Consider the following 122,275-nt stretch of genomic DNA (forward strand, 5'->3'; position numbering starts at 1 on the left):
CTGTGTGCTTGTACAATGATGAGCCCCATGCTGCTCTGGTAAATTACTCCTTGTACTCCAGCTGATTAAGTGAAAGCAGCAACAATAGAACAGCATTGACCAGTTCAGTGCTTCCAGCTTCATTGTCCCTTCTATTAGTGAGGTGGCCCGTTGACATATTAGTCTCATGTATTAATAAGCCCATTTACCTTTAATGTGCTTAGAGTGTCAAATAATTCATGAATAGCTCCATCCCCAGTGCAGCAGGGACAGGATAATTGGAGGCAGTAACTTATTTAGCTGTCATAAGCCACGCTGCATTCAGCTCTGGGGTGTCCAACATAAAAAAGACGTGGACCTGCTGGAGCAAGTCCAGAGGAGGCCACAAAGATGATGAGAGGACTGGAGCACCTCTCCTATGAATAAGGATGAGAGAGTTAGGGCTGTTCAGCTGGGAGAAGAGAAGGCTCCAGGGAGACATTCTAGGAGCCTTCCAGTACCGAAAGGGTCCTACAAGGAGGGAGAGGAACATTTTACAGCAGAATGTGGTGACTGGAAAAGAGATAATGGCTTTAATCTGAGAGAGAGTATTAGGAAGAAATTCTTTACTATGAGGGGGGTGAGGCACTGGCACAGCTTGCCCAGAGAAGCTGTGGACTCCCCATCCCTGGAAATGTTCAAGGCCAGGTTGGACGGGGCTTTGAGCAACCTGATCTGGTGAAAGGTATCCCTGCCCATGGTAAGGGTGTTGGAACAAGATGATCCTTGAGTTTCCTTCCAGCCCAAACTATTCTATGATACTCCTTCCCTTCCTTTAGGACCTTTCAGTAGGTGCAAGGACAGTCAAGAGAACACACATAGAAAAATGTTTCAGACACCTGAATCTCATTAATATGTTTGCTGCACATAAAACAATTCACAGGATTGCAGATCTAAATGTATTTAGCTCACAAATGGTTTTATACAAAATGTGGGAAGCTTTACAATGTTATAGATTGTGACTCTGACTGTGACTGTGACTGTGACTATCAAAGGTGACTGTGACGTCATGAGTGCCATCAGAAGGGTTTCTTCCTTTATAAACAGGCACATTTTGAAAAAGAAATGGTTAACATTCATTTTTTCATAGTATCAAAAACCATGACCCATAATGACTCATATTGACAAGTAGTTATGTTGTTCTCTAGAGCACTGATTTTTATGCAGCTTTGAAAGCTGTCATAATTTGCAAATTTTGCACTAATGTGAAATAAAGTAACCAAATCACTCCTAACTACAGACACTAATACTAAGCTGAGTTAATGCAATTAACCTTACAATAGTAATTTTTTTGGATTCACAGTATGATGAAGCATAGGTCAGGGATTTACGGCCTTTGCCCAACCAGAACAGGTCAAGATTTTATTTAAAAAAACTATTAATAATTAATATTAATGTACTGGGCATTAATTTGTTGTATTAAACTTCAAAATCAGTGTAAATTTAGCAGACGCTCTCACAAACATCTGTAGGTCTTGTTAAAATAATAAAACAAAATTGGTTTTCTTGGAAGGTCAGCCTAAATGTCACCTTCTGTCTGCCTTATCCTTAAGGACAGAATTTATTTAGAGAAACAATTCATATGAAACTGTTTAGTGTCATAAATTCCCAGTCCCAAAGCTACCAAGAGTGTCTCCTGGCTGAATATTTTACCTGGCTCTCTTACAGCTTTTCTGGTTTGTCTTATTCTTTAGAAGGAGCTCAGCAATTGTTACCTTCAATGTCTAAAAAAACCCCATTAATACTTCTTTTTTTAAAAAAGTGAAGGGTGTGCTACTTTGAAAAAGAAGCACTTATATTGTGCTCTGTTTAAATGTATTGTGTCTAATGAAAAAACACAATGTGCAAAAAGAACAGCTTGGCTAAGGCTATATATACAAAAGTGATTTTCTTGTGGCAGCATAACAGTTTATTGCCTGTTAGTCATAAAACTAAAGCAATTTACTTCTCAGCTGAAGACATCTAGCACTGGTTATCACCACCCTTCAGCAGGCAGGTAGAAACAATAACAACCAATAATTTTTAACCGTACAACCAGACTTTCAAGAATCTTGGCACAAATTCTGAGACAAGGATTTCTGTAATCTCAGTATCACACCTGCATTGTTCTTCTCCACTGAGTGTAGAGAAAACAAGTCATCTTGCCTGCAAGAAGTAGTCTTGTCACAGTAAATCAGAGCTTGACACAAGGGTTATTCTTCCTGCGGAGAATCCGAATATAACCTTAGAAACAAAAGAAGCAGTGTAAGTTCAGATCTCTTGTCTAAATAACATTGGATGTTTTGAGGATCCAGACACACAGGGTAGGTCTAGAAAAGTGAATCTGTACAAAGGATAGTCACAACCCTTTGGATGCCAGCAAGTACTTTTTTACTTTCATTCTTTATTTCATTGTTTTAATTCTCCCAGTCCAACTATGATGTTAGTTTCTGTTTGATTTATAGGGTTTTTAAAATGTCTTTTCATATAAAGTATTTTAAAATACTTCAGATTATGCCAATGGGACAGCACAAGAGGGAAAAAAAATTCTATTTTCATTCTTACCTATGTTGTCAGCTTAACAGGGAAGAAGGAAGCATAGTACCAAGCCCATAGGGATCCTGAGCTAATCAGAGGTTAGTAAGCATTATTGATGTACAAATAATGTCTGAATGTCTTTGGAATTTTGTAATTGCTATTAGTTATTTTGTATAATAAAAGTCTTAAAAGACCAAATTGACCAAACTGACCAAATTCACTTATTTTAGTGTCATTGGTAAATTAAAGAATGCAACCATGGATCCATTACCATTCCTGTTGTAGTTCACTGCTGCAGCGTTCCTACTGAAGTTCACAACTGTTCAAAGACCTCAAATATATATTCCATTTCTGTCATAGTTTATAAATCAAAATATTTCTAGCACTTTCATGTAACCTTTTGAAGGGAGCTTGCAAAAAGGAAATGCAGTTCCTAAAACATCTTTTGTCCCCAGTACAGAGCACATGCTTGGGAAACACCTTCAGAATTCACTTTGAGCAGTCTTTTTAAATACATAGCTCCCAGTTAATACCATGATGGAAGCAAAACTGTCAGTGTGATGCATTCTGAGATAATGACTTAATTAAATACATCAGTTTCAACACAAAAAAGGACTTTAATAACTATTCATATCAAATAGTGATGCATAAATCAGGACATATAGGACAAGAGTCTTATAAGCATTAGAAATACACAAATAAAACACCATATCTGTTTCTCAGTTGGTATAACATACAATGAAATGCACAGAGAAAACAGAAATAAGGATATTTACTAATATAAAGTAAGTGAGCCAAACAACAGTTCTTTATCAACTTCATTATTTATTTCATTGCAACCTACTAATACTCATCTCAAGTGCTATATATCTAGAACACAAGTTAAAGTCTAGATTTGGAGTAAGAATGAGAGCTGTATTTTAAGGCTTGATAGTGGTATGATCCCTTGTTTTGGGCCCTCTGTGTTTAAGGGGTAGTATTTTCTTTGGCTACAACATCAAATAACCAAAAATTAGTCCTTGGGCTTGGAATACAAGCATCAGCATCTGTGCTAGCATTTACTTTGCAAAAAAAGGAATAGAGGTAAAAGTGATAAGAAGTACAAATCTGACTTTAGGGTGATGTGGCACATTTACTTCGTGCCCTTCACAATCCTCACTATGGAGAAGAGCCAACACAAAGCATTCTCAGAGTATAATTCAGCAGAGGTTTTTATACAGTTGCTTATTTCTGGCATGGTAGGTTGAGTAGTATGTCAAACTAGCTAGCTGCAATTCACTTCTATGGACTCTAGGTGATAAATTATCATCCACTGGTATTATTCCAACTCAGTGTGAACAACTTTGCCCAGAACTTCTTCTCCCCTCTGCCCACAAATGCATCCTAAATCATCATGAGATTATCTATCCTTAATGGGCAATCTGTTGACCTAAGCAAGCAGCATGCAATTCGTCTGCATAATATTCTTAGCCCATCTGTGTGACTAATAACATGAGCTCTTCAGATTTTTCCAGTCTTTTCTTGAACTGTTTCATTAAAAAGATTCAATGATTACAAAGAAGTAGAGTTTAAGACACATAGACTACCTTGCTGCCTTTGTTAGGTGAGGAAAATTTAAAGTTTAGAAGGTTTATCTGTTGAGTATATAAATGACATTTTACTTGGCATATAAAATATAATGCAAGTTTGTAAACGGACTAAAAATATTTGTAATTATATTAACAGGGGTGATGATATTCAGTGTCCAGGCAGTTGCTTACCCTTTTAAAGTTCTTATTCTGAAGGCAGCTTTAAATGGACAGCTTCCTAAGCATATTAGAAAGAATAAATCCAACATAAATCCTATAGGTAATTTGTGCTTCCTTGGCGATGTGAGATTGGCACTGAACCTTGAATTCATGAAAAAGACCATATAAACCCAATAATGATTAATGGTCTATTTGTCTTTTCTTTTTATTTTTTTCCTCATTGATCAAAGTCTGTCCTTTTTGCAACTCAGAACAGCATGGATTTTGACAGGTTCACAACAGAAAGTTTGATCTGTGAGGTTTTCATAAACTCTGCTCGACACGACTAAGTGAAACAATCCTTTTCAACTGTGGTACCACTAGTCTAATGTGCAAATAAAAAGATAGCTGTGGATACAGTTCCAGTTTAAATAAGACTGAACCAAACCAAATATCTGAGCTCTAAAATCAAATAGGAGCTAAGCAGTACAGCTTAATTCATGGAATATTTAGCCTGCAAAGATCCATGATCTCCCTCAAATCTTGAGAGAATTCTGATTTCACCTCTTGAGCATACTGCAGATGAGTCCTTCTGGGGCCAGAATCACCAAACACAGATATTATTTCTAGCAGAAACTTGGAAACGCTGGTTCCTTAGTTCTGTGTAATTATTTAATGTTTTTGCATAAGATGTTTTTGGTTCAGTCTCTGAGATGTCAGTGTATATCATGGTAGTCATGCATTCAGTGTAATGGAAAATGAAGTTAGGGCCAAATAGAATACCTCTGTAATACCTGTTTGATTAATTCAGAGAGGACAAGTGAAAAAAGGGCCTGAGTATTAAGTAGCTAACTGCCCAAAACACGTCAACTAATCCATTTTTGTTTTGAGGGTGATTTATGGCTGTGATTCTTGCATACCGAGTAAGAGCAATACTGCCCTTACTTGTTATGAGATATAAAGAAAAGAAGCCTATCCAATAGTTGTATTCCACTATGTTGCGCCACAGATGTGAATTCTATAGCAAGATAAAATACATATTAAGACATACAGACTTAGCTACCTCATCTCCCCTCCTCCTTTTGACCTGCTACTCTTGTTTCTACTCTAACACTGTTTTTTCTACATTAAAATATGGAAGATGCTCAGTATCCAGAATAGACAAGGATCAAACCCAGCATAAGTGGCGTCTCTTTCATCCTTGATGCCTTTTCCCCAAAAAACAATTCCTTGTGCAATTGCAAATGAGAAACTATCTAACCATACCATGGTAAAAATGGTGATGTCCAGCTTGCATCAAACACAGGAAGTGAGTCCCTCAGTCTAGAAGGTCCTGGAGGGGACTTGAGAATTTAAGTGGGTTGTGGAGGTGTTAAGAGCCCTCAAACAGATCAGGCTTCCCATTGTGGTAGGTGCCACCTGCATGGCAAGCATATATCTCTGCTGGAAAGAGTCTACAGTATTAAAGCAATATGTGGCAGACATCCTGTTCACATCTGCTTTCCCTCCTCTGTAACCCCAAGAGGGCAGAGTGGGGAAAGAGCAGGGATTTTCAAGGCAACCATAAGCATTTCGGACAGCAGTTGTAAATCTTTATCTTTTATGTGCTTTAAATGGATGGAGTTTAAGTTGACTACTGTGTGGGATGTGCAGAGTGAATCCCTCTTCACAGAGTACAAATGCAGATTCCAAACAAACATACTTAAAATTATGCATTATAAAACTCAGTAGGAGTGTGTTTGATTGACCTCATACAGCCCTTTTCCTAATATGGGACATGGAGCCTTAGCTCAGCAATTACAGTGTGGAGGCGTAAGTGATACAGGAAATATTTATAAGGTTTATGAAGTGACATTTACTTCTGTTGCATCTCTGCTGTGGATGAGATTGCGGTTAACTTATTCGATTTTCTTGGTTAGTTAAGCTGCCAAGAAAAAACAGTAACATCAAAGTCCTTCAGCACCTTGTTTAAAGATGGCTTAATGACTCAGGAAAGATACCAAACTGTTCAGCAGACTAATGGCAACAGAGGGTATGTTCCTATTTAAATGAATTTCTATTGCACTATCTAAGTTTTCTTGAGAGCCTTATTCTGCTCTTCCTATATACAAATACATTTATACAGACAGATAATTTCTACAATATTTGTCCACACACAGCCAGGTTAGAAATCACTAGAATTACTGGGAGACTTGCTTTCTTACTCTATGCATATGGTACAAAAATTATAATCAACATCGGATGTGTTAGGCATCTTCAAAGGGCTCCATAAGCTCTTTTCATAAAACCACTAACATTCTTTCTAAAATGATAAAATTAAGAAAACTGTCACTGCCTGCTATGGATCAAGAAGTCACCTGATGACACGAGACACAGTACCTGAAAAGATACCATCAGTGTGCAATACTTGTACTGAATGTGCAAAAAACCTATATATACATTTACCTATAAATAATATGACTTCTCAATTTCACTTTCTTACAACATTCTCTAGTTATGATATATAATAATGACTGGAATATTAGATGCTTCCCTGGCCTTTGCAGAAGGATCACTGGGTTACACTGCTATAAATCAAGGGCACAGCTGAAGTGGTAAGTGGGAGGAAAACACAGCAGGTGCAGAAGACAGCAGAGCAAGAGGTCTAGGACTAAAGAAAGCTGTCCTTGTCCAGAGAAAGGAAGCAATTATTTTCAGCACTCAGCAGACAGACAAAGCACTGTTACAGTGTTGGTAAGGCTCGTTTCCAGTTCCCTAGAGATAAAGATTCATTGCTCAGTAGAGACAAGGCTATTGAAACTGGTTTATTTGTAAAAGTAACACTTTTAAACTGGAAACAGTAGAAAAGCTAGGTAGCTAAAATACACTCAACATAATAGAAAACAGATGTTTCCTATTACAAGACCCAGCTGTGAGATCAGAGGACATCACCTACACTCAGCACTGCCAAGTTCATGTAGTTTCATGTATTATCTTTAAATTGAATAGTCAACCAGCTGTCTCTATTGTGCTTAGATTTCTAAAAATTATAATTTGGTAGATAATATTAATTCTTAAAATAATAATTCAAGCTGGAACTACTTGTGTGTCCATAACACGAAGCTGAAATAACAACAATAAAGGCAAACACCAAGAGATGCTGTTCTGTCTTTTATTCTTATTGCTGGTCTCTCTCGCTGCAAGGGAGATTCAGTGAATGCCTTCCAGGTGTCCAAGCTCCACAGTCTCAGCTACTTTCAGTACATAGTTGTTAGTTGGTTCTTCCTTGAGTCTGTTACCCTAAAACATGATTCTGTATGCACTATAAAGAGAAGTTACCTCCCTTTTTTTTTAGTTAAATGCTGTGCAAAGGCTTCATTATTTCTTTCATCTGAGAAATAGATTTCTAAACATATCAGTCTAAACCATGACTCAGAGATTTACTTCCATTTAATTGTTCTAAAGAAACAAAAATAATGCAGCAGATCCACAGATCACCTTTGTACTTCACGGGTTTCAGAAAGCTAGTAATGATCCCAGCTCTGTGAATCCATGAACACAGGATTATATTAGTTCAAGCAGTAGCTTTCTTCTCTTAAACTGATGGGAGTAACCCATCAGTTACAAGATACATCAGTTATATGAAAATAAGTTCTGTCATCAAAGGAAAAGACTTTCAGCTTTGGAAAGTGAGAACAACACACAGCTGGAGACAAACCCAGATTCCCTTAGCAGAAATTTAAAAAATAATTTCCCAGACAACCTTTTTCCAGTAACCAAGTATGACTTGGAAAGTGGGCAGTTCTTCTGGTAAAGAGCCCCTTCATCTCATCTCATCTCATCTCATCTCATCTCATCTCATCTCATCTCATCTCATCTCATCTCATCTCATCTCATCTCATCTCATCTCATCTCATCTCATCTCATCTCATCTCATCTCATCTCATCTCATCTCATCTCATCTCATCTCATCTCATCTCATCTCATCTCACTATTTTGAACCATCACCTCCCTCATTGTTCTGGGGTTGGGAGGTATCCTTTGGAGTGATATGCCGTGCTCAGCCAAGGGTATTTTTTTGTCCCAAGCACACGAGCCAAGTGGTGAATTGCATTTAACAGATTCCAGCCCTTTGCCATTTCATTTGAAAACACATGGGAGTTAAGAATGCAAGTCCAGATTTTTCTGAATTGCTTTGGACTACAGCAACACTAGGGAGCTGCAACTTGGAATCATATTCTGTTTGTGTACTTGTACAAAAGTATCATCGCTCACATTCAAGTATTTTATGAGGTGTGTAATCCATAGGTGTCTTCACAAACCAGAAAGTTGGAGGAAAACTATAGGCTCCATTTCTTTTAATTAGCATTCATTGCAAATCAGTAATCCTTCAGAGACTCCAGTCTAGCTGTCTTAGAGCAAAAAGAAAGTTCACCGTTCCCTTTAGTTCCCCTTTATACTAACTTTACTTTCACTTAAGTTCTGTCCTAAGCACAGTCACCCCTGGGATCTGATACTCCTCTGGAGAAAGGTCACAGCTCTGAAAGTCATGAGGTACTTCATACAAAACCTCAACATCAGAAGAACATCTAGCACCTGGAAGTGTGGCTGCTAGAGAAGGAATCTGGGAACTCTGCCATGTCTTGTCTATTTTCACATCCAGGTAGTTTCATAGAACCCCAGAATATTCTGAGTTGGAATGGACCCACAGGGATCATTGAGTCCAACCCTTAACTCTGCACAGGATCATTCCTAAGAGTCACATCATGCACCTGAGAGGTTTAATGCTGTGACCACTTCCCTGGGGAGCCTGTTCCAGTGCCCAGCCACCCTCTGGAGGAAGAACCTTTTTCTAAAACTCCCCTGACACAACTTCAGGCCATTTCCTTGGGTCCTGTCACTGGTGACCAGAGAGAAGAGATCAGTGCCTGCCCTTCCCTTTCCCATGCATCATTTCTCCAAGATTATCACCCAGTCAAAGAGAAGAAGAGTTTATATATCCTAAATACTAAAATAAACCCCCACAAGAGGAACTCTGACCTTCAGGAAGATATGTTATAACCTGAACTTCAGAGCTAAAACTAGCATCCAGAAATTCAGTAGTTATTCAGTTTTTCTTGTTAAGCTAAACATATTAATAAGTAAATATTTAAATCAAAAAACCATCCTCAGAATATGTTTCAGACCAGGGAACTGCTGAGATAAATGAAGTAAAGAAAACTGATTCTCACTCTTTTACCACATCTTGAAATAGTCTAGGTTTGCACCAGAGACTAATTCCACAGTAGTTAACTTATGACCATGGCAAAAAGCGGTTTCAAACTCTGCCAAGAAATTTCAGAAATTACTGACATCCAACTCTTTCTATCCTATTTAGTAAGAAACCAGTTTTAACCTTGTTTTGTTGTATAAAATGTTCTTTTCCTAGTTTAAGGGTTATAATAATATTTTTATTTTACCTTTGGACGACAATTCAGCTAGTAGGCGATTGCCAAACTCAAACATTAAAAATACTTCTATAAGTCAGCTCCAAAGAATGTAATGGGAGAAAAAAGTAATTAAAAAAGGAATATTTTTATATTGAAACATCTAAGTTATTTTGAACACACTTTTGAGATTTAATCTAGAAACATGGAGTACAGTCATTTTTTTTCTTTTTAAGGGAAAGCTACATTAGAATTGGGAATTTTACACTGAGCAAAATTATATTTGTTTAATAAAATTCAACAGCTGACAAATGGTTAGTATCAAATTCCATGTAGACTTTCCATGGCCAACCATTTCTACCATCACAGGTCATTTAAGTCTTAATATATTTATCCTCTCAGTTACCCCTTTGAGGCAGGGCAGTGATTACATCTGAGTTTCCCAATGTCTCACAACAAGTCTAGGAACAGAAATCTGGCACTGTTTGCTCTGTCGTAGTAATTTCTTTGCGAGAACAGTTTTTCACATTATACAGTTATTTTGTTTTCAGTCCCAAAGCACTGATAGAGCCAGACCTTGTTTACAGTTTATTCATCAGAACTGTTGAAACCAAGACACAGGAATAACCATTCAGACAAAACAGTCAGAACTAGATCCCAAGGACCTTGCCTTCCATACGTGCATTTTATCTTCAAATCTAGCATCCTTCTTGCCATAAGAGGTAATAGAAATCTCCCAAAGCAAGATATGCCTTACTAAAATACCTGTTTGTAAATAATATCACTAAATAAATGGGGTGATTTCCAGTTGAAGAGCCTGTTGATATTACTGTCTATAGAAATAACTGAGAAAATGGAAGGTATTTAGGGAGATGAGCAGATATCTAAGAGACATTGGCTGTAGTCCTATGTCCTGTACTAGTGTAGCAAAGCATGCTGACTTCTTGGTGTTTCAATTGTCTCTCCCAAAACAACAGGAATTGCAAAAGTTGTCTGGCATTATGAAGTTCTTTGGAAGCTGAAATTAAAAAGTGTCATACAAAGAAGACCAGTGTTTTCAATTAGGAAGCACTTCCAAGAAAGAAATGTACTGAATTTGGAGATGGGAAATACATATTTTAAATCAGTCAGTGCACTTGTATTGTCCTGAATTTCCCCACATCTCAGGCAACTTTTCTAATCTCCAGATGAACAACTTTATCCATAGCATTATTATTTAAATTGAATTCTGGAAATGAGAAAAGACAGTTTTATTGAAGCTAGTATTTCAGAAAAGTACTGGTTTCAGACAATAAATATTTCTGGCTCTTTCTCTTTTTACTCTTTTATTACCTTTACTGTCAAAAAGAGCAAAGAGATGCCAACAAACCTTACCCCATTGTATAGCAACAGCAAGTGACTAATTTCTAATGATGACAAGGGGAAATACCTCTTTTCAGAAGGCCACTTGGGCAGACACCAAAGTTTAAGTTAGTAATACTAACAATAACACTAACTTCACTCTCGGACACCTGGAAGGGTTTGATTCCATCCTCATGCAGTTTCTTAACAACTAGTTTTCTGACAATGTTTGAGGATGAAACTTTAGAGATGTACTTCAAAAGCAAAAGTCAAAAAAAAAAAAGTTTCACTGTAAGCAGCTGCTTTCAAGAGCAAGGTATCAAATTTATCAGTAAGAGAACTTCCAAATCACAGCTACAGACCTTGAAAGTCTTTCACTTCTACTTCAGTAACTCAAACATACACAGGAACCAAAGCAGAGATAGCCCCAAACTGCTGCCTGAATTTCAAAGCATACATGTGTCCAGAACAGACATGCAGGGAATGCATCCTCAACTTCTGATGAACAACAGTATTCCATGATTGTCTGTGTGCTTTCCCCTTGGAAGCATCTACACAATGCAGAAAGTTAAGGAACTATTGATTCACATCAGCCCCTGCTGTTACACAATCTAGTTCATGACTGCACTATTAACATATGTTTGCTTCAGCTCAGAGAGACCGTAGCATCTCAAATCAGCTCTTAGCATTGTTCCCTGAAGAAGAGAGTTAAGGCAGAAGAAACAATGTGCTAAAAACAGCATTAAGATTTTTAGGTTTGTGCACTGATTTTTTTTCAACCTCGAGTGTCCATTATCTTACTCTAAATCACCAAGCACATCACCAAATCAAGAAGAAAAGCAAAGTAAAAATGAACTAATGACTGCAGCAATATTTTATGCAGAAGAAATCCAAATCTCATCAGAACATCAGAGAACTATAAAGTATTGTTTTCTGTTCTGCAACTTTCCTTGCCACTGAAATAACAAACCTATATAGGAAAAATATTTTAGGACAATACAGGAGATTTGGTTGTCCTGAAGAAATACAAGGAAATTATGAATAACTAGTTAGGAACAAGGATTAATTAGAATAAATCCCTTGCTTTATAAAACAGATAGACCAAAAATGAGGAAATGTATCTAGACTATTCTTCACTGTGGAGACAATAAAGAAATTAAAGAAGAACACAACAGCTGAGTTTTTAAAGAGAAAGAAATATAGCACCTGGTCAGAAGAGCCAGTGAGTAAGTATGCGTTCTTAGAATCATTAAAACCTCTGGAAAACAAAGAAGAAAAGTCAATAATAGTAATCTAATCCAATGAAAAGTAAAGTCTAATATTAGAAAAAAGTAGGGCAATGTTATAAGAAAATTGAAAAAAAAAAATCTAGTTACAGTCACTAGCAGTTTCTTGGGGATAAATACTATCTCGTTGGAATACAAAAAAATTAGAAGGAATGCTATCATGCGAATGACAGATGAGTGGCCTATCCTTATCAAAGAACACGATAATATCAAAAGAAAAGATAAGACAGAAATCAAGCACAAATTGAACAAATGCACTCTTGGGAATGAACTAAGAACATAAAAGTGAACCTAGAGGAAAAGGATCAAAACAATCTCATGATGGATGCCTTTAGATATGCACATCCATTTCTCTCAGCAAAATTCTCAGGACAACTCTCCTCCTAATATTCCATTGTGACCAGATAAACACGAGTATCCCAACTCAGTAGAGTAACTTTCTTCAAGACAATTGAAGTACACAGGAACCAGTGCTAAAACCAGCTTCAAAACAAAGGAATGTTTATCCACAGCTGATCTCACTCGAGACAGAAAAAGCATTACCTTCAGCATTGCAATTCACCTGTTCCAAAGATCAATAGTGTTCATATTCATATTCCCACATATAAGCTGCCCAGCCCCTCTCTGCTACAAAGTGAAGTGCATAGGGTAGAATGCAGAAAAAAGGAAACACTGTCAAATTTCTCCCAAGGTCCATCTCTATGTGAGGATTTAACAGTACTCAACACTAACACATCTTTATGCTTCCTGTGAAGCTGCTTTCTGGGGAGAACAGGATATAATATAGATTTTCTACATAACATCTAGCTTAAGAACTTGGCAGCTTATCTGGAATAAATGTCATCTCTGGTCCTGTCTGAGGGACAGTCTGATCGACAGACTACTTTATCACAGAATGTAAAACTCAGCCTGGAAACAGAGTGCAGGACTCAGTCACGCTGCCACTGACAGAGAACATCCCATCTATTACCCTAACCACACCAAGACAACTCGAGATGTTAGAAAAAGTGAGGACACATATTTTATTCATTGGAGAACATTGTTGCAGAGTGGGTCTCAACTTAAACCAAGTTCTTTGTCTAAAAACTACCAAGCAACAGCTCAGAAATTTTTTCTATCACATTGTTTCAGTGTGCCATTTGTCTATTTTTTTTAAGAATTAAAGCCTGCTCTTTTGTTCAGGTCAATGCTGGCAAATAAGACATGTGTCTAGACACCTCAGCTCTTTCTAACACTATTAACAACAGGCATTCAACACTGTAGACATCTAAAATTCCTCTCTCATCCTGTGAAAAGAGCTTGTGATCTAATTGATACCAATTCTAGGAAGCAGAGAAGAAAAGCATATGTTTTTGTTGTGTTGTTTGTGAATTCATTTGCAGTAAGTGCATCAAGTTACTGTGCAGATGTCTGTAAGAGCTTTGACAGCAAAAAGCCTGTAATATTGCCCTGAGAGTACCTTAAATGAGGCAAAACTGACACATCTCATATAAGGTTCTGTATATGAACCATCAATGTCAAGTACTGCTCTACAGTCAATATTCACTGCAGAGCTGAAAGGCTTAATTACGTAGAAGTATTTTGTGTTTGAACTGAAGAACAACAACCATCGATCAGAGTTGTTTTAACCACACCATTACAGACTGGGCTAATAGAAGGACAGTATCAACACAAAGTTCTTAAACAGATGCACAATGAGGAACAGGAATGGGCTGAGGATCTCTTTTACTGTTAACCGTGATGACCAACAAGGAGAAGTTTGTGTCAACAGTGACCAGCTTGCTGGCCAAGTGAAGCTTATATTTACATCAGATTTTTGCCAGCAAAAGAGGATAATATGGCTCATATTGCCAAGCAATAGTCACAGCCCCCAAGCTGGAACTGTTTCAGATCCACTCTCATGGATCCAACTCTCAGTGCACTTAATGGAAACTTTATCTCTGTAAATGTACCAGTGTAACCAGTTACAGAATTTGACTTCCAGCCCACGGTTCCAGTGGATTATTTTGGCTGTGCTTAGTTGACAGACTATGGTACCCCTAGTAGTTCTGTGTATTTGAACAGACTTATTAAAAGAAATAAAAGGATATCACAGTAAGGTAATATTAGACTACTAAAATGCTATTTCAGTAGCAAGAAGCTACTGAAGTACTTTGTGTTATATTAATCTAGAATATTAGTGGGCAAATCAAATTAAACCAGAGTCAGTCCTCAGATGAATGAGTAAGAATTGAATTTCATTTGTTCCCATCAAATCCCTGGGTCTGTATCTCTGGATCTCCGGATAAACCCTTTACATCATGGTAAACAAAAGAGAAGGCATGAAAGAGAAAAAAATTGGTTCTGGATAAGCCACATATATTTAATTAAAAAATCAATCTGGTCCCTTGTATGCAGAAGTAGAATTAATTTTAGATTTTTTTTCAGATGTCATCAAAGAAAGGACAATGTAGGGTTGTATGGGTTTGTTTGTTTTGTTTTTTGTTTTGGATTGCCTGCAATAGAGATGTTTTAGTTGTGGTCATTCTCAGTAGAAATAGCTTATTGTTGAGGCCATAATGTCTTATATGAGACCTCACAGCAGCTTTTTTTCTCACACCTGTAGGAATGCACATTCCATTAGGACCCAGACAGCTCCACAGTAACAATTCTACAGCCCTGAAGCTCCCTCTGCTCTCCCCACTGATGTGCAGACCAAGAAGACATTGCACTGCCTGGATCTCATGCACCAGCCACACCAGTGATAGCAAGATAGCTCCTTTCTTTAATGGTACAAGAGAGAACATCAGCTATGGGATCTAGGGAGCTACGAAGAAATTACCTGCTTAACAAAGTTCATATTTGAGTAAACACCATGCTGAGGACTGATCTGGGGATCTTCATCCTCCATTCTGCATCATTGTTTGGAATTCTGAGGTGTCTCAGATTGCCAGCAATCAAAATCACCTGTGCATATTCCAGTCAAGCATGGATTTAACAGCAATGTTGTTTTGCCTTTCATAATATTGTGTAGGACAAGCCAGTATCATATCACTCTATCAAAATACTGCACTGCAGATAAATTTTGTCCTAGTTTGTCATTCGGCTATCTGATCTTCCAAAAACACAACTTTCTCAATTCCTGTACTATGAAATTTCACAATCAAGAGATTAACAACTTTGACTGTATTTCCAGAAGTAATAAAATTAAAGAAAGCAAATTCATGTGTCTCATTTCTGTTTTTTTGGTTTGGTTTGGTTTGGTTTGGTGTTTTTTGGTTTTTTGGGTTTTTTTTTTTGTTTTGGTTTGGTTTTTTTTGTTTTTTTGGTTGTTTTTTTTTTGTTTAGTTTTTTTTTTGTTTGTTTGTGAGGAATGGGGTTTGGGGGTTTTTTTTGTTTGTTTGGGTTGGGGTTACACAGAGGAAATACTGTGGTTAGACAGAAAACAGCCATTGAAATTCCTGGATTATCTGAAAGTTGGGAATTTAACAAGCAGAAAAACAATTCATTTATTTCTAGTCATTTTCTTTCAACAGCTAGTAGTAGACTGATTTACTGACAAAAGCAGCTATTTTTCACAACAGCCTGATACAAAATAAATAAAGCTCCTTTACAATGCAATGCATAGAATTGAATGTAATGCTACTGAGACAGAGGGCACCAGATGTTGTTAGATCATGAAGATGACTGAGCAATATATGTTAGCACAGTTCTCATTTAACTGTTAGCAGTCGGACAGGACATCTGGTTCTGGGAATTCATCAGCTATTCTTCATCAATATGCTTTCTAACAGACTGGTTTAGGGGTGACTGTGAATGCTGATCAGTTTTCCCTGGATTCCAGGGATATCACAAGATGTAAGCAGAATATAAAGAAGGAGGATAAATAAGGCAGGGATGTGAGCAACATAAAAAGAACATAAACAAACAGGTGAACAGAAAAAAAGTTGTTGAAGGCAGGTAAGAGGCAGGTAAAAACATAAATAAATGTATTTTAAGGTTAGAAACCCTAAACTGTTATGAAAAAATGCAAAAATCGTTATATAAGCTTTTTTGGCAAATAAAGTTCCACAAACAGTGGCATAGAAGCAACTACATTATAACAGACTTGGGATATGCATGTATTTTTACCTGTGCAAAACTTTTATTACTGCAGTCTATTCTGGAAGCCTTGCAATCAGTGTCTTAGCAAAAAGTCCAGCACTGTCTCCACCTTGACAAAGTATGGATAAAAAACAAGAGACAAATCTCATACTGAGTATGCTCATGTGCTGGAGCAATGAATTCCTTTCTTTTCTACTTAAGCTTTAAAGAAGGCATGAGAATTACCACATTTGTGCCTACACTTGCTTTTCACTGTAAGAGGAGCATTATAGTTTCTTCATTTGGCAAATCACCCTGCAAAATTCTAAGGCTTTGCTACAGGACCTCACTCGCAAGGCTGTTCCCACACAATTGGTGACTGAAGAGTTTATTTCTAATTGTTAGTCCTCTCTAGGAGTTCATCAGTCTGGTTCAATTATCCCTCTCACAGGAATTTAGACTTTCAGTGTTGGAAGTAGTTTGTTTAATAACTTATATTCCTGCATTAAGACTTACCTCCCAGATTAATAGCACTTGCACCACCTACCATGAAAATGTTTTAAAACACAGATAGACTAGAATAAAAACAGTGGGCACAGACCCCAAATCTGAAAATGCTATGTAGCATCATGTCCACTGCTGCAGTGATTTGCCTAGTCCATGCACCAGTGTAGGTATAACAACAAAACTACCAGAAAGAAAAAAAGCCTGCAAACGTCTAAACTTCCTTTTGATGAGAGAACTGTGAAATTCTGATACTGTAATCTTATGGAAAGCTGTGCATCATGCAGCCTTAAATCTCTTTGTTAGTAAAAGTATTTTTCTTCTTCCTACTGACTCATAGAAGAGATACTTCAGTCCCTTCATAATTTTCATAGCCTTTTACTGGACTCTATCCAGTCTGTCTGTGTCTCTCTTGCACTGAGGAGTCCAGCACTGAACATAGTACTCCAGGTGCAGCCTCACTAGTGTTGTGAATAAAGGGGAAGAATCACCTACCCCAGACTGCTGGCAATACTTCATCTAATACCATTAGTGTTCTTTGCCACAAGGGCACATCCACATCGCTGGCTCACATTCTTGGCATTCTTTAGATTTCAAGTCCACCTGAACATTCATAAATTCTTTCATTGTCAGTTTAGCTTTACAGTCCTTGGTATACTTGTGGCACAGATCTCAACAGGTCCTCCATCAGCTCAGAGACAGCTGATTCTTTCCTCAATATTTATGCTTTGGCACGTTTTAGTTACTTGACTTCCTACTGCATGGCCAGGACCTGCATCATTTCTAGACCATTTCTAGACCAATCTGAGAGTAATTTCTTCAACTTTATTAGCCTCAGGTGACTTAGTTTGTCCATTTAGATATGCCTTCAGACCTTGTCATTTACTTGTGCTACAATGCTGAACTAAGAAAATAATCTGTCTTTAGGTATTTTTATGTAAACTGGGACATTCTGACCTCTGGCCAAATGACCATCTCTAAGATTTCATACCATTACAGAAAAGAATATTGAAACAGTGCATTTCAACCTACCCAGCCATTTTGCATTTTGCCTGTCAGCCTTATCTGGAGCACCACTTTTTGATGAAGTTCAGTGACAGTTGGTTTGACTGAGTAAGAACAGCTTCACCTATGCCTGCATTTCAGTTTTTCTTATACATGAATCTGGGAACATTCCATTCTTGAAGTAAAGACTATCATCTATCACCTGTATCTCTTCCAGGACACTTCTTTACATGCCTGGTATGCAAAGTCACTGAATTTTCCACATGGCAATCTAGAAAGGATGTGGATAGCTGGAAAAGGTTCAGAGAAAAGGGCTAGTAAAAGACTAGCTAGTAAAAAACTAACATTTACTAGAAGAAAGAAAAAAATAGATTTTTTTTTTAAGAGAAGGAGGACTATTGAGACGTATTATCTTTGCAAATATTTAAGAGGTAGACACTGAATGATAAAGGGATAAACACCTCTCTGTGCCTACCATAAGACCAATATTAGTGTTTATAGAAGTAGAGCTATTGTTAGCTCTACTAACAACACTGACCAGCATTGGAAAATAAAAACTTTCTCATAATAGGGACCACAAAGAACAGGAAAAAGCTGTCAATCAAAGTTGGTGGAACCCCAACTGTATAAGATTTCAGGAATTTATTAGATAGGCACCTTTCAGAAATAAAATCAATTCCATGTACACCTACTTTATTATCTCATGTACATCTGATTCATGTATACTGTCCTTTATCTGTGCTTCTTTCCACTCTGTTTTCTATGATCAAGTCCTCCCTTTAAGTCAGGTTCAGAGAGCTTTTTCTGGCAGCCCAGTCCACTTCAGAAGGCACTTAGATGTCTCTCTATGACTTTTGATGTACTTCCAACTTTAAAATTTTCAGATAACGCAAAGAAGTATTTCAGTTGAAGATTCATTGTTTGATGTTTAAGTCATGGATTTTTCTATGGCTCTGAAATGCAATTGCAACCTCTTCAATATATGTCATTTATTCTTTCCAGACATTTCCATTGACTGGACAGAAGATAGCTATAGAGTTGCAGCTAATGACTCTATTCTGCTACACAGATAAAAAGTCTAGGAGGGATTGTGTGATAAGTGGATTTTAGCACTCTGTTAGTGCCAGGACACAGAATTTTGATTATGCCTGTTTTATTTCTTATCTTGCTTGCCAGATTTTTTGCTGCACGAGATTCAAATATATCTCTACTGAAAGTCTTAAGAGAGAGAATACTGATAGAAAACTAAATAACTGTTTATGGACTATTCTGATATGGAAATCTCAAGCTGCCAAGATTCATCAGAATCAGTTCTGGGAAAAGAGCAAGGCTGCAATAATATTATATTTTTCTAGTTCACTTGGTGATTTATTTCATTAACATGACAATTCGCTCTACCTTGAATTATGACTGTAAAGTACAATCAACCACTGTTGTGGTTAAACCCCAACCAGAAACTCAGCCCCACACAGCTGCTCACTCACTTGCCTTCAGTGACATGGAGGAGAAAATGAGTCAAAGTGAGAAAACTCGTGGGTTCAGATAAAGACAGCTGTCACGTGAAAAGGGGGAGATTTCCTAGACCCTCAGTGATTTATTTGTCTGTCAGTGCCCTGGGAAATCTGAAACCCTTGTGTCCGACCAGTCTTTCAGCATCCCATTATGGAGACCCTTCACCAAACAGTCCCACTGGATCAGGGAGTGATTTGACTGCCCTTTTTGGGGGAGGGGGAAGCCAACAGCATAAGAGAGACCCGTCAGTGGGTCTTCTCACTTTATTTGAATGTGCTATCCTCTGCTGGCAGCTGCTAGTATCAGTAAAGGACTCACTCTAACAGTTTATGGAATAACACTCTTTATTAATACAAATTGTGACAGGTTAATGAGGTTGAAGAGTTGCTGGTGATTGTATCTGACTGTAAAACCTTATTCAAAGCAACCAGCAAGCTCTAATCCTAATAGCAAAATTTAGTGTATGTAGAGTATGGTTCTTACTCAGTAGGTGTCCCTATAGGGTGAGAAGACAGGTTCAGCCCATTTGACTGATCCCAGTAGTTTTGATGGAGACTTCCCAGATTTTCCTCCTATTCTCAACTTACTTTGATACTGTTTCTTGATGTTTAGGTGGAGCTTGAGTGAGCTTTTTCAGTCAGCCTGGATGCTTTGGATTATAAGAGTTAGGAGTTTGTCAGTGCTGTTTTCAGTTGCAGATCGTGTCTGTCTTAGACCCGTCATATGAAAGGGATCCAGTGCAAAATAGCCCTAAGAGCAGCTATGAAAGATCTAAGGGGACAGTGAATGTGCAGCAAGTCTGGTGACTTTCTGTGGATGCAAGATTTCTGCATGAGGCTCCTAAAGCCCCATAATCCTCTCTGACAGTGTTGGCCCCACCACCAGTTTGTCGTTGCAGCAACAGATTCACCTGGATATATATGCATTAAGTATATGAACCCTGCTTTTTTTGCCATGTTGAGAGGAAGGAAAGGGTTGTGTCGATGATGAATTATCTTTCCCACAAGCAGACAGACCGAGATAGCATCCTTGGCATTCTGGAAACAGAAAGAGCACACAGCGTATCACACTCTGACACTCAAGTCCAATAAGCGTCTTTGTCCTGGGTTTATTGAAGTTCATCATCAGTTCTGCTCTCTGCACTTCTATAAGCTTATTGCTTCATACTGGTACTGTTTTTGTATCCACTCTGCCTGATGCCATCCATCAAATGTGCAACAGAGACTCTTCTTATTTTGAAGTCTTTCCCTTACGATCATTTTAAGCTCAAGAAGAGATGGCCAGGCCTCAGGATTCCTGCTTCAAATTAAGCAGTTTACTTCAAATAAGCTGGCAGTAAAGTTCTGGACATGCCCTTCAGCGACAGACATTGCTGCAGAAAGGACTGCACCCATTTCAAACTGTGAGTGAAAACAGATTTCAGATGCTTGGTCTCTCATTAACAAAATCATCATCATTTATTGTCTCTTGGCACTGTTGAGTCAATGTGCATAGCTGAACCCTCGAGATGCATTAGGACAGATGATGGTAGTTGATTAAGGTCACAGAAATGTAACCCAACCATCTGATACCAAGGCAGGCTTTAAAAAGTTGCAAACAAAAAATAATACATTTAATTAGACCACTCAAAGTGAAAAGCTACAGAATGAAGATGCTGGTTGAAACAGCCTAAGATTCAAGCACTGAGTCAACCCTTCATTTCTATTTAATTTTTAAGGAAATTGGGCAGAATAGTGAAGAGAAATTACTTTGAGAGAGGCATAAAAAGGCAGCTGCTTAGTGTGTAACCCAAAACAAAAGAAAAAAGGAAAATAACAGAAGAAAGCAGAAATATAAACAACAGGTAAATCCAGAGGCTAGCCCTCTTAGAGAAGCTCATGGGTGTTTTTCACCCCTCTTTTGGCAAGAAAACGGGTTTTTCATTATGTAGGGCAACATTGGCACTTTACTGTCCCTAATTTCTTACCAGTCAGTGTGCCTGACTGCCCAGAGAGGAAAAAATGTCAATTAAAAAACTAACTCAGTCCAATAATAATTTCTTTCCACTTCTGCTACCCTCTCTAAAGAGAGGGATATACCACATCTTTTCAAAGTTCACAAGGGACTGATATTGCTACTGCTATTCATTTCAGACAGCTACTGTAATGACAAGTATAAATGTCCTGAGAGTAAAGGCTGTTGGCAGCATGAAATATTATATTTGAAAATCTTTTTCAGACTGACCTGGCTTTCAGTTAGTGGCAGCTTTAATCATAATGGAGGCTTTGTGACAGAGTCTTCAAATTTAAACTACTCATGAGGCACACACATTAATCTTGGAGAATAAAGGCCATTAGTCCTGCTTTTCAAAAAGGCTTTCAAATCTGACCAAACTTTTATCTAACTTGAAAAAAAAATCCTAGTGAACCTTAATAATGGGAAGGATAACCCAGACCATGATTTACAGGAAAACATGAATTTCCTAATATAGAACTCTAATCCCACAAAAAAAAATCTAGTTTCTCTGTTGAGAGCAGTGATTTCACTCATATTATGCATTTCTACATTTGAAGCAGTACTGCTGTTACAAATGAATTGCTCATTTGTTCTTTAGTAGTTTCACTTTTTGGCTCTCATCCTAACACAGAACTGCAATTTGCAGGGTACAAGAACTGTTCAGGAAGTTGCATTCTAAATGAAACAAACAGCTTCACCATTATTATTTAGAAATCATCCAGGAAAACATATGCATGTGATGTATATTACCAAATTTAAAACTTGAATTAATACTGTGACATGAAACCACACCATCTTAAGATTTCTTCATATTTTCTGAGGGTTTTTGCGGCTACCTTAAAATAAGTGCTAAACAAAGAGGTGTAGCTTTATTTTCAACACAGTTGGAGATTTGTCACTGACTTTAATAAAAGCAGGACTCAAGTCTGTAAACATTATTTAAACAAAATGAAACAAGAACCATGCAACTAACTCATCTCAAATAAATGGTATATGATTTTGAAAGTAATCATCATCTGTCTTCACATCATTTCTTGAAAATATTTCAATTCAAAAGGGTTTTGTCCAAATATCACTACTCTGGAAATAATCACAAAAGGTCTTCTGAAAGCATGACATCAGAATATACGTCCAAAGATCAGCAGAAATTTTCTATGGAAGATATACTGAGCAGCAGTTTTGAGGAGAGGCTTATCATTTAATAGTTTTCTATTAAACATAAAGGACCAGATACAGACTAGAATGGAAGAAAAAAAAAAAAGAAAAATGTTTTAATGAAACAATACTACATTACTGCTAGACATTGTGTGAACAAAGATTACATTCAGGAGTAGTATTGCTGCCCTAATGGTCCAGTGAATAGGATACAGAATTGAAAATTCCTCTAAGGAGAAAAAGCAAAGAGTCTCATGGTTTTAGTCTTATTTTTAACTAAAAAGAGGCCACACTATGAGGACAAGGAAAGCACATGAATATATAGAGAATTAAAAGTCAAATACTGCTGTTTTTTTCCCTGAATAATTTGAAAAATGAGTAAGACTATTAAAAGTTTATAAATATTATGGCACAAATTTTTGGCTAGAAAGGGATTGATTTCTCATCCTCCTGATATAAAGTTTTATGATAGTGATGTTTACAGGATCACAGAGCAATGGAAAACAATTGCAACAACCTAAGTAGATTTGCTGACCTAAAAGAGAATGGGACCTCATTTATAAAATAAATGTCAACAACCTGCAGAGACAAGTCATATTGATGAATATTGCTGAATGATGGGTAGAAAGTGAGTAAATACGATGCAGCTAGGGAAAGTTTTTTTGTCTGAGTGAGGTAGTGATGGAGATGGGATAGAGTGGCCTGTGTAGTAGAAGGAAAAGATGAAACATCACAGCATAGTGGGTTATATTCTTGTTTGAGACTCCTTCGCCTTTTGTTTAATTGTCTTTTATTTCATATACAGAGGAGTCTATGGGTTACAGTACTCTGCGGTATGTTAGAAAGCAAGCACATGCATTAGTTAGAAAACAGATGCTCACAACAGCCCAGCATTCCTTGATTTAATGTCATGACAGTGCTGATCTCTTACCTTCATAGCACCATTCACATCCTCCAGACCTTTGGTCTGTTTAGGGTTTCAGAGCATCATGAGTTAGATCTATGTCAGGTACTCAACAGGGACATACAGAATAGGGCACAGACTATTGGTCACGAACATTTCAGTGCTTTCTTTGAGATATTACATGAAGAAAATGCTACAGTCCTTTAACAAAACTACCCTTCAAATTGTTTTGGGGTGAAATTTAAGACAGTGGAATAGCCAATCTCCTGTTGATCTAGTCTGTTCAAAAGCTTTCAACCCTTTCAGCTATGTCCATCTCATTTTCTGCATCCTCCCTTTATTCCAAGCAGACTTTCTTTTCTAGCTTGATCACTTTTTCTCTTTGTTCTACTGTCTTCTACATAGTAGTAAGAGTACAAATGAGGGAGAAAACAAGACCTGTTTCATTATAATATTTTTTATTTGAAGACTGTTTTATATGTTTATGTGAATGAAAATGAAACATGAATAAAATTGAGTGTGTTTTATTTTAAAGAAGAATGAGTCCTGAAAATAACAGTCCTGAAAATAACTATTTTTCAGTCGACATAACAAGTCAGAACCACAGATCTCATGTTTTCAGATGCAAACCTTCACACATCTCAGAGAGAATGATTTTCCAAAAGCAGATTTAAATGCCTGTCTGCAAAATCAAAGGAACAACAGCAAGATAAGGTCTTTTGCTTTCCCTCAAGTTGAAATACTGCAGTAACTGGATTTTTTCAAAGTCTTAACACTGGTTTCTATTGCAGTTTTTAGATAACACTCTCCTCCAACATGCGTTCCAATGTGGCATATGAGAAGCAGGCAAAGACATAACATCTATATTGTAAAGATACAGTTGACGGGACTGTAAAGGCAGAGGTATTTTCATGTGATCTCAGGAGCAGTACCAGCATTGCTCACTGGAATATAAGCAGATAACTTCTGTAATAATAACAAAAGTTCAAGATGTTTCTATTCTAAAAAAAACCCAAATATGCAAGATGGAATTTCCTCATGTATGACATCTGGTAAAAATAACAACCAAACTCTTTTGTTGCCATGCAGCATGAACATGTCAAAAAGGTCCAAGAGTAGAGTCTCTTGCACAATCAGTTCCTGAAACTGTAGGATCAACACAAGAACTAATAGTCACATTGAGCTTCAAAAACATTTTTCCTGTTTAAAGCGACTGGTTGGTGAAGCACCATAACATCATCCTTACTGATGACTCAATTCACAAAATGATGAAGCATCCCAACAGCCCAGTACAATACCAGATAAAGAAGTTTGCAAGGGCACTTTGTCTAACAGAAAAAAAATATCTCCCCCCCCAACCCAGCCAAAGCACTTGGAAATTTCAAGGATCCTTCATAATGCAAATATTCCATAGACAGCACAATTTCAAATGCATTTTTAAAAAATAATACAACTCTGAATTTTTAGCAAAGAGGACTCTGGCAAGTAATTTACAGTTCCTGCACTGTCCTGTAGTCTGTGTTGTTCTTAAGTAATAGCAATATAATATGTTTGTTTTTTCCTGTGTATCTGTGTACTGAAAGTGAAGAAGTCTATAATATAGCAGCTATTAGAGATCTATATATTATATAAGTTATATTCTAGGAGGGTAGATTTTATCGCTATTGTAGTGCAATACTAAGTTGAATAAAACCAATTTTTTTATTATGAATCATGATATTGTTTCACAGCAGCAAGGATCAGTTTTATACTTTCAGCTGTGTGAAATTGCCTTTTTGTTTGTTGGTTTGCTGGGGTTTTTTGTTTGGTTGTTTGATTAAGACATTGGGAAGTCTCCAAAGCTCTAACAGAAATGAACAGAAGCTTACCTATTCAAGACCCATCACCTGATCTTCAAGACTGGAAACAGAAAAGCACCAACAGTTTGGGGTATCCATGTTAGACACAAAACATCCTGAAGATATAAGGTTGCAGCACTTTTCGTTTTAGTGAACAACTGGCAGTTAATAGTCAAAACAAAAGCTCTAACAGACATGTTCTTTCACATTACCTAAACTGAAGACAAATTATGACATTGACTTAGGACATGAGTAAGATTCTTTTTCTCCTAAAATGAAAATAAAAATAGTATTGCCAGCTTTACTTTCCAGAAGAGAATGAACAGTAACTGCTGAAATCCTTCCAAGTCTACACATGTGAAAGTAGGTCAGGAAGCAGTCAATGGTAAAGCCTTTCAGAAAAGGTACCAGTAAATGATATATGTGGGAAGTAAAGAAGTGGGCCTGTGATTTCTCATCTGTTCAGCCTTCCAAATATGTAGGATACTGTTTAAGATAGAACTGAGACAAACAGCTACTTGGAAATCGACTTCATAGCCATCTTCCTTTTGAAGACTAGTCCTGAGATCAAAACCAAGGATAAGAAAACTGGAATAGCTGCTCACAGAACCAAGAGTGTAACCTGCTTCAGCCTCTTGCCTCCTCCTTCAACCAGTGTGAAAGAGAGAGGGCATAAGCACAAGGGACCCACAGAAGTGACTATCACTTTGTGCTCCTTCCTAGGTACATCGAAGTGCATCAATTTAGATCATCATAGCTTCCTTCCTGCTAACTGATTTAATATGTTGGTTGCAACTAGCTGACTTGAATTGCATCCCACCACCATGCTACAACTTTCTTTCAGGTCAATAGAGCAAGAAAAGAGCCTGTAGCACTGCACTTCAGCTACAGATTTACAATCCAACAGGATCCTGTTAAACAGCACACTGTCCTGCTATGAAACATTTTGATCTCAGTACTCTGATAAAATTTTCCATTTGAGCTTGTGCATGCCTTGATTTCCATCAGCCTGGAGTAACCTCAGAGTTGTACTAGAGCCTGCTGAACCAGGAGCTTGCTGGTGACCAGGATGTCATGCTGGAGAGTGATTAGGTTTATCTATAGAAAAATAGTTCCGCAGCAGGGAGGAAACCCTCCCTTTGTTCATTCACATCACGTGGTGACTGAAGAAAGGAAAATTATGTTACTTGGCTTCTTACTTTCGCAGCCTACACAAGTGCAAGATTTCCCAGTCATTATCACATCCCAACCATGCAAAGAGTTTCATTTTTTATTTTCTACAGATGAAAAACACACATCTCCTACCCTGCACCATTCTAGACTAAAAAACAGTTTGGGGAAAGTTCTAGCATAATTTCTTGTCATCCACTCAGCCATGCAACACTTTCTTTTGGATTTAACTATCATTTGAGACCTGGCCTCTTCTTTTGTTTTTAAGGAAAAAAGGTGTTCAAAAAAACAAATAAAAATCCCAGAATCCTTTTAGATCGATATCGTTAAGGTTGGTCAAAGTATAATTAGGTAGAGAGAGCCATTTGCTGCCCTTCCTTGCATCCAGGAAATCCAGAGAAACTACACTAATACAACAAGATTTTCTCTGAAAATAAGCAAATGTCATTTTTTTACTGGGCCTCATTTTGTGTAGTGCTCATCTCTGTTACGCATGGTCCCTCCCAGGCCGCCCACTCCAGTTATCAGCAAGAGTAGTAAAATGCTTGGGTTTTCTATGTTCCCCAAACCTTACCAGCTCAGAAAAACTCTCACCACATAGGCAAATAAAAGCCAAATACAAAGAACACATCTATCAGCTCACAGGAAAAATCAGTTTCCTCTGTTGCTATTCTTTTGTCCTCTTTGGGTGGTAATTTCTAAATTAAGTAGCCACTACACCAAAATTGAAAGTAGTTCTAAGAGATCAGGAAAAAAATAGGCTTAAGTGATATTGCTTGTACAGTGAATGCTATGGTGCTAGTAACCCAGAATACCTAGGATCTCTCTTGCTTCTGTCTTCATAAACTCTGTGATCTTGGTCATTTCCCTGCACATTGTGGTGATAACTCTCCCACGCTATTTAGACTGTAAAACTTCTAACAAGGTCCCATCTCACGACAAATTTGCACATGGTCCAGTCTAGCAGAACTCCATCTCTGCAACATGCTGACAATCATCTCTGACTGAAAAATTTAAGCATCTGTTTTCAAAGTACCTAAGTCAGACTTCAACTTCCACGTTACTGGTGATGTCAGAGTGGAAGAACTAAGATATTCCTTAGTACTGGTATACAGGAGTGTAAGACTGTGCTGAAAGAAGGAAATGGCATCATAGCAGGTTCCTCACAGGAGGAATACTCCAAGTAAGCTACAGTACTTCCATGTCTCCAGCACAGTAGGCATGACAGGGCATGAAAGAAGGCATAAGAAGGAAGGAAAGAATGAATGGGGGTGAAAAAAGTTGAACAGTCTCTCACTGAATGTATGAGATTCATCAACTGTCAGTGCAGTCAGTAGGCTGCATGACACCAGATGCTGTCAAACCAGGGCTATTATTTTCACTAACTTAGGCTAGTATAACTTGATTGAATGTGTATCATTGTCCCTTTCCACAAGTTGAGGACCTTACCATACCTAATCAGATCAGAAAAAGAGCTGTGAGGATAATGTAACCCTCAAAGAATGAATTTACTCTGAGAACTTAAGTGCGTTACATAGGCACATCTATGCACACATGAACTCAGTAGACCAGATTCCTCACTTTCCCAAATTGTAAATGCTGTGGTTGCACTTATACAAATCAATTATAAGTGGAAACCAGAAGAACCAACCCTGCGATGTTCAATTTACAGTTACATTTCTTTTTGCTGATTTCCTTGAAAGCAAAGCAGTTCTGTCAGACTATGGTCTCGGGTCATAGAAGTTATATAAATAGGAGGCGAGCATGCTCCAATCAGTGGGCAGTCTGGGGTTGCCATCTGGTGGGTAAATGTAAAAAGTACAGGAAATTAAAGGAATATTTCCATCTCTCCATCCTGCTTTTTTAACAGCATTTTAAAAGAATGTGCATGTATTATCACAGTTTTTTTTATTTCAGAGTTGATAACACGTAGAAGATATTCCAAGATTCATTACTTATATGTGTAAATTCTCAGAAATTTGATTCCTCTCTTTTACCTTTTACTTCCAGAAGTCATCAATTATTGTGTTTTCTCTCACTCTCCCTCAATTTATGCCCTGCAGACTTGCTCTAAAAAGCTCTGAAAAGCAGTTTCATGTAGAAGAGCAAGAGATTCCCATGTGGTCCTTATAATTTGTATAGCAGAACACCAACCCTTCAGGCATTGCTTCCCCCACCACCCCTCTACCAGCACATCACCAGATCCTAAGGAATCTAGACAATATTGTCAGCAAATAACAGATGGTGTTGATTGCTTATGTCCAGGAGCCTGATACTGAGAAGGTCAAGAGCACCAGAAGAGGGACTGATGGTATGCACATTGTGAGGAAGGCTAATGACTGAGGTTTGATGCTAGTCGGTATGCAATTCTACAAAGTTTATGTAGGATAGATTGTTCACTTTTATTTTCCCATCAAAACCCTTGCAATTTAAGGTTGTTCCCTTCACTTTTTCAAAATACCATTTATTCTCTCCAACTTCCCTATTTCCGTGCTGTCTTTTCAAATTACTTTGGGTTGCTCCAAAAGGAGAACAAGTTGCTATTGGCAATATTTCATTTTTAACCCCTCCTTCTATAGGACTGTCTAAACAATTCACCCTGGTGTTCAGAATGTAGAACACAATTTCTCCAAGGACTCAATGAAATACTATATTAAGTCAGACTGCCTTTATTTAAACTCTTCAGGTGAGGGAGAAATGATTACACATTTTGGTAAAATACTCATGTAAAACCTTCAGTCAAACATGCATGGTTGAAGTGCTGTATTTCACAGGCATCCCTACATATGTGGAGCAACAGTCCCATCTGAGTCTGTAGGTGCCCCTCTAACACAAATTAATAATATAGCACATGAAATCTCACATATGTTCTACAGAAAACTAATGTAATTTTATTCAGACGATCACATTTATAGATCTGGATGCTCAATGCACCCAACCTTAGCAGTATCTTCAGAGCATCCAAGAGAGATCTAGTAAGTTCTTATCAGCTTGTGCGTTTTAGTATTCTTTTAGCAAAAAAACTCTAAAGTCTGCATCAAGTTCACTGACCATCAGCAGTTGCTGAAGGGCAAGAAGGTATATGTTTAATTCTGTAACACTAAAAACTTTGACAGTTATCCTATGTCACCAGTATGCTTCAAACAGGACATACTGAACTGATTCCCCCACGTACCTACTGCCATGTATCCTTTCAGTCTTCCACTATGGAGTTGCAGGGAATGTGCTTGGTTTGTACTTTTCACATGCATGAAGAAATCTTTCTTCATGATAATGATATTCAGCAATGAAAATGGATCAAGACATGAATGGGACCTGCCCTCTTGAGTCTGTCATTCACACACAAAGAAACGAAAAGGTAGACACGGCAGGTCTCCTCAGAGTCACTATTTTCATTTACCTCATACTTGAAGATTGAGAGGTAGATGTAGTTTTAGCTGAACCACCAAAACATTGGAATTATTAAGTTATCTCCTAACAAGAGAAGAAGAAAAGGCATTTATAGCTGAAGTAAGTAATCTTGTAGTAACTGAGGGAAGAAGTATACCTCACAGAACCAATTTCCTTCATCCTACAAGCTGCCAGACTCTCGTTTCAGTCAATTTAATTTAGTGTTTGCTTCAAGCTCCACTAGAATGATGCATTTTCAACATAAAAAGGCTCAGTGGAAGAAGAGTTTCCTTACATTGCTGTATAGGACAACCAACGTGACTGAATTCTTGAAGTGAATTTCTTTCTTCAAACAATATCAAATTCACTGACTGAACATGGAAAAACAGATGTTAGCACTTCCTTTTCACACAGAGTTTCGGAGAACTGATGATTTCTCTTCAGAGGTCAGGGCAATAGAAAGCATTTTTCCCCTTACACTGCAGGAGTTTCACAAGAGTTATTTTAAAGAGTTGTTTATTTCTTGTCTCGCCTTTCTTCAGCTTCTGTCTTTAATCTGAACTCTGTCCTTTGCTCACAATTTTTTACTACAGCTGTATATCCTTTTATTGCTCTTCCAATTGCTTTTTTTATCAGGAGGTTGAGTGCACTTCAATTTGTCCTCTGCATGGTGCTCACACAAAGTTCAGGAGTCTGATTTATTGGTGTATCATTCCGATTTCACGCCAGTGCGGTCTCTTTTTAAAGAGACTAGAGAGTAAGACTGTTGTGCTTCAGGCCAACACTAATGATTTGTATGCAGTACTGAAAATCAGCTAAGTATTTAGGTGTCTGTTTGGGGGACAGTTCCCAGGCCACTGGAATATTCTTCAAGGAAAGAAAATGCTTGAAATGTACAGAGGGGGGCGGGGAAATCCTCCTCAATTTTTACTGACAGTGGAAATTATGGTACAGTAAGTGGAACTTTCCCTGGCAGTCTTTAATTTTTCTACCTGCACACAGTGTGTAACTATCTTTGTCAAAACAACTTGCCTTTGCAGTAGCAGCAGTTGTAAATACTAAGAACTAGTTAACTCATCATCTGAAACATGAGTGTAGACTTAAGGAATACTACAGGCTGCCTCTGGAATACTGTCGTCCTGTGGCCAGGACATAGGGCTGAGAAGTCAGAGAACTTCCTGTCTACTAGAATGACCTCAGATAAGTCAGAAAGACTCTGCACTTCAGACTCTCTGAGGATTAAAAGAAGTACCATGCATAAAGTGTTTCAAACTATCCAGGAGAAATGCAGCTGTCCAAGGCCAAATTTTCCAAATTCTCTGTATAGTAAAAGAAATAAAAAGAAATAAAAGAACATGAAATCTTCAACCACAGAATTATCCTGAATAGGACAAAAATTGAAATAGACATTGTAAATTTCTTGAGCAAATACTTATATCTTATGTCTGACCACAAAAATCCCACTGGGAACTATTAGCCTCTCATTTCTGAGAAAATGAAATTCACAACAGGAAACTATTAAAAAAATAAGCTTCATATTTTACATTACCACGCAATCATACAACAAACACAAATGTCCATTACAGTGGTGCCTATTTTTAACTTGTTTGTACAAGTTAAATCCACTATGTTCACCAACAGAATTGAAATGGTTCCCTGCTTCTGACTACATATACTAAATCTCTTCCAGCTGCAACAGAAGATCTTAAAGAATAAGCAACTAGGAGCAGACAAATTGCCAAAACTCATACAACAGTGATAATTACAGCAATACCACTATTCTATAAAATTCCAAGAATATTTATTGGCTAACTGTGATTCACTGTAAATAAAGAGGGGTATTTAACAGCCAACACAATTTAAGTCTGCGCAAGTAAGCACAAAAAAAAACCTCTTATCCTTTGCTTCTCTAACATGCAACAGCTAAAATATTAGTAGCCTTCAGAGCACTCCAATGCAGGTTTGAGGAAAGCAAAAATGGTCAGGATGTTCATCTTAAGGTAGCTGCAACATGGCTAAACTGCAGTTTATTGCTTACTCAGGGAGGCACATATTTTGATATCAATTATGCTCTAACATTTGAGGTAATTTCCATATGTACTTCAGTACTTAAAGGAGCCTTATAGGAAAGATAAGGACAGACTTTTTAGTAGGGTCTATTCTGATAGGACAAGAGGTAAGGATTTGAAACTAGAGTTGATTCAGACTAGACATCAGGAAGAATTTTTTTACAATGAGGGCGGTAAATACAGGCACAGGTTACCCAGAGATGTTGTGGATGCCCCATCCCTGGAAACATTCGAGGCCAGGTTGGATAGGGCTCTGAGCAACCTGATCTAGTTGAAGATGTCCCTGCCCATGGCAGGGGGATAGGACTAACTGGCCTTTAAAGATCCCTTCCCACCCAAAATATTCTATAATGTGAGGGCAAATAAAAACAGTTTTTTTCAAATACATTAATGGCAATAGGCAGTATAGAAATGTCATTGGATGATGGTGGTCACCTCACAAACAGGGACAGAGACAAGGCAGAGGTGTTTAACACTGTCTTTGCCTCTGTCTTCAACACAGATGACTGGAGGACAATAACTGCAAGAATTATGAACTCCCAGTTAACCCTGAAATTGTGCAGGATCTGCTGCTCCAACTGGATCCCTGCAAGTCTATGGGACCTGATGGGATTCATCCTAGAATCCTCAAGAAGCTGGCTGATGTCATCGCACAATCTCTTTCAATGATTTTTGAGCAGTCTTGGGAATCTGGAGAGGCCGCAGTTGACTGGAGCTGGTGAACGTTGTCCCAGTTTTCAGGAAGAGCAAGAAGGAGAACCCCAGAAACTAGAGGCCTGTCAGTCTCACTTCAGTGCCTGGTAAAATTATGGAGATTATTCTGGGAAGTATGGAAAAACACCTGAAAGACAATGCAGTCATCAGTCACAGCCAGCACAGTTTCATGAGAGGAAAATCCTGCTTATCAAACCTGGTTTCCTTTTATGACAGAGTAACCTAACTAGTTAAGCAAGGGAAGCCAGCTGATGTAATATTTTTGGATTTCAGTAAAGCTTTCGATACTGTCTCTCACAGGATCCTCCTGGACAAAATGTCCAGCACACAGCTGGATAAACACATTGTGTGGGGGGTGAGCAGTTGGCTCACAGGTTAAGCACAGAGAGTGATAGTGAATGGTGTGATATCAGACTGGTTACCTGTCACTAGTGGGGTTCCACAGGGCTCCATCTTAGGCTCTGTGCTCTTCAACAGCTTCATAAGTGACTTGGACACAGGACTGGAAGGGATACTAAGCAAGTTTGCAGACAACACAAAACTGGACCTGTTGACTCCTTCAAAGGCAGGGAGGCCCTAAAGAGAGACTTTGACAAATTAGAGGACTGGGAAATCACCAACCATATAAAATTCAACAAGGCAAAGTGCAGGATTCTGCACCTGGGATGAGGCAACCCTGGATGTACATACAAACTGGGGAATGAGGTGCTGGAAAGCAGTGCCACAGAAAGGAACTTGGGGGTCCTGCTCGATGGCAAGTTGAATATGAGTCAACGGTGCCCTGGCAGCCAGGAGGGCCAACCATGTCCTGGGGGGCATCAGGCATAGCACTGCCAACTGGTTAAGGGAAGTGATTGTCCCACTCTGCTCTGCACTGGTGCAGCATCACCTTGAATATTGTGTGCAGTTTTGGTACACAAACATATGCAGTACCATAATGTAAGAAAGATATCAAGCTATTGAAGAGTGTCCAAAGAAGGGCAACAAAGATGGTGAAGGACCTTGAGGGGAAGCCATATGAAGAGTGGCTGAGGTCACTTGGTCTGTTCAGCCTGGGGGAGACTGAAGGGAGACCTCATTGCAGTCTACAATGTCTTCATGAGGGGAAGAGGCACTGATCTCTTCTCTGTGGTGAACAGTGACAGAATCTGAAGAAATGGGCTGAAGTTGTGTTAGGAGAGGTTTCGGTTGGATATTAGAAAGAGGTTTCTCACCCAGAGAGTGGTTGGGCACTGGAACAGGCTTCCCAGGGAAGTGGTCACAGCACCAAGCCTGCCAGAGTTCAAGAGGCATTTGGATGATACTCTCAGGCATATGGTGGGACTCTTGGGGATGGTCCTGTGCAGTGCCAGGAGCTGGACTCAATGATTCTTCTGCGCCCCTTTCAACTCAGAATATTCTGTGATTCTATGAACCCATGATTCTATTGTTGGTTAGTGCTTCAAGTAGGCACAGCGACAGCATTCTGACTTCTTCATACAGACATTTATGATGAGAAAAATATTAAGAAAACTCACGTTTTGTTTCTGGTACATAGCCCTATGTGGCACCTTGCAGAATAGGATGTTTCAGAAGCACTGTAGTGACTTGTGGAAATCAAAAGCATCATGGTTTCTAGGCACTGTAAAAGTTTTATCTATTTAATTTTTAATGCAGATACAATGTAAAGGGGAGAGGAAGACATGAGTTATAAACCTAGTTGTTATTTGCATGCCTTATATGAATAAAAACTGTGAAGTTGGTATTTTGAATTGTTTGAAAATATGAAGCTAGAGTAAAGTGTATGAAAAGTTTTCTAGGTGAAAAGTCTACTAGGTTTCATTTCATGCTCTTCTATTGACATTTTTCAACAATATACCTGATTTAATTTGCTCATGAAGTATATAAAAATAACTTCTATCCAAAACACCTAGAAATTCATTAGCGAGCATTTCTATAGCATAATAGATACTTGGCACTCATTAATTTCTTTACTTTTTTTAATAAATTATTTAATCCTACAGAAGAACACTTGGGAGCTAGGCAAGTCTTTTTATTTTACTATCTGTATCTCAAATTTTTAACAGAGAACCACAGACTTTAACATTTACAAAGCAGAGTACATACTAATCCACAAGCAGCTCTCTATTAAAATCACAAGATCATAGGAAAACATTGGAATGGACCCTGAGGTCAATTCAGACCAAATCCTGCTCCCAACAGATCTAACACCCAAGTTAGATTAGATTGCAGATGGCTTCGTTCGGGTGTTTGGAGAATTTTTATGCCACATCTTTCAGCAGCCTGTTCTAGCACTCCCATGCTGAAGGACCTGTAATTATGAAACAACTTCCAGTGGTTCAAAGAAGGTTTGATCCATTTTCTTATCTTGATGAAGCAGTCAGTAGCAGATGACCTCCATGCTGTCCCCTTGCCTACCTCCCCTTGAACACTGACACATAATTCCACAGCAGAACTCCACACATTTCTGCATCTCCCTTTCATCCACTCTCTCACAGTTAGAACCGTAACAAAGATTGGCAGCTGTATGAAAACACACCTTTATTTTACACATGATAAAATCTATCCTCAGACACTACAGTAGAGTTATCTCCATGCTAAATTGGCTGTTCCTCCAGTAGGTTTTAAGTGACATAACCAGTTCCACCTTCTTCACTTTATGCCCTAAACAAAAGAATCTGGGAGCTTCTGTCCCAATTATCTGTCAAACTAGCTTTGTGACTCAGGGGAATGAAAGGTTACTGCAAAAACCGTCACTGAGACAATTTTGCCTCATCTTTTTCCAAGTCCCAAACCTAAGTAAACTCACAGCATGCATTTAGTAGTTATAACAAGAAGCTTCCCCACAAATATTTTCAAGTCTTATTTTCAGTAAATTAATGTGACAATATTTTGACATGCTGAAGGGTTAGCAAAGAATAAAACAGTTATCCTGCAGGTATATAGAAAGAAAGTAGCAGAAAAGTTGAACTTATTGTATCTGTGTTTGAACAGTACCTTAATATACAAATAGGTTCCTCAACACTTTGCAAACACAGATCCTACCACTGATTGCAGTTGGACCAAAGGAAAACAGTGTAATGATAAATGATATATATACATGATAATTTTAACCAAAACATTTCCTAGAATTTGCATCACAAAACCCAGTAAGTTTGTTTCTTCAGGTGAATTAATTGAATTCTTTATCATACATTTCTTGCATCTCAGAGATAAGAAAAAATAATTTTTAGTACTTTGATTAGTAGAAGATTTTTCACTGAGACACAGAAACAGGAGAAGTATTAATTTTTTCTACTTTTGGTTTAGTGAAACAGTTTTACTTGCAAAGTTATTTACATGATTCTGTACAGGAACAAGCATAATATTTTATGCATTTATCATAACTGCAATTTGTTCTTATCTTTTCTATGCCCTTTGGCTGCTGCTATTGTACACTTAAGGTTCATAATGTGCTGCCCAAGCTGCAGGCACACTAGAAGATGTAAAAGCAGTAACTCAGAGCTTCTAAGTGGTGTGGGCAGGTCAATTAGTTTTAAAGTACTAAACAGCACCAAACTTTTGACGATATTCCCACCTCAATTTACTCACTGCTCCCTTCTTCTTCTACTTGAGTAACTGTGGTCACAAACCACTGGGATCTATTAAATCCCTCTGGAATATTATTTGAGGGATATATTTTTGCTCAGTGCCTAGTCCCATGGTGCTTCATTAACCTAATTTCCAAGTGCACCAAACAGAAATTAACTATTCCACAAGCTCTTCCAAGTTCCTCATGCCCAAAGGTGCCCTGGCCATATTAATCTTTTTAAGAATACCAGAAGACATGTCCATTCTTCATCCTACTTAACACTACCTTGTTTTCAGCATCCATCAGTGAGTAGTGGAGGAGAAGCAAACACAGGCACATTATGCACCTTTAGGTATGGGATAGGAAAGGAAAGCAGATGGTGGGGTAAGGATCATTATAAGCAGGGCTGTTGCACAATAAAACCAGACTGTGTAGAATAGTATAAAGTAGGAGACAGGACTAATAACACAAACACAGGCTTTTTTTCTTTACTTTCTCTTTGGTCATTTTTTTTCTCATAAATTTTCAAAGCACACTACTACTGTGTCATTAGTGTATTGCTCTTGGAAACCAACACTTCTTCTATCCACAGGGTCTATCTAGTGCTCTTGTACCAAGATTTCCTAGTGTAATAGGCTCTGCAAATGAGGCCAGATAAAGTTCAAGGTCTGTAATCCATTCTAGATTCAGTTTTTATCTGCGTCAGCACATAGTGTGGCTCAATAGGAGCAGTCCTATAGAGTGCACAATCCCTGCATCAGCTGTTGAGAACAGGTTGCCTGTACTATAAGCGGACATGAGCACAATATAACTACAGTTGGCACCTGAGCAAAGGTTCTGAGGATGAAAATTCATGCAGAACCTGTGAGGTCACCTCTGCCAGCAAAGTTCCTCTTTGTTCATGGCCCTAAAGGTACAGTCTTATCCCAAATGCGATAACTGAATTGAATGGGGATTTTTTCCAAAATCATACAGAAGAGATTTTAAGAGGTGGAAAAACAGTCAAGTATGTACAAAGTTTCAGGCTTGTCCTCAAACTGGCAACTGAGTGCACACACTCTCCTTGGGGCTGTGTTTCCATAAAATGGAAGGAAACACAGAGCATGAAGATGCACAATAATCAACCTATCTCCACAGGGGCACACATCTCTCTGAAGAGTCTTTATAGCCTGAAAGTGTGTTGAGTACTGGAGTAAAATATTTCTTAAAATATATCTGTTAAAATAATGGTTTTTACTTTTTTGCCCTCAGGTTTGCCCTGTTGGTGTTGCCTGGTGTGTTGTCCAGTGTGTGGCCTGTGGAGGATGGCATGGTACAGCACAGTGAGAAATCCATGGCAAACCAGGTGTGGAAGTCATCGCTCTATGTCCTTGCTGCACTTTGTAGCAAGTCAAAAGAACTGTGTGCCCAGGTGGCCAAGAAGGCCAATGGCATCCTGGCCTGTGTCAGAAACAGGGCCGCCAGCAGGACTAGGGAAATGATTCTTCCCTTGTACTCGGCACTGGTGAGGTCACGTCTCAAGTCCTGTGTCCAGTTCTGGGCCCCTCAACTCAGGAAGGACATTGAGGTGCTGGAGTGGGTCCAGAGAAGGACAACAAAACTGGTGAAGGGTCTGGAACGCAAGTACCATTAAAAGCAGCTGAAGGAGCTGGGGGTGTTTTGCCTGGAGAAGAGAAGACTCATGAGTGACTTTTATCACTCTAAAACTACCTGAAGGGAGGTTGTACCCAGGTGAGGGCTGGCCTCTTCTCCCAGGGAACTAGCGACAGGACAAGAGGACAGGGGAGATTCAGGTGGACATTAAGAAAAACGTCTTTCACGAAAACGGTGACTAGATATTGGAATGGGCTGCCCAGGTAGGAGGAGAAGTTTAAGGAAAGACTGGACTGGACATGGCACTTAGTGCCATGGTCTAGTTGGCAAGGTGGTGTTCGGTCATAGGTTGGACTTGATGATCTCAGAGGTCTTTTCCAACCTAACGGATTCTGTGAAATACGGGGTGGCAGGATATGTGAGGAGACTGGCAGAGATGGGCACGCCTGGACCGACCGGCAGACCTCAGCAAGCGCGCAGCCCAGCGCCCGATCCGCAACTCCGGCCGCCGGAGCCCGGGCAGGATGGCGGGAGGACCTTGTCCCCGGGCGGGGCGGGGAGAGTGGAGCCCTCCGGGGGTGTGTGCGGGGGCCGGGCGGAGGCGGGAGCGCGGAGGGCACTGCGGGCGGCGGCGGAGGCGCTGCAGAGTGGCGTGGACGGGCCGGGCCGGCAGCGATGGGGACATCGCTCGGCGCCGTCTCGGAGCCGGCCGGCCCCAGGGCAGCCAGCGGCCGCTTCTGGGTTGCCATCCTGGGCAGGCAGCGGGGCTCTTCTCCTCGGGTTCCTCATCGGTACAGTGCAGACTAACCCTCCCTAGCGTTGAGGGCTCTTCGGCGGCCGGCCCGTCCAGCCGGGGGAGGTGACTCGGAGGCGGGCCGAGGAAGGGCCGGGGGCGGGGAGGAGCGGGCGGGTTGCCAGGCCCGGGAATTTGTGCCAAGGGTGCCCGAGGTGAGTCCGTGCTCAGCCGGCCGACACCATCCGCCCTCTCTTCCTACTTCCCTGCCTCTCTCCGATCCTCTGGGAGACTGGCCAGGTGCAGTCACCGAACCCCTCTGGGATTTCCAGCTCTGCCCCAGGAGGGTCTTTGTCTCTTTCACTTTGGTTTTCTATTTACTTTTTATTAAAGTAGTCGTGCTGTGGCAAGAGAGGAGGCGCTGGGTTTGTGAGGAGAGCACAAAAGACAGACCCCTCGACCCCGCTGCCCTGAAACCGCAGCAGCCCCAGCTAGAACGGCAGGAAGATAAACACGGGGCTGGAGGTGCGCTGGCAGGAGGGGAGAAAGAGTCTTTAATTTGATGTCCCACCTCCTCCTCGTCCTAAACAGGCATGCCTGTGGGTTACTGCCGCAAGAGATTTCCCCTCCCTACCTTCCTTTTAGTTTCACAGATGAATCAGGATCAGCTTGAGGGAGGAAGGAAAACAAAAGAGCCACTTGTATTTTGCACTGCCATTTGGTATGTACTTGGGGTTGGTGCCTTTGGGAAGCTTGAATTGACTGAATTGCTCTTTCACGTAGAAAGAACCTTTCACTGTGCCAGTGACCAGTGCCTCACTGGTACCAGCTTGTTACCTGCTTGAACACATCAGCTCTCTCATTCACACTACCCATATAGCTGCTGCTGCATTTACACTGAACATGTCCAGTCTGACTTAAAAACAGATGTCAGAAACACTTATCTTCCTAGCCAGGTGTTCTTCTCATCACTTACTCTGCTAATGCCTGCACAGTAAGGGAAAGATTCCAAAATAAGAGCCAGACAGACCAGAGAGTGAGAAAGGAGTTACGAGACATCTGTTCCTTACAAAGAGTGTCTGTGCTTCTATGCATTTTTGTAAAGCTGCTGCCTTATTACTGGGGTAACTGGTATGACTGACAGCATGATGTTCTGGTACTCAAGGAAGATAGGTAAGTGTCCTTAGCACCTACAGGAAAATAGGTGTGATGAGTAAATATAGTATAGTATTTTATATCTCTCAATATCTACCCATGGAAATAAGTTCTCTTACCATTTGTGGGACTGACACGGCCATCACTGTGCAGCCTGCATTAGGTTGTGGCTGCTTGTATGTGCTGAAGTAAAAACAGTTGGAAAATGCACAGTAAAAAGCTTATGGGGAGACCAAAGAGAAATGGTGTGTGTCATGGGAATATTGCTCTCATGTTTTTACTCTTGTATTTTGCTGTGTTGTACAGGCTGGTTTGCAAAACCTATAGAAAAGAAGACATCTCTGAGTACTCATGAGGACATGAAGACAGCATTTATGGCTGAAATGAAAGCTGAAAACATCAAGCAATTTCTTCAGTAAGCAGTTTTAGACTAGTCAGTTCAGACAAGGAAAAAAATTCAAGCTGGAAACAGCCCAAGGGTCATAGAATCACAGATTGGGTTGTGCTGGAAGGGACCTTAAAGACCACCTAGTTCCAACCTCCCTACCATAGGCAGGGACACCTCCCACTAGAGCAGATTGCTCAAAGCCCCATCCAACCTGGCCTTGAACACTTCCAAGGATTGAGTCCACAATTTCTCTGGACAACCTCTGCCAGTGCCTCACCCCCTTCACAGTAGTGAATTTCTTCCTAACATCTAATCTAAATCTCCTCTCTTTCAGTCTAAAGCCATTCTCCCTTGTCTTATCACTGCATGCCCTTTTAAAATATCCCTCTCCAGCCTTCCTGTAAGCCCCCTTTAGGTACTGGAAGGTGCTTTAAGGTCTTCCCAGAGCCTCCTCTTCTCCAGGCTGAACAACCCTAAGTCTTTAAGCCCGTCTCCTTACGAGAGGTGCTACACCCCTCTGATCATCTTTGTGGCCTCCTCTGGACTTGCTCCAACAGATCCATGTCCTTATGTTGGGACCTCAGAGCTGAGCACAACACTTCAGGTGGGGGGTCTCGTGAGAGCGGAATGGAGGGACAGAATCTCCTCTCTCGACCTACTGGTCATGCTTCAAACAATTCAAAACAATGGAACATGACAATTTAGATACTTTAAAATCTATTAAAATTTAGTTACTGTAATTAATTTCTCAATTTCAGTGACTTGGAAGCTTTAACTGCAAGTAAGCTGATGTACTTTTAGAAATCTTGTAAATGGGTTATTTTTCTCTTAGGAGAGTGTAGTATTTGTTAAAAGCTTGTATTTATTCCAGTCAGTAATAGATCAGAAGTCATAGTTTCTTGATAGAAATTTACTTTCTGTGTAAAGAAAAAGCATCAATTATTGTATGAGTAATCAATACATTTGGATTTGCCTCAAATTCCCATCCTGATTACATAGCTTAAAGTTGTACAAAACTAAATTAATAAAATCCCATTTTTGATTGGTACGATTGTGGCAATCCCACTGATTTAATTTGAAGTGCATTTGTCATGAACTATTGCAAATAAATTAGCTGTAAAGTATGTTCTCTTTACTACATAACAGTCATGCCATGACTATAACATAAACATTTAAAATTGAAGACTTAGTAGTTTTAAGAGTCTTAATCTGTGTTTTGGCTCCTGCAAAATAGGTGTTGTTAAACAGTTCTGTGAAAGGACCTTTTTCTCCCCTCTAAACTCCCTGCCTCTATGCAAACAGAAAACATTGTGCCTCATTTACTGTCATGTGGCCAGTTCTGCAGTAATATATGGCAGATGTTTAGTCACTGCTCAGAACTACCAGTACAGGCATTTAACAACTTAGAAGAGGAAATGAAGGAAAACACAATATTCAGTTAAATGGGAGTGTAATACAGGAGGATATTTTCAAATTTTCATGAAAATGTGAGACTTAAGCATTTGTAACTCTTACAGAAAACCGCCATTGGCACTAAAAATAACACTTAACCATGCTCTTGGTTCAGTATGTCATCCAGAAAATGGTGCTGTCACTCTAACAGTAACTTTTAGGACAGTGTTAGTACTAGATGTTGACATTATCAGACGAACATGGTTTTATCTAGCAGCGTTTGGCTGCTGAGGACTTTGGGTTTGTCTAGTTTGGGGAAAAACAGGCTGAGTGGCAACCTCATTGCTCCTTACAGCTTCCTGAGGAGGGCAAGTGGAGAAAGAGGCACTGGTCTCTTTTCCCTGGTATCCAGTGATAGGACATAAAGGAATCATTCAAAACTGCACGAGAGGAGGTTGAGACTTGACATGAGGAAGATTTCTTTACTGAGAGGGTGGTCAAACCTTGAAAGAAGCTTCCTAGAGATGCTCCAAGCCTGTTGGACCTTGACACATGCATTAACTTGATCAACTCTGAATTGATCAGGCAATTGGACTTAAATAATTGTTGTAGATTCCTTACGACCAAACCTATTCTATTCTATTCTATTCTATGCTATGCTATGCTATGATATGCTATGCTATGCTATGCTATTCTATTGCTCTGTGTATTGTTCTTTCAAAGTGCTTTCTTTGATGGCTTTGTTCTCAGTGGAACTCAAGAATTTAAGGTTTTCCTAATCTCATACCCCAGCACCAGCTGGTGCCACACAAGCATCTATGGCGTGTTAATGGCATGATCATATGACAGAAGGAGGAAATCATGATGTCAGCCTCATTCAGCTGATGGTTTTTTCAGCTCACTTCACCACTGGGCTTTCTCAGTGGTCTGAACAATTTTTTTTTTTTCAGACAATGGGCTGTTCACTATTTATGTCTCTTTCACTGTTTGTTATTCATGCTGCCTGACTTTTAAGTCACAAACTGTTGAGTTTTTCTGTTCCTTGTTTATAGTTGTTTACAGTAATCAGAAGTCAGTCTCTCTTACTTGCCAACATGGCAAACTCAGAGTGAACTTTCAGACAAATCAGTATTTGTGCCAAAATTAATTAAAATAGTGGTATCCAAGGAGAATATCTAGTTAATTGCAGGTAAGGATCAGAGTAATTATGCACATTTCTAGGTTGAATACACAAAGATAATTATACTTATTTCTTTTATCACTTCACGATGAAAGTCTCAGTGTGTATAGGAGTGCACAGGCCTAATGTTACTCAGAAGACACGGAGTAAAGAAAGGACAAGACCCTGTATCTGGTGCCATCACACCATTCTTGCTAAACCATGCTGCAAGGAAGATACAAATACCTGTGCTAGCTTTGGACAACCTGAAACCCTTTACCTCAATTTATGTATTATAAAGGCAAAAGTGTAGATACAGAGAAGCCTTGGTCCTTATTTAGCCTGGGTATATCTGATCATATCTAGAGGGTTTATTTCCAGCTAGGCTAAGAGGAGTTCTGATTATAAGCTGCAATGCCTGACCTGATTGTTTCTTTCTTTTTCTCTAGCAATTTTACACAGCTTCCTCACCTAGCAGGAACAAAGGAGAATATGCATCTGGCACAGCAAGTCCAAGCTGAGTGGAAGACGTTTGGTTTGGATTCTGTTCAGTTAGTTCATTATGATGTCTTACTCTCTTACCCTGATGACACTAAGCCCAACTACATCTCAATAATTGATGAGCATGGAAATGAGGTACAGAAAACACCAGTTTTTCCAACCAGGGAACAAAATCACCGTCATACACCTGGGAAGACTGTGAGGGAAAGCTGTCCTCTGTTCAGTTAATATTGGGCCTGATACAAAGCACACAGAAACTGGGGGTTCCAGTTTGCTTTTATAGTTAACATCTTTGTTTCATAATGTATGTGCTAGGAATACTAATATTTACTCTTATTCATATAGCATACTGACATATATTGATTAAACGTGAATTATGAAAGAGAATTACTTCATGTGAGTCAATTGTTTTAAAATTTCTCTGTTATTTAGGAAAGAGGAGAGAAACCATGGTCAGCACCGTTCTTTGCGTTGATTCATTATACAGTATTGATGATTGTGCTAAATTCAGTTTCTGGAAGATTAGCATTTAGGCCTCAAAATGTACTATCACAAGAGACATGAGTTCATTACGGAATAGCTCTAGTGCATGTAGAAGCTCCAGGGATGAGCAGAATGCAAGCATTTTTACCACTATGATCTAGCTTGTTTTTATCTGCTGTACTGAAACAGCTTTAAGGGACCCTGTGTTCATTTACACAGGACTCTGTGTGAAGAATGCAGATGGGATTTGTAAGATCACACCTTGAACTTGCCTACTGAAAAGGCTGCCCAGTGCTTGCTAAAGTTTTGGCCACTCCTCATGTAGAGCTCTAAAATCAGAGTCCTTTAAACTGCAAGTACTCGTGAAATGCGTCTGAATTTTTCTTTTTTTCCATATCACCTGGTTTATGTTATTCCTTTTCTTCTTTCCCATTAGATTTTCAACACATCATTATCTGAACCTCCTCCTCCAGGATATGAAGCTGTTAGAGATGTGGTGCCACCCTACAGTGCGTTTTCAGCCCAAGGAATGCCTGAGGTAACAGTAGAAGAGTGAAAGAAACAAAAGTAGAAGCAGAAAGAGAAATAGAAGTAGGAAGAGAAGTAGAAAAAGAATCAGAGACAGAATTAGAAATAATAGAAATAGAAAAGAGTAGCATAGCACAGAATTGCAGATAGCAACACAGAATAGTGTGAAATTCCTTAGGCTTTAGTTAAAAATCTGACATATCACCAGTAGGAAATATGACCTAGCTCTGATATTTTTGGGATTATTGCAATGGAGCAATGTTCAAATTAGGCAGTCATACATATGTTTATTTTTTTTCTCTAGTTTGTATCAGAACTGGATTTTATTTTTCCTTTTCCTTAAAAATATGATAATAAATATTTAATATCAGCTGCTATAAGCTTCCCCAAGCATTTCTGTAACTATGCATTATTTTCCATCTCGGTAAACAAATAGACTGTTATATTTACACAGGCAATGAGCCAAACCTCACTTTCAAAATGCCGCTTGCCCAAGACTTACACTGACAGGTATAGCTGCACAGTGTTGAGAATGCTTGAGAAAGGCTTTTGCTAGCTTTTCTGGCTATAAAAGTGTTGCTGTGATCTGAATTTAAGGCTAATCCTATTTTCTTGTACCGGTGGTACCAGCTGATGGACTTTCTTTCATAAAACTGGCCTGTGTAATAGGAATTTTCTGGCCTATGATCATTAGGGTATTTCAATTAATATTTTGTAAGATTAGAATTTTTTGTTGTTGTTCTTAATATTTTTCCTGTCTGAAAATAGAATAATTCAGGTTGGCAGAGCTCTCTGAGGTCATCCGCTCCAGTTTCTGCTTTAAAGTTTGATCTGACTTGGAAACCTGCTAATGTTTCTACTCACGCAACCCAGTATATATCAGTCGTGTACTTTCTGAAGTTTGTTAATAAGCTGCCCAAGTTCAGAAAACAAAAAGTATCCTGTATTCATTTGCCTCAGATACTCAAAGGATGCTGGAGAACCAGGCAGATAATCTGTACCCTAGGATATAGGAGCAATGAGTGTTTCAAGAATTGCAATGGGAATTTCGGAACATAATGTAAGAAAAAATTCATAGGTTTTGACCTTTTATCATAACATATCCCTGAAGAAAGATAGAATAACCTCACTGCTTTATTTAGTTTGTGGAGAGCTAGTAAGTGATTAGATATGGGAAATGATAAAAAAAAATTTGGAAAGCTTCAGCTTCCTTCTTTAGAAAATGATTTTATTTGAATTAAATATATGAACTTTGTTTCTGATGAAAATAATACCTAAAGGCAGGTTGTCTTCTCAAAATATGATGCTTATGTTCACTTTATTGCGTACTAGTTTGACAAAGGTTCAGGTACTTAGCTAGCACTGTTAGGAATAGCATTCTCCAGTGAGCTGTTGTCTGCATCTGTACTGTGAACAGCACAGGAGTGAGCAGGTATATAGCTCAGCAGTGGGAACACTCAGTGGATCCATGACTCTTCTGACTTTTTCCAGGCTGGTTTCTCTATTTTATGTTAAAACCCATTCTACTAAAAACTAAAACTAATCTGTGAACTCTATTGCATAAAATAAAATTGATCTTTACTGTGGTGTCTGTGTCCAAAATACCTCCAGCTATCCAAGACTGACTCCAGTTTTAAACAGACTGTGAAGAGAAGTAAATGCCTCACTTTGAGCATTTAAGCAGAAGTCACATGTGAACATTCTCAGTTGTGCACAAAGTCTGCCAGCTTTGGATGGTAGAAGTCTATTAAAAGTCACTTGCCTACCTAGTTGCCTCACGATCAAAGAATTCATGCTAAAACCAGTCCTGGAGATCATTGTTCCAAATTTATAATCTTACAAGATCACATCCTCCTTTTGACATACTCTTTGACAGTATTATTTCAAATTCTGCCTTTTTCTTTCAGGGTGAGTTAGTGTACGTGAATTATGGCCGCACCGAGGACTTCTTTAAGTTAGAACATGTAATGGGAATTAACTGTACAGGAAAGATTGTTATTGCCAGATATGGGAAGATCTTCAGAGGAAATAAGGTAATTCCTGTATATAAAAATGTTACTTGTGCTGCCCTTCCCTTGTTTTCAAGAGACTGAAACACTTACCTAAAGAGTTCTGTAGATTTTAGTGTAACTGAGTTTTCATAGAGCTCTGTTCAAAGATGATGTTTTAGTAAAAGATAGCAAATATGTATTTCATATGTGTGTAAGACATTTCTAGGATAAAAGTAAATAAGTTGGAAAGTGTTTCATATTTTTATATGGCTTTGCATTCTATAAATTGTTCCAAAATATCACTAACATTGTTATACGTTTTATACACTGTAATATACTTGAATTCTGAACCAGGCTGTTCTTCCCTATTGGTTCAACTGTCCTCTAAAATGTCTATATTGTATTTCTTTATAATGGTTTCTGTACACTGGGCAGAGACTGTGACTATATGGAGGCTATTTTAAATTGTGTATTTGGTTATTCAATATCCCTGTCATAGAAATATTTTTAAACTACAGTTTTCTGCAGATTTCCATGACTTGATAGTAAAGGACATAATCCTTTGCATACTTCAGGCATACACTCAAGTTTTTTCCTCAACAGAGATGTAAGAAGAGAGTCTATTTTATGTGTATTTGTTTCTTGTACAACAATTAGTTTGACCCTAATTTGAGCAGGACTATAGTTTGTATTTGTCAGTTATCTAAGGATATCAAACACTGAATCTCCTCACTGGAATGCCACTTCTTATTATATGCTGTTGACTAATCTTGTGTGAAGCTTCTAAGTAGATAACTCACTGGTTTACGTACATACCATTTTCACCAGTGAAAAGTGACATATAACTCATATTCTGAGTCAGATAATATTTTCACTAAATTGTTTACCATGCCTAAAAGTAATATCTGAATGAAAAACACCTAAAAATTGAAGATATTACTATCTATGAATCTTTTCTTAAAATGAAACACAAATACCTCAGAGTTACTAATATCTAGAGGGGCAGTTTTCCTGTGGTTTGGAAATTATATGCCCTTGTTGACATAAACGGATATGTTCATTCTTACAGTAGTATTTCTTATGATTGCTTATATACTGGAGAATTTGATAGCCTGTATAAAATCTGGAGGACTATACTGTCATTTCTCAACTTCCTAATGGTGTGCAAGAATAAGATAGATGATGAAGGCAAGTACTGTATTTCCTTAAAATAAAAAAAAGGGGAAAAAAGAGAACTGTGGTGTTTCTGAATTAAATACCCAAATTTAAAACTGTTGAAGATTAGTTGTCACTCAGTCACTATCCATCACTGTCATATCTGGTAGCAAACCAGATTGGGATGTCAGAATGACATATATTATACAATACTAAAGTCACACGAGAACTCTTTTAAAACAGCATGCAGGTCAGTCCTTTTTCCATAATAAACTATGCACTCTGGAGTTAGTCTTGTTCACAGCCAAAGACAGTTTTAAGCTCTCCAGTAATAATCTTCCTCTATAGTCTGAAGCCTGAGATACATTCAGAAGATCATTTAGGTAAATAAGATAAATAGAAACCTAACTGAAAGATATGGTTATATAGATGTGATACAGTTTTTTCCATCCATGTTGTGTACATTTCAATAGTCAGTTGATTGTATTGGCCTGGATGACAGAATGCAAACTCAGGTTATGTAGCAATACTGTAAAGGATGTTTTCTATGTCACTGATGTTATCTCCTAACTAAAAGTCAAAGCAACAGCAAACCTCTTACTTTCATATGGAACCTGATATCTGCATATATATTTTTCAGGAAATTTTATGGCATGAGACTTTACTTAAGCCAAGCACTGTAAAAGACCCTGAGGAAAAATCACTGTAATTTATAATACTTTCTTTTACCCCTTGAACTCTGTGGGCAAGCTATAAAGGACTGGATAGGGACCAGAGATGTGCTTTGCAGGTGAAGAATGCTGAATTGGCAGGTGCCATGGGAATTATTCTGTACTCTGACCCGGCTGACTACTGTGCCCCAGGAGTAGACCCCTATCCAAATGGCTGGAATCTTCCAGGTGGAGGAGCCCAGCGTGGCAATGTATTAAACCTGAATGGGGCAGGGGATCCTCTGACACCAGGTTATCCTGCAAAAGGTGAGTGACTCTAGAGAAGGCATGCTCTGGGGGTCTGATATCAGGAAAGGGCAGGGGGTGGGGATGTTCTTTCCCTTGTAACAAAACACTCTTTTTCTTAGTCTTTGTTGCTTTGTTTGGGTTACATGTCAGTAGGCCATCTCTGTAAGTGGTGCAAGAGAGGAAGTGAGGGAATGTTAAGCAAAACCATGGAGTGCTCACCTATATTCATTACCTTCATCTTATGCCTCCTTAGCTGCTTGAGCTGTGCCTAAGTTTTTTCATTTATCACCTAAACCAGACCATTTTGACTAAAATTCATTAAGAGCCATTCATGCCAGCACTTGAGACAGCATATCTAAGAGAGGCAGTCACCTCAGGAAAAGGGGTCCTTAAATGATGGGCAATGTTGCCTCTAGCCAACAGAACTTGAGCTGGAAGGGGATACATGTTCACAAGAGCAGCACAGCAGAGCAGACCATGGGGAAGATTCCTCGTTCCTCATGCTAGAGGAATGTTTTCTTCCCTCAAAAAGGGTCCCTGTGAATGTTGTATTAAAGAGGAAACTATTCTTTTCCGTGTATGCTTTTGTCCACATTGTAAAAATTAAGTTTCTCTTTTGTAAAATACTATGATTTCTATTTGAGCTTTGTCAGAATAAAACCTGGATTTCATTTTGTTCACAAAACAGCAAACCAGAATATTCAGTAGTCCAGTGTATATGATTTTATCTGCATCTTGTTATCAACTGGCAAATTTGTTTTAGTTTCCAGCAGAATGTTCCAAGCATCAGACTAAGGACTCCCTCTTTGCTCTTACTCTTTATCTTTAGCTTAGTCTGAACTTCTGTGCAAAAGGGTTTCAACACAAAAAATTAACACTATGGGAAAACCTTCATTAGTATCTCTCTGAAAACATGCAATTAATGGCAGTCCTATATCCAGGAAAGTGAAAAGATTATCCCCGACTCCAGTGTTAGGATGGTGCTATGAACCGTACAGATTCCTTCTGAGAGTTGTAAATATGAAAATATTTGTCTTTTGCTTTCAGAATACACCTACCGATTAGACAAAATCAGTGGTGTAGGTCTCCCAAAAATTCCAGTTCATCCTATTGGCTATTACGATGCAGAGTCATTACTGCGGTAAGTGCATGGGTGACGTGAACAATTTTAAGAAGACTGTATTTTGAAAGTTATGGGAGTATTTGAAAAGAGAGGAAAGACTTTTGTACTGTGCTCCTCCTGTAGCTGTTGAAATATGTTTTGTTTCTTATTATGTTCTCTGTAGGAGGTAAATGTGTTATTTATTGCTACATATCGGATATATGCAGAGTGATCTGGAAAGGACCATTTGTAATATATTATGGTCAGTCAAGTATACTGGAGTTATAAAGTGCCTCTCAGTTTGAATAAAGGTAAAAATTTTCGAGGCTGACCTGTCATGTGAAAAAGATCAGAAATTAAGTAATTCATTTGTCCAGGGAAGTACTTGCCATGAATATTTGATGGGACAGTATCTGTACTGTCCTCTATTAAATGAAAGTGTATGCTTTCTCTCATCAGGTGTGTTATGTTGTTTAAATATGATGGTGGTGAACTAATATAAGCACACTGAGGAAACTCAGGAGTTTCATAGGGGATTTAATAGACATCTGCATGTAAGTTTTCTTACTAAGTGGGCAAGTGGCATGGAGACAGGCTACCAGCTTGCTGGTGGGCAGCATTGAAATCCATAATTATTTCAACAAACCAAGTAAGTTCAGTAAAAAACCCCTAAGATGTGAATGAGTTGGAAAGTGTATCATTCCCCTAGAAAATGTTGCAGTAATCATCTATGTCAACTGTAGAGTTGCAAAGCAGGAAATGTCAGGGTTGGCAACAGTATGACGGATAAGTGTTTAGGGCAATAAGTGAATATAATCTTGGGTATGTGTTTGCATAGGTGTTTTACATCACATGAGCAGTCATTCTGCTCAGTTTGATGCCTCTGTTTGAGTACCGAGTCAGAAAAAAAATATCTGTCTTGGTTCTCTATGCAGATTTCTCCTGACGTATTGAAGGTATTTATTTTTATAGGAGGCAGAATTTTACTGTCTTTGGTGGTTTTGGATACCTGATGTTCATTAATACTGTCCTAATGTTTTTCCTGTTTCCTTCCAAACTTCTAGGGACTAATATATCTCCAAATACTCTTTTCTTTAAAACATTCCTGTTATCACTGTTATTAAGATAACTGCTCATAATGAGAAAGGCATAGGTTAAAAAACTTCTTTTATCCACTGCCAACTAGTAGTGGTAGAGCAGATTAATATGTATAAATATGATGTAGCTAGATATTTCTCTTCAATAAATTGTAAATAATTCTGGAACTTGTTTTTAATAATTATGAATGAAATCTAAATCTTTTAAAAATACTTTTTTCACATTTGTCTTGAGACATCATAACTTCTTGTTATTTCTGCTATCATATTTTTATATAAAAAATTTACTGAGGACTTGAAGACATGCTGTAGTGTTCTATGGAATAAAGCTCAACTGAAGCATGCATTTACAGTAAAAGATATGCTTTCATTTACAATAAATATATTTTACTTTCTAAGAACAGAACATCCATCATACTTTTTAATATTTTCTTTGTTTCTCACAAGTTCATGTCAAAAATATAAGTCCTTTAGGTGAATAAGTCTGGGTGATTGCAATCCACTGAATTACTGCATTCCCAGTTGTGTTAACAGGGAAAACATTGCCTTTGACAATGGAACAAGATCACATTTCTTCGATGTTAACCATCTTTGACACACATCAACTCTGTCTATGCTACCGGATTAAGCAGTGTCCAGGGGTAGGCACTGGAAGACAACTGTCTATGCCGTTAAATTGTTAGAATGGCCCAAGTTGCTCTCTGCTAATTCAAATGCAAATGCAGTTCAAGATACTAGAATGTTCCAGGGACCAAAGACGCAGTTTGTATGCACTGTGGTTTTTGTGTGGATGGGACCTAACAAAGTGTGATTTCTGTTTCTTCATTTGTGTTTGGTGCTGTTGTAAGATTTCTGTAACTAATAATGATTTTTTTTTTTCCATAATAGTAATATGGGAGGACATGCACCACCTGATAGTAGCTGGAAAGGAAATTTGAATGTATCTTACAATGTTGGTCCTGGTTTCACAACAAGTTATTCTACAAGGTCAGTTTTGTTTCCTAAGCAAAGTATGCTTGGGATCAGAGAAAAGACAGGTAGAGCAATAGCATTTGACCAAAGATGGAGTATTGGGTTTATTTGCATCATTCCCTTGATTTTGACCATTTCTTTGGCTGAAATACTGTCAGTGCAAAACTTCAGTACGTTTACATCTTGATTGGATGGATATGACCTACTTGCTTTGGTTTCCAGCTAGTCTTGAACCAGTTTCCTATGAAAAGTATCTAGCCTTTGACAAACTATTTGTTAAGACTGATTTTTTTTTTTTGAGAACTTTTGTTGTCTTTTTTAAATTCACAAGTCTAGCTTCTGCTCTTACCTATTGACTTATATAAAACAGTATTAACCTACAAGTTAGGTTTTCCAGAAGAAGAGCTTAAATTGCAACATCATTTTTATTGCTTCAGATTGTTTTTAAACTGAATTAGTAATTACAGTTTAGGACTAAAGTCCGGGTGTTTCCATATTGTCTGAGTACAATGTACTGACTTGTTATAAAGTATTTGACTCCATACGAACTTCATATGACTATTGTTCATACTGAACTTCATATGAACTCTTTAGGCTGAGTTGTTGCACCTCCAGCTGTGTTACAGGTAAACAGCTCTTGATGTTGTAGATTAAGTCTCTTGATGCAACTCTGGTTGTCTGATTTTCTGCTGCCTGAGGTGCCACAGCAGTACTGACTGTGCTGAAGTGTGGTGGTTTTGACTGGGGTAGAGTTAATTTTCTTCACAGTGGTTGGTATGAGGCTGTGTTTTGGTTTTGTTATGAACACAAGGTTGATAATAGAGATGTTTTTGTCATTGCTGAGTAGTGCTTGCACAGAACCAAGACCTCTTCTGCTTTCTGTACTGCCACACCGTTGAGATTGGGGGTGCAGGGGAAATTGAGAGGAGCACAGCTGGAACAAGTGACCCAAACTGACCAAAGGGATATTCCACACCTGTGGCAGTTTGAGCCACATTAGAAATCCAGAATCCAATTTCCAGGCTTCCCCCCACCTCTTCCCACAATTTATCCCAACACTGAAGAGAAAACTTTTAGGCTAGAGGCTTTTATAGGGGAAGGGGAAGTATATACATTTATTTTACACACTACTATACAAACTAAAGGCAACTATATATATATATATTACACTTTTATCAGTCCCTTCGAAGCTTCTCCCTTTTACTCTAGTTCAGGAAAAGCCTTCCAAGGCTGATATGTAACGCAGTCTCTCTCTCGTGGGAGTGTTCGGGGCCCCTGAACACTCCCCCCCAACAAACCTTCAGCTGTTTGCTGAAGTCCCTTCTTCTTACAAAGTTCAAGAAGGTAGCTCTGAGTCCTTTCTCCTCTGTCCTGTGTCATTTCTGTTGTGTGATCTCTCTTTCTCAGTCTCATACCTCGGTTCGTAGGCTGCTGCAGTGTAGTTCAGCTTATCAAGCATCCTCCGAGTCAGTTTTCGGCTGCCCCCAGTCAAAACCTCAGCAGGGCAACTCCCAAGCTCTTTGGCCCATCTCCAATTCTTGCCTGAAGTTCTTCCAACATGTTACAACAAATCACAACTCTTTCTTCTGGCAATCAAGCCTCCTCCAGCCGTCTCTTGGCTCAGCTTCAATACTAAGCCTTGCATCCACTCCCACTTAAACAGTGAGAGAGAAAAACAGCCCCCTCCTGCAGCCTGACTGCAAAGGGGGGGAAGAAGAGGGCCTGGCCGCAAGGCCTGCTTCTCTCTCCTCACTTACCAGTTGTTTTGTGAGTCCCTCACAAACACTCACTCACTCCAATGCTGTCTCTAACTCTGGCCTAGGCAGAGTTGGGGGGCTGCAGGGCACCCTTGCCTCCCCTGGAGGGGGAAGAAGGAGCCCAGCCACCCCCTGGCCTTCTACACCTACATGCAGCAGTCACCAACAGAGAGATACTGCCAACAGCTTCCAGTGCTGTGTATATGTGATTCTTTTGCAGAAGCAAACGAGTGGTGATCGGCTCTCCAGGGAACACTGCCCTGGCACCCAGTCACCTCTGAGCCCCTGACTCCTGGGGGGGCCATCTCGAACCATGACAACACCGTATGACATCATGCTCAGTATATAAAGTGGGGGGAAGAAGGAGGAAGGGGGAGGGACATTTGGAGTGATGGCATTTGTCTTCCCAAGTAACTGCCACGCACGATGGGGCCCTGCTGTCATGGAGGTGGCTGAACACCTGCCTGCCTCTGGGAAGCAGTGAATTGATTTCTTGTTTTGCTTTGCTTGTGTGCATGGCTTTTGCTTTCCCTATTAAACTGTCTATCTCAACCCCCGAGTTTTCTGGCTTTTACCCTTCCAATTCTCTCCCTGATCCTGCTGGTAGCAACAAGCAGCTATGCGGGGCTTGGTTGCTGACTGGGGTTAAACCCAGCCATGGAGTCAGTCAGTTCTGATTTGCACCAGTCTCTAGAATACTGGAACTATTTACCTTTTCAACATTAGATGGTTTTCATTTTTCTTTCACTCTTCTAAATTTAAAAATTAACTACTAGCAAAAAATCTTTGAATTTGGAGTTCTGATCCTGCTTGTCTGTATAAATCTTATTGACATTAGAAATATTACATAGCTATCAAGGGCTGAATGCTCTTCTCATTTACACAGGTATAAATCCAGAAAAAAAACTCCACTGAAATATTTTCAGACCTACCTTAGTTTAATAGAGGTTAAAGTTGGTCAAAATGCTTTCCTTATCATTCATATTTATACTTTTGAAAGGTGTCAAGATGTTTTATTGTCTAATCTGGTGGATTTTTCTCTTTGTATTTTCTTCCCAATACACTAGAAAGGTGAAAATGCACATTCATAACAACAACGAAGTAAGAAGGATTTACAATGTGATTGGTACTATCAGAGGCACAGTGGAACCAGGTAAAATCATTTGTCTTCAACATAATGTGAATGAGAAGTGACCTCTAGATACATTTCACAGTTACAAGGGGGATGTGAAGAATATAGTGTTCTCTGAAATATTGCACTATATGGTCATTGGTGTTGAAATGTTTATTGCATTAGCTTTCATATGGTTCAAGGTATGTCAGCACTTTCACTGTGAATGCTGATTTTCAAGGGAGAGTCCAATATGGAAAATATTTGTCTTCAGGCAAATAACTTTGCAATTGGAAGAATATTCTTAAGTGGATATTCTTCCCTACTAAACACAGGGACGGATTTTGCATCTAAAGAGACTATATCCACCACTATTGACTTTTTGTCTGTCCTATAGTCTCTTGTAACCAGTGTGATTTTATACTCAAGAAAACCCCCAGATAGATGATATCCCTAGGATGATGATAGCAGCATTTATCTTGTAACTGCAGCACTCACTTTGTGCCTGAAACGCAACTGTTAACCATATTATAGTCGCACAGAGATCTATTCTGAGTTTGATCTTAATAATCACATCTCTGTCATGATTTGAACAACACTTTTTATGATTGATTATATAATTTCAGAGAAATACTGCATTCAGCACACCCTAATGTTGTGAATTTGTGTGCTGTACAGATATAATTAGTGGATCAGCTTCACCATGAAACATGCTACTGTAAAATGCGGAAAGATGCTTCTATCTTTAGAGAAAAGCTGCAGTATTTCTAATAATAGAAGAAATGCTATGAAATTTAAGAGGTTTTAGTCTTGTGGGATTCAGTTATTCTGCTTGACAAATTCTCTAGCATTGACTGAAAAATACAGAAAAATGTCTTTGGAGATTTAAAATGTGTTTTGCCTTTCTGTTATGTATATTACAAATTATTAATCTCTGTTGCCTGATACATATATGGAAAAGAATTACTTCAAATTAACAGCTCTATGGCAAGAAAAAAGTTTTCTTAAGTAAACCTCCAAAATAATTTCTCCAGACAGATATGTCATCCTGGGAGGCCACCGAGACTCATGGGTATTTGGTGGCATTGATCCTCAGAGTGGAGCAGCTGTGGTTCATGAGATTGTGAGGAGCTTTGGAAAACTGAAAAAGGAAGGTAATAAAGCTCATCAAAGTAACTGCTCTCAGCAGTGCCTATTGATTTCACGGAGATTTAAACATATGCTTAAAATTAAACACGTCTATCTCACCAATGTCTAGAATAAACTATGCTACTCTGTAGATGTTATCTAATTCCAGTTACAACTTTGTTATATGAGAGGTACTTCTGCTCAAGAGAAAGTACACCCAGAGGAAAACAAAACACAAAATGGGAAATGCTGAAATAAACATGATGTTCAGGTACAATTGATTACTGTGTATTTGGGGATGGTCAGACTGGATGTTTCAATGGTCTTATAAAACTGATACAATCATGGACTGATAAAGGCTTCATGAAGGCAACACTGAGAGCTTTCTCAGCACTTAACTGTGGCTTGCAGACAGACTTAAGAATAAAGGATGTCTGTCTAATACAGAGAATGAGCTGTGCAAATGTAGTAGGAGGTAATGGTTAAAAATACCTCATGCTCAGTTGCGTTAGAATAGGAACAAATGTCAACTGCACCAAGTTTCTGCTCCTGTCAGAGCAAATGCTGTCTCCTTATCTGACATTCCATGGAAAGAAACTCTGACAATGCAAATACCATGCTAGAGAAGTGTTCATTGCCTACACATTACTCTTAAAGCTTATTGACATTTAGTTTTCGTTCCATTTCTCCTGGTTATTGGATATCAGGGGAAGCTGTCTTTGGAATTCAAACTGGAAAAAAAATTAAAAATTAAAAAAGAAAGGAAATAAAATATGAAAAGTTTCCAGTAGCTTCAAAGAAAACTTCGGGCTGAGATACAGAGACGGGGCAATAGAGGCTGTTCTATTTGTTCTGAGTTTAAATCAGATGCAGAACTTCAAGTGAAAGATCTTTCTTTTGAAGGTGATCTTTCAAAGTTACAGGGAATTCCTTAGGTTTTAAAATCTGGCATTTGGAAGACAAGTCAAAGAAATTCAGTAATAGATATGAAAACATGCCACTTTTCTGTCAAAGTAGACACTGGTATACAACGTATACTAAACTGAACAGAGCAAAAAGAGTAGAAAATCTTTCTTTCAAGAATTTGTGCACAGCACATTATTTTTTCTTGGTCAGAGTTTTAAATTTTAGAAAATTTTCTTGAAATTAAACTGAGAGACAAGAAAGAATACATCATTTGACACAATATTGAAGTAGAGGTGAGATTGCTACAATAACGAATCATTATTATGTTAGGTTACTGAAGTTGGTGTTAAAATTCCTTAAACATGTCTCTTTCCCCACAGATCATGATACAATATGAGACCCCCCCCAAACTGGCATTTGTTTTCACATTACTTATCATGCAAAAAACAGCCTTTGTTTTGTTAATATAGTTTTCATGGTCTTTCATTGTGCAGGGTGGAGACCAAGGAGAACAGTGATATTTGCAAGCTGGGATGCAGAGGAATTTGGCTTGTTAGGATCAACAGAGTGGGCTGAGGTAAACCAGTAGTGTTCAAAAAGAAATGTCTCAAAAGAGCATGATGTCTGCTCTTTGAGAAATCTGTACTAGAAAGCAGCTCTTCTTTCCTCCTTCCCCCTCTTTTCCTTGCACACACATTCTCTCTTTCTTTCTTTCTTTAGTTTCCTTTTGAATGTATATGTACTGCTCCATGTAGTATATGATGTCTTTCTATGAAACAGCTGTTTGTTTTGTGAGTGGGAAAAGAGTTCTGGGGGAAAAAAGTTTTTTAGCATTTTCTTCCTTTTTTCTTTCTCATAGGAAAATGCCAAAGTATTGCAAGCACGAGGAGTGGCTTATATCAATGCAGATTCTTCAGTTGAAGGTACATGGTTTAGACTTGTGTTTTACAGAAATAGTGATGGTATGACTGGGAGGGATTTTGCCTGGAGATTCATTAGACCTTCAATGTGATCATTTTGTTGCATTAATTCAGAAGTGGATATGGGGAGAAACTGTCACCTGGGATCATAAAGTATCCTTCAAATATTCCTGTTTTTTCGCTTATAGTAGCTACACTATTTGGGAAGTCATAGGGAGGGACAAAAAGTGTTGTGGCCCTGAGTTCTATGGCAACTCTTCAGAGTCAGCTTCTCCTCTTATAACATGCATAATAATCACAGGGACATAAAAAAAGCTCTGAAGAATTTCTTCAAAAGCTGGGCTGAAATTCATCATAACCAATACAAATGCACTGACAAGATCACAGGAAGACTCTTCTCCCAGGCAACCAGCAGTAGGACAAGAGGGCATGGTCTTAAGCTGGGCCAGGGGAGGTTTAGATTGAATATTAGGAAAAAAATTTTTACAGAGAGAGTAATCAGACATTGGAATGGGCTACCCAGGGAAGTGGTGGATTCACCATCCCTGGAGGTTTTTAAGATGTGACTGCATGTGGCACTTAATGCCATGGTCTAATAACCATGGTGGTGTTGGATCAAGGGTTGGACTTGATGATCTCGGAGGTCTTTTCCAACCTAGCTGATTCTATGATTCTATGATTCTCAGCTTGCTCCTCATTAATAGTGTAGATCTCCAGTCCGTTACTTATTAACAAATAATGGCATGAGGTTTCAACTGAGTTCCTTCTTCAAATAAATAGTTTTTCCTGTTTTTCAGGAAACTACACACTGCGAGTGGATTGCACACCACTGATGTACAGTCTGGTGTACAGTCTGACTAAAGAGGTAATATCACTTGGAATTTTTAGCCAGTATGCTCACTCAGTTGATGGAGCTCTGTCTATAAAATGTGGTGTCAGATATTTCTTTTCTGGTTGCAGTATCCCTTTTAGGTCAATAGCTAAGTAATTGGAGCTTTTTCCCAGAAGGGCCAAGGGGATTTCAAGCTTATATCTTTAAATTATTAGCTGTTTGGGATTAAGGGATTTTACCACTTCTGTGAAAGCATTCCTTCTATGAACAAAAGAATGAAAGAATGCTGTGAACCAGAGGACAGAAATAAGCACAAACCTGGCTGCCCAGATCAACTGCTAGAGTGCTCATGGTAATGGGAGACTGACTCCCTTTAGGCAGGGGAAGAAATTAGTCCTACTACTGTATTGTTTTTGATATGACATGCCAGGTTTGGTCAGTGTGCTCAGCTTCAGTGCACCCTGTTAGTTATTCATTGGCACTGACCATGATGTTCTCACACATATTTGTGTGGCATATAAAATTAAGAGGTAGGGACCTTTCTCTTAATAGGTAGGGACCTTTCTCTCTAGGAAATAGCCTCACCATCTTACATGTAAGATGTTCCTTGCTTTGGGAGTGGGTCTTAGAGGCTGTCATTTTGTTTCTGGGGTGTATTTCCTGTTCAACTCTATTAAACAATGAACATTTAATTGGTCTGTTTGTGTGTTTAAATGCATATATAATATACATTCATCTACTATATATATTCTATAAATCTACTTTATCTGTCTTCGTCTGCTGTATATATTTAGTCATCTGGCTTTTCTAGCGTTGATAATTTATTGTCTCTTGAAACTAGCATTAGACTGGTACAAAAGTAAATAAAAGGTAGTAAATCATTATAATAATTTTCTGGCAATTAAAGTACAACAACTAAAATGTAACTGTAAAAATCAAGTGCCCAGATAAAGGTATTTCTGTCATAAACTGCAGAAGAGCTGATCACCTGCAGTTCCCATGGTAACCTGTGCTAAATGCAAGTCTTCAGAACTGTCAGAAAATCTGGTCAGTAGGGTCTCAGTTTGGACAGCAAGAGCCATCATTAGAATGTTGACCTAAATACCAGTGAAAATGGTTGCATTGCATAACCCTTCCTCAAGCTGGGAAGCAAGAAGAGAGGCTGATGAATGCATATAACCACAGCTTGTTGGTAGCTGATGTCTGAAGAGAATGCTGATCAGGAAGCATGTCCCATGTGATCCCATCCAAAGTTAATCTGGTAAAAAGTCTTATAACTGTTGTACAAACAATTAGCTTAATGGACACAACTCCAAATATATTAGTTTTAATTTGGTTCCTATTCCTAGGTAGTTATATATCAATTAATAGTAGAAGAGATATTAATAATCTTTAATAGATTCAAGATAATAAAACCTCAGCATTCCACTGATATAAAGGAAAGATGATGCTCAGTTACCTTCAGAGTAATCAGAGTGATAGGAATGAGCTTTAGGATAATTGTGATTTATATACCTCTCTAGCAGCTATGATGACATAAACACCAGGTACTGTGCACTTTGACCTTCTAAGGTTGCTTCTGCATTCATAAACATAACTTTTGTGAACTAAAACGAGGTAGAAACAGTTTTGAATTAAAGTAAGACAAAATTGAAATTTCTTTCCCAAGTAAAGCCAGAAGTTTTGTTCTGTGAGGGATTGTTTTGTTGAATATTTAAATTAAATAGCTGAAAATCTCATAAAGAAACATCAAAATGTAAATATTGACCTGAAATGTTTTCCTTTCCTTGTGTTTTCTTTCATGTAAAATTACTTATGTTTTAGAAAATAAATTATTCCTCTGGAAAATGCTATGTGTCTGAAGTGTTAAAATGGAAATGAAAAAAGGTTGAGGGACTTAAGACTGTGACTTAGTCATTGCCCAAAGTCTTTTGTGTGAGGACAGGTTGTTGATTTGTTGCTTGGTAACATTTAAAATTGTACCCTTTGTCTTCTTCTAGATACCAAGTCCTGATGAGGGTTTTGAAGGAAAATCTCTTTATGAGAGCTGGTATAAAAAAAATCCATCAAGAGAATATAAAGAGGTCCCCAGGTCAGTGACAAAAGAACATAAATTATATACCAAACGTTATTATAACTTGTATAATGTGGGTTTTAAAGAAATACCCATTTGAAAAGCTGAGTGCTTAAAAGAAATGGTGTGTTTCTGAGCTGGTATGAATTTCAGAGTTCTATTGATTGCTATTGCTAGGTATGCTATTGTACAATAGTGTTGCGAACCTGCCTTTGTTGATGAACAGAAGGTTTTATATATGAAAAGTGTTCTTGTAGTTTATAGAGATTTAGACAAATAAGAGCAGTATGCACAAGCCAGTGGCAGGCACACAAGATGCTAACTCAGCAGCTTTCCCTTGCATTTGCTTCCAGTCTCCTGGAAGGCCTCTGAATCTGGGAGGCTGGGGGGCACGTCAGGCAGGATTTTACAACACCGTCCTTCAAATTTACCAGGGGGTGTCTATAGAATCTCAATGATTGATTTTATTCTGTGAAGCCATTCTGATACTTCTGTGATTTCTCTCTGTTGAGAGCTTGGGATAGTGGAAGTTCAGCAGGAGGAAGGTCATTGATTCTTGTCAGTGATAAAAGACAGTGAGTGAAATTCTCCTCCTGAGAGCTGGATATTTCTGACCCTGAGAATGATTACTTTGCTATTCCAAGAATGCAACTGATGTGATGCATGTAATGTGGGGATCAGAGGCAATTCATGTGTAGTGACAAAAGGAGCATACTAGGAAAAGACTGTGTAGTGTATAGTGACCAACTGCTGAATAAATAATTGACACAGTACTTGGAAGCAAATGAAAATTATACTTTAAGCATTGTCACTCAAGGTATTTTCCTCTTTCTTGTTAAAAGAATAAATAAACTGGGTTCTGGCAATGACTTTGAAGTCTTTTTTCAACGTCTTGGCATCGCTTCAGGCAGAGCACGTTACAGTAAAAATTGGGTAAGTCTGTGTCTTTGTAATTTAGTCTCCCCAGTAACTGCCTCAATAACATCACCTGTAGTGGAACCATTTAAACTGCAACCTTGTGGGCTAGTTCAGTTTAGTGTGTCAGAATGGTATCTAATTACTAGAACTCTATGTGCTACCTCAATACAAATATGTAATAAATAAGAATGTTCAACTTGGTATCAGTCAGACAAACTTGACTTTAAGAATTTAACTTTACTGTGCCTTGAATCCCACAGCAAATGTTTACAAGCCACACTGAAGTATCCATAGCTGAATAATAGTTTTGTTTTGTTTTGGTATTTTTGTTTCAGAACATAGAAAAATATAGCAGCTATCCAGTTTACCACAGTGTCTATGAAACCTATGAAATTGTGGAGCAGTTCTATGATCCCACTTTCAAAAATCATCTGACAGTAGCTCAGGTACGGGGAGGGCTGGTGTTTGAATTGGCCAACTCTGTTGTACTTCCTTTTGACTGCAGAGATTATGCGTCAGCTGTGAGCAACTATGCTCACATCATCTACAATTTGTCAAGGAATCATGAAGATGAACTGGCAACATACAACGTATCCTTTGGTACGTACAGTCTTTCATCACGCTCCTCCTCCATTAATGCTAGTATAGTAGTGTACGTCTTAGTCATGGCCTGGTATTTACTTTGTGCTGTATGAACAGTAAATAAAACAAGAGCCACACCCTCCAAGAATTTGAAATGTGAATATTTTGTCACTAGTATGCCTGTGTAGAGAATATGCCACTGCCCAATAGAGCTGACACTTGCAGTTGCATGTGCTTTGACCTGTGTATGATCCACCAATGTTGACAACAATGTATCGTCTTGATTCCTTAATAATCATACTGCTTTGCAGCTTCTAGTGCTGGATAATTCTCTACCTCAGAAGCCTCTGTTTTATTGACAACATTATATTGTATTCAGTTTAGGATTTAGCTGCTAATGACCAATATCAGCTACGTGCATGCACATGCACACACCCCCACACATATACTCTGTCTGTATGGAGGGACATAACAGTAAAACACAGGTTGTTGGGGTTTATAAAATCTCAGTCTTATGAACAGTCTGGTTCTGGCAGTCCACAATCCAGTTTTTGATATTTCTTTATATTCTTCAAGTAGCAAATAATAAACAATAGTCACAACAGTGCTAATTTCTACTGTCTCTAGGGCAGGTTTTGACACAGAATTACACATTTTTTAATGTAGGAATATGGGGTCATCTGATTTTCCTTCACCAACACTTAATAGATCATGATTACAGTGAAAGATAAAGCTTTAATTTGTAGAATGTTATTTGTTAAATTATGTCTTCAGAATATGAAGGTAATTGCTTCCTTCCTGCTCCCTCCAGATGCTCTCTTTTCAGCTGTGAAGAATTTTACAGAAGTTGCTGCTAGCTTTCATTATAGACTGCAACAAATAGATATCAATAAGTAAGTTTAACTCCTTTTTTTTTCCAGTCAAATGCTGCATGTAGTCCTCTGAGCTCAGAGGCACAGTCACTTGGTACCACTTAATGGAAAAAAGATAAAAAAGAAGCTGTATTTGGGGCAAGCTTTTCGATGAGCTATCAAGAAGTTTTATGTACCACCTATGCCAAAAGGCTTAATTTGCATTTGACTTAATTTGTAATTTATTCCTTGTAGGCCATGCCCAGAATGACAAACCAAGCTTCGTTTTGTATATACATATGTGTATGTTACAATTCTTGGGAAGAATCTAATCTAGCCATATGCTTACCCTTATGGAACACTAACTGAGAATAAAAGCCATCTTTTTAATGGCAGCACCTTTCAAGATGAGTTAACAATAATTTCTTATGTAAAAGATGACATTTATGACATGTGACATGTATGTGACATTTTCAAAATGGTTTTATTGGTGGATGACCTAAATCTAAGTTTTAATTCAACTAACCAGTTTTAGTTTCTGTTTGCACCACTGTAAACTTGAAAAAAATTTATTGATGGTAGTAGAGTTACTCCAGGCTTATGGTGGTATAAATTTTACCGTTTTTTATTGATGAATACCTTCAAAGCTCTACAATAAGTTTGATGTAAACTACCGAGCCCACATATTTTTGGTATAATCTTCTTCATGATTCTTTTATTTGTTAAGCATCAGTAGTATGCTCAGAGCTATTCAAAGTACACACACACAGATGGTCTCTGCTCTAGGGAATTTAAAATCTACCATCAAAAAACCACAATTCTTGGATGACTCAAGAGTTGGTTCTAGCATCACAAGGTTACTTTTTTTCAGATGTTTTGATTTTACAACAAATGAGATTTTATTGAAGTAATTTGTGGCTGGCTGGCTTTGTGGGAAATAGGGTCTTTGGAAAACTTTTGTACAAAAGAAGAGAACAGTCCACTTAAGTATCCTCATGGAAAGGAGATAAAGGAGTAAGATGCAACATGAGAGAAAATACCTGAAATTGTCTTCTTTGACATTATTACTTGGCCTTTAAAAACAACTTTAAGAGACTTTCAGGTTGTGAACCAAACTGTCTCACAATAGATCAGCATAATTCTTCTTTGCAGGTTAGCTGACGTGGGCTTTTTTGGGCTACTCTTTAAGTTCAACATCGTGGATCTGCTGCCTAAAATCTAAGACATAATTCTCTGGACAGTGTTAGTGTAGAAACACTGTTAGTATAGAACACTGCCCTTCATAAATCCAGAGATGTGAATGCTGGGGCACAGGACTAAGAGCAAGTCAAACAGTCTGTAGCTAACATATTCCTTTTTTCTTTTTAGCCTACTTGCTGTCAGATCACTAAATGATCAGCTCATGTTTCTGGAAAGGGCTTTTATCGATCCCCTTGGATTACCTGGAAGGCCATTTTATAGGTGAGAAATGGTTATTTTTCACTTTCCTCCTGGAATACCCTATAAGAATTCTGTTAAGATTCACAGGTCTCTAAATAGAGTTATAATTATTTTATTCAACACAGTAAAAGTAGATTAAACAGAACAAATAAGGTTAAAAAGGGAAAACAATACTGGGGAAAACTTCAGTGAGATACATTATACAGAATGAGGAAGAGTCTTGTTGGAAACCTATTCAGATCATTTCTATTGATTTCACTGGCTTCTAAACAGATCTAAAGTTAAGCCCTGGACTCATTTCAAGTAATTTTAGTGGTAAAGAGTCTATAGGAAGTTGTTATTATTTGAAAGTGAAATACTGTATAATTCAAGTACTGCAATTTGATCAATTATAAAAGAACAGTCATGCTAGCAAATGCAGTGTGGAGGGCAGCACTACAACAGCAGTGAAGGGAATTCAGTGGTCCTCTCATCCAGTTCAAGAAGTAAATCTTATCTGAGAGGCAGTCAAATCAAGTCTAGGTTTTTGATCCTTTTACCAGTCTGCATAATTCAGAACAGTAATCTTTCCACTAAAAAATTGCACTAAAAACTAATTGCAGAAGGAGAAATTAAGATCTACAATACTTGTACCTCTTATAGCTTATGATTAAAAAATATGTTGAGAACAGTCAAAGCATTGGCTTTCCTATCTCAAAGCATACCTGTATCTGTTGGCGACTGTGTATATCTTTGAGAAAATCAGCTGGCTTTCTTAATCTTTTAATTTCATCTAAAAGGAGGGAAAGGAAAATATTTGACTCAATTTTATCTCAAGTAGCTATAAATTTCTGGAATTCACATGGCATAATGTAGCTTATGTTAGTTTCTTGCTTCATAGACTATAGCTACTATTGCTGCAATAATCTTATTTATTTACATCCTAAGTGTCAAGAGTTTAACAGATGGTATAGAAACAGACTAGTTTTATCCAGAAAATTGTATGTTTTATTTTTCTAATGCAGAATATTGCTATTTTTCCCGTCATCTTCCCTGCAGACATGTTATCTTTGCTCCAAGCAGCCATAACAAGTATGCAGGAGAATCTTTCCCAGGAATCTATGATGCCATGTTTGATATCGAAAACAAAGCTGATCAACATGAAGCCTGGGAAGAAGTGAAGAGGCAAATTTCCATTGCAGCCTTCACTGTACAGGCAGCAGCAGAAACACTGAAAGAAGTAGCTTAAATATCAACAACATAATCATCAGTGAAGACAAAATACAGAATTTTGCAAGAAGTTTTAGAAATGGATCATTGAAAAACACTAGGAGGATTATTACAAAGAACACAAAATAAAAAAAATCTTGTTCTTTGCAAATAATATACCCAAGTGGAATGCATTTAGCAATGTTAACAAGGTAACGTACTCCATCCCGAGAGCTCAGGATTTAGACATCTTCTGGAGTGAGAGTGAAAAAGTTTCAGGTTTTCTCTGAGCTTTGTATTTTAAGAATTGCTAACCGCTGGATTTATTTTCAGAGCTTTGAATTTTGCTAGCTTGATTATTATAGCAGTCTTCATAGTGCATCAGGAAAACAGAATTAATTTCATGTTTCTATCAGTTTATAATTTTGTTGTTGACTTTTTATTATTTACCTTGGGATTGTATCATTCTACTCCAAGACAGACATTTCAGCCCTCCTTTTACACAAAGACTCATGTATGAAAATGGGAAAACTGTGACATACCATTTGCGGGATGTATAACGATCATAACAAGTTTTGGGCAGCCAGCCCAGAATACTCACCCATGACATTCTTCTTCTCACATGCTGAACCTTGAAGCTGTTTGCAAATAAATTTAAGCAAGAAGCTTTCTAGTCACTGGAGTAAAAACAAGGCAGACATATAGTCATCTTACAAAATGTCTTTTGAGACGACGACCTTCTTTTATCCAAAATCTACCTTTGCTGTGCCTTGTCCATGTAAAGTTGTTTTTAATATGAAGACAATTAGAAGCAAAAAAAAATTCATCATGTCCTTAGTTTGAAAGGATACAAAATTATTACCATTTTGTAAAGTCTCTATTTCTGATTTTGGTGTGCTATTTCTGATTTTGCTGCTCTTATGATGGACTACTTGAAAGATCACAGTGAAGCAACTGAGATCAGACAGAGAAGACTCAGAAAATCAAATCCCTTCATCCGACATTCTGCCCTGGAGGATTATTAACCTCTTGCACAGCTAATATTTTGTGTGATAAAAACTCCCTAAATAATTTCTTACTGTCAGTCTTCTATGGAGTCTAGATATAGCCCCTGGAGCTCCATTTGTCAAAGGCTATTCAAGGCAAAAATAGCTGGTGTCATAACTGGACAGCAAATGCCAAAGCCTATGTAGCTAATTACTGAAGCTACCCGATTTTTAGTCAGCTATGCAAGCCATATGTCAAAATATATGCATGGATGCATATGCAGCTGTCCTTTTCCTATGTATGTCACTAGGATTATGACTTCTAAGCAGAAAGCATAAAATGAAAGAGTAGTTGCATATGCACTGAGAAATGTAATTTCACATGACTCAGTTACTAGGATAATACAAAGAAGTAAGGGTCATATTTCACATTTATGAACAAAATCAGACCAACTGACATTTGTCGACAAATAGAGACATCTAGTTCCTGCCAGACAAGTGGAGGACAATGGTTAAATAAATAATATGCATCCAAAGCAGACAAGTGGAGAATAATGGTTAAATAATAAGTAATATGCATTAAAAGCAGTGTTAATAAGTTCTTGCAAACTTTTTAGCTGCACTTTGATTCTTGGAGCTCAAAAAAACCATCTGAACCATCCATGCCACATGAACATGGAAGTGTATGCTTTGAAGGAGTTTAGTAAGGACAGGCCAGATACAGGAATAGCTCCTTTTTAAGCCAATGTATTTTTTGTTAGATCTGCCAAGATATCTCAGGGGCATAACTGTTACCTAACTCAATCCCTGAGTGTGAGATCAATTAAATTAAAGAATCTGGAAGAAGTGAAGTGAAAAAGGAGCAGTGTTTTTTTTTAAGAAAGTATTGCTATCATATGATCACAAATTGGATACTGTTCAGATTTTCCAAATAACTCCATACAATGATCATCCTGTGCACTAAGTATGTAAATCAAATGAAATTAAAACATACTCATGTGTGGAAAAGGGAGAAATTATACCTGTATTAAAATGAATCCTTGCTTTCATGAAACCAGCAATGTCAATGTTACTTTGGCTTGAAAGTCTGTTGACCTCACTGAATGATTTCTGAATTCCTCTTGTAGAAGAAAGAGTCAAAGTTGCAATCTGGACTTGTCAGCTGCCAGCAATGTAAATTTTATTTTAGCTGGAATCTGATAATGGACTCATGAAGTTCAAGATAACAAAGACTCTGACTCAAAGCATCAACATCTACTACCATTTTAAACTGATAGGAAGACTGCAGAGGCCGTGAGAGAGTTCAGGGGTCTGTGCAACTGGCAGAGTCAGAAGGAAACTACTGATTTGAAATAGCAGTTGAGCATTCCCCTGTTGCCATTTTTCCTGCCAGGGCTGCCTTTCCCACAAACCAGGGCCCTTTGAATTCTCAAGCCACAAGTTCAACTGTTAGTCAAACAATAGGTCAGGCAACGCAATCAAGTAGCACATCTTTCTTGCTGCAAATGTTAAGCTTTAGGGTGCAGTTGCTGAGCAGCTACGACCTACAATTTACAAGCCCTGGCATTTTTCCTGTGTGTTATGTGTTTTTATGCACAATTACTGGCTTTACTAATTGGCTGCATAGCATAATTATGTATGCAACACACATGCATGGTAGTTTTGCATCTGGCATGTGTATCCTTGCCATTCTTTGAGCTTTTCTATTTTACTAGGGATTTATATATTTTGACTAAGTAGCACACGTGTAGCTACCTGCAAGTTCTGATAGCTTCAGCTGAACATGAGGCTTGTTTTCACTCTCAGTGCAAGCAAAAAGTTAGGGAAGACTCCATTGTAACTGCTGGGATCAGTCGATGTGCGAACCTATTTTCTCTGCCATAGGGACACCTATTGGGTAAGAACCACACTCTATGTGCACTGAATACTTTTATTTGGGATTAAGCCTTGTCTGTGTATTGCTTTGAATACATTCTTGCACTCAGGTAATATCACCATCAGTCTTCGAACCATAACCTGTCACAATTTTGTATTAATAAAGAGTGTAATTCCGTAACCCATCAGCATGAGTCCTTCACGGGCTCTGGCAGCTGCCAGCAGTGGGTAACACACTTGAATAAGGTGGGAAGACCTGCTGAGGGGTCTCCCTTATGCTGTTGGTGTATTTCCCTGAATAAGTCAGTCAAACTGCCCTCCAATCCAGCAGGACTGTTCAGTGAAGGGTCCCCATGATGGGACTCTGACAGACTAGTTGAGCACAAGCATCTCAGCTTTCCTGGGGAACTGACAGATGAATAAAACACTGAGAGTCAAGGAAAACTCCCCACAGCAAGGGACAAGGAAATCTCCCCTTTTCACATGACAGTCATATATGGCAACTCTGGCATAGAGGAGTTGGGAGTGAAGGTTAAGCTAAAAAAATGGATGCAGTGGGGGAGAGAATGTTGTTTTAATTTTTGTCTTTGTTTCTCACTATCCAAGTCTATTTTAATTTGTAGTAAATGAAATTATTTATCCCTAAATGGAATCTGGTTTGCTTATAATGGTAATTGACAAGCAATGTCCTTGTCTTTATTTCAACCCATGACCTTTGTCATCTTATTTCGTATCCCTGTCCTTTGTGGAGGGTATGTGGTTGAAGACAGATTTACACAGTATGTTATATTGCATTTAATCGTAACATAATATACTCCACCTGCGGCCAATCCATGGCATGTAAGAACATATCACAACTAATAACTAATATTAGGACTGTATTTTAAGTGGTAGAAGCCACCTTGTTGCTGCTGTTATTCAACCTCAGCATTGCTAGGGCCCTTGTCACTTTAAAAAGATGTAGGCATAGAAATAAATACATTTCAAACATTCTCACTGTTGCTATTCTTACCTTCTTCCTCTACTGATGTTATCATGTGAGGTCTAAGTTTTTTATCAATTTCCAAAAACCCTTGTCATTTTACTGTCTATTATGTGCCAGTCCTACACCTGTGGTGCTATATAAATGCTAATAATACAACAATATGCTCATTCTTAATGAGTTCTGTAGGTGGAATTCCATCTGGTTTGTATATGCCAACTGAGATGCTGGTGTGAAATGTCATTGCTGTTCAGAATTTTTGATGGCTTATGAGCAGTTGGGAAATGACAGGGAAAAAAATCACAAAACTGGACGTGCCTATAATTTGAACAAAGACATCCAGCCTGTGCTTGAAATGGTGGCTATCACTGGTGCAGAATACCCAAGTCCTTATTTTCTGGAAAGCTGTAGTGAAGCAATTAGGATATTAACTACCCTTTTCAGCTTTTTCTGAATATTTTCAGCTCAACCTTATGTGTTTAAGAGAGTTTTGATACTCAGAGTACCGATATTTCTTTCACAAAATGTACCTACTTTGGGAGTGAGTAGTAGGAACTTGAAGCATTCCAGGCTCCCAGAAAAGCTTTCCTACCTTCAGCCATATAACTGGACTCAAATGGGCAAGTCCTCAGTTCCAGAAAGATCAGTCTTGGCTTCCATATAGCCATGCAGGAGCTCACCAGCAGGTAGTGTTGTGCAGGATCAGAGTAAGTTTGTGCAAAAATATAATGAGTCTATGAACATATTTTTTTGACTATTCCCTGGGCTGAAGTTGTGACCTTTCCCATGAGATACTGGTGGATTTGACTGAGTTAGACTAAGAAAACTTGATCTTAAGGACCCTGAAGTCTTCAGTGTAAAAAACTAGAGAATATAGAGAATAATTTTGCAACTTTTCACAGTTCCAAATTGGATGATGCCTGGAAGTATCCTCACTGGCTAATCTAAATTGTTTTCTTAGCTGCTCTAAGTGTTCATCACTTGCCAAGGATTAATGTTACTATGGATTACTAAAGGAAGCAATTCAGTGCTTCATTGGTAAAGAAGAAACAAGTTTTCCCTTATTTTCATCTCTTGGCCACTTCCACTGGAACAGATTGTGATCAAGCCTAAACCAAGAACTTTCAAAACCAGGAAGTTCTGATAATTAATAGAAATTAGCCTTTTAAATAGTACTTGTAAACTGCTTGGTGCACAGCCTAGATACATATCTGTCACAGAAATAGACTGGAGCTGTTTAGTGGGGTGAGACTCAGAAATGGAAGTGTTTTATTGCTCTCAGAAAATCATATCATCATCATCCTGGGTTAAGGTTGATTAGGCAGCATGAGAGCTGAGAAACACAGAAGCCAGGGACAGCCCTGGGGCTGCAGACGGAAAGAGGAGGAGGGGACAAAGGAGGAGGAAGGCAGCTGCTTGCCTGCCCTCCTCACAGCCTGCCAAGCTGCCGGCCAGTGATGCCCCTATGGCCAGGAGCAGGAGCAAGACCCCCCTCTGCACATGGCTCCTCTGCCCCGGGCTGCTTGGCTGTTTCTTGCTGGGCTTTCTTACGGGTGAGTAAGGAGAACCAGGGGCTTTTGCCCCAGCTTTTGAACCAGCTTTTGCACCAGCTTTTGCCCCCTGCAAATACTTAAGTGCAACCCCTGTTGTGATTAACTCATCATCAGGGAGATTATACTGCTTTTTAGGTACATTATAAAGTACTCATCCCACTGCTTTTCTAAGAAGTTGCTCGCTCTAGCAGTTTTGGTCTTTAGGGAGTGAGGAATAGAATGGCTGCGTGCTTCAGCTCACAGCGAGCCCTGCTGAACTGACAGCTTACTAAATGGGCAGCCAGGCATTGAAAGAGGAAAGATTAATAGAAGAGTTCGAGACTTCAGTGATTGTCAGATCTCCATTTCTTTTTAATTGTATTTCCTGATTTTTTACTGAAGATCTATTTAAATGCTCTGATTCAGTTGCTATTTTAGAAACTAAGGGTAGAATGTAGAGGAGGAGGAGTTTGACTGACAGCCAAGAATGGAGTTACTGAAGTTTTTCATTGTGCACAGTGAACTTTACTAGAACATGAGATTTTTTTCTGAAGTCACTTTCAGCATTTGATTTTAAATATAAAATTGCATGTCCTTTTTAAACTTGTATTGTAGCACACACTTAAGGCTGAAGCATGAAGGAAAAATCCATGAGGGCTATTAAATATACAAAACATTAGTTTGATTTAGGAGATCCCTGAGCTGCAAATTTCTGGTGCTTCTGCTACTCTTCTACATTTCCCTGAACATAATATTTTGACCATGCTCCAAAACAGGATACTGGGCAAGATGGACCTTTGGTTTAATCCAGTATCACTGTTATGTTCAGAGTGTTACTTCAATTGCATTTAAGTCTAAGGGGTCACATATATTGTGCATGTGACATCACATGTATTTATCTTTCTTATGAAAATTTTCCCATTTTTGGATTGTCTACCTATAATAATAAAAGGATTTTGTTTTGTTTCGTTGTTTGTTTTGTTGTTTTCTTCTTAAGACAAATTAATACAGTTTATATACCTTCTCCTACAACCATTTATGGCTACTGAATAAATATTTAACATTCTTAAACTGACTGGATCACAGTTAACTTTATTCCTTTAGTTAATAAATAGTCTGACCCCAAGACTGTAACTATTATAATGCTAGCAGTGTGTCTGTTGAGTCCTAGATCTTCACTTTAAATGTGCCTACACATGTATTTTAAGATATGTGAATAAATTAAATAAGAGAATTTCATTATGAGTATCAGGAGTTCAAACCTCACACTGCAAACAGTTAATTGAGAATTTAAACTATGGTTAAAATTAATGAGAGATGAGTCTGTCTTAAAAAGGCAAGTAAAGGGGATTTACCAGTGATTTAGACTGTAGTCTTTTGTAATGTTTTAGGCAATTCAAAAAATGAAATATATTTTACTTTTCTGCTTTACTTCTCTGAGCTGGCAGACACTGACAGAGGGTACTCTAAGCCCTGTTCATCCATGTGGTTTTAACAGTTCAATACTTCGTGTTGCTCAAAGGCTCATACATGTGAGGACTGGTGTTCTTCCTAAGTAGGAAGCTTTTCAAATGTGTTTCAGGATGGTTGACAAAACTGTGTGGAAAAACTCTCAACTCTTCGATTGTTTACCAAAATGTGAGACAGAAACTTGCAGCTGAAATGAAAGCAGAGAATATCAAGCACTTCCTTCGGTAAGCTGTGTGTATCTTGTTTTTTGAACAATTTTATCAGTCACAAAAAAGTGATAACGTAAGCTCCAAGGAAGGGCCAATGAAAGCAGAGCTGTTAAAATCCTTTGGAAATATTTAGTTTATACAGAATGTCTGAGGGAAGGAGAAGGGAGAGGCTCACAACTCTGCTGTTTCTCTTCTCCCCGTTTTTGAAGTTAAGTTTTTTGGAGGGCTTGTACTGTCAAGTCTACTTTCACCCAAGCTGTGTTACTGCCAGTGCTTACCAGTCTTTTTTATTATGATTTTTTGTCTTCTTTATTTAATGGAGTGTGTCTGTTTTTTCCTTGCAAGTGACTGAAGCTTTTACATCAGATAACTTTGCTTTCTCTCAGAGCGAGACGATTTTACTCTATTTGGGACATGTTGATTACTATGAATTACATTTGATTGATCATCTGTTCAGTGTCTCCTAAAACTTTCACTTTGAGCAGCTAGTCTAAGTAGAAAATTAATATATTAAAAGTTAATGGTACAAATTTGCATGGCACTGAGTTGCATGTATACTTACAACTGATAATTCCTTTTGTGTGGCCATATTAGATAACATGCTCTTAGCTGGGTGCTTGGACACCCCATTATCCCCTATCTTCTATCCACGGTCAGTGTGTGTGTGTATGGTTGGTTAAGTCTTGTATGATGTAATTGTTAGTAAATATACTTTTTTTGCATCCCAGTGCATCCTTGCAGTTCTTTCAAAGCATCTCAAATGCTAAGGATATAAAACTATCCTTTTGTTTTGCTGTGCATTCCATTGGAAATTTTAAAACAATTATTATTGTGTATATTTATATCTTCTACAGAGGAACAAATATATTCACATGAAAAGTAAATAACTCTGGTTAATAAAATGTTGGTATTCAGCATGTAGGTCAGCAGCTGCATCATGAACATGAAAGGATTACTGACAAGTTTGATCCTAAACCCAAAAGGTTTAATTTCTAACATCAATTAGCTTTTTAAGTCTATAGGCCTCATCTTATTTTGTATTCATTGCTTTCAGTAGACTGGAGAGTTCCTGAAAATTATGTTTGAGTGAGAGTCTAGGCAACATAGAGACTGATGACAGCATGAAATAGCTCTGCAATTATACTGAAGTCTCTTGGCCACAGGATATTTATGATATCTCATGTGTCTGCTTGCTTTGATGATGGGCCAAGTGTTTCATACTGGTTGGGCTGGGGTTTTTTGCCTAAATTCAAATAAAAATAAGGAACTGCAGAAAAACTGCATTAATGCACTATCCAAAAATTTTGCCAAAAATATTAAAAAAAAAGTAAACTTGGGAATTTCAATCCATATTCTTAGTTTTTCAGACTACTAAATCTGTTTTTATAAAGTGGGGAAAATAAACTGTGAATCTCATAAAATGTACACTTTAGTCTTAGCATTGTATCATGGCTCTGAAAAGGATTAAACTGTTTAGAAAAATTGAAACAAAAGCATCATGTGTTGTTCAGTATATTTTCCATGACACCATATATAGTATTTAGACTACTTATGGGATTAAATGGTGCTTAAAATACTTGAGAGAATTAAAGTGCAAGAAGAAAACAGGCAACAAGTTTTGTCAAAGGTTGCTTCCAAACCTTGGTGCATACACATCCAATTTAAAGAGAGGGAAAGACAACATCAGAGAGCTGTGGTCTACTTAGAGAATCTAGATGTATTCAAATCTAGGGGCCAGGTGGAATTCATTTGAAAGACCTTGATGTTATATTGCTGTAGGTGAGAAGTTCTGATGATTGAAAGAGGTCCCAGGTGGCTGAAAATGGCTGATGTTGTGCCCATCTTTAAGTGAGGACAACATGGAGAGACTGTGGGCTGGTTAGCTTCAATCCCTGGAAGGGTGACTGAACATCCTTCTGGAATTTCCAAACACATGGGGGACAGAAAGATGGTTAGGAACAGTCAGCATTTATTTACCTTTTGTATGTATCATCAGCATGATTGCCTTCTGTAAGGAAGGTTTTGAACATCATCTCCCACAGCATTCTCCTTTGGAAGCTGAGGAAGTACACGCCGAAGAACACGCTCCTACATGGGTTGAAAACAGTCTGAAATGACAAGTTGAAGTGATACTAATCATGGTATTTGCTACCATGAGTTAATGGTAATTGATGGTATCTGACATCTGTGGGGCAGCCATTGACAAGTAGTGTGTTGGGAATTGGAAGCTCGTGCTGAGTACCTGGCTGACTGATGAGCTTTCATCACAACTTACTTGGACAGTGGACCAAACAAATTACAGACAGATTTCTGTAGGGTAGCCCAGAGGGGCTGGATACTATTTCTGACTATTTATCACTGTTATGAATTATATCTGATATGAAAGTAAGTGTTATTAAGAAGGATTTTATTATTCAGGCTTTTGACTAAAAAAAAAAAAGCAAAACTGTGCAGATAATTTGATATAATGATTTTCAAGTTAAACTTATTAGGACATCAGGACACATTATGCCAATAATGTACAAATAGATCATCAGATACCAAAATTATCTGGAAGGCTCCTTTCTGAATGTATAGTTTTGCTATATTTATTTCTGCTCCTTGTATACTGCTCATATTCTTTTGCTGAATGTCTTCGATACTGATTTTTGTTGTTTGTGCGTAAATGTGGCTAATTCTGCTATGCAAAGAGAAGTTCAACTGACTTAACTTAAGGCCTCAGGAGAGATCCTCTGCTCTGACTACATTTTATACTTGTCCTGATGCAAACTCTGAAAAACAGTCATGTTTTTAGCTCTAATCTTAAGACCTTACAGTCCAATGTGGCTTGAGGATTAGCTTTATATGCACTGATCCTAGTTCACTATTGTGTCTCTCTGAATTTCCTGCTTACTAGCAGTTTTCTGTTTTGTTCTAGCTCATTTACTAGGTTGCCTCATCTCGCAGGAACTGAACAGAATCTTATTCTTGCCGAACAAATTCAAGGCCAGTGGAAGGAATTTGGATTGGATTCAGCTGAACTTGTTCATTATGACGTGCTTCTTTCATACCCAAATGAAAAGCAACCAAACTACATCTCAGTAATTGATGATCAAGGGAATGAGGTGATCTTTTTAATGACAAAACTGTATTTATGTAAGACTCCTTTAAAAAACAGTTCTTTCTCTCTTTGCCCACCCATTCAGCTCAGCTTGTGCTTTATATTACAATAAAAAGTCCAGTGCAAAGGCTACTCATATTTAGAAATGGTTTTCCAGGCTCTGCAGTAACACGGCAGAGTGGCTGTAATCTCAGTGCCTCGTACAGAGGAGAGAGGACCTGTGGAGAGGCTGCAATTAACACCAGTAGACCATAAGGTGTTAGAAGGGTTCAGCTTGAGGATACATCTAGGCCAATATCCTGTTTCCATAAACAGGCTTAAGTGGATGCATGAAGCTGCTTAAAACAAAGAAATGTATTTCAGGCATGCAGTTCTTCCAGTGTCTAGATGTTTTCAGCTCAGGCGTTCTCTGAATGTGCTGTAATTAGTCTCCTAAAGAATCCTCTTTAGGCCTCTTTTCCAAGTATTTATCCAGTCAGTGACCCTTGTTAGATCTCTTTTCCAAGTACCTGTCCAAACCCTGCACAGTTTTTGCTTCCACAACATGCTGAGGTAAGGAATTAGAGATACTATTGATTGTATGAAGTGCTACCTAGTTTTCCTTGCTCTGAACCTGATCCCACTGTCTCCCTACGGTGTCTTCTAAGTTAGTGTTAGAAGAAGTACTAATGAACTAGTCAGTCTGTAGACATCTCCCTTTTGAACAGCCAGAGAAATAAAGAAGCAGATGTAAAATCTGACAAGGAGCCTGAGTAAGGAGAGGAGATGGGACTGCTAGAGAAGCATCATAGCACAAAGGTGGGGATGAAGAGACATGGTGGAAACTAAGGAATACTTGCTCAGGATGACATGAGCTTAGAGGTGAAAGAATGAAGAAATTTTTCAAGAAACTCTGTAACAGTATCTCATTTATAATCTCATAAGATGACAAAAAGTGGACATGAACCTTAACACGAGTGTTACAATAGATAGTGATAAAAAGCAGCACATTTAACTGGAGCATAACTAGCAAAGAGCTGAAGAGAATAATAATAATAAAGGTGGAAGTAATCACAAAAAATACCTGGGATGGCATGGATGAACTGGGTGCCTTTTTGCTGTCACAACCTCTTGGCAGTTTCCAGCTACTTCTTTGCTTAGGTTCAGGCAGTGACTGATGGGCATCTTCTGACAAGTGATCTGTCTCTTTGCTATTCATATCTGCATTCTGTTATAAAAGTTCAGCTCTGGATCTCTAGCTGTGTTTTTGTTTGAACGTATGCATGCTAGTTAGAATTGTATTTTTTGCTAGTGATTTATGGAAACCAGTGTATAGTTTACACACTTAGCATTTGCTTAGTGGGCAAATTTTTGCCTGGAGTATTTGACCAAAGACTTCTGTTATTTATTGGTAGGTTTTCAATACGTCATTGTTTGAACCACCTGCTCAGGGGTATGAAAATGTTACTGGTATACTACCACCATATAATGCTTTTTCAGCACAAGGAATGCCAGAGGTAAGAAAAAATTATGTAAGAGTGCTATTAGCTGAAGTCATATTTTGTGAATATCCTTATCCCTGCCTTACTGGGACAAATTGCTCCAATTTCTCAAAATATTTGTTGTAGTAGTTTTAATTAATCATTTGTGTTAATTAGGGAGCACTTAAGCATGGCTAGGCCACATATTGTGCAAAGGTTAGAAGTCTTTTATAACCAAAAAAACAAAACTTTCTCAAATTGCTCAACTTTAAATCAGATAATGAAAGTTTTTATCTTGATGAAAAATTTTGGATATATCTCAGATTGCTCCACATTATTCAATCATATGGAGAGAACCTGCTTAAGGCACAAGTAGAATTGGCAATATATAAATCAAGTTGGAAGACACTTTGGATTAAATGAACACCTTTAAAGGCCACAAAAGCCCCTCACTTAATCTGCTAATACATTATGGAACAGTCAGGGACAACATTGCATTGCATAAATGAATGAAATTATGTAATTGTGTGTGTTTATGTATGCAAGATATACCAGTATTTGTCATGGCCAGAGAAGTTTGTCAATTTAACAAAGTATGTTGGTTTATTTTCCAGCCCCAGATTTTAAGACTGTTGTTAAGGGCAGGATAATATACAAAAGTCAGCCATTTAAGCCAAAGTTTCCTATAGAATATTATAGATATCTTTTGCTATTGTTTTTATGGGCACTGGATCTAATTTGCAGAAATGCAAAAAAATCCCCAACACTATATCATACATAGTGAACGAAACAGTGTATTTCTGGTAGTGGGTAGTTTGTCTGTTGATTGACCAGTTGCCATGACACTGCTTTTCTTTTCTGTGCAGGCAGATCTGGTCTATGTGAATTATGGCCGTACGGAAGATTTTTTTAAGCTGGAGCGTGAAATGGGAATTAACTGTACAGGAAAGATTGTCATTGCCAGATATGGGAAGATCTTCAGAGGAAACAAAGTAAGTGTTGTGTTTTAATTTTTCCTCTGTGGGTCAGACGCTGTTCATGACAGAGCTGGAGGGAGTTAGTGAGGGCTCTTAGTTGGAATATATGAGCAGAAGGAAACCTGCAATGCACCCATTGTGACTGCAGTCTTACTTCCAAAACAATAAAGCCATGTGAATGTATTAAACTCCTGAGACTGAGATGACTGCAAACTGCCTAAGCAGTTCTTGCAAAAGATTAGTTTAAGGAACTGAGTAGTTTGTAGAGCCAAGACTTTTGATACTTTTCACCCGTAGAATTGTAGTATTTTGAAATAGCAATTATTTGACAAGGAGTCTGATGCACAGAGACTGAATAATTATATCTTCTGACTTTAGACAACAACTCTGACAAAACGGGTGACAGTGGGGCAGTAAGGATAGTGGTCAGTTTTTGTGCCTCAGTTTTACATCCTGTACTTTATTTCATAGCCTTGAGCTATGACTAAATGTATAACACAAATAATGAACAGTGTGTTTCACTGTGGTTTGTCCTTCTGCTGAATCTAGGATCATTTTCACTCTACTACACACACAACTTCTAAAACTACATCTGCATGGAAGCAAATTGCAACATTCAGATTTATCACTGCATTGACCAAAAAGAAAAAAAAATAAAGGAGACATTTCTTAAAAGTAAATAATTTCACAGGTTAAAAATGCCATATTAGCAGGAGCCCAAGGGATCATACTTTATTCAGACCCTGCTGACTACTGTGCCCCAGGAATAGATGCTTATCCAGGTGGCTGGAACCTTCCAGGTGGGGGAGTCCAGCGTGGGAATGTATTAAACCTGAATGGAGCTGGGGACCCTCTAACGCCAGGTTATCCTGCCAAAGGTGAGTGAAACTTCTGTAACCTGGGCCATCAAGTACTTTATAAACTGGTGTCGAAAGTATGGCACTAGAAATTCATTTATTTTTAGTAGAGATGAAGAGAAAAAAGCTGCTAGAAATTATTTTTAACAGTAGTTAATTTTCCTATTGCAGACTAAATTCTGCCTGTGTGCCATTCTAATTCATTGCTTTTGACCTAGGTGGGGAAGGAAAGTTTTTAGGAAAATACTTCAAGAAAATCTCTTTGTTTATCCCAGGGTTATAATTATCTTAGAAAGGCAGGATGTGCAGGTTTACAGACTGCAGCAGGAAACGACTGAGAATTTCTAGGCATTTTTAAATATCTATGTTTCTCAGGATGACCAGTTTAAACTGGATTATACTCTACCATCAAAGAGGACTAATAGCTTTGCTTGGAGGTATGTTTTCTTGCTGATCATAAATTCCAAGCAGAAAAGCAGTTTAAAATCCTCCTTACAGGGAGTAAAATTCTAATAGTAAAAGTAACAGTCGCCTGGAGTCTTTCAAATATTGGCACCATATGCTTGTCTTGTCCTTGTTGTCATCCCAAAACTTCTTCTGAACTGAGATACCTACCAGTGCGGTCTGCTGATGGGATGGGTATACAGGGGGGCTTCTGGAAAGCTTGTATGAACACTGTTGGGTGCATAAGACAACCTGCTGAAAAAACAGGATAGACTGTGTGTGCCTCTCCCACCAGACTCAGAGAGACATTGCCTGTCTTCACCATAGGCAAGTGTATCTGGGGATGTCTTCTGCTGCTTGCCAAACAGTTGCACAAGTGCCATCTTCACCTCACACACCAGCTTGGTTTTCCCTTAGCCACCTTTGAGGAGATGTAATAATATGGATGGACAACAAATCTAAATGTGGAGATTTTTTTGCACAATTGTGCAGATGCATCACTGGGTTTGTGGTTCTGTCCTTGCAGTTTGGTTTCCTAGAAGTAATGTCTGAGAAATTATGTAAGAATTGAAAAGAATGATGAATGCTCATGGCTGCTGTGTGGCTGCACTGTTCAAAAGTGTTTACAGTTTGGTTAAAGTTGCTAAGAACACTATAAACTTGACATTTTGTTCTCATTTCTCAGAGTACACTTTCAGGTATAAAGTTAATGAAGGTGTAGGGATTCCCAGAATCCCGGTTCACCCCATTGGATATCATGATGCAGAACTATTATTGAGGTGAGTGTACATCAGTTCTCCTCACTCTGGTAAAATCTCTGCTGTTATTTGCATTCATACCACTTTTTTTAGTAAATGTGTTTTTCAGGAAATGTGGAAAATTCAAAGCAACCTGTTTCTGCAATAATGCTTTTCAGAATTTTGTAAACCCACCTTGGGTTTACTGCAATAATTATTAAGGGAATTTAAGATTTTACCATACTGTTCAACTGCATTTGTCTTGGTTTTCACTTTACAGTGCAATGGGAGGACCTGCAGCTCCAGACAGCAGCTGGAAGGGAAGTCTCAATGTGTCTTATAACATAGGGCCAGGATTCACGGGCAACTCTTCTACAAGGTCTATTTGAACACTTACCTGTTTATACAATATTGAAAAAAAATCCCTACAAGAGAAAAACTGTGAAACAATACATCTAGAGATATTCTGGAGAAATTTACTTCCTTCAGAGTGGGCTACACTTGATGATAATTTTTAGAATTTGGAAAAAATTAGATAATAAATGATGATAAGTTAGCAGACCAAGACACATGACAGTGGCATTTGGCAATAATTTGTAATAAAGTAAAAGATCACTTTTCTATACTTTTCCACACAAAAAAATAATTTCAGTTTACATGAGGTATCATTCTATTAGAATTGGTAGTGGATCACACTGAACAGTCATTATCACTACCAAATCTCCTGAAAAACAAGAGTATGTCTGAATATCCAATTTTGTAGACTCCATTTACCATTATTCTTTCCTGCTCTGCTTTAATACTAGTTGAAAATGAATAAAATAGGAATAAATAAATAAGAAAGCATATTTGGCATAATTATGTGCTCTTTGGAATATCTTGAAGAGCAACAATGAGAAAACAATCTGATTCATCCGCAAAACTCATACACGCGAAATATTTTTGAATGCACTTCTTAACATCGTCCTACTTGTGAGGGTCACATTTTTAGTAAATATGGTCTAATCCTACATAGTCCTTTCTCAGAGTAGCTCCATATCAAAATGAACCTTTTGAGTCTGGGAAAAGTCACTTGCACATGGAAAGTGTGCAAGTATATGCATGTTCAAAGCACTAGTGTCATTTATTTCCTGGGCAAAGATCCAGTGGCTGTCCTGAAGTACGTTTTGATTTTGACAGCTATGCAGATTTGCTGCTGAAAAGATAACTTCAAATGTGAAACTGGAGGTTTTGCCAGACCCCAAAAAAGCATTGTTTGGTGCTTTGTTTCTTCTATGGATTAAGAGGGCTGAATACTACGTTATTTTTATCTCTTCTAAAACATAGATTTTCTTTGCTTTTATAAAATTTCACAAGTGGAATTTACTGGGGAGGAGGGGGCAGAGATGAAGAGTTTTTAGTGGGGGGGCAGGGAAAAAGTAAACTGTACTTCTAGTAGGTTCCTTGTCTCTAATTGGAAGGTTCTCTGTCCACAGCTAGGAGGCTGGAACTAGATGATCTTTAAGGTCCCTGCAAACCCAAACGATTCTACAATTCTACAATTGACAAATCTTGATCACTTAGATCTACTGTCCTAAACAGAGATTTCAATTTATTCCTGGATGAATATTCCTAATGACCTTTTCTCCACATTCTATCTTATTAATGGAATTGTGCTAGAAAACCAAAGTGTATTCTTTATAAAAATATGTGTATCCACAACTATAATTTTGATCAAAATATAAAATAAATGTATTTTTAATTACTGTGCCTGTTTTTCAGTTTACTCCTCTAGTACCGAATTGTCTAATTGATTCCCACAAATAAAAATTCAATAAATTCTGTAAATATTTGCAAATTTATAGATTGACCCACTTCATAGGGTTGTTTCTGCTGTCAGCACAGCAGGTTAAGCTGAAATAAAAAATGGCACACTGAGACAAATGAACACACATCAGACTAGTGCTGAATACACAAAGCAGAACAGAAGCACAAACTCTTTGGCTTATATGTTATTAGCATTGAATTTTTATTGGCTTCTCAGTCAGAAATGGTTACTCCATACTGCCTTTCATTTCAGAAAAGTCAGAATGCATGTTCATACAAGCAATAAAATAACACGAATTTACAATGTCATTGGCATCCTCAGAGGAGCCATGGAACCAGGTGAGCATTTGGTGCTTCATGATTTTAATTCTTTCTTTATTTTGTGTTTGATGAAATTGTTCTCATGTTGTAAGAAACTTTTTGTTGTAAGAAAGTTTTTTAGATAGCTAGATAATATGGAATCTAAGTAATCCTTCATAGTTGCTCTCTCCCTCCCATTACACTGTTTATCATTGGCATTTCCAAGAATATATTTGAATGGGAGTACCAGAAAGATAGATGTCAGAGAATTTTTTTATATTGCCTGTCATTTTACAGTAGGCTCCTCCTTACATCATTCATACATTTTGCCTTTGCAAAAATAAACACAATGCAAAGTACAGAAAACTAGTGATGATTTGGGACCTTAAGATTCTACTATATATCATATGTCATATACATGAAAGACCTTTAGGTGGAAAATATCTATTAAATATTTCTTGTCTTCAGTTGTATATTTCAGTAGAGTAAGTGACTGCAGATTACCTAAGAAATAAAATTGTAACACTGTTATTGAACTTCATATTTTGTTTGATACAAGTAGGGATGCAATCAAAGGAAACACCAGAGATAACCCAAGTGCATTTTTAATTGTGAATTGATATTATATGCTTGTTTCCAGACAGATATATTATTTTAGGTGGTCACAGAGACTCTTGGGTATTTGGTGGTATTGATCCAACCACGGGTGCAGCTGTTCTGCAAGAAATTGTACGAAGTTTTGGTAAAATGAAGATGGAAGGTAACAATTATTACAGACATAAAATGATGGATATAGAAAACAGAAGCTTTGAGGAACACTGTTCCTGTAAATTGTTGTAGTTATTTAACTTTTCACTTCTACAGAAAGTTTTATTTCTAATTATGAAATATGGAAATTTGTTGAAGAGGTGCATATGTAGCATTGCATCTTAGTTGGCTGAATTTATTTCCTCATCAATGTAATAGTCCCCTCTTAGTTGTGTAGAATAAAAATATTGCATTAAGAAGAAATGCCTCTGCGATAATATGTTCCTCTAAGGAACTGAGAGAGGATTTTTTTTACATCAGTTAAGTGATATTTTTAAAAGGAATTTCAATTAACTGTGGTGATCTTTTACTAGACTTTCAAATTTTAACTTGAATTTTCAAGTTTAACTATGTGATTGCAGGTTGGAGACCTAAGCGAACTATTATTTTTGCAAGCTGGGATGCAGAAGAATTTGGATTATTGGGTTCCACAGAGTGGGCTGAGGTAAATAAAAAATAGTGTAAAGTAAAGTAAAACTTGAAAGGGTATTGCAGGCAGCTGCAGTACCCAGCATCTATTCCTAGACTGCAGTCAAGTGCTTCATGGTAAAATTGGAGCACAGCAGGCTTCTTTGGGTGTTGTAAGGCACTCATGTACTTATATCAATTACTTACTTACCTTCTTACAACGTATGTGTACTAACTCTTCTAAGACTTAAAAATCTACTTTGATTCAAAGTTAATGTCCCTCAGTGGTCTCTATGTGGAAATCTATCCCTTCATTTAACAGAATTTTATATAACCCAAATTGGTCTGTTCTCTAACTCTCTATTTGAGAAATTCCTTAGTTTTTATAAAATTAAGTCCAGATCATGAACTTGTGATCCATAAGCACCCCAAGCCCTTTGTATGGAAATCAGTCTTCCTGGGCAAATGAAAGGATAGGTAATCTATAAGGGAATATTTCAAAATTCCTGTCAATTCCAGCACTGTAGAGTCTCAGGGGCAGAACAGTTTATTAATTCCGTGGGTGGATCCCTGGCTATATTCCTGCCTCATAGAAGGATGTTGGGAAATTCAGAAGTGAGGTTCTGACTATTTTTCTCTTCTTTTTCCTGTTGGACATGTTAAATTCTTAACCTTGTAAGTGGATTTGTTAAAACCCAATAAGAAATACAGGTCTTACAAGAGTTGTCATTGCTTTGTCTGTAAAATCCAAGTTGGAAATAGAGCAGGCAGAAAATTGCTTAATAAAACACATTTCTGCTGAACTATTTCCATTTATTAGTACTGAACAGTTTAAGAGAAATGTGTTTTTTTTCTTCTATTAGAAATTTATTTACAAGGTAATAATTGTATATATGGATAGAGCTTTCAAAATCTATAAAATAAAACATTTTAATCTTTTTAGTTTAGTTTATTGTCATGTATTTCAGTAAACCACAAAATTATACAACCAAATGGCATGCATCAGAGGAGGGAACAAACCCAGAAATATGCTCTCAAACAGCAAAGGGATTCCATCATACTGTGAGCAAAGCTAAGTTTTCTATTCCTATGAATTTGAACTAATTCTCCCATAAACTGTTTGATTTCCAGCTGTAACAGTCTCTGCATCTTACTGTGGGTTTATGGGACATTCGATGAAGAAAGAATAATTTCAGCTATTTTAAATCATTTACTGAGAGATTTTAAAGAGTTGGCATTGAAGTATTATCCCACCTGTATATGAAACTGTATTTATTATTTCTTTGTCTACATATCTATGTGCATATTTAGATGTTGTCAAGAAAAAAACCCACACAATTGTTTTAACTCTGAGAAATATGAAAAAATGGTACTTAAAAGATCAATTTCTCTTGAGTAAGTAATGAATAAATTAGGAGTTATGTTCAATTAGTTAAATATTGCTACTACTGTTCTGTAATTTTTTTACTTAACAATTTGGTGTCTAGTAATGTATCACTCATTATTTCATGAAACAACAGCTGTACAAGGTTAGAAAACCATAAGCACAGTTCATATTTGAACCTCAGTGTTTTGATATTATTGTTTCCTTGCTTTATCTTGGTGATGTGCATTACTAGTTTTTTACAACTAAATTAGATTCAGTTTCTCTAGAGACATTCCTCACAGCTTACATTCTAATTTTCTGCAGCTGCCAGATCTGTCATGTATTAAATCTTGAGGAAAATTAACCCATGGTATTCACTGCCTTCTGTGTAAGAGAAAAATTGCAACTGTGGCAACATCCTTTTGTTATACAGACAATCTCCACTGCTCATAAATGAAGGAATTTCTTTATGCTGCTAATATGACTTTGCAAGACCTCATGTATGCATGTACAGGTTCACTCCATCCCTTCATATTCTTTTGTGGGATCTCCTCTATATTTTTTTAAAGATATTAATTTCATTATCTATTTATAAATTACCAATTCAATTTTTACTTCACGTGACTTACAAATGATTATTTGGGTTACAAATTGAATGAATCGAGTAATAATTACTAACCTAATTAAAATATCTGTCACAAAGCCAAGACTTAATAAAATACTGCTTACTGATTAGAATATCAATTCAAACATAATTACCAGTTTGCAAAAAATTAAACAAGATGTGTGTATATATTTAGTATGAAAGCAATTCTTCGTGGACTCAAAATAGTCAACTTCATTTTAATAGGGTATTTTAGTGCTTTGACTCATCCCTTTTTGAAATGGAATAGTGTAGAAATGACAGCAGTGCTCAGTTCATCAGTGTTAAAATTGCATTTAGTACTGGGAGCACACATGAATAACTAGGAATTAAAAGCATGGAAGAATTCTGGCTGATCTCGCAGTGACATGTTACATGTTCAAAAAGTCCCGAAGTGCAGAGTTAAAAAGCATGTACAGCCTTATTTTATCGTGTTACAATTCTGTTCAATAATTTTCTTGTTCCATCTTGCTCCTGTGTGATGCAGCAGGCAGAACCTTCATTTTGTGGATATTTTCCACAACAAATTAAGTCACAGAAAGCACGAGTGAATTTCATATGCCAAGATCATTTACCCATCTTCAAACAATATAATTAGTAAGGTACATAGAAGTATTTATCCTGACTGAGTTCTAAAGGCAATGCTTTAAGAAATAGTGCACTTAACATGCTCTTCACTAAATACCACTAATCGAAAGTAACGATTACACATTTACAACCCCAGGAAAATGCCAAAGTCCTTCAGGAACGGGCAGTTGCTTATATCAACACAGATTCTTCTATAGAAGGTGGGTCTTTTATTTTTAAATTTACCTTACTTCCAAAGCATAATTTTTATTAGTTTTCTCTGTATTATTTATTGCATTCAGAGCTGGAAAACATAAGATAGGTATAGCGATGTTCAGAGTAAGTGTAGTAAATAGAGAATTTAGTGGAGAGAAGAGAGAACAATTTAAATTGTCGTGTTGCTTTCTTTTGCAAATAGTACCATCCTTGAGCTGCAGCCCATGTGTCTGGAGTCCAGAATGTCTCCTCTGGCGGAGTGTTGTGTTCTGTGCTAACTGAGTGTTCTGGATATTAAACTCTCTCTGAACTGCATTAGTTTTAATTTACAATCATGGTTTTGATATATGACAGTCTGCTCCTTGTTCTGGTCACAGCTCCAACTCCTTTCCCTGTGGAATCATAATATTTTCAGACACTAATTTATTATGTTTATAAGACAATTTGTATCGAGACCTTAGGTTTACGCTTGATGGAGGTGGGAGATGATTTAGTGCTTCGGGCCAGTGTGGTTATCTTTGTTCATTGCTGTGATCAGGGAGTTATATATATGTTACAGCGGAGCTCTTCTTCAAAAATAGGCACTGAAGAGTGTTTCACAAAAAACCTTATCCACCATTATCCCATTTACTATGATCTTCAGACTGCAAGAATCTGTCATTCAGGAATGCTACTTACAAACTGGCCTTTTTGGGGAGCTCTACACTACAACCTAAATGACAAAATCCTTCTTAAAATATACTGGGCTTTATTACCGAAGGACCTCTTTTACTGTTGTCTGTGCTGAAAGAATAGTTAGAAGAGTCCTGTGAAGCTGCTCTGCATCATAACATCAAGTTATTCAAGGCATTAATGTTCTCATGTCAAACCCAACTTATTCGGGCTTCCTGTGTGTGACTAAAATGGTTATCAACAGGCATATTTAAGAACTCTTTTTATTTCTGTCAGCTGAAAATTTTGTCCATCACAAAAGGATTGGAAAGAAAGAAAAGCTAAACCCAGTTTCTAAAGGCTCAGTTGGAGCTGAGGAATAAGGAGGCTTAGAGCTGTTCCTTCATTTATGCAGCCTACAGGCTGTGTAAAAAGTAGAGCAGAATTTCACGCCTAGAAGATCTCACAAATGAAATAATAGCTTTACAACTGCTTCAGATTCTCAGCATGGATTGTAACACATATTTTTTTAGTTGGTTTGCAGCCAACATACTGCTGCCTTAACAATTTTCTTCTAAATCTTGATTATTCAAACATGTCTCTTGCTTTATGCATTAAAGAAAATATGAAAGTAAAACAACTGGAAAAGAAATATGTAATAAGGAAAAGAACACCATGTTAAGTACACTGGTTTAAGTAGCTTGGATAACTTTCACCTGGCCGAGCAGTAAAATCTACTGTAAAGTCATAGCATTCATGTACTCTGATGATTATTTTATTTATCATCAAATGTTTTCCACAGCACTTATACCACATTTTGGACAGCAAATTATTTCTCTTTATTGTCTTATAGCAATGAAAAGAAGGAGAGTGGTTCATCATTTTGAACAGTTTCATGACTTGAATTTACAGCTCTCAAATACAGACTCCTTTTGGAAACATCATTAACACTATCTTGTATTTTTTCTATCATCATGGACTATTTTGTAATTGTCAGTCTGGTCCTAGAATATGATATGTAAGTACACACTATGCAAAGTGTGACCCAAGATCTAAAGCCATATCAAAACCTAATTACTGACAACTAATTACTAACAATAACAATAACTTAATAACTGTTGTCTGAGAGCTTGTGGTTTTTTTTATGTTGCAGCCTTTTCATCCCTGTTCCCTTCTTTGTTGTCTGTATTTGAGGGCAGAGGTGTTTATTCACTACTCTTGGGTGGCTGCAGTCTATAGAGAAGACTGCTTTAGACTTCTGCCTATCCCAAAAATGACCATAGTTCCTTTTGATGGGACTGTTGCTGCTGTAGCTGAGAACTTTGCTATGCGATACTTACCAAGCTCAATACAATTTGGCAGCAGCATGGAAACCTGATGGGGGTAAAGGGTAGATGCCACCACGTGATGGTAAAAGGGGAGGTTTAGGAGACAGAAGAAAACGTTGCTCTGCATCTTTTCTGCCTACTATTTGGGCTAGACTTAGTTCTGAAATATAAAATGCCAGATATCTTGCAACTCTCTTAGAAGATGACCTGTCTTGTAGATAGAGTCTGCAAAAGCATTGGAAAAAGTACTGTCTGTGGTAAGAAAAGTAGCTGAATTGAAAGATTTCTTAAAACATCTTGTAGCAAATGTCTTTCCTCTTGCACACTTCCTGAAAGCACTAGCTTTATTTCTAACATCTTATTTTTTGCCTTCTGTTTAACACAAGCTTCAGGAAGCATATGAGTGACAAGGGTTTGTAGCTAATGAGGGAGAGTTAGGCGTATTTTAGAACTATGGGAAGGCTTAATTATGTTCCTGTGTATGTACTATAACCAATCCATCATTGCTGTGCAGTGGCAGGAGCTCATATGGTGTGACCAAGTAATCTATTTCTGTATATATTCTGAGGCAAGATCTAAATTCTTGCCTTGGAATCCAGAAGTTTATCTAAGAAAGGACTGCAGGGTTTAATCAATTAAGAAGATAATACCACTGGTACCTGAAGGGAAAACTTCCATGTCTTTGTTTTATTTTCAGGGAACTACACATTAAGAGTTGACTGCACCCCTCTTCTCTACAAACTGGTGTATAATCTGACAAAAGAGGTACAGAATCAGTGTCTACTATTTCTGACTTTCTAAGAATGTAAAACTGTAAGTTTATTGGATAAAATAGAATTATCGAATAATATTGGATTTATTTTATTGCTGTGCCGGAAGAATCTTGATCCCACCAAAATCAATAGCAAAACATCCCATCAGCAGTACACAGTCCATGCTCACAGTTCCTCAGTATTCTTAAAGGCTGAAATGTGTCACTGACATAAGTGGAATCTTAATTTCAATATATAGTAAAAACAATCATAATAAAAACAAGATGATAAAACATTGGACAAGATCAGTTCTCTGAAGTGATAAGCATTGAAGGAAATAATTTTCATATTGGCTAGCTACCATTTTCTCTCTGTGTCTGTTCCCCCAAATCTCCTTCATATCTCACTGAGCCTTTGAAATATGTAATAAAAATTGAAGGATTGAGAAGGTTTTGTAACAGGCCAGACGTGTATATTTGCATGATTACAAGTGGTCTAACCATGTCTTCTTTCCTTTCAGCTCTCAGAATAAATTCTCATCAGGCTGAAAGGTTGTGATCCTTTAAAGTATGGAACTTCCTTGTCTGTATGAGGAGTTAACCAGATTAGGCACCTAGCATGAGTCATTGCCACTATCCTCAGATCTACATTCATCTCAGTTAACAGAACACATCTCTGACTGACTTAAGCAACATAGGCTCCCTTTAAAGGCACAGGGTAGAAATAAGTGCCTTTAGGATGAGATTCATTTGACCAAATGTGGTTTTCCACCTTTGGATGTACAGAACTCAAACTATTTTTTTCCCCTGATATGAAGGGAACTCAGGGGGCTTGGTCCAGTATAAAAATCTGCACTGTGATTGCACTTGGTAGGATGATCCCAGCTACCAGTCTCCCATCCCACTAGATGCATTCATCCTGAGTTATTTGCAAAAGTGTTACTCTTTTAAAACCTGAAATGGCATGGTTTGGATCAGGGGAGGTTTATCTATGCCATTCTATGATTTTCTTTTCTTTTCTACATTTTATTTTCTTATAAATTCTTTCTATCTTAACCTTTTCTTTCATCCTTGCAGGGGAAGAAGCTATGTTTATTCAGATGTTAGCTCTAACACTTTGCACACTGAAGGGCATTCTCTTTTGTATATAAAAATTTTCATGTCCTTAGTGCTGCAGGCCCTGGATAAAATAATTTACTTTCTGTCTGCAGCAAGCCACTTACCCAGGAAGACATTTTCCTGCAAAAGATAAACAAAGTTAAAAAAGGTACTCTGGACTAAAAATAGTACCTCATTCTTGATCTTAAGTCAAGCTATTCAACTATTGCTGGTTTGAGTAGAAAATTTCCATTAAAGTACCATGCAAAGTACTTAAGGCTGACTTAAAAAAAATTCCTATTCTGTGTTATGTTAACTTTTAACTGTAGAAGCATGATGTAAACAATACAAAACCTGACAACCTGACATCTGATTATGCATGTCCAAAGGAAGGTTATTTCTGTTCATATTAAACAGTCCAAAATCCAAAGATCTCTTTGATCTTCTTATTTTTTAGTGAGCCAATTCTCACCAAAAAGAAATGTAGTGTACACATGAAGTGTTCTCTCTCAAGGAGTTCTGCATTTAACTATGGTCCTCTGCATACAGATAGTACATTTAGCCATTGACTGTCTTTTTTGGCCTTGCTCCACTGCTAGGGTTTAGACATTTGGTCATCACCAGACAGTGTCTGCAATAGCTCAATTTCAATTCCCCTGTTCTGATCATCACTGTTTCAGTTATACTTGAAGAACTCTGCATCTTCCTTGAGGTAGCAGGAAGCTTATGCTGATTCTAGATTTGGATCTAAGTCAGGGCAAATAGTATGTTTTACTATGCTCTCAGTGTTGTATGAAGAAGCTGGGCAAAGGTTTTTACATGACCAGATGTGTCAGAATAATATCTTTGACAGAGCATGGTGTGCTTTTGCTCCCATATGTCAGAGTTCAGCTTGCACTTATTAATGTGCTGTTTTCATTTTAGCCCTAGGACTTAACCAAAGTGCCCTGAAAATGATGGCAGCCAAGCAGTTATTTCACAAAGTTGTTATTTTTCTGCTAGCTGCTGACAACATCTCAGAGGTCAGAACTGTTTGGATTTTCAAGTTGGAGTCTGTATGTTTTTCAATGCAGAATTTCAGTCTCAATAATATGGTGGGGCCATGTATCTAGCCATGAACATTTATGCTTTGGATTTTGGAAAAAAAATCCCAATCCTCTATACATCATAAGCAACCTTATATTTAAAGGACCATGTCTATTAAAGGTTGTTTAAGTGTAGCTGGAGACCAAGGCTGGAGTCTTGATTTATTTTTACCTCTGCCACAGATTTTCTAGGAGCTTTGGTCAACTAATTTTACACACTTTCATAGTTTTCCTGGCAGCATGATGACTGCACTAATATTTACCTTTTCCATCCTGGTTACAGAGCTTTTTGGTTTTTTGAAGGTAAGGGTGAGACCTGCATTTGTACATACAATGTTTTACACAATGATTCTCCAGTCTTGGTTGAGTCCCCTTGGCACTGCTGTAATATGACTGGTTTGGACCCTTCCTTCTAGTACAATTCTTTTGTAACTTTCCTATAGAAAAATCAATCAAATTTTAGGTTTAGCCTTGTTGAGAGAATATTGCTGCTGTGCAGGGCAAACTTCCACGGGGTTACATCTGTCATCTCCCCTTGCCTGCAGAAAGGAGAGCAGCTGGGGCATCCTGGCTGCTGGAAGAGTCTCATAGTGTTACATATGCTGTTGTGTGTGTACATACACAGTGCTGTAAGGTGGTAAGAAGTCCTAGAATCCACTACTTCCAGTAGCAGATAAGCTCTAGCTAGTATCCTTTAACCTGCTTTTCCCTACTGTCTGTGGTTGGTTCCAAGTGCCTCTGAGATGCTTTTTGTTGTTGGGATCCATAAATATGTGTCACAAATGTAAACAGTGTACGTGTACTTCCTTGCATGCAGTAATACAGTTGGTAAAGAATGATGCAGGTGGCTGTAAAGGGCTCCTTTGACAATGAATTGAGTTAGAGGTACTTCCAGTGAGACTACAATATTTTCCTCTCCAGATTTTAAGCCCTGATGAGGGTTATGCAAATAAGTCTCTTTATGAGAGTTGGCTTGAGAAAGACCCTGGAACTGAAAATAATAGCTATCCAAGGTAAGATTTTAATTTGTTGGGTTTTTTTTCTCCCAATATTTTATCATATCATAGCATGTCTACTCTTCAGAATTTTTTGAGATGTGCTATTTATGACAGCAGTACAAAACCTTTTAGCGTAAGGTGACTTTTTAGCAATATCTTTTATAGTAAAATAATTTTTTTTAAAAAATTATGATAATATTATTAAATCTCATACTTTTAATTAGTAGAAAAGCAATTTGGAAAGCAATCAAAAAAAGCAGGGTGGGGAAAGAGTTCAAAAATAGTTTAGTCACCAACTAGATGAGATAAAATTGTTAGGATAAGCAAATGCTCAGTTGAAAGAAGCTGCCTAGAGCAGTAATTAAAAAGCGGCCATTAAAAAACTTGTGATAATTATTCTTTGTTTACACAAGGGATATAAATGTATTAAATTACAAATCTATATATGAGGGTATTAAGACTTCATATTTGAAAGTACTAAAAGTCCTCATCAGTCTTTCAGCCTGTGACTCAGAGGGCTAAATCTTTTTCACAGTGCAGCATTACTCGCATGAGGTAAACAGAATTGCCCTCTGTGTGATTTGACCAAAATGTTCTGCATGTTTCTGGCCCTGCTAAGATGAGTTTCTGGATTCATGAGACTCATTGATATTTCTTCCTTTTGAAAAAGCTACCAGATCTGATCTTTCTCAGTTGATACAGTTAGTTCCTTGTAGAAATTTATACTAACAGAAGAACTCCATCTGGAGCAGAAGAAACTTCTTTTTTTTAGCTGAGAAACACAAATTATTCACCAGGCTAGACATATAAACCTAAAACTTATTATCAAACGTAAATATGTGAAGATACTTGGAATATTAGGCGTCTTTACTGCCATTTTCTGTCCCTGTCATGCCACATCTCCCCACCAGATGGCAGTAGTGACCCGTAGGTACCAATGCCGATCACTTTCTGCAGTGGAAATTATTTATCAGTCTTGGATTCTGCTGCGGAATGTGCCAAGTACATAAACACATCTGTCTTTACATATATTTCTGCCCAATTCATATTAGTTTGGAAATAGTTGAGTTGATTAAGATGGCAGAGACATGTCTGATACAATTTTCTGTCTCCCGTGCATAATGTGTGGGGGGTTTTTTTGTTTGTTTGTTTGTTTGTTTGTTTGTTTTTTGAAATGTGGTCAGTGTCATAATCAGGATTGCTACCTTCAAAAGATCTTCCTAGCAGTATTGAATACTGAATCAGCATGTTGGAATAAAATCAGTTAAGTAATTAAGCTTGCCACTCATCTAGTCTCTGATCTTACCAGTGTCCCTGATGTGCCCTCCAGAAGAACAGACCTCAATTTCTCTGAAAAATCTGCATTTTGCATAAATTACTACTACTGTTCAGTAAATGCTTTCACTAAGATGTTGTCTTTTTTACATGTAGAATAAATAAGCTGGGGTCAGGCAGTGATTTTGAAGCTTACTTTCAGCGACTGGGAATTGCATCAGGCAGAGCTCGTTACACCAAGAATAGGGTAAGTCTGCCAGATTGCTTGAAAAATTTTGATAGTGCTGAGCAGTCATCCTGTAACAAGCATTTATTCAGAATTAATAAACAAGCTTCAAAGCATCTTTGACTGGATTGTATATCAGTGCCATTTCTTAATTTAGCAAGAAACCTAAATGTCTGTAGAAGAAAACATGTTACAGTGATGTTGTATATTCTATAGGATGTCAAGTTCACAGAAAGGTATTTATAGAATTTGATTGAAGGTATACAGTTCATTTCACCATGCTATTAGTAAGCTTTTTAATATACAAGTCTTCCATGATTGTGTTCAGAAATAGTTATGCAAGATAAAAAGGGGCTGTGATTGAGGACTTTTGCTATCCAAAACCCAAAACTGTTTTCACTCTTGGTGAAGGCAATCTTTGTGCAACGGAACTGAAGACAGGTAGAGAGAAGGAAGCCATTTCACTTAATCCTGTGCAACAGTCCATGGATTCAGACTGGTTTAGTTTCTTAAGATGACCAAATAAAAATGAAGAATAGAAAATTGTATTGTGTAGCAAATAGGGTTTTTGTTTTGGAAACTGTATGAAACATCATTAAGTGATCAATACATCTCTTAACTGCAGTCAGAATACAGAGCACTGACAAATTTCCTTGATCTTTTCCAGAAAGCAGACAAATTCAGCAATTATCCTGTTTATCACACTGGGTATGAGACATTTGAACTAGTGGAAAAATTTTACGACCCCACTTTCAAGAAACAGCTAACAATTGCCCAGCTACGAGGAAAACTGGTTTATGAACTGGCAGATTCCCAGGTCATTCCATTCGACTGTAGAGATTATGGAGAAGCCTTAAAAGGATATAGCAATAGAATTTATAAATTGGCCAAGAAGCATGAAGAAAAGCTGAAACTTTACAAAGTGTCATTTGGTGAGTAATAGCCACAAGACTGTCTCTTATGTATGTTAATTAGGATCATGCAGGGGCATGTCATATCTGTTACAGCTCTGCAACTGAATTCCTTATTTTCCTGTTTGAATTTTGCTATCATAAGAAAGAGCCTCTAATTTCATGCATGTTATTAAATAGAGGTATTATTAAGGTACTCATGGGCAGTCAGGGACCTCAGATGCAGAATAGAGAGATATCTCAGCCTGCTTTTCACTTTCTTCCTTAAAAAAGAAGACAAATTAAATGCTTATGGCGATTTCTTGGAAGTTGAGAGACACAGGCTCCTGCTCCTCCTGCGTCAAAGACTTCATCTGACCTCCAGGGAACTTGTTTACCACCTGCCTCAGTGCATGGCTACCAGTTTTAGGCCACAGAAGTATTTTGCTAGCTCTCCTGCATTAATACATCCATTTGCTAAGCACTTGAACACATTTCTCTGCAGCATATAAAACAGGTCTGAAGCAGCAGACTGCTCTGGGTCCCAGGCTATGATGGCTTCCACAGTAATTTTCTGTCTCTCTCTCTCTTTCTTCTTTTCTCCTTCTTGCCTTGTTAACTTCTTGTGTTTCTGTACTAAGGAGATTTTTCAGTCAGTCCTAATTTACTTGCCATCTGATGGACCAATAATTTAGAGACATAAATTAGCTTTTTGGAGATGCAGTCCTCTTTTGGACTATGCATTAGAAGTAACTCAAATTGAATCCACCTCTGGGGATAATTAAAAATGACATTTAAAACTTGATGTAATGGTTTAGGTGAAAAATTCTTGACTGTTTTTAAAAGACACCCCTTTTTGTAAAAAGGCCTCTGGATACAGAGAAAGCCTTGTGTGATGGATCATCTAGTCTGAGATTTTGCATAACACAGGGATTTATTTCAATATTGTCTAGTGTTCACTGCAGCATATTTCAACATATCTGAAATTTTTTTTTGTAGTAATAGAACATCTACTAAAATTTATGTGAAATAATTTATTTTCATTGTTTTTTTCTCTATTTCATATTAGAAGTTGACCAAACTACCTTCTAACCAATGCATCTATTCTTGTTCCTAGAATGTAGAGGCAATATTTTTTTAGCTTTTTTCCTTTTTCTTTTTTTTTACACAAATACCACTAAACATCTCCTTAACATCTTTATCAATGTGTAATTTTGACCATTTCTTTGCAAGGCATGTTTTTCAGTCTTTTCATTATTTTCATGTCTCTTCTCTCATGCTTGTTGAGTTTTAATTTATTTCTTGAATGAAACTATAATTTCTAATTTTTTGTTTGTTCTATTGCATCAGAGTGCATTAAAATGCATAGGTAGCTTTTACAGTACTGTGAAAATTAAAATTCATTTCACTCAACATTTTCATAGAATTGCTTATTGACAACACTGAATGTCAGAAAATTGTTAATTAAACCAGATAAATCACATAATTGTCCTTTAAAATAATAGATTAAGGGCTTTATTTGCCTTTGGATTCACATTTCAGTGGTTCCTCTGCAACAATGAAGGCTAGAAACTTTTCTCATAAAATATGTGCTTGTAGTAATATGCTATCAGGACATAAAGTTTGGGGAAAAAAGAAATGTGATATTTTCTAAAATAACCAATACTGACAACACTGAATAGCTAGCGAACATGAACACAAAGTTTCTTACATATTTTCAGATGACCTTTCTTTTTTTTTTTCCCCTCTTAAATCCCCTCCTACTGCTTCTGAAATACAATCTGTTGCTGTGATACAACCATGATGTCAGCAGGGCAGAACTCTGTCCTCTGGCAGACTTACAGCTATTGCCACAGTTGTGGACAAGTGTGAATTCTCACCCTCTCAAGGTGACATGGGTCGCTCCATACTGCAGTCCACAAACAAATTGCATACATAAAATCTGTGTCTCTAATTGCATAAACTAAACAACAATATTAATACAAGAAGAAGAAAGTGTAGGCTCATGATGAATAAATAAGTTTGCTAGAAACAGAAGAGCAAATGAGACTGAAGAAAAGCTTTCAATAGGAGTCCTGGGAACAGAAAGCATGTCACATGAAATTGGGTGATGAATTTATAAACGGTGAAGGGATAATAGTTGCCAACAGAGGACTGAATTTAGGAGATGATCTAATCTTATGTCCTATTTTCCTGTACAATCAAAGAGAGGATGCTCTGGTTTATCTAATTTTCTAAAACTTGTGGGCAAAATGTACAAGGTATAAAATTTCCTTCTTTGTGATTGAGTTTTGGTGGGGCCAGAAGTTCTCCTCATAACATCCCCCTGTTACTTATTCTACAAAAATTACTTGTATAAATTGATAATTTTCACAGGTCTGTATTAAGCAGAGCCTACCACAAGAAAATCATCACAGCTGCTACTGCCATTAACAGGAAGACCTCTGCTTCTTTGGCTAAGTTACTCCACATGGCTTGGACGTACTGCCAGGGACAGGGCAGGAAAAAACAACTGCCATAGCTGCAGCTATGACTGCACATAGCCAGGCACAGCAAGTAAAATCCCGCGGCAGCACTGCAGGACAGCATGTGGGGTTGTGGCAGAGACACCTCCTACACTGTAATTCCAGCATGGAACAACCACAGGACTCGGCTACTTTAATCTACTGTGTGTATCACTGTCTTCCAAGACAGCTGTGTCTTTTGTGCCTCACCTAATGCTGTTCAATACACATACCACACTCTTCTGTTATGCTATGAATAGGACATCATGCTCCTAGAGTGAAATCCTGCTGTTCTTCACAGCCTTCTGGAACAGCTGATATTTTTCATGAAAGTCAGGCATTTTATACCTAAACACTACAGTGCATCCTTTTGTTAAAAAGGAGACTGCAGATCTCCCAGTTTGCAATGCCAGCCAGTTTTTCCTTGCCAGGTAGAGGGAATATGTGAAAACTTGTGAAAACTTTACCATGCATTCTGCTTTACTGTTGGTCTCATTGCACAAGGTATTTGTCTATTACTGCTAGTAGTGCAGCTCTTTAAAGTCTGCACTAGGGAAACTAATCATTTATGGAAAGACAAAAAAATTAATGCTATTATATCAGCAAGACAAATTACCCAGTTTATCCCACTGGGCAACTCAAAGGTAGATTGGGCTCAGTAAATATTCTAAAGTTGTTCACAAAGTCCTTCCTTTTCTAGATCCTCTTTTTTCTTCTGTGGTGAACTTCTCAAAGGCTGCTGATGAATTTCACAGGAGACTTGAACAAGTGGACAAGAAAGAGTAAGTATGAAAAAAAGTTTTATATATATATGTGTGTGTGTTTGTGTGTGTATGCATATATGTACATCTGTCTTAGGTACCAAGGGTGGCTGTTCTTTCTTTCAAGTGACAACACAAGGAGTCTCTCTACAGAGCCCTTGAACTCTGAGACAGGCTGAGATAAATTAGCAGTGATGAATAGTATCAGCTGTAGAGCTTATTACAGGTGTCAGATTGACATCAAAATTGTTGTAATACATGGAAAGGCAGATAGTCCAACTTTAACTTTCACTGCTGAGCTCTGCATTTAGACACCTACACTTGAGTGTTGTAGGTGATGCCAGAATTTGTACATTCAGCACACCTCAAGGAGAGAGGATGATGCTTCAGAGATATCTGTAGGATGCTTGCAAACCTAAGGGCCCTACGGGACTCCTGTGCTTTCTGAGAGTGAAGGCCAGGTGCTCCTAGGCACCTAGTATGATACCAGTTAGTTGTGTTTAGGCAACTGAATCCCACCCTTACTATGTTACTAGGAGTATGGACACTTGACTTATGGGTGGGCATCAAAATCTAGCTATCTTCACCTTGACCTAAATCTCAGCCTTCCTCTGCTCTCTGTTGAGATCTTTCTCATGCCATTTAACACTAAGCAAGTATCTTTCCCATTTTATTTTGTGTAGTGTGAAATCTTGTTGTTTTCTAACATAGAAATTTCAATGCATTAATAAAACATGTATTGAATATCTCCATTTGCAAAACCTCATCTTTTTTTTAAAACTGTAGACCATATTTGTCTTTTTTATTTCTGTCCAAAAAAAGAAGAAAAGTGTTTAAACAAAACTGGGAAGTCATGTTTCCCCACTGTGTGAAATGTCTCTGTCTCCATCTTCCACAGTCCAGTCGCAGTGAGAATCATGAATGATCAGCTGATGTTGATAGAAAGAGCTTTCATTGATCCTTTGGGCTTGCCAGGAAGGAGGTTTTACAGGTGAGGCAAGTAATTTCTCAACCCACTGTCTAAGGCACTGTATTTTTGCAGGTGAACCCCCCACCAGTTAAATTTCTCTATAGGTCTCATATAGGAATTACAGCTCAACACATTGCTTTAGGTACAATCCAGTGAGCAGTAGATTTTGCTTATAATCCCCAAGGAGAATTCCTTGGCTACACCAGTCTTGTGGTGCCAAATTCTTCTCCTTGGGTCTGGCCCTCTGCTTTTATTAGCTGTGGTGAAACCACACCACCATCATACTCTGTGACTTCTACTAGCAGGTGTGAAGTACTACTGCTGTTACCACTTGCTCTTTTGAACCTGCACAAAATGAGGATTGAGTGGAGAATCAAAAAAAAAGGAGAAATGAGGGTAGAGTAAAAGGGAGATAAGGGTGAGAACAGATGAGTAGTGAGGGTCAGTTGAAGAGAGAAGCAGAGAAGAGAGAGCTTGAAGAGGGAGGGACCTTTCAGCACAGGATGGATAAAGGCCCATGAGCTGTGCTGCAGAGTCCCTTCTGTCCCAGGTTTAGCTGCTTCTGTAGGTGGAATAGCTTAAATCATTAACTACTATATTCTTTCTAGAAACTCAGTGCTTTTATTAGTAATACCTGACAAGAAGCCAGCTTCCAATGTCAGGTGTGTGACTACCTCACTTTGCTCTCAGTATCCCCCTTTTCCTAATGACAGGATATATCTGACTCACTGATTGATGTCTTTCATGTCAAGCCAGAAGTCCCTCAGGCAGGTAGAATTGAGAATCACACTTCCATCCTCCTAGGATAAACTGTCATTCACACTTTGGGAAGAATCAAATTGCTGCTTTCTACAGTTCTTGTTGAGTGTTAGGTATCATTTAGAGCTGTCTGGATTTTTTTTTTTTACTTTTTTAATTTCTTGCCTTTATTAATATAGTTTTAATGTTTATTTTGATTTGGGAGGACTCCTTCACATGCTGCAAATGTGCTTTGATATTTCGTATTTAAAATCAAACCAATCTAAGAGAAGATACGCAGTTATCCATTATTTAGGAAAAAAATCCTGCATGAACAAATAAAATTAATACTTTTTGTGCAGTTCTGATCCAATATGGTCACTTCTGATCTCTGAAGATTCCTAATTCACCCATAGGGTTTTTTACCCTTGTTTTACATTCCTTTCCCAGATCTGCTGACCATCATGCAGCTACTTAGTTATTTTTGAGGTTTCTGTTCCATTTCTTATGATACGCCTATAACTAGTTTTATTCCCTTTTTCAGACTGCCAAATTAGTTCAACAGGTTTGCTGAGCTCCCATTTTCAAAAAGTGTAACATGGTTTTGTTTCTAATTAGACAAATGCGTCATTTCTTCCCAAGAAGGCTACCTGACCTAAATCTGTGCCCTTTCACATAGATGTTGCCCTTGGGGCTGGCTCCTGTCCTTTTAAAGATATGTCCAGCTAGCTTTCTTGTGTATTTAGTAAGCTCGGATCTTCCTGGGATTCACAGATGTTCCCTACAATGAACCCCCTCCCCATTAATAGTCAGTCTTATTAAGTATACTTATATTTTTCTTCTTTCCCCACAGACATGTCATTTTTGCTCCAAGCAGTCACAACAAGTATGCAGGAGAATCCTTCCCAGGGATCTATGATGCCATGTTTGATATTCAAAGCAAAGCTGATCAACATGAAGCCTGGGAAGAAGTGAAGAGGCAAATTTCCATTGCAGCCTTCACTGTACAGGCAGCAGCAGAAACACTGAAGGAAGTAGCATAGGATGATGGCTTTGAAAACTCACACATAAAAGTCTGACATGCAGAGTAGTCAGGCTACCTCAGTGACCCAGTCTCCTCTGAATGCCTGCCATATCTGAGTTTTCAACCTTCCAAATGCATGCAAATGTGCTGGCAGGGTAAGCAGGAGCTTTGTGTGTCAAAAAACTCCTGAGCTAGAAATTACTGCATCTCTGACACTGACAGAACTGCAGCTTTATGAACAGCCCCAGATGGAAGCGAATTTGGATGTGGGGAGAGTGGGGAGGGTGGGGAGCAGGAACAAACAGTTCCCAATTAGAGTTTTATGAAAGATCTGCCAATTTTGAGAACCTGTTGTTTTGGAAGTATAATTACACAACCAGTTATTTGCTAAGCTACCTGTAACTTTTGTCCGTAGCACTGATCAACAGCACACATTTTGAGAGAAAAAATATAACACTTTTCAGCCTGTGTATCTTTCCTGTTCTGATAATTATTTTTATAATATAAGACATTGAAGGCATTCCTGTGTTTTAGAATATATTGTGCAGGACTGGTGGATGCTCCTTGCACTGTTTTGCTCTCTCTTTTCCTGAAAAAAATAAAATAGTGGCCTTCCCTCTGATGAAATCCAAAGCATGTTCTCAGGGGCATAAATGCCCATCCCTCTGAAAGCCACTATGTATCTTCCTCCTTTATTTGCACTCTGGAAAATAAAGACTTTGGGGGATAACCAAAAGCTGTCATCCCTGCTCTTTTTGGCACTTTCACTAGTCCCAAACCCATGGCAGCTTTTGTTCCTACTTTTTCCCAGGAGATTTTTTTCATGCAGATATCTCTGTCCAGCTGAAAGAAATTGTCACTATTGGCACGGGGTTTGAGATTATTCTGTGTTCAAATAAGACTAGAAGATTTACATTCAAAGATAAACTGAAATGCATAAAGACGGTAATTGTACAAAACTGTTAAATTTGTAAAAAAAAAAAGGATTCTTGCTTCATTTGCCCTTTGATATAATTCTCATCTACATGCTTTACAACTAATAAAAATGCTACAATTTTATTTGATCACATTCCAGTTTGTGGGAGCTGACACTAACCAATTTCTTCTTTAATGTAAAATATACTACAGTTTTTCTCACGGCCATAAATTGCACCGGGTTGTGGGAATAAAATCCTTTTTGTTTTATGGAGAATAGAACAGATGTGGTACTAAAAGGGACAGAATTAGAGAAACAGGACAGAGAAGTTGTTCTCATGTCAGATGCCTTGAATTCAAACAAGGGAACCAGAAATTACTATACTTCAGTCCTTTGGGAAGTTGTTTTGCAGGATATATGCCATCAAGAAGAGAGGCTTTCACTGGCATCACTTCCAGTAAGCCTCTCTAAAAGACATGGGATTGTGTACTTTGGATGTTGTTCTCATAATATACTGTTCAACTGCTTTTCACAAATCAAGCCTCAGGCACATGAGGAGGAAATTACACTTCCACAGTCCATGCTTTACCTCTTCTGTTCAAAAACAGAGTGCTTAACTGACCTTGTCAGCACACACCTAAGAGAATGAGTAGTCGATGCTGGGGACACCAGAACAAGGAGACGATTCTCCCCCTCTTCTCTACTCTGGTGAGGCCTCACCTGGAGAACTGCATTCAGCTCTGGGGTCTCCAACATAATAGGGATGTCAGCCTGTTGGAGCAAGTCCAGGGGAGGCCACAAAGATGATCAGAGGGCTGGAGCACCTCTCCTATGAGGAAAGGCTGAGAGAGCTGGGGTTGCTCAGCTTGGGGAAGGAAAGGCTCTCGAGAGACCTTATTACGGCCTTACAGTATATACAGTATATATATACGGTATATAAAGGGTCTACAAGAAAGCTGGAGAGGGACTGTTTACAGGGGTGTGTAGTGATAGGACAAGGAGGAATGGCTTCAAACTGGAACAGGGTAGGTTTAGAGTAGAAGAAATTATTGTGAGTGTAGTGAGTCATTGGAACAGGTTACCCAGAGAAGTTGGAAATGTTCAAGGCCAGATTGGATGGGGCTTTCAGCAACCTGGTCTAGGTGTCCTTGCCTATGACAGTGGGGTTGGAACTAGATGATTTTTAAAGTCCCTTTCAACCCAAACTATTCTATGATTCTATGAACAGTGACTACAGTTTTGTTGTTCTCTTTATTTCTACCTAACTGGGGATACTCATAGTTACTAAGTTCATCTCCACATCTGTAGCTGAAGTTATTGCTTAAGGATGTGGTATCTTGCAAATGGTGACTGGTAATAATTGCACTGGGTTTTTTTCCCCTTTTTTCAAATCATGCACTCTTCCTGCTCCATCATAACTTTACCTTAACTGCAATGGGCAGTAATAGAATGTGTTCCCAAGAGAGGGTTAGAATATCTAGATAGTTGAAAAAAGCCTTTAGTGCCCCTTCCTTGTGAGCAGCAGGCAACTTTGGAACTGTCAGTGCTTGCTGCTTTAGGATCATCAGACGATAAGGCAAACAAGGAATTTCCACACAAAAAGGAAATATCTGACAAAGTGTGTCTCCTCCTTCATTTATGGAAATACCTTTAACAGTATAAACTAGTGAACAAATGTTTCACCAGTAAATGTACTCTTTCAGTGGCAGCTAGCCTTCGAAGTTCTGTACCGTTACCTTGCTGCTGCAAAAGAATATATAATCTCCTCTTGTTTCCCTGTGCAGTTGGAAGCTGTAAGAATAAATTACAGCTCATGACAGGCTGAATGCACAGCTGGCATCGATCGCTTTGTTCCTCTTGTCAACTTAACTGATAACTCTGTACGAACGTACAATTCATCCCAACCTGCTACATCCTAAGTATACAAATCAGTTTAAATCTATTTCCATTAGTGTCTATAAAGTTCTACTGAAGGAGAGTGATATCCAAACCCTCATAAATAAGGAAACCAAAGCCCTTATAAATGGCTTATACCCATATTCTTAATCCCATATTCTCAGTATCAAAAGGATCAGTTTCTCAGAACTGCGACTGCCTTTCCTTCCTCAGTGAGCAGAATCTTCTGTTCTACAGATGAGCAAAAAAGCAACTGCTGATGTTCCTCAGCCCAAAGGCTGCTGTATTCATGTAGCTTTGCCTGCACATAATTTCAAAGTGTGGGAAGGGGATTTTTTAGATTCTCCTTAAAAATGGATAACACTGGATCACCTACTCTGTCCTTTCCTAATTCCATTTACACAGTTCCTTCACTCAGCCTTGCTGAGTGAAGCAATCAGTCGATCCTACAGTTGGGAGAAACAGATCCTTCAGCCTGCACAGGGACTGAGGCTGTAAAACAATTTGGCAAAATTAAACTTGGATGAACCAAATATCACTTGGGTATTTGGGCTGTCAGTCGTCTCTTTAGAAAATCAGTTTCAAAAGGACAGTGCCAGGAAGCTTATTTCATCTTGGAGACAAACTTTTCAGCAGGACATGTTGTGATAGTAAAGGAGGTAATGGTTTTAAACTGGAGGAGGGTCAATTTAGATTAGATGTAAATAAGAATATTTTTACCACGCAGGTAGAGAAACACTAGAACAAGTTGCCCAGACTGATGGTAGATGCCTCATCTCTAGAAAGATTCAGGGTGAGGTTGGACAGGGTTCTGAGGAATCTGATCTAGCTGAAGATGTCCCTACCCATGGCAGTGGGGTTGGACTAGATAGCCTTTAAAGGTCCCTTCCAACCCAAACCTTTCTTTGATCCAGTGATTCAGATTCTCTTATGGTTGAAATGCCTTTGGTTTACCTTTGGAAAGAAATCCATAACACTTGGTGCTGGAATCTCCAGGTGACACTGTGTCAAACAGAGCTGGAAATCTCTCTGCAGCTGGTAGGAATAGGATATACTCAGCATGACCTGTTTTTTTTTCTTCTAAATTCCTCTATTTTCATTCATGAGATTTTAGTGTACAGTTAAGAGTGCTATTAAAAAAGCTGAATGATGGTGAATGTCATGGACTTCCCTACGGCAGAGCAGAGAAGACAACACTAATTAAATGAAATACATAATTCTTGTTTCTGCTACACTATTCTGAGCCAGAGTGTTGTATTCCTCACTGAGCAACACCTGCTACACAGAAAGTGCCCCTAGAGAAATCAGTAGGAGCTGAATTCAGGAAGCAGTCTTTTTTAAGGTAAAAGATTGTTCCCATTACACCACTGAGACTAAAAGTAGCTTGTGCCAGTTAGAATCTGTGAAGTCAAGGAAGCTCCTGTCATTGTCAACACTTCTCCGAATGGATCCTACACCTTTAAACATCTTCTTCAGCTTGGGAAGCTCAAAGAATCAAGGAGGAGGAAGAGGAGGAGGAGGAAGAGTGCTTTGTTAGGCACCTCATGGAGGAGGGGCTGAACCTAGTTCAAATAAACTGCAAACACGTTACAACCTGCTATTAAGGGAAAGAACAGGAGAGGCAATAATAGAAAAACATTTCACAGGAGAGTATTGGATAAGAACAGACTTGCTATGTTTACATGGCACCCTCCCCAGATGTGCTTTGCTAGCTTGCTGAGAGTGCAGCTGACGTATTCCTGATGCTGCCATCCACATTACTTCCAAACTTGGCTGTATTTTTAGAAGGATACCCAAGTCACAGCTGCTGGACACAGTGACTGTTGTGACACCACACTCTTATGTGACCCATAAGAAGCAGGACTTCAGGCTGAGAAAACACTGCCAGCTACGAACACTGAGCACTGGAGGATTTAGCTCTCTCTGAGATCACTCATCCCTTCAGATATTCACGGAACTAACACCCTCCCCCCTCACCTACTAAAGCACTGCTTTTGTTTCCTCAGCTCTGTCTCCAAAGCCATGTTTCCATACTCTTTCCACCTGAGCCTGCATGCCCAGACACCTGCACTAAAGCTACCGTCAGCCTGCAACACATACCAAATTATCCTGGCACCTCTAGTTGCAGGAGTGTGAGCACTGATAGCAGTGATAGCATCACCCACTGCCACGGCAGAGGAATCAAACACAAGCATTCTGCAGGTCATCTTATGGGCAGAATGAAACACACTTCATAAGTAAAGCCAGGTTCATTGTTAGTATGCTTGAAATCTTAACAGTGATCAAAGAATGATTAGTCTCTATTATTAATAAAAGAACAAAGTAACAAAGTAGTTCAGTAACAAAGCAGTTAGAATATTTATGGGTTGTTTTTCTTCTCAGGATCTCCAGTATCATGTGCCCCTTCTCTAGACATCTCATGTCTCTGGTCCTCTACACCACATCCCATTCCTGTTTTCAAGGCCCTGCTTGTATCAGACTGGTATTCATCTGCTATATGGTGCTAAAATCATAAATATGTTGCTCTACACAGAAAACCTGCTTGTTATAGGATCTATAGTATCTATGTACACCATGCAGCTATAGATTGAGAAACAAAGTAAACCAAGTCAGGCAATAGCCACCTGGTCATGAGAAAACTTTTAACAGCCAAACAAGCCACAACAAAGCTCTGGGCAGGTGAAGAGAAGTTCAGACAGAGCAAGCCTGGCATTCCTGAGACAGACCCTGCAGAGCTGGAACAAAACTCGTGCTCTGACACCAGCCATGGGAATCCTGTATTCACTGAACTGTCAGCAGAGATTAGTATTCAGGGACTACTTAGAAGGGAATCCCAAGTTTTTGAAAGAACAATCATTAAGGAAAGCTACTTATCCATAGTCATATTTACACTTGGTGTCTAGTCCTGGCAAATCTGAGAAATGGATGAAATGGATCCAGCTTTTCTTTCTACATTTTCAAACCACCCCTGCTCACCTAATTCAGCCTGTCTGCATTTTATTTCAACAACCACGTTGCAAATTCAAAGGGAAGTTCTCTCCCATAATAAAAGAAGTCAGAAAAACACCCCAAATGCAACCAGCATGTAATAAGAATTTTATTGAATACATTCAGAAAAAAATAGAGCATGAAGACATGAGATTAATTTCTGCATATAATTTCTATTAATGTGCAGAATCAGCCATGCAAAAAGCCATCTCCCTCCCTTCAACCGTAATTCAAGATTCTTATAATGGTAAAATTATTACCACATTAAAAGAGTGTTCCAGACATATAACTCATTACTTTAAAAAGGATCTCCTTCCTGAACAGAGATAAAAAAATTTAGTAGCAAATTGGGAAAGATCAATGATTAAGGGGTACAGTATTTAATCAGTACTCATGCCATGTTTAAAGAATGCAAGCCAAAAATGCATCATTATGTAGAATACATAGATTTTTTTTTTTTCCAAGGCAAAATTCCTAGTAAAACTAATTCCTAAACTACTGAAATGGTGACTTGATAACGTACATGATCCAGAATACCATCCAATTGAAGATTTTTTGGTCAAGTTACATCAGTGCCACGTATGACCTAAGAGTCAGAGTAGCTGAACAGCCCAGTGCTTAACAGTATATTAACATTAAACATAAATTCCAGTTCTTGCAAGAAATATTGTTACAGATACAAGATCACAGAATCATAGAATTGTTAAGGTTGGAAAAACCTCTAGATCACCAACTGTCAAGGTAGCACCACCAGCATGTTCACCACTAAAATCACGTCCTTAAATGCCATATCCACGTTTTTTGAACAGCTGTAGGGATGGTGACAACATTGCTTCCCTGGGCAGCCTGTTGCAATGCTTGACAACCCTTTCCATGAAAAGTGTTTTTCCTAATATCTAATCTAAACCTCCCCTGATGCAACTTGAGGCCGTTTCCTCTCATCCCATCAGTTGTTACCTGGGATGTAACGTTAGGTAGGAAATGTGTAATGTTAGGTAGGAAAATGGGCTTATACATGAGGGATATAATTAAGATTCCTGTCACAAACTTGTACATCTATGCAATTTTTCATATTAAAAAGGGATTGTGAAGGTAAAGTTTTATATGCACCTGGACAGTCAGTTCTGACACATGTAACGTGCTGTGTAAATGTGTAACATGTAAACCCATACTGAAACACAGCTTTCAAAGACTTGTTAATTATAAAAATACAGCAAGACTGTATCAAGTTAATCAACTTGATAAATACAGCACAACCGAAAACGTAAAAAAAGGACAAATTTAACACCAAGTATTCCTGTTGATACTTGTTTGCCATTTAGTTTCATTATTATTAGGTGAAAGCCTACAATCAAAAATCACTTTGCTTACTTTGCAAATCTTGCTTCTGAGAAAGTATCATGACTAGTTTAGTACACCACATTTGGCCTCACCTTCTTTCCGCATTTTTTAATAAAATTTACAGGCAAGACAATATTCCATCTAAGTGTCAGCTACCACTATTCATGTCAAGATGTCATTGCACGAAATACCAAGATCAGCCACTGGTATGTTCAAGCCTATTGTGAGCAACTGTTCAAAACATCCAAATTCAGTGAAAACAGCTCTTGCAGCTTGATGATGGATGCAGACATATGGTTCTAAAAAACTGCTAAGAATTACTGCAGTTAAACAGACTTATGGCAGTCTAGACCATCTGAAAGTTTATCTTCTTATTCTGAAAAGCATCACAGGCCACAGAAAGCTAAGTAATTATTGTAAAACCTATACCTTCTTGCCCGATCAAAGTTGCTGTGGGTTTTACAGGTTATTTGTTTTCTTACTTTTTTAAACAGGTAAATTTTAAAAGTGGTTTTACTGCCACTGATGGGAAAAGTCGTTATAAAACTTTTGAAGTATCTTGAGTTTTGCACTGAACGTACGAACAAAAGGAGAAGAGTAGAAGAAATGAATAAAAAGCAAAAGCAAAATTGAGGAACCATGTTTACAACAGGAGCTTTCTCCTACTTATGGAAAAGGTGACTCATCTATCAGCACAATGTAGTTTGAAAGGGTGTAACAGTTACTGGGTCCCAAAGCCTGCAGTATTAACAGCTGATAGTCCATTCATCCACATTTCTCTCCATTTAGGTTTTAGTATACTAGGGTAGAATATGACTTATTTAAAAACAGAAATTCTGTTTTCCCAAGGAATTCCATTTCCCTTGTAGTTTTTTAAAAACTACATGTAAACCTACTGCATGTAAGGATGAAAATAAAGTGAAAATAAGTCTTCCACATTTTTTCAACATATTTAGGGTATTTATATACCCATATGGATAGACACGTTTGAACTTGCTTCTTAAATAAGAACTTTATCCTGGCATTTAAACACTACTTATTTTGTTTTCCAAGTTCAGAGTTCTGCACGTACAAACACATATGGCATGCTAGTAGCTGCAGCTAACTAGAATTTTTCATCCACTCAAGTGATTGTTCTCAGTATTATATCAGTAAGTGCTTCAATTGTTGGTTCAGAACACCTCAGGGAATATCTGCTTAATCTTCAGAGGATCACTTGGCAGGCACACATTTTTGTAAGCTTGTACCCTATCACTTCATGGTACCTGACATTTTAAAAGTTATTAAAAGAAAACAAAAAGACAGGGGGAAAAAAAACTATTATCAGAGGTTAACAGAATCTATTCAGCAGAACTTAGAGTTGGAATTTTTAATAGGGGTCCAAGAGAGTATGTAACCACACTCCCTTCAAGTAAATGAGGAAAAAGTATCTTGAAATGAAGGTAAAGAAGCACCAAAACAAATTTCATATATACATCACTGGTGTTAGTTTCTTGGTGTTTGGGGATGGTTTCTTTGGTAATGTATTTCCTACTACTTTAATCATGAAGTAGGACTTCAAGTATTGTTAGAGACAGAACTCTGAGCTCAAGTCAAATTGTTCCCGTTGCAAAACAACAAGATTCTTAGAAATCCATATTTCACTTCAGAATGCCTTTACTATGTTCTGTGTTTCTCTTGGCATTATGCCAAGCCTGCCAAGGCTGGTAGATGAGCATCCATGCATTTTAACAGTCCACAGGACTGCTTGTTTACATATATATATAAGATTTGGCACAGTAAATAATGATCTGTATTTGGTATGACTTACATAGGAAAACGTTATTTTTATTTCAGCTGCAAGCCGAAATTAAGAAAATATTCCAAGCAGAAAGAGAAAGCAATATTACTGTGTGTGTTGCTGTTTGGATAAAAATCTCATCTTTACAACTATCCTGTTTTCAGCGACATATCTTTATTGATGAAGAACTGAAAACAAAAATAAGGTCTTGATTTGTAGTTACAGTCTGTTCAAGGAAATAATATTTTTAAAAAATATTTAAATTCATAGGTACAATTAAAATTTGAGACAGACATTTTAAAGCTTGTTGTTTCTCCTAAGATATATCCTATAGATAAATGAAATTCTTAGATTACCATACTCAAAGTTAAAATCTATCTATATGGAAATAATTTTCTCAAGAAACCTACAGTGTGTCCTGGCTTTTCATACTACACATACCCACCTACTCTGAAGAAAGTCTTGAGATTTTGAAAATTGTAGAATAGGACAGAATAGACATTCTAAAGATCGTCAAACATATACAGCACTTTGGTAATTTTACAATAGTCTGTTGTTTGTGTACTCTTCACAGCTGAAATGCTAATTTATCCAGCCATTTCACTGTCCATTCGCTTTTATATTTAACCCTTCAAATAACAAAGGAGTAAAAAAAAAAAAAATCCCTTCTGACCAACTTTTTTTTTTTCATTTTAACCTGATCTCCTGCTTTTATACATCAAAGACAGCAAGAGTCAGTAAGTACTGAAATCCTTAGCAAATATCATTTATTCCATCCCTCCACAGCCAACAGGGATTGAAACAAATGTTCGTTTCAGAAGACAAAAGCGCAAGTCTGTAAGTGTTATTTCATATTATGTTTCTGTAACCTTTTATTCTAGATGTAGAACTGCATGCTATCCAAACTCAGATTTCTGTATCTGCCTTACTGTATGCTTCAGAATGAACAGTGTTGAAGTTAACATGGGCTACCGAGTACATCAAGTCTAAACCGATCAGCTGAAAAACTAACACACACACTGTGAACTGAGAACTGGGATAGTCAGTGGGATATCTACTGGGAGAGTCAGTGCATGGTAGGTAAGGTTGCAAGCAAAGGGCAATAGCTCTTTTACTCTAAATTCCCATGGAGACACTTCATCTAGCATAAATATACTCACGGGAGCAAGAGGAGAAATAGCTATTACGCTTCAAGTTTACACCCCCATTTACTGTGCGTCAAAGTTCTTTGTAGAAGGGAACATATGATCTAGCATTTAAAAAAAAAAATCTATATAAAAGTTAAATATTTGATTACAGTAGCAAGTCACCACTTCATAATGGGAAATAACTTGTCTCTTGGAATCGTTATTGATCCGAACTCTCTTGTTTTGGTTGTGTGTCAGATACTGGTAATTCAAGACTTGCCCATAACAGGGGCTCTGCTTTTCTCATAGTGAGCTCAATCTTTGTAGCTGTCATGTTCACATAACTCCTCTTCACATCAATTACCTAGAACAGAAAATATATTTCACTCTTCAATTTAAGAAACAGACTGCTAGATATCTGGGAATTAAGTTAGGGAGTACCTCATCACTAAATTTCAGTAGCACTTAGGTAGATGGAGATCCCTCTGGTATCTTGAAAAGTCAGGTCTTCCCCAATCCCAAGCTATGGAATGTTAATGGCACAATCACTTGCCCCTGCATATCTAACACTGGCTAACATACATGTAAGCACACAACTATACAGTGTCAAAGGTTTTCTGCAATGGTGTTGCAATCAGAAAGAACCTCGGAAGGTCACCTTCTGTGCCAGCATCAATTATGATGCCACACCTGGGGCATTACGTTCAGATTTAAATGTAATTACTGAATGACATGCAACTGAATTTCTTTCAATAAACAGAGTAATAAGGAAAGCCAAATCATTTTGATAGAGAAGAAGCTAAAGGCTTGTCTTTTGTTTTTTTCTGTTTTGTTTGTTTGTGTGTGTGTGCTTTATTGTTTGTTTTTTTAATAGATAAATTATTCCTATACTTACTCCCCATAACTTCACACTGCGATGAAATTCCTTCTCTCCTTCGAATACAATATGCATATTTACCTTAACAGGAAAAACAACAGAAAATTAGAAAATTTTATCAGGTTAATAAAACATTTGACAACTCAAGCATGTTGAATCAAAATATACCATGTCAAGACTTGGATCCCACAATGACCAAAGTGATCAAACTGTCCCTCAGAAACTGAAGTAAGTATTTTAAAAGATTCTGATACATTAACATAGTCAATAGTGGCCACTGGTAGCTGTATAATTTTCTCCCAGTGCATGATTTACAAATCAGAGCATTTTAACACTTGTTTAATATGACTAGCTGTGAAACAGGATACAATGAAGAATGATATTAAATTACGTTAAGTCAAATACAATTAAACTACTAATCCATAATTATTTACACATACAGTGATGCAAATCCATCATGTATGGGTTTTAACTGCAGAAGTAAAATTAAAGAGTTTTTTCATTTTTGGCATACTTGCAGCTTTTAAAAAGCCATATATTAAAATGCAAATGTCCAAACAGAAGAGGAAAAAAAAGCAAGCTATACATATTTGAACAAACAAAAATGCCAAGAAGAAGTCGTTACTCAAAAAAGACTCTTGTGCTACCTCTGCCTTGAAAATAAAGTCTGAGCAGATTTTCCTATCCTAAAGTTGCTGATCTTAAGGTAGATCCTCACCATTGTGCTATTTGCTTCTACGTAGCTCAGATCAGGAACAGAGTTTTTAGCATACACAGAAATAGTCACTTCTCCTCCAGTCTGGTGCCAATCATGCCTGCATGGAACTACCTTCTTACCCTATATAAGGAAAAAGGTAGAGAAAAAAAGACTTACCATTATATTCAGGAATATTTTTTAAAATATTAATCAGGAAAAAAGCCCAGTCAGTACTTTTCTAGTAGCCAATAAATATATCTTTTTAACCTTTGAATGGAAATATTTTTCATCTTGTAATTCTTCAGTTTGCTCCCAACATTGCAATGAAATACCTACAAACTAAACAGATGTTCTCTCTGTATTTGTTATACCAGTAGCCAAATCAAGACACTTAATTAGAAGAAGACCAGAAAAATCTTCGGATATGTAAACAGAATCCAAATTAGATGGAAAGAGACGCTTCCATCCATGCCCCTTACCCATGGAACCTCACTGACCTTATCTGCCCTGCCATCCCTACCTAAACAAAAACTCGACCCCTGAATGGAACTGGAAGTACAATTATTTTACTCACATCTTAAGTGAAAGAGGAAAGACATCTTAACAATCTTAAAAATAATACATATGGAATGTATTCTATGTAGAATACTACAGACTTACTTAACTAACAGAATGGAAAAGACTGCTCTTTTTTTCTGAGGTTGCCAAAAACTTTTACCATGAAATAGTAATACCACACATCACTAAAAAGAAAGGTAGCTATTACAAATATACCTGTCCCACAGATTACTTTCTACTCCATTTCTCAGTTATACTGCTGTCCACAATATTTCAGAGGTAATAATTTGTAATAGCTCAACTACAGTAATAACTCAAGCAAGCTACACACTACGTTTCAGTATTCAAAATTCAGAAGTCAGCTACAGAGAGCAATCTCAGTGCTTCTTACCGCATCCTTTTTAGTCCATACGTGTGCTCCTCTTGCACAGCCTTCTTGAGCTAAAAATGTATTGAAGTCAGAAGTTTTTCTTTTACAACAGCTCCAATACTTCATCCTTGAGAGTTTGCAAAGTAATTAATAAACAATATTTAGGACGTTATTTACCACGAATACTTAAGACCTTTCCTTTGCACGATATTACTGTTAATTTAGTATACTCTCTTCAGGCACGGCCATTTTTGACTGAACAGGCAATACAAAATAAATCAAGGCAACATCTACAAAGAAAGCATGAAGACATAAAGCACTAGTTAAAAAAACTGAAGTTAACTGAATACTAACCCTTCATGGAATATAGGTACACCAGAATGGTATATACATACTTCTTCTGTGCTGTGTGGTCCTTCGTATGTCTAGTAAAACAAGTAAGTTAAAGTGTGTTACTGTTACAGGATTTGGACCAAAGGAAAAAAAACAAACCAACATACAAAAGAAACACTGAACAAAGCACTACAAAGCTTTTCGGTAAATAATCTAAATCTAATTGCCTGTCCTAGATTTTCAAAGTAGCCATTTGACTTTCATTCACAGAAGGTTCCCTGGCACTGCTAGGAAGCTGTACTTTGTATTAGTGCAATTGCATTGACATCAATGGTGACACCATTTATGCTCATAAAGGTCACTTTAGATCTTCAGAGATACCCAGGTTAAAAATACTCTGAATATTCAGAGCAAACAAGAACTTAACTGGTAAATAAATTTATCATTACACACGGATTCTCAAAATGAAGTAAAATAAACAACATACAACTTTGCCACTGAGTATCAGATCAGTTCTTCCTAACCCAAAGACTGCTGTAAGTTCTCCTCCCACCAGATCTTCAGTAGATAATCAAAGATCTGTCAGGTGATCAATGAAATACCTATTTAAACCCTACTGTCCCGTTTTGTACAACAAAAGGGTGTCAAGTGTAAAAAACTTCCACTTCAAATGACTATGTAATATAACAACTAATAGTGGCGCTAAAGTGTTAAAATGCTGACTTTTTGATTCTTCTGGCAGGAAGCATTAACTGATAAGATCTGTAGATGTTTCTACAGATCCTCACAGACCCTCAAGCGTTATCAGTATGTTACCTCTCACTAATATCATATTTAAGTTGAAAGACATTAGTACCACGGATTTGGCAAGTTTACTAATTAAAAGTTTGGGACAGGTTTAAAAAATATTACCTTTGACTTAACACACTTCAGTATGGACAAATGTGTGTTGTTTGGATTATCAATGTTCACTTTTTAAACCCAATGGACCTTGTGCCTTTTCCAAATCAACTTGTAGAACACAAAAAAATAAAACTGGTTGTTTAATAGTTTAGTAGCTTGGTTTAAGAGTAGAACTGAATCACTTACTTTTGAACAGCCTGCATTTTTACATGCCGTCCCAATCTTGATTTCATCACTATCTTCCTCTGTAAACAGAATAATACAGAAAATAGCAACTGAATTGTATAATCTACTAAACACTTTGCTTTTATTAAGAACTAAAATGAGCCAAGGAGCATATCAGAAAAAAAACTCCCTCTCAAGCTATTTTCTGCCTGGTCCTGAAGTCTGCCAGAGAGGTATAAAGAAACAGAAGTTATGCAAACATTCCAAAAGCACTATTACCTATGCATATAATTCTAGGTTCTATACCTTTACACATTTTAAGTGGGGCAAAAAAAAAATGATGAAGAGGATTATTACAATCACAGGGGAAGAAAACAATCATTCATCTTGTTCAGTTTTGTAAAATGAAGAACCTAAAAGTCTTCCACTACTGTCTATAAATACACACCAGGAAATAACTGGGATACCATGGAGAAAAAAGAGCTATATTAGCTTGGCACAAGAACAAAAGAGCATAAAATAACCATTAACGTAGGTTGAAATTAGAAAGCTTTTCTTAAGCAGCAGTGTAGTTCTGGAACCAAATTCCAAACAAACTGTGGGCAGAGAAAGGAGGAAAAAGAGACAAAGGAGAACCAACTAGTCTTCAGATGAATTTCACCAGTTTATGAAAGACTTTATATGACACCGTGTTTGCAATAGTAGGAGTAAAGTTCACTTTTTGGAAACTCTGGCAGTCATCTATTCAGAAATGGATGTTCCCAGTATGTCTATTTTAACCAGGAAATCTCAGAAAACACACAGTTTAAATAACGTTAAGGACAACATACTGCTCCTGACATCTCACTCTCACATCATTCATATTTAAATTTTGATCATCATTTCCTGGACTGGAAGCTATTTTCCACATTATTAAGAACTAGAATATAATTACATGAAACTATCACTTCAGAAACAACATAAAACAGCATTTCCTTTATTTGTGTGACAATTAGCATCATATACCTCCTTAACCTCCCTCTATCCTTACCTTTTTTCCCTTCATTTTCTGATGATAGTTTCAGTTTATCAAGAGCTTGCTTCAAGGAAGCTGACACTTTCAGCTGTAAATTTGTCATTGGTTCATCTGGGCTAAAAAAAAAAGGCCATATATTTATGTCAGCTTCATGAAAAAAGAATTTACAAGAGACAAAGTAGTAACTTTTAATCTCACTACAAGGCTCTTCCTTTCATACCTCCCTTACAACAACAAATATAATTTGTAAATACTAATCCTTACTGTTTATGGAAAAACAGACTAGAAATTTAGAAGGCAGTCTTGGTTTTCATCAGGAAATCCTAAATACTCTACAATAATAGAAATAAATCCGAGATATTAAGGAATCTAAATACAAGCACCCTAAAATTATTTTTATGACTGTTTAAAACACTGAACACAACTACCAATGACTTTCTAAGCTATGAGGTTATAGACTTCAATTTTTGATTCCTGTAGAGATAAGCACTGAGAGATCCTTGTCATAACCAGAATTCTTTTATCTCATTTTGAAGTCTGAGATAACATCATCACTGCTACCACACAAGTTCTTTTAAGGTTAATTTGGGGATTTTTACACTACACGAAACGTGCAACACTCTATAACCAAGCGAGCTTTAACTTGTCCAACTAACCACAAATTTGAAAAACTTAGTTTCATACACTGTACCTTGGCCTTTTAATTGTTTCCAATGGTTTTGGTGCCTGAATTATGTGTTCTTGAAATCTGGGTTTCAGTTCAGATAGCTCCTTCCGTTCAGAGGTAGTTTTGACTTCTGGTTTAACAGGTTCAGGAGGTTTCTCACTGTTATGGAGACCCTTTGTACAGCCCTATTGTGGAAAGTATATGATTATATAGATGTAGTGTAGTTTGTGTGCACAATTAAAAATTAATGAAAACTGCAACAAGTTTTCTTGACTTATTTCTTCAGCTCCATCTTCTCTTCTAGCCCACTCCAAACATTAGCTGTGGGATTTCCCTTGGAGCCAAAGTGGAAAATATCCTCATTTGGACATAAGTTAAAACAAAAATGCATACTTTCTGTAATCAAGCAAAACAGCAAACAATACTGACCCTCCTTCATTATTGGCAAGTAGTTCTATTAAAACCTATTTAGATAATTATAACCACTAAAGCTTGAAAATGAGACGACTTCAGCATTACATGAAAAAAAAAAAGGTGCATGTAAGAGCTAAGACAGTTTTAACAAAAGTAAGCAAATTTAAAACATGTAAGCACATGTACCATTTAATATTAATCACTGTCATTTGACATATACAAATTGTAAATAATCATGAGTACATACCACAATGCTTAAGAAGTCAGAAAAGTCTGTTGTTCTTCTCTTACAACATGACCAACCCTACAAACATTTTAGAATAAAAACAAAACAAGCATGACTACCACACTTGATAACAGCTTATAAAAAGAAAAATATTAATTATATTACTTTACAAGATATGGCACATCACGACTAGAGATTATTTTTTTCCCTTCAATGGACAATATTATCTGCATTTTTAAAAGCCAGAAAAGTCTGCTACAGTTGGAGCTTCTAGTTCACTTGTGTTGCCTTAATCAAGTTCAGTAAACATGAGGCAACACTTCCATGACAAGTTAGGTGTCAACTCTGTACAATAGAAAACAGAAACATTACTTATCTCATAAAGTAACATGTAAGCAAACAAATACTATACCTGAGACTAAGCTCACCTGTGGCACAAGTAAAGGCCCTCTTCCTAAAATGACAGGGATTTTTTCTTTCCTTGAGCCCTAGTCAAATTTTTCAATTGCTTATTTTCTAACAAAGCTGGATATGTGCATTGCACTACATCAATCAAGAGCACTTTTTATTATGTAAACCAGAAATCCAATTTTAGAGAAAATTGTCTTGCCACTGTGAATAATGTATCTTAGAACTCAAAGAACCTTATTAAAGGCAGCAGTTTGACTAATGCACCATCACCTTGAAAGCTTAAGTGGTATGGCATGATGGGTTTCAGGTAGGTGGTTCTAAGATATCCTCAAAATATTAACCATTTCCACAGTCGAGGAGACAAAAGGTTCACCCTCCCCTCTTAGATTATCTAGAAGTCATAGCAGGAGGAAAAATGCTCAAGTGAAATTATGATAAATTTTTAATTATGACGAGAAATAGGATAAGGAGAAGGGGGAAAGTGTTTTATAAACAGTGCATCTGTAAGAGAAAGAGGGAGTAAACATAAGCTTTTGAGGCAACTGTATAATCTCTGTCTTTATAATTATGTAGAACATTTATGTACTATGTTATGAGCACAACTATAATTTTACAAAAAGAAATTGCCATAGTCTAAGTAATTGGATCATATTTAATCTCAAAGCATTTGTCCCAATTTGCCAGTGACACACAGTGGCCAATTCCTCAGTCATGTACTGCAATATAAGCAATAGCTCGCAGAAAACACGCTGCCCAGCATATATGCAGAAGCTTTCACGAGGCCAAAAGACAACACATTGTGGACTGAGATGCAGTGCCAGAAGAAGCAGTTCCTAAATACCAAGAAAAAAAAAACCTTGTTCCAAAGCTCAGCTAAACAGCAGTTCAGTGTTCTAAGAAATGTCTCTTAGGCTACCTAAAAAGTGCCAGGATCCATTTCTGGACACCAGATTTCTGACTATACACAATTCTTAGAATGATTTCTGGTACTGTTTTGGAAGTTGTGTCTCACTTTGGATGCAATCAGTAGATCCTGAAGTAGGAAAACAGTTTAGCACAAAACCAAATATGGGCTGTCCAGCTGGCCTAAGCGCGGGGGACCAATCGCAGGTACATTCACCATTGAAGAGGTAGCCCAAGAATCCTAGACAGCTGCATCAGAGGCATGGGTAACCAGTCTCAACCAACATTCTCATCTGGCTGATTAAATGAACATGACGGTTTTTTAAGGTAGACAAATGTCATGCACACATTAGATCTTTAGCCACATTAGACCACAAGCAGCTGGTCTGAATTCCAAGCAGGTTAATTAACTGAGAGTATGACACCTCTCAATGGCTCCACAGACCTATTCAGAGGACTTAATTAAACTGTTGAGAGACCTAAACTTAATCAACAGGAAACATGTCATACAGACTTGCATGACATTTAGACCACGAGTAGAGTTTTTAATTTCTTCTTCAGGTTTAAGTGTGCTTTCTCAATTTCATGGGGTTGCTCAAACCTGATACGCTGAACATCAGTTTCTCAACACAGAAAGATCTGGAGTTAAAAAGGAAAAGCAGCACACTGTTTTAGACCTACAGAAATAAATGTAACACTTAAAAGGACAGTTACATACTTACTTTGAGAGCATCATGAAAGACTGGCACACCTGGATGGTAGGTGCATGAATCTACAAGAAAAAGACTATTATTAATACTCAGGCATACTAAGAATCTCTATTCATTTGATTACAAACCCAGCAAAAATTTCACACTTGTAATTCGTGTATGCTATCAGCTGCCCAACTTCCCCAAGTGCACGTAATTACTAAGGAAAATGCAGACTCCAGAGAACAAGTTTTCTGAGTGCATGAAGCAAACCTAAATAATCAGGACTTTGTTGCTTCTGTATTATACATCACCAACTAGAAAGCAGGCATCTAAGACAAACTTTTAGTTCCCTATGGAACAAGAAAACTTTCTATGGACCACCCCTGGCCTTCACCAATAATCAGTCTTTACGGGTAATTCAGCAGAAGCAAAAAGGTGACCTTATGGCCACCCAACAGACAGAAAATACTGATTTACAGCATCAAATACATCTACTTGCACCCGACCGGAGCTTTCTGTGCAGAAGCACTCTGTCAAAAATTCTCTTTTAACGCAAATCTTAAGTTCATGATTTTATCCATGATGATTAGCTTGTTCTTTTTTCAATGTTTTTAGTATCCTAGGTCACCTAAGGACTTAAACCCAAAGGCTAGCCTTCCACGTACACAATTCTGACACATCAACACTATTAATTATTAATGGACTCTGTACAAACACTACACTGAAACACAACCTTCATTAATGAAAGTGTTGATCTTCATAGATGTTTATCAACATTACACAGCTGTTCCTTTTTACTTATGTATTTCTTTTAGGTGTAATATAATTGCTCTGATTATGTAACTTCTCTTTGACATTTATTGCATGCATAGTATTTTATTGACCTGACTCTAAAAGCAACGGGAAACACTAGCTGTTTTCTAGCCCTTAAACCAAAATTTTTTGTATTTGTTAGAAACAGCTAAAATTAAAAGTGAAACAAACAATTTTATGATAAGCCTCCATAAAGTACCAGAGTGAAAAATATCGCAATTGCACATAGTAGGAAGCAAAAGAGAAAAGTGATGAATAACTTTATTAATTACCAGCCTGCAGATATTAAAAAGGGAAAAAAACCCCAAAACCCAAACTTCACTGTTTTCATCTTTTTTATAAATATGTAGATTTTAAAGAAATCTTGTTTAGCATAATTTTCTTTGATTTTATATTCAGTGCCTAAGTCTAAGGCAGTAATACTGTCTGACAGACAGCAGTTTCCACCTTAACTCAGAAGGCACATACTTTGGACATCGGTCCTTCAGTCAGACTTACAAATAGATCCATGAACTTTTATCAATTCCTTCAGCTTCAGGGTGAAAAGCTAATGCTGGTAAACCTCACATGAAAATTTAAAAAAAATCTGGTTATTTTGTATGAAGAGCACTATTCTTTTCCAAAAGTATGACAGTATGTCATCAGAAACATGATGAGAGTAAAAATGAGCTCTGCTTGTAGCTCATTTCTGTATTTCTGATTTAGAAGACTTAAATGACTATTTCCAACTCCTCACAAGCACATGGGTTTCAGTGACAGAGCTGCTGTTAATCACTTGTAACCGTTTTAGAGACTAAAACCATTTTATGGTCGATTAACTCAGAGACAGCTCTTCTCCAGCTCACAAGTCAGATGCAGACAAGTGTCTGTTTGTCCATATGACCAATGCCAATCCTTCTTCCTTGCTCCCTGGAGCCTGTTCTGCAGGAGGTACATCATGGAGTAAACGAAAGCCCCCTTGGCTGCTATTTCATGAGGGCTAGGCATGCTCCACAACAGAAGATGCCAAGACGAGGAGCTCTGCAATGCCTCACACAAAGGCACTGGGATTTTTCCACTAAGCATTCTGACCATTCTCTGTCCTAGAGGGAGCAATACAGTAATTGAATAACAGTAAAACATCAACTCATTTTCGCTCACAGCGAGTCCAACAACTCTTATCTGAGTGAAGTTTACATTCATAGAAGGATCCCATCTCAGACTGTGGCTAAAACTGGAAAATTAGGATATACATCAATGGTCACCCACACAGTTAAAAGCATGTTCTATTTTACATTTTTCACTGAAAAAAAAGTAAAAAATAAATCAAGTTGCCTCTCCACTGTTATTAATAACTTTCCTTGACTAGGAAAAACAAAACTATTTCAAAGCAAGCCATTTTCTCTCACCTTCAGATAATTTTTGGACACCTAAGCACCACAGTTTTTCATGTTTTTGTTCTTGCTGTTTGAGGCTTTTTTAATGCTTATTTCATACCCAAACTGATCCCACTGTGCAAGCACTGCAATCATCTTACCACTACATCCTTGCTTATTTCTTTAAGCACTTTATTAGTCCTTTTATTAAATGTCAAAGTAGAAATTTGTATGGGTCATCCAAACTTAAGAGGTATTTACAATAAAAGCCTGTTGAATTCTTGAGGATGAAATGATGTATCTATCTACACACAGTTTGCAAAGAGCATGTGCTTGTGGTCTGGCAATGGACCAAATTAAACTGCATTAAGAAAAATCAAAATTACAGCCTATACCAAAAAAAGTTACACTGCAGTGAAGAAATCGAGTCAAGCACATGTGACATACACTATTTCAGTCTGGTTTTGCATACCATCTTCAACTGTCACAAAGCAGCATTGCTTTCAAGCCTATGCTAAAGTGTGCATGTATTACCTCATACCACTGTTTTAATGACAAAATATGATCTGCCCTTGAAACAGATTAAAAATGTTCATATGGTCATTCATAGGTTAAAAAAAATAAATCAAAAACCTACTATCTCTTTTGAAGTTAGAATATAACTTCTATGTCAGATACTGTGCAGGTCTTTTACTACTAATTAATCCATACTGTTAATGTATCTAAAACACATGAAATTTGTACCTTGCTAGGCACGCCACAGACAAATTCATAATTATGTGCTCAGTCACAACTGCACAGACATACCTTCAATCCTTTCCCTCAGGCTGTTTTTTCTGCCTCTCTTTAAGAGGCATACAGTCCTTCATGTCAGCCCGTTGTCACTTGTTCACTTTTTGGTAACAATGAGAGTTTCTACAGAGAATACATCAATGTATTATTTCAGCCATCAGATTCTGAAGAGAAGATTAATGGCCTCTTACATCAATCATCACTAAGGGAATGTCTGTACTACAGGCCAAATATTGACATAACCCCCTGAAAGATCCAAAACACCTTTGGGGCCTTCTGGACCCACAGTTTCTACCTATTCACTTAAGAAAACTTCCAAATAATATTTTTTTTTCCTAAACATGTCAATGCAAAATTCATTAAAGGGATCTGTATTTTAGTTTAACACATGTACTAACTTTGAACCCCACAAAACTTTAAGGGTAAAGCCAAACACAGTTCTGAAATAAAAACAAACATTTGAACCTGACTGCATTACACAGTTAAATGTGGATTTAGATGTCTAAGTAGCTATCATCCCACTGACCTTGGTGCAGTTTAGGGATGACAGAAGTCATAATCACTCTACTGCTACAGAAAACATAAAGCTTGGTTTTCTGAAGTGACCTGTGAATAACTATGTTTACCTTTAGAATTGCTTAGTCTGGGACACAGTAACTGTTCTAGTCACTTATCAAAACAAACTTCATCTCAAGAAATTGTTTTCCCCAATCCAAGCACCACAGTTAGCACTTGATCACAAACACAAGAATACGTCGTAAAAAACTGTTCTTTTTACAACGGTACATGGGATGAAACCCCAAAAAGATTTTTTATTATAAATACCCCTATCTGCTTTGTCTTTTAGGGCAAAGGGTGTAGGGATGGTGGTGGAAGAGATCACTAAATGGAAGCATT

The 122,275-nt window shown here is 37.8% G+C and overlaps 3 protein-coding genes across 6 annotated transcripts; 2 read left to right on the forward strand and 1 right to left on the reverse strand.

Annotated features, from left to right (window-relative positions):
- The first annotated feature begins 38,528 nt into the window (after nucleotides 1–38,528).
- FOLH1B (folate hydrolase 1B) lies at nucleotides 38,529–66,152 on the forward strand. 2 transcript variants are annotated; one of them, XM_018071422.3, is made up of 19 exons: nucleotides 38,529–38,567; nucleotides 39,971–40,079; nucleotides 43,053–43,239; nucleotides 44,024–44,125; nucleotides 46,023–46,148; nucleotides 48,052–48,238; nucleotides 49,268–49,361; nucleotides 51,308–51,406; nucleotides 54,216–54,301; nucleotides 55,294–55,413; nucleotides 56,788–56,870; nucleotides 57,153–57,216; nucleotides 58,011–58,078; nucleotides 60,046–60,137; nucleotides 60,962–61,052; nucleotides 61,373–61,637; nucleotides 62,431–62,512; nucleotides 63,839–63,931; nucleotides 64,949–66,152. In XM_018071422.3, the coding sequence occupies exons 2-19, from the start codon at nucleotides 40,024–40,026 to the stop codon at nucleotides 65,136–65,138; spliced, it is 2,085 nt and encodes a 694-aa protein (XP_017926911.3). In that variant the 5' UTR covers nucleotides 38,529–38,567; nucleotides 39,971–40,023; the 3' UTR covers nucleotides 65,139–66,152. The 2 variants fall into 2 exon arrangements, with proteins under 2 accessions (XP_017926911.3, XP_025750766.2); XM_025894981.2 differs by lacking the exons at nucleotides 38,529–38,567; nucleotides 63,839–63,931 and having other exon boundaries at nucleotides 39,770–40,079.
- Nucleotides 66,153–70,391: 4,239 nt separating this feature from the next.
- On the forward strand, nucleotides 70,392–101,190 carry LOC103766353 (N-acetylated-alpha-linked acidic dipeptidase 2). 2 transcript variants are annotated; one of them, XM_018071410.2, is made up of 19 exons: nucleotides 70,392–70,494; nucleotides 72,056–72,167; nucleotides 75,070–75,256; nucleotides 76,647–76,748; nucleotides 77,579–77,704; nucleotides 78,381–78,567; nucleotides 79,676–79,769; nucleotides 80,008–80,106; nucleotides 81,787–81,872; nucleotides 82,474–82,593; nucleotides 83,003–83,085; nucleotides 85,782–85,845; nucleotides 88,517–88,584; nucleotides 91,675–91,766; nucleotides 93,183–93,273; nucleotides 93,920–94,184; nucleotides 97,347–97,428; nucleotides 98,306–98,398; nucleotides 99,969–101,190. In XM_018071410.2, the coding sequence occupies exons 1-19, from the start codon at nucleotides 70,407–70,409 to the stop codon at nucleotides 100,156–100,158; spliced, it is 2,229 nt and encodes a 742-aa protein (XP_017926899.1). In that variant the 5' UTR covers nucleotides 70,392–70,406; the 3' UTR covers nucleotides 100,159–101,190. The 2 variants fall into 2 exon arrangements, with proteins under 2 accessions (XP_017926899.1, XP_017926898.1); XM_018071409.2 differs by lacking the exons at nucleotides 70,392–70,494; nucleotides 72,056–72,167; nucleotides 75,070–75,256; nucleotides 76,647–76,748 and having other exon boundaries at nucleotides 77,665–77,704; nucleotides 78,490–78,567; nucleotides 99,969–101,186.
- Nucleotides 101,191–108,542: 7,352 nt separating this feature from the next.
- CHORDC1 (cysteine and histidine rich domain containing 1) lies at nucleotides 108,543–121,604 on the reverse strand. Of its 2 annotated transcripts, XM_029960871.1 has the most exons (11): nucleotides 121,394–121,604; nucleotides 118,449–118,498; nucleotides 116,434–116,490; nucleotides 115,797–115,957; nucleotides 115,121–115,221; nucleotides 114,112–114,170; nucleotides 113,044–113,114; nucleotides 112,711–112,816; nucleotides 111,783–111,902; nucleotides 111,083–111,145; nucleotides 108,543–110,551 (listed from the first exon to the last, which is right to left on the reverse strand). In XM_029960871.1, exons 5-11 carry the CDS (start codon nucleotides 115,206–115,208, stop codon nucleotides 110,408–110,410), a joined length of 651 nt encoding a protein of 216 aa, XP_029816731.1. In that variant the 5' UTR covers nucleotides 115,209–115,221; nucleotides 115,797–115,957; nucleotides 116,434–116,490; nucleotides 118,449–118,498; nucleotides 121,394–121,604; the 3' UTR covers nucleotides 108,543–110,407. The 2 variants fall into 2 exon arrangements, with proteins under 2 accessions (XP_029816731.1, XP_029816732.1); XM_029960872.1 differs by lacking the exons at nucleotides 116,434–116,490; nucleotides 118,449–118,498; nucleotides 121,394–121,604 and having other exon boundaries at nucleotides 114,112–114,172; nucleotides 115,122–115,221; nucleotides 115,797–115,911.
- Nucleotides 121,605–122,275: the final 671 nt, after the last annotated feature.

This window comes from Manacus vitellinus, unplaced genomic scaffold (assembly GCF_001715985.3).
Source record: "Manacus vitellinus isolate BGI_N305 unplaced genomic scaffold, ASM171598v3 scaffold_2_pilon, whole genome shotgun sequence".
NCBI lineage: Eukaryota > Metazoa > Chordata > Aves > Passeriformes > Pipridae > Manacus > Manacus vitellinus.

What these genes read in the sequence shown, in the direction of transcription:
- FOLH1B (XM_025894981.2), top strand. Translation starts at nt 39,907, where the DNA reads ATGGTGTGTGTCATGGGAATATTGCTCTCATGTTTTTACTCTTGTATT. An exon ending in CAGCCCAAGGAATGCCTGAG is followed by an intron (nt 44,126 to 46,022) that starts GTAACAGTAGAA and finishes TTTTTCTTTCAG; the next exon opens with GGTGAGTTAGTGTACGTGAA. An exon ending in CAGAGGCACAGTGGAACCAG is followed by an intron (nt 54,302 to 55,293) that starts GTAAAATCATTT and finishes TAATTTCTCCAG; the next exon opens with ACAGATATGTCATCCTGGGA.
- LOC103766353 (XM_018071410.2), top strand. Translation starts at nt 70,407, where the DNA reads ATGGCCAGGAGCAGGAGCAAGACCCCCCTCTGCACATGGCTCCTCTGC. An exon ending in AATATCAAGCACTTCCTTCG is followed by an intron (nt 72,168 to 75,069) that starts GTAAGCTGTGTG and finishes GTTTTGTTCTAG; the next exon opens with CTCATTTACTAGGTTGCCTC. An exon ending in CACAGATTCTTCTATAGAAG is followed by an intron (nt 85,846 to 88,516) that starts GTGGGTCTTTTA and finishes TTTTATTTTCAG; the next exon opens with GGAACTACACATTAAGAGTT.
- CHORDC1 (XM_029960871.1), bottom strand. Translation starts at nt 115,208, where the DNA reads ATGACAAATTTACAGCTGAAAGTGTCAGCTTCCTTGAAGCAAGCTCTT. An exon ending in AGAAAATGAAGGGAAAAAAG is followed by an intron (nt 114,171 to 115,120) that starts GTAAGGATAGAG and finishes TTCTGTTTACAG; the next exon opens with AGGAAGATAGTGATGAAATC. An exon ending in AAAATGCAGGCTGTTCAAAA is followed by an intron (nt 113,115 to 114,111) that starts GTAAGTGATTCA and finishes TTGTTTTACTAG; the next exon opens with ACATACGAAGGACCACACAG.